At 32.3% G+C, this 144,179-nt stretch overlaps 1 protein-coding gene across 1 annotated transcript; it reads left to right on the top strand.

Moving 5' to 3' along the window:
* The first annotated feature begins 69,264 nt into the window (after positions 1-69,264).
* LOC149898665 (uncharacterized) lies at positions 69,265-142,385 on the top strand. The gene is made up of 8 exons (XM_090114972.1): positions 69,265-69,457; positions 117,582-117,906; positions 119,927-120,399; positions 122,051-122,152; positions 125,941-126,049; positions 128,302-128,448; positions 134,239-134,373; positions 142,227-142,385. The coding sequence occupies exons 2-8, from the start codon at positions 117,693-117,695 to the stop codon at positions 142,352-142,354; spliced, it is 1,308 nt and encodes a 435-aa protein (XP_089971098.1). The 5' UTR covers positions 69,265-69,457; positions 117,582-117,692; the 3' UTR covers positions 142,355-142,385.
* Positions 142,386-144,179: the final 1,794 nt, after the last annotated feature.

Here is a 144,179-nt window from a genome sequence, read left to right as displayed (position 1 = left end):
TAATAATAAATAATCAAAATGTTACATTATTTGGGTTAAAACAAAACTTTCAGGTTAATAGTGTATTCATGTGCAGATTGTGGCAGTAACAATATAATAATTCAAAGAAATAAACATTACATTTAACAACAAAGAACAATAATTCCCATTCTGTAAAAGTTTGTTCTTTAAAATTTCTCTGCAAGTGTTTCTAACGGGGATAAAACGTGAATTCTTCTGCAGAAGTTTTGAGACAAAACAAAATAATTTTAAAAGGATTGCTGCGAGTTATGGGGTATAGCGGTAAAAAGTTTAGAGCAAAATGGTTCGATCAATTTGGATATAAAGTTATTTTTAGAAGATACAAATAAAAGTTGTAAAACTGGAAGAGATATAATATTATGCATGTTTTTACGAGCATGCTTTTGTGTTTATTTATACTACTTTTATTATTTACTAGCTTTCCGCCGGCGTCTACACCCGCGGTTTCAAAGAAAAACTCGCATAGTTCCCATTCCCGTGGAATTTCCGGGATAAAACCTATCCTATATTACTTGTGGATAATGTAGCTTTCGAATGGTGAAAGAATTTTTAAAATCGGTCCAGTAGTTTATGAGCCTATTCATTACAATCAAACAAACAAACAAAGTTTTCCTCTTTATAATATCTAGTAGATTACTTTACTAAAAAAATTACGAATGATTGTTGCTCTATCATGAAAAATGGTATAACTTAATCCTGGTTAGGAACGGGCAAGGTTCAAATTTGAAATTGTTGTAAATTTCTTAACATTTTACTGGATTGAAAAATATTTTCAAATCAAATTTGAGGTTTTTCACGGCCAATCGTAAATATAAATGTGCTTTTTTGTGTAAACTAATTGAATCTCTATATCTATAGATATTATGGTTCCCTTTATTTGATATAGGTATTGTTATGTAGCCGTAGTATTCTAAAGTCCAGTTAACAACCTTTTTAACACTGATGAAAAGATTATTATAATTAACAATAATTTATAACCAGATCTGTAATAGTTAAGAAACTTGTGTAAATCTTCAAACGCATTGAATACAATTCTTGTACCACAGCACGATGAGACAGCTTAAATTTCATACGACGAGGCCTTTAGAGCAACTCTAAAACGCAGCTAGAATATATTTTATTTGTGTCTAGACTTGATCTAGCTTAATCTAAAGTTCCCAGCGTTAAATATGAGCTGGCATCTTAAAACGTTGGCGTTTTGTATAGTCTGTTGTAATTAGTTAGGTTTCAAAGCTAATTTTGTTTGACTTAAAAGGTCACAAAAGATTTGCAATGAAAGCCTCGTGGCGCGGGGAAATTCGTCCGTAGTAGTGGGATCACATACGGTCTTGATATTTGACTTGCCGATAAGATGACGGACGCGGGTTCGAATTTCGCCTCATGATAGATTTTTCTTACTGTTTATATACTTATCTACACATATTTATTTACCTGATACAATTTTCTTTACGAACAAGTCGATGATCAGCCTTATGTGACCCTATAGAGAGAAGACGTTTATATTTTCATCGTTTTATACTACGCTCATGCGTTAACCACTTTACCATAGGTAAATAGATATCTACGTAAATTAAAGCGACGACGCTTCATAAATCCTTACTTCTAAAGAATAAATGCTTTATTTGAATATGCAATAAGAAATAACTCCATTCAATAAACAATAAACCCTTAAATCATTTGTTATGTAAATGATCAATCAATGTCCTCAGAGATTTGATAATGCTCGAATGAATTCTTTTAAGTATAATAAACCGAAAAACACTTTGAATGTTTTCCTCGTCTTATTTTTGCAACTTATTTATGCTTATTTTTACAATTACAAAGGTCTTTGTTTTGAAAACATTTGAAACATTCTTCTAATTAATTTCTGAGGGTTTATGCGAATTGTTTATATTGTAATGGCCTTGGTTTTTAGATTCAAATGTACATCTTGGATCTAATTAAGAAGGCCATAAACATCTTGTAACGTTATTCTTCATCATGACTACATAGTCAAACAAAGTCGCTTTCTCTGTCCCTAAGTCCCTGTATGCTTAAATTTTTAAAACTACATAACGGATTTTGATACGGTTTTTTAATAGATAGAGTGATTCAAGAGGAAGGTGTTAGTGTATAATTTATTATGTTTTCGACAAAGCGGGCGAAGCCGCGGGCGGAAAGCTAGTATTTTATAAATTGTAGGTAGGTATATGTTTAACAGTTACAAATACAATTATCTATTTAAAAAATGCGTAAATAATCGATGTTTTACGTTATTCGTTTTTTTATTATTTTATACATTAAAAATCGATTGTATAATCAAGGTCAAAAGCTGGTTGGAAAAAAAATATACCATTACATTTTTCATACGCCTTCCCCAATTTTCGACTCGAATTAAATTCTAATTGAGGTTAAATACATCAAAATTCATACGAGCAACCCAATATAAAGTATGAGCAAGTTTCGTACAGTAAATCGTAAACTTTTACCGAAAATTTGCCTGAAGGCGGTCCCGGAGGAAATAACAAAATTTTGATATGGGCCAGCCGTTCGGAACTCGGTTAGAGGATATTATAATTTCAATTTTAAATATTATTTACTTGAATTGAACTGGTTAACTCATTTGGTAAATTTAGGGCCGATTTTTCAATGCTTGGATAAAACTTATTCGTCGAATAATGTATAAAACTACCATTTTAAAAACGTATTCTTATTGCCCGTATTTGACAGTTTACGTGACATTTTAATATTATCGTGTAATACTTTATTGGACGGATAAGTTTTATCCAAGCATTGAAAAATCGGCCCTAAGTAAACAAAAATTTGTGTGAAGTTATTTGAAAATTTTTAATTTATGTAGGTACTAATTGCCGCGAAAAAATATCAGATAACATAACATTTATAATAGATAACAATACATATTATAATACAGTTGGTTGACAAAGCTCTTTAATCTGCATGAACAGTTAAAGTTATCTAAACTCACACACACACTCAAACATATTTTATTACTAGGTTTCTGCCCGCGGCTTCGCCCGCGCAGTCAAAGAAAAACCCGCAGAGTTCCTGTTCCCGTGGGATTTCCGGGATTGCATCATTTTCCCGGGATAAAAAGTAGCCTATGTCCTTTCTCGGGTATCAAAATATCTCCATACCAAATTTCATGAAAATTGGTTCAGTAGTTTAGGCGTGATTGAGTAACAGACAGACAGACAGAGTTACTTTCGCATTTATAATATTAGTATGGATTTGGCCCATTAGACTAAAATATCATCCTTTAGTCATTATGAGCTCTTTAATCAAATACTGGTCGTCGTCTTTAAATAATAATAAGTTAGTAATCTCAATTATTTCATTTTAAAAAATAATTTTTCGAATCGATGAAAGCTTTAAAAACATACTAGGTATTTGTTTGTGTTAGTATTTATAATTGCAATCTATACTAATATTATAAAGAGGAAAGTAGGTAAGTTTGTATCTATGTATGGTTTTCACGCATAAACTAATGGACCGATTTTGATGAAATTTGGCACAGATAATATTTAGACCCTGAGAAAGAACATAGGCTACCTTTTATTGCGAAATAAAACGCCACGGGCGACGCCGGGGCGGACCGCTAGTAGTTTATACATCAAAAGATTTAAGTCTGATATTATACACTCTAGCTTATTTTTTCAATAATATTTTAACACAAAACTTTTAGCAACATCGAGGCGTAAAGAAAAGTCACACAATGTATCGTAGGTTCAATTAATCAACGTCGTATTCACATGTGATACGAATACAAAACGATTTTTTGTTATAATTCATTGAAAAAACGTTTTTGTGTACGATACTGAATATATGTTTGAGATGTGCGTTAATGTATAAATAATTGGTATCAAATTTTACCTACTTTAAAACTGATAAGACATTTTAAGACAAATTGATGTTTTTACATGAATGTTTTTAACCTTTTTATAATAATTGTGTAATTAATGGATTGTGTTACCTGATAAAATAGTGTTAACATATAAAAATGGAATCATTTGTAATTTTCTGAGATTTATTCTTATAACAATGATCAATTTGAGGTCATTTACTCATATTATACAGCTGAATTGGGTTAATAAATGAAAAAAAACTTAAAACAACACCTAAAAAGCTCTATCAAGATTGAAAATCATTTGTTTAATAACATTCTACAATAACAAATGATAAAGTAAATTGAATTGTGTCTACTTCGTTTATAAAAGTAAACGAGCAATAAAAAGTAAGTAAGCAGCATTAAAATGCATAAAGCGTAAAGCAACAAAGACAATCTTTGATCTACCTTTATCAATAAGAATTCAATAGTTCGCAAGTACACACAAGGAATAGTTTGCCAGTCTCTTGTGGCGGTTGTTCAGGAGTTCCTCTAAAACTTTGGAGTTCGTAAGTTGTTATTGTATGTTGTTTCTTTGACAATCGCACGTGTGTAATTAAATATTTTAAACATGTCCTCTATCAGGTGGAAATGCAAGATTAGAGCATAGTTTTGTTTACAAAATCATTATAAACAGAGAATGTTTGTTAAATTTAAATTTTAGAAGATACAATTTGGCGCTAGGTCATGTGGTTTTCATTTTAAAATACAGGTGAAACTCACAAATAATCTAAAGATACAAGAGATAAGTTCTATAATATATTAATGTTTACAGACGAGTAATGTAGAGTTTTATGATGCAGTAGAGTCAAAATAATAATTGATTTGAAATAAATAAACTGTTGTATATAAGGCCGCCTTTCCATCTGCAAGAAACTTTCGCAAGAAATGTCCGACAGTCTGTCTGACAGCAGCTTGCAAGTCTACTTGCAGGTGGAAACGCGGAATTAGACTTGCAAGCTGCTTTCGGAGAGACTGTCAGACATTTCTTGCGGAAGTTTTCTTGCAGATGGAAATGCGGCCTTAGTAATGTAATAATAAATTATTATACACGTACAAGAAGGTTGCATTACATTACATAATACTTAAACGCAAATTATAATATCAATAGGTACTTATTTCTTAATGAGTCAATTGATTGCGATGTATAAATATTATCTATCACACAAAGTTATAATGTTATAAAAAATAACTAATTAAAAGCACAGTAAAATACATGGAGTGTCATGATACTCCAAAAGTTCTTAAAGTTATTAACTCGAACAATAGCAATCTCGTTGCCAAATTCTCAATACTCAACAGATGATAAATAGCAGAAAAGTTCCTAGAAAGAGTGGCGTCAGGAAGTTGCAAGCGGTTTATCTCCAAGTTGCAGAGCGGTTGCGGGACTTCCGAAGCACGATATGTGGACATCTGTGCACATTAATATACCTACGTCGTGGAACAAAAAGGTGTGGAGTCGCTTGGTTTTTTTTTGTTTGAATTTTTTTTGGAAACTGAAGTAAATGAAGTCTGCTTGATTATTAAGATGTTATGACATCGTTTATTTCGGGACAGTAAATTGTGGTCTTCTAGAAAGTAACAATAGTAGGTAGCATTAAAAAAAAAACAACTTAATAATTTTAAACTCTGTAATATCCTATATTGCCAGACAAGATTGTTATTGGTTTAAATTTCTCAATTATGCATATTTTACATAATAATAATGTTTATTTTAATTATGTCTTTAAAACTGTTGCAAAAATGAAGCGATATAGAATTCATAACTGACTTATAACCTCAATGTTGCGGTAAATTTACATGCCGTAATTCTACGAAGCATGAGGACATCTGTGAGCATTAATACACGTCAAATGTAAAACAGAAAAACTATGAAGCTGTGTTGCTGAAATTTTTATTCATTTTGCTGACGATTTTTGTATATGAAAGCTTTTGAATAAAATATGTTAGTTTTTAGTTAAATACATAGTTTAAAAATTTTATGAGGTTGATGAATAGTTTTTAGATAATATGTTTTAATCAACTCTAATTTTAATAGAACGTATAAGTTTATTTTATTAATTGTGTAAAATAGGGAACTTTTAATAATGTCTTTTTATGATGTAAGTACTGAATATTATATTCGTTTTCATTATAAAACATGATATTACAACCACTCCACAAAGAAGTAACTTTTCACAAACCTTCCACAATTTTAACTACACCTGCAATCCTATCCTTTATTTTAATTGTCTATAATTTGAAAGCAGGTCACGCTACCGTAACAACCGCAAAAAATAACAAACAACACCACTCCACGGCTTTATCTGAGACGAGATTGCATTCGTTTTTACCGCGTTTTATTACAACTACGTATATTCCGCTGGTTTAAAATCTTTTGATGTCTAAGCACTGCTAACAGAAGTTTAATTTTAACTGTCATGTCGGAGTAATTTGTAGTTTAATATCTAGTGTGGCTTTTATTTTGCGGACGTTAGTCGCTGGCGGATGCAAGTTGTTATTTAGTGTAATTAATTGACACGTTTTAAGTGTACAGGGAATACATAAATCTTGAAATATTATACGCGAGTTTGCAATGAAAATGTTTGTTTTATTTTATTATTTTAGTTCTATAGCATTCAAATGCTTCATAAATATACTTACTTACTTACTTACTTACTCCTATGGCGCTGAAACCCCGAAGTGGGTCTTGGCCTCCGAGACGAGAACTCTCCACCTTCCCCGGTCCTGAGCGGTCTCTTGCCAATTGTCATTGGCTTGGAGCTTACTCAGCCAGCTTCATAAATATATATTTTTTAATATAAAAATATTGATCAATCGAATCCCACCTCTTGTTAGATTTTTTTTAATGTTTGTTTAATGCATTTAGGTGAAATTGGTATGCAGATAGATTATGGCGTGCTCTTCAATTATTTCAGGAGCGACATCGTATGGATGTGTTTATTACAGCACTCTACAACGGCTGAACAAAACTCGATGAAATTATTTATCTAAGTAATTAAGTATCAAAGTAAAATAAAAATAAATAAATGATACAAGGTTTGGTTTACAAAAGCATTTTCGTGTACTAAATACGTGAGTAATAAATGAGTCATATTTTTTTTATTATAATACGTATCAAAATAAATATTTATAAAAATACGTAGCACTAAAAACATTCCTATCTTTCATGTCATATAAAATTTAACATTTTAACATGAATTCTATAAATGACTCACCAAATAGCTTCACCATTCCTAAAATACATGTCATTAAGAGGTTATTTATGATCCGAATAATTAAAGAAGATATAGATTTATTTAAAGTGTTCCAAAAACATTAGCGGTTGAGATACTTTAGTTAATAAAACATGCTTTTACACGCTCTTTGATCTAAACGATGAATTTACGCAGTTTTAAATTGGTTTAAATATGTATCGTTTAGTTGCATCATGTTTTTTATAAGTATTACGGGTGAACGACTGCTTTTAAACTTTAAAAGCAAATCCATACTAATATTATAATTTATGCGAAAGTAACTCTGTCTGTCTGTCTGTTACTCAATCACGCCTGAACTACTGAACCAATTTGCATGAAATTTGGTATAGATATATTTTGATACCCGAGAAAGGACATAGGATAGGTTTTATCCCGGAAATCCTACGGGAACGGGTTTTTCTCTGAAAACGCGGGCGAAGCCGCGGGCGGAAAGCTAGTGTTTAATAATTCAATTATAAGTAAGGCATGAGACAGATACAATATCAAGGTTGAATAGAAAACTCAAACATATAATATTTATTCAATTAGACTTCTAGAAGCACTTTTGAATCGGCATAACATAGTTTTACCATTTACCACCGGTTTCGAAAGAAGTTTCTACAGAGAAGAGCCGGCAATATACACTATAATACCACATACTATTAAATAGTAACATGTTACGTTACACCTATCATTCATTTCATGCTTCATTAGCATACACCAAAATAAGTAGGTATGTTCAGTAGTTTACGAAAGGGCAAACAACGCAATAACTAGGTATGTTAACTTTTACCTTCATAATATCAGTAATCAACGCTTAAAATATTATAAGCGTTGTTTTTACATAATTATGTAAAAACCTGTTTGTCTATTCGTTAAGCTTTCATTAACCACAGGATTGAATTCTCACCAAAACTTTATATAGTAACTAGCTTCCGCCCACGACTTTGTACGTGCATCCCCGTTTTTCCCCGTTCCCGCAAGAATTTCGAGAAATCCTTTCTTAGCGGATGCCTACGTCCTAACATCTACCTGCATGCCAAATTTCAGCCCGATACGTCCAGTGGTTTGGGCTGTGCGTTGATAGATCACTATATCAGTCACCTTTGAGTTTTATATACATATACAGGGTGTCCCAAAAAGTAGTGATGAACGGAAGCTGGGAGGTAGAGGACCAAGAGGGCTATCCGAATCACCCCCATGTGTGTTATGCGATTTTTCGTATTTTCGGAGTTATTACATTTTTTTCAATTGTTCATCTATCGCCGAGTACGATGAGATTTTTATTTATGGTGACGTGAATTATTGCGCTAGATGCTTGATTTTTTTTGTGTGCTAAGCTGAAAGATAGGCCAATTCAGTATGGTAACATTTACTATCGTTAGATGTTCGAATGGAATAAAAAAAAGAATTAAATGCCAAGAAAGATAAAATTACCCAGTATGTTCATAACTTCAAGGGCCCATAAAAAAATAAAATCACATGAAAAAGGTTTTCCATTTGGCTTTTAAAAACTTGCTCTATCAATCAGGTAGCTACCCTAAAAATTTCATTTTATTATTCTGAAGGCTTCAATCGAAAAATTGAAATCTAAATGTGGTAAGTGCAAAATTTTTATTAACATGATGATCATTAAAACCAATAAATAGGTGTTTAATTACCAGAACTTTTTTAAAATAGCCCCGCTGTTGCTCAATGCAAGTGCGACATCACCGTAAAAAGTTGTCTTTTAAATGTCTGAATGCTTTTTTATCATTTTTAATGGTTTCTTCTGCTACTATGAATTTCCAGGTTATTTCGTCCAAATTGTGGCATTCTCTCAAGTAGCCGAGGTCTTTTTAGTATCCCCATTGAAACAAATCAATGGGGTTTAGGTCGAGGGACCGTGGAGGCCAGGCTTTAAAGCAGGCGTCACCGGCGCATGCGCAGGCTGCAACGACCAATCCATCTTTCAGGGTATTTTTGCCCTTTAGCCTGGCCTCCACGGTCTCCGGACATAAACCCTATTGAATTTTTCCCGTGGGGATACTACAAAGACGAGAGACTGCCACAATTTGGACGAAATAACCCGGAAATTCATAGTAGCAGAAGAAACCATTAAAAATGATAAAAGAGCATTCAGACATTAAAAAGACAACTTTTTACGGTGATGTCGCACTTGCATTGAGCAACAGCGGGGCTATTTTAAAAAAGTTCTGGTAATTAAACACCTATTTATTGGTTTTAATGATCATCATGTTAATAAAAATTTTGCACTTACCACATTTAGATTTCAATTTTTCGATTGAAGCCTTCAGAATAATAAAATGAAATTTTTAGGGTAGCTACCTGATCGATAGAGCAAGTTTTTAAAAGCCAAATGGAAAACTTTTTTCATGTGATTTTATTTTTTTATGGGCCCTTGAAGTTATGAACATACTGGGTAATTTTATCTTTCTTGGCATTTAATTCTTTTTTTTTATTCCATTCGAACATCTAATGATAGTAAATGTTACCATACTGAATTGGCCTATCTTTCAGCTTAGCACACAAAAAAAATCAAGCATCTAGCGCAATAATTCACGTCACCATAAATAAAAATCTCATCGTACTCGGCGATAGATGAAAAATTGAAAAAAAATGTAATAACTCCGAAAATACGAAAAATCGCATAACACACATGGGGGTGATTCGGATAGCCCTCTAAGTCCTCTACCTCCCAGCTTCAGTATATCACTACTTTTTGGGACACCCTGTATATGTATATAAAAATAAAAACACGCTCAAACTTCTGAAATTATTGTATTGTCATCATTATCAAAATTGTGGTCAATCATAGTCAAAACAATTGCCACTACGCTTTATACAATCACATAATATTATATCACATACAAACGTAAGATACAGTAGGATTGTCTCGTAATTTTTTCTCCGACTAGAGATTATACGAAGGGGATTTATCCGCGCGTAATACAGGGTAGATCTAATATTATAAGTAAATGTATTCAAAAAGTCGGAAATGAGACGCCATAACGAGTGTAATAAATCAGCGCGGACTCCTGTTTCGATTAATTATGATTAATTACACCGTGACAGGCTTCCTTGTTACTTTAAACCGCCATTTTAGCTGATTTTAGTTCATATTTTGGGATAATGTTGCCAAGTGTAAGTTTGCGGAGATTGTTTTGGTGAGAATGTGTGTTATTTTTTAGAAGTTCTTAAAAATAGGACTCAATGAGGGCTTTGACAATTTCAATATATAATGTTAATCAGCTAATCTATATGTTTATTGTGCCGTGTATTAGAGTTTAAATCGATGTTTGATTTTACACGAGTATTATGCATTTAGAAATTTCAGTTACCACCTACTTTTATGATGTTTTCATAGAGCTATGAGCAGAATTAGGCACTTCAATCTTCATTTTCAAATAGTTATTCAAAAACCATTACGTATAAACATTTAACAATAATAATATATATTACGACTATTACGATTTCTGTTTAATAATAAAATTAAAAAATGCTGTTTCATTTCTATTGTTCTTCTTATAAAAATTAAAAGAAACATCTTTACAACCGACTTTCACTTTTTACTATTAAAATTATTTAACTTCTAGTACTCTATCATCATTATCCTAAAGAATACGAATAGAAATGTTATTTATCAAGAATGTATATCTACTGACGTTAATTTGTGAGTCTGAATGCTTTCCCTTGTTGTTTTAATATAATTTATCATAATTAGAGTAAAAACCTGTTGACAACTCTGTACAATGATTTATTGTATGAAGAACTAATTTATGTACATAGTGTAGGTATAATATAAATATATATAAATATATCTTTAGAATATTATAAATGCGAAAGTAACTCTGTCTGTCTGTCTGTTACTCAATCACGCCTTAACTACTGAACCAATTTGCATGAAATTTGGTATAGAGATATTTTGATACCCGAGAAAGGACATAGGATAGGTTTTATCCCGGAAATCCTACGGGAACAGGTTTTTCTTTGAAAACGCGGGCGAAGCCGCGGGTGGAAAGCTAGTATATAAATATATCTTTAGATATATATAAATATATCTTTGTCTTATGTCTATAAAGACATAAGACAAAGCTAAGCTATAGTATTTTGTTGTTTGATTTTACGCGAGTGGGTATTACCTATACATTAACGGCCTTACTAATAAAAAGTTAAACAATGGATAAATTTCTACCATTTTCTACCATAGCTGTGTCCTGCTCTTGCTCACATTAAACGTCAATCATAAAAACAAGACAGGCAATAACTAAAAATCCATTGCAAAGCGAATGGGTAACATTCTATTAGTAAGACCGTAAGAAATTAAAGATTCAATATCATATTATTCCCACGTTTCGCACACTTTGCAGCGAGCGTGATCTAGGGAATGCAATCCCGATCCCGCGGGATCCCGATCTCGCGAGATCTCGTGTAATTTTTCGGGATCAATCCCGACGCATAATATGACGAGATCCCGTTCGAGATTGACGGGATTGGGCGGCAGTGGTCAGCGACGCAATTTTGTATTTATTAATAATTTCGCACTCTCGCTATAAGATTATCTCTTACGTAACAACATTTAATTCCTAGAGTCATGTTGTGATGCAAGTGGGACACAAAAATTTACGATTTTTAAAATTTACGATATCTAAGATTAGTAAAAAATGAAAATAACTGTTTTCTTTTGATTATTTTTAGATAAATGCATAAGTTTGAAAAATGTGTGACGTCACATTAGGGGGGACGGGGTACTAAAAATGTGACAACCTGTGACAAGGAGGGGTTTAAAAGTTCTAAAATTCGCGTGACGTAATTTATGGATGGCCTCCTATCACAAACAAGCAGTTATTAGCTTTTTCAGTCATCTGAATTGAACTTTTTTTTTAATTAGACGGGATCCCGAAAATTCCGGGATCCCGCGGGATTGATATTTCTAATCCCGCGGGATCCCGAATCTGCAATCTCGAGTCGGGATTGCATTCCCTAGCGTGATCACGGGGAAAAATCTAAAAATATGTTAAAAATCTTTAGTTTCTAACAGTGTGATAAAAATGTGGAAATAAACCTTTTTTTTCTTTTTTCTTTAGGTTACGTAGATTTTAAATTTATGTATCAAACTTATTAGGCAACAGACAATTATTCATTCATTCATTATGAGAGAAAAGGTAATGTGGTGGTTAATTTAAAAATTTTATTATATTCGTTGATCACTTACTTTCAGAGGTTTTAACTACTGAACCAATCTACTAGATTCGCAAAATTAACCATAATTAAGTCACACGGGAATGTCCCAGGTTGTTGACCCTTATCATTTAATTATCGCTAATGCATAATTCATTGAATAATTGATTAATAGATGCTGTTAAAATCTACACAATAATTGTACTAATAAACTGTCTACTACCTAGCTCCTATAGATACCTAAATACGTAAAATCTCTTTGCTTAAATTGATACTAAAAAAGTAATTTTGAAGCATTCATATGAATTAGTAGCTGTAGCGGGGCACATCACGTTTTTACCCACATTGCTCCGCTCCTGTTAGTACCTTAGCGTGATGATATATAGCCTATAGCCTTCCTCGATAAATGGGCTATCTAACACCGAAATAATTGTTCAAATCTGAACAGCAGTTCCTGAGACTAGCGCGTTCAAACAAACAAACTCTTCAGCTCCATAATACTAGTATAGAAGACTAGCTGCTTCGCGGGGTTTCACCCCCGTGGCTCCTCTCCTGTTGGTCGTAGCGTGATGATATATTATAGCCTATAGCCTTTCTCGATAAATGGGCTATCTAACACTGAAAGAATTTTTCAAATCGGACCAGTAGTTCCCGAGATTAGCGCGTTCAAACAAACAAACAAACTCTTCAGCTTCATAATATCAGTATAGATAGAAAACTCTATCCAAACAAGAATGTGTAAGTATTTTAGTACTGTTAATACATACACCTATGTTTATGTTTCCATTTGCTATAAGCACTTAAAATATACGAAAGAAGTATTTTGAATCCCGCATGAATATCGTTTTTACTATTTCAACGTAGCTTTTAAGATTATTACCACTTTTTATATGTATTCAGAAAATAAAGTTACTTATTTCAATTTTCGTAAAATATCAAACCACTTCAACTTATTTCTCATATATTTTTATACATGATATAATGAATAGGTTGTCTACATGTTTGTGTAAACTAATAATTACGTCCAAAAACTACTTACTTTTCAACTTACAAAGAACACCTACCATAAAGGTGAACGAATCAGGTTAAGCTTCCGAGGTAGAGATAGTTCGTAACGACAAGTTCATCCTCTGTATATTTTATTAATTCAATCATATTACCAATCATTGAAAATAACTATTTGTCTGCCTATCTAAGTCCATAGTCTAGCAAAACTCATAGACAAATGGACAAATTTTCATGGCACTCTCAATAGTCGATAGTTCAAAATATATGACTAATAAACAAGAATCAAGTATGACATCATAACACAAAAAAATAATAACGGTTTAAGAAATTCTAATTCAACCTGGACGAAGTCGCTGACATCCAGTACTTTCATAATATTATAGCACAAATCCAAATACAAGGAAATCCCCAGGACATAGTGGAATACTAAAAATAACAGCTGTAGAACACGAACTCAATTTACAAGATGTGACTCTGGATGCAAACTTCTCAATCTTATGAGATCAATTTTTCAATTCCCGGTAACCGAATAAACACGGTAGGAGCTGACGTATTTTATTTTTATTTATATAAGCTATATTATAATATTTCGTAGCGCTTTTTTCATAATTAATTGGCTTTTATTCTATTCTTTAAAATTTTATATTTATAAAGCAATAGAGGTCCGCCCCGGTTTCGCCCGTGGTACATATTATTTCGCAATAAAAGGTAGCCTATGTCCTTTCTCGGGTATCAAAATATCTCCATACCAAATTTCATGCAAATTGGTTCAGTAGTTTAGGCGTGATTGAGTAACAGACAGACAGACAGAGTTACTTTCGCATTTATAATATTAGTATGGATTTGAATGCCATAAAAACGAAAAATATAAAATTCAACAAATTAGCATATTATCATTGTTCATTCAGGTAAATATATTTTGTTATTGTTTTAAGAAAAAAAAAGGTTAAAAATGTCACCATATAATTATAATATATGAGATTTATTATAAACTGTGTATGTTGAAAGTAAACTTACAAAATGCAAAAAAGCAGATTATTTTAGGACTTAAATGTATGTAAAAAAGACTTTATAAAACTAAAAATATCTAAAACACACATTGACATGATTTGAGCAACTATGGAGTTTCTTGCCGGTTCCTCTCCATAGATACTGCTTTCCAAATCGATGGTAAATGTTAAAAATATGTAATGACGATTCGAAAGTGCTTCTAAAAGAAGTCTAATTGAATAAATAAATGTTTGAGTTTAAAAAGCTTTAACTCCTAACATTAGTTACATAGTCTTTTTTAAAATCTGAATTCTGAGAACGAATAAAGGTGAATTTGTAATAAAATTATTCAGAATTAGGCAGGATGAGCGACATAAAATTTGATTTACGTTCGTAACCAACGTAAAATACGTTAGAAGGAAATAATTTGTCGGCTGAAAGACAAAATGGGCCCTTTACTGTTCTGTAACGATTTATTTACATGCGGACGTTAATGTTATCTTTTTATTAATATTATTTTAAAGTTGAACCTTGCTAATTAATTTAATTACTATGAAGGATGGTTGAAGTAACACTGTGTTAAAAATGTCGTTGATCTCATCACTTCACTAATTACTATCTCCAGATATATGTATTTCAGGAAAAATTCAGGAACACCTGATTTCATAAAATATATTTATTAGCCCAGTCAAAGATAGACAAAGTTGCGTGGTTAAGCTGGTTTTGAAATAAAAGCCTACATAAAGTTTTATTTTTGTAAAAACAACTACAGAGTTTCTTTTCCCTGTTGAAACTATTTTCCAAACAGATAAGCAATCGATTTGAATGCAACAATTCAAAAGCTCTATTCAAAGAAGTGTAGTTAAATAAATGTTTGAATTCGAATTAACTCATAACTCGTGTATGCAGACTTTGTGTATCGGAAACTTTGGGATATAATAAAGCGAATAAATCGTTTTTATACAGTTACAATGACATGAATTTTGAAAATACTTACCTACATTTTACTTGGTTAATTCAAACTCAAACATTCGAATAGAAGCACTTTCGAATCGTCAATACATATTTTTAACAATTACCACCGATTCGGAAAGCAGTACCTATCTATGGAGAAGAACCGGCAAGAAACTCCATAGTTGCTCTTTTAAAATCATGTCAATATTACAATTTTATTTTACACTAGCGGTCCGCCCCGTCTTCGCCCGTGGTACATGTTTACGTTTTCTCTACATAAGAACCATCCTCGTACTTCAAGGAATATAATAAAAAAAGAATTATCGAAATCGGTTCAGCCGTTCTCGAGTTATGCGCTTACCAACACATTTTGCGATTCATTTTTATATATAAGAAGATAATATGTTACTTATGTATAACTACATAATATATCATAATATGCCAAAGAATTAATAAATAAATTATTTTAATTAACTCATATCTTTCTCCATAGTATCTTAAATTCCATACATTCATTAGTTGACATAAAACCCATTAAAATGGTATACTTGGTAGGCGGTTCCACACAGAGCGAGCAGCCTCGCAAAGCAATTTCTATGCGAAGCAGATTGGTCTATGAGGACGAGGCAGGGCCGAGGAAAATTACTTCAAACGCGCTTTCCTCGGCCAAGCGACGTCTACACTGACCGAGCTGCTTCGCGCTGCAATTGATTCGCGAGGCGGCTCGCTCTGTGTAGACCCGCCTTAATTCAAATAACAAATTTATGAGCAATTATCCAATAATTACAACAATTTACCAGGAAATTGTTATAACCCGACCATTTTACGACGCCATTTTGTGAACATCTGAATAAATACAAAATGACTGTAATTTGTAACCGAAGTAGGTATATTATTAAGAATGATTTATTATTTCGATGTCATTAGTTCTGGTTTCATAAGTCAATAAGACGAATGGGTTTCGATATAGGTATGTATCACGCAACGTTACATGTCGTACGTTTTAAATGCTGGAACATTTTTTGAGGGTAGTTTGAGAAATGAAAGTAAAAGGGTATGCTCAATACTCGTGCTATCATGTTCTATTATAGAAACGATAATAGAAAAGATAATAATAAACAATTTTACTATTCTTAAACAGAGATAATATCTTATGATTATTTATAGAGACAAACTTAATAGCGCGATTTATTAGTGATAAAAATTTACGTTTTCTCTCCATATGAACTATCCTCGTACTTCAAGAAATACTTAAAAGAATAACGAAATCGGTTCCTGTGATGATTTCTGTAAAGGCTGTTTTTCTACATTTTCTACATATTATACGACCAGACACCGCACTATATATTCCTATAGTATATCTACTAAAACTATTAAAAAAAATACGTGTGGCACTCGAGAACTGCCGCGGTAAAGCTATTGCATGCTATGCCTTCAAGCCACACCTCCGCGCCCGTCGGAGTGGGGAGCGTGAGGTTTTTCGTTACGCAATTTCTGGATTCGGTCCCCGCGCTCAAGGCCCGCGATAGAAGCTATGCAATAGCTTAAAATTATCTTCACAGCTAATTTGGTATCGAGAACTCACAGGAACATGGAATACTCGGAATTAGACCACACATCACGCACGCGTTGCAGTTCTTAGAATTATTGCCAATACTTTTTGGAATGTAAAATAGCATAATTTGTGTGTACTTTACAACTCGCTTATGTGTCTTATACATTTTCATAGAACAGTAATAAATATTTGTAACTAGCTGTTCCGCGCGGTTTCACCCGCATTGCTCCGCTCCTGTTGGTCTAAGCGTGATGATACATAGCCTATAGCCTTCCTCGATAAATGGACTATCTGACACCGAAAGAATTTTTCAAATTTAAAATTATTTTAATTTGTAAACAATATCTTTTTACACAATATACATTTGGATACACTTATAATAAAATGACTCTACAAAACACTTTCAACCTCATTAACTATATGAATCTTAACTTACTTATGTATAGTATACTAGTGGTCCGCCCCGGCTTCGCCCGTGGTACATATTTCGCAATAAAAGGTAGCCTATGTCCTTTCTCGTTTATCAAAATATCTCCATACCAAATTTCATGCAAATTGGTTCAGTAGTTTAGGCGTGATTGAGTAACAGACAGACAGACAGAGTTACTTTCGCATTTATAATATTAGTATGGATTATTATCTGTGCTATTATCAATCTTATTCAAACATCCTTTTGGGAATCGAGTGAACACTTAAATCGTGTATCGCAAAATCTGATGCGAGAATGCACGTGTATCGAGTATTTGAAAAACTGGAGGGTAGATAGGAACGGTATAATATTCCCATCGGCAGGAGATTGTATCGTGTCGCTGGATTCATAATTTATAAGGATATACCTATGAGTATTGCGACGTACAACAAGGATGTTGGATGCTAGAAGGGACACTGGAATAGATATAAGAATTAATAAAATGTAGCGTTGCTTATGACTAGACATCGGATTATATGCACTAACAAAATGCCAAAATATGCATGCAAATATGCACTTAAAAAGGCCGAAATATGCACTAAAAACGACTGATATGCCTAAAATATGCACAATACAAAATCAAAAATACCTTTATTATTTTATATACATATTTAAATCTAAGATGTACAAAAACAGTGAAATTTTCTTGAAATTAAGTATAGTTTTTGTGCCAATATACAATTAAGCATTTTTACCTAATTTTCGAGCGCAAATTTGTGACGTTTGTCACCCGCGAGCCCAGTGTTGCCACCTTAGACCTTTCCGGGCTAAATCTAGCCCTTTTTTGGAATTCAACCCGTGTTTTAAGTTTTTAGCCCCGAAAGGGTAATCTAGCCCTATTTTGAATGGCTCAAAATTTACTTAAAATGGAGCCCATTTTGTAATTTTTCGCCATTTTACCATGCCAAAATAGGGTTTGTTTACTCGCTGAGCGTTCTGACTGGCTAATAAAGGTTAGTCGACCAATCAAAACTCCCGTTACTTAACGAAATATGCACGATTGGGGAAAAAGGCTAAAATATGCACTAACGGCGTAATTAGAGAGTTTTATGCATTTGCATATGCAAATATGCAAATGCATATAATCCGATGTCTACTTATGACTGTACGTAGAGCATGCGGTTTAGTTCTCCATGACCTGAAAAATATGATGAAATTAAACATTATGTTATATTTGCATAAGTTATACACCTACATAAATTAGTACTTCATTATCCTACTAATATTATAAATGCGAAAGTTTGTGAGGATGGATGGATGGATAGACGTTTGTTATTCTTATCCGCAAATAGTGAACCGATTACAATGAAGTTTGGTATGTAGGTAGCTGAAGACCCAAAATAAGACAAAGGCTATTTGTATCCCGGAATTCCCACAGGAACGGGAACTATGTGGGTTGTTACCTTACTTTTAATTTATCTAATACACAAATTATTGTAATATTGTTAACCTTCTAGTACAATTTAATTCCGTGGTTATCTTACTCTCATAGAATCAACACGGCTCCAAATATCTTCGCTATAAGCAAATGTGTACAACATATCGAGTAGTTATAGCACTTTGGCGTATGATTTTTGCGATTGGAAAGTATTATATAGGTAGGTACTATCCTCTTGACTCTGTAAGAATTCTAGTCGAGTAAGGAGGATATTATCTTCTGTTCCTACCAATCCTTCTAAATCACTACTGCATAAATCTTTGTGTCTGTTCGTGGTAATTTCAAAAAATACTGCACGATTGTTCATTCTGTTTTCTCCAATGGATAGCATGGTTCTCGAGGTTGCTTTTAATTTTTTATATTTTAGACAACCCTGGCGAATCCGCGGAATGCTACCTGTTAAGTAACAAAAAAATTGAGTATGACCTATATGAAATGATGTATAAAATGACCGACGATTTGGATGATATTATTATATAATAATTTATATTTTACTATTATAATTTAAGTAATGTCTCATAGCTGGAGCCCACGATATCACACGCAATGTACCCGGGTAAAACGAATTCGGACTCTAATCTAAATTCTATACGGATTTTTTTTACAAATTCGATCAATTACTGTTCTATGTGAAAAAATAACATAAATTGTTTAAAATAACTATCATTTTATGAAAGACCGTGACCCTGGATAGTACAATATAGATTTAATTACATAATAATATTCTTGAATAATTTGTTAAAAGTTCGGAACTACATTACACATAGGATGCTTTATCCGGGCTAATGGGTTTGGATCAACGGTTATAAGCACTTGCGAAAGTTTATAAATCTAAACTTATGTTTTTGGTGTTTAAAATATTTAGAAATTAAAGACTTTCATCAAATACTTTTTGGGAGACTGTCTCCCCGTGATCACGCTCGCAACGTCGCAACAAAAAAAAGTGTTCGAAACGACGGATTAAATAAAAAATAAATCACGTTTAAAATCCCTTAAAAGGCTTTAATTTCTAAATAGCGTAAAATCATACACAAGAAAATAGTAAAATATTATTAAAGGCGCTTCTATGAATTTATACTTCAAAGTACATACATTGGTTTGAAAAAAACGAACAGAATTTTGTTTGCTAAATATTATTAATACATATACCTACATAGCTTAAAAATACCCTTTAAAGTAGGTACTGGTACTACATTTTTTCTTTTTTTATAAGCTTTAATCGTTTCTATTTGGAATAGGTACACATTTATAAAGTTAACTGCTCTGAAATTTTTGAAAATAAACTTGCAAATCGCTCTTAAAAAATAAATTCTGACGTTATAAATATTAAAAAATATATACCGGCCGAATTGATAACCTCCTCCTTCTTTTTGAAGTCGGTTAAAAATAAAAGAAATTCTTTCCTAAAGTTCTTTAAAGGTCAGAATTCAACCAAGCAATGACAAAAATAATTATTTATCTAATAAAAGATACCATGATTTAATATGTTTTCTATATTTTCTGGTATTCTTATAAATAAATGATAGACAAAGCACGGTTCTCGGAAAGAGATTTTCACAAACTTTTTCTTACCAAAAATAACCTTTTTAAATATTCATGCTTTTGAGTCAATATCCAATGAGTGAAATGTTTATTTTAAATGTGCGAGTCTTAGAAATAACCGTTTATTTGATTTGTATTTCTTAGAAGAATATTGTAAGTAAAGAAGCAATTTTGTTTTTGGCGGTTTATTTCTTGTTTTATAAATAAAGTGACAAATTTTTGTATGATGTAGAGAGTTTGTATTGTAATGATTTTGTGTTGAAAATTATTAATAATATTTAATAGTCTTTGCTATATACATCCTTATTTTGAAAGATTTCTTAAATGTGATTTCTGGCTCTTAAAATAGAAAAAGGTATTTGCAGTATTAAACAAACAGATAGTAAATTTATAACTTATGGTTTTTATGATTAAATTGAGTCAAATTAAATGCATCGTGTGTCTAATGTTTTTCCTTTTCGTTTTATCATGATTTAACACCTTATTTTAAAAATACTAGCATTTGTAATCCTTCTCTATATAAAAGAGTTCAAAGTTTTTGCCTTATAATAATTATCATGATTACATAATCCAAATTAAGCCCAATACATTGATAGCGTTATACATCCACTTAGAGAATCCCAAAAATACTAGCTTTCTCTCTTTTGAGGATGATTAAATTTCTCGATCTCATGGCATTAAAGCAACCTAAGCCAGCATTGACAAAGCATCGTTCCACAAAGACGTGAACAGAAAGGGGTAACAAATTGAATTGTAGTACGCGATAAGGGTGCTTTTCCACCAAAGCTGTGCGAGGAAAATGTGTCGCGCGAGGATGTCTAGCTGTGCTGTGAAAATGTGTGGGGGTTTCCACCAAAGCTGTGCGGGGAAAATGTGTGATGCGTTGCGTAGTTGTGAAATGTCTTCTATTGCTCAAAATTATAGAACTAACGAACATTCCTCGCACGCATCCCTCGCTTGTTTTGTATGTGCAAAAACCTAGCACCGCTGAGCCGTATCCACTAGAGCTGTGCCGAGCGAGGCGAGTTAAATGAATCAATTCTATTGGTTCTTTAAAACACATACTCGCTACGCATACTCGCACATATCTGGTAGAAAAGCACCCTAAGGCGGGTCACATAGAGCGAGCAGCCTCGCAAAGCAAACGCTGGCGAAGAAATGTGTGACGTCATTTTTCAAGGCTAAACTACGTCCACACTGACCGAACTGCTCAATGGCTTCGCGAGGCTGCTCGCTCTGTGTGTACCTGCCTATATATTATGTTCCGTATATATACACTATCGGTTTGCTTTTGCAGTTCATTTGCACAATTTTAATAATATGTTATATGGTGTTATGCTCCGTCCACACGTTATTTTTTCAATTACAAAAGTTTCTGAAACGTAATGGTGTAGTCAGTATCGAAATTTTAATTAAATGTAATTTGAACAAATTTGAGGGAGCGTGTAGATGAAGAAGGAACTATAATTTCTCTGAATATCACATTGGTTTTGTAATAATTGTATGGAGTAATTGATCCTATACAATAAAAATGTAAAGAGAGGTAATAAATTATAACGATTTAAAACTTTTTCTTAATTATGCATTCACTAAGGAAGGAAAAAGCTCGTTTTTAGTAGGATAGTTGCAGAATTTCAAACAACCAACTCCGTTTCGACGCCCCCCGCGAATAATCCGGTAATCGTAAAAGTGTAAATGTTCAGGAAAAATAAAAAACCATTTTTCCTTAATAACTCCATTAAACAACAAGTATCAGAGACTTTTAATATCGCATATGGAAGCTAATTTTTTCAGCTATCTGGTTATTTCAACAAAATTTAAGTAGTCCCAAGGGCTTCGTTATAATTTAGCTGGATTCATTTTACTATACTAGTGTAGGTCAAGCTCTGGTCAGTAATGTCACTTACGATATTGTTCGTGTAAATTTATATTTTCGACGGCAACCGTAAAATCTTGTTGCGCTAATATTCGTGTTATTTGTTTTGTATACTGAACATTTGTAATAATCTATTATTTGGTTATTCGATTGTTTAACAGTAACGTACATTTTATTGTTATAACTATTACTGTTTATTCGAATAGTTTACTTAAGTATTATTTGATGATTATTATAGTATGTTTTATGAAATACAGGACATTTTAGTAAATGAAACAACTTTGGATTGTTTCACAAAACACGATAGTTATTCTTATCATAGAAAATAGACACTGCACTGAAAACACGACTATTAACTACACATGATTACACAATCATGAAAATTATACTATGGTCCTATTACAGTTCCTCATCAGAACCTCACAGAAGTCGAATCCGCCGTGACCAGTCAGTACTTGTGTGGTGTGGTGTGTGATGTCTTTTTCGCGACTACCTTGTATACAGCAGCAGCGCTTGGGAAAAAGGGCTTCGTGACTCCGGCCGTTCCTCCTACATCGTATCTCCTATCCCATTCGCTGATCGTATCCTGTCTCAAAATAAGCTTGACGAATGAAACAGGACACAGATCGTAATCCGGTTTCCGGAAAGGGCGGCTCCGACTCGACGGCCGCAATCTTGCTGCCGTTCCTATAGACCCTGAAGACGTGGCTGTTACCACGTCGGCATAGGCATCTATCAAGCCAAACCCAGCTCTACCTGCTCTGCCGTATGTGGGTCCGTATTGCGGGTGCCATTCGTTTCATCTCCCTGTCCCTCAACACCGCCGGGTGCAACACACCCCTCTTGATCTCATAAAGCCTCGAAGCTTCGAGTATCCTGAGGTCAAGAGGGAGAATCCCCAGAGACAGTCCGATATGCTCTGCAGATCTTCTGGGCAAAACCCCGTTGAACGGTGTTAAGCCTCTTTTGGACCCCCATCTTTTCCGCTTTGGGTGCCCACGCTGCTGATGCATACAATATAGTCGGTTATATAACTGCGATATATATAGTCTTAACTACTTGGGGGTTAAGCCCCCAACTTACTTTAGCTGCTCTTGGTAATAGCTTATAACGGGCGATTGCCTTTTTGCAAACGCTCCCGACATGGGCGTTGAATGTCAGGCCGCCATCAATATAATAAGGCCCAGTATCTTAATATTTTCGAAATATTGGATGTCCACACTCCCCATTACAAGTCGTGGCCTGTCAAATTTTAATTTTCGTGTTGAGAGCAGGGCACATGTCTTGTGTGGCGCGAATTTTAGTTTATTTCTGACACCCCATTCGTCAATTTTCCTCTATGTGCAGTTTGCCTTCGTCTCTACTTCTAAAGCAGTATCTCCATCAAACACTAGCACAATGTCGTCGGCAAAAGCCTGACAAAACACATCCATCTCCTCTAACATCCACAGCAGATGATCCAGCAAGAGGTCCCACAGGAGCGGCCCACCTATGGAACCCTGCACGCACCCCTTGTTGATCTCTCTACTCACTTCCACACCCGCATACCTAACTTTCACACCTCTTCCACTCAGGTATCTGCTGATCACCCGCCTAACGTTCCCCGGACACCCAACTTCGGCCAACCGCACCTTTATGGCTGGCCACCAGGCGCTGTGGAAGGCTCCCTCTATGTCTAGAGATACCACAACAGAAATCTTCTTCTCCTCCCTCTTATTTCTGATGTGGCTCACTAGTCTATAGAGGGCGTCGTCGGTGCTCCTCTGTGGCATGAAGCCATACTGATGGGGGCTTATTTTGGCCAGCAGGTAGAACCTGAGTCGGACGACCAGCATCTAATGAAGATGAAGATGAAGGTTTCGATGTGGTCTATTCTGATGCCTGCCTCGTTTATCTATCAAACTTTCATCTCTTTTAATTTTTTCTAAGGCTGTGTAAATCATTTGCTCAGTAATAGAAAGAGTATTTAAAAAAATACCTTGCATACTTGCACTCCATAATGAAAGTAGCGGGAAATCGATTTCTTAATAAAACCCCGAATAAGCCTGTACTAGCACTTAATTAAATAATGTAGAAAACTTTTTACCTGAATAATATCGTAACAACGTTTACTGTCAAATCATATTGATATTATTTTTCGTAAAGATCTAAAACCATATTATTCGTTTCAAATACATTTTAATGTTATTTTATGGAATAAACGCGTAGTTTTTTATATCTTCGTAAATAAAGATAGAAAAATTCTGAAAAAAATTTACATGGTGTATTTTAACTTCTAGATGCCGAAAAACGCATAACATGAAGAACCCCGTAATAGGTCATTACCGGATTATTCGCGGGGGACGTCGGTTTTATTTTCTTAAATTTAACTGATTAGGGATACCTACATAATAATAATAAACAAGGCAATTTATAAAAAAGAACCCATATCCCACGGCACAAGCCTTCGGCGAAGACATAATATGCTGTAAATTTATGAATTATGTAAAATAATATAGGCCTGTCTTCGACAAGGGGTAAATTGGTGGTCAATAATATTTTTCTTATTTTAAATATCAATATTGCTAGACGCCCGATAAAGTATAATCGAATATTTTCCTTCAGTTGGAAATGGCTGAAATTTTACACTACAAAACATAAAGAGATCTTCAACACTAATACGTGTCCAACTGTCCAGTATCAATGATTTACTTTTCAATATTACTAATAATACTATTCTAACATAATAATTAAGACACGTGGACCTGTGTTGTTCTGTTAATAAATGAATTTGAATTTATTTGTCCATTGCATTTTTTACACCTCATTCACCAACACGCAATATACATTCCAAATATCCTCTTCTTATCTTCTTATATATAAAAATGAATCGCAAAATGTGTTGGTAAGCGCATAACTCGAGAACGGCTGAACCGATTTCGATAATTCTTTTTTTATTATATTCCTTGAAGTACGAGGATGGTTTATATGTAGAGAAAACGTAAACATGTACCACGGGCGAAGTCGGGGCGGACCGCCTCTCACCAAACTGAACATCAGTCATAATATCTTCATTTCGACGATGCATCTTAATCCCGCACAAGGGATGTCACAGCAAATGGCCTTGTTATCCGTGCCGTGTATGCAATTTGAAATGTAAATGCTGTGTAGGAATCAGCGTTGATAAGATGCTTATCTTGTAAGCTTACTTCTGTACTGAACAATGAAATGTTACAAGGACTGTATATTGTTTATTTGATGGTGCTCTTACACGTTCATCGTTTTTTGCCTCGTGACTCGACTTTATACTCGACGAAACATTTTTTTATTTGAGAGTCGACGCGAACCACTGTTCATACATTCATTATCCCTTTGATTACGTTTGAAAAATTGGTCTTAACAACATCGTCATTCGCCCCTCTGTTCGCACGAAAGTGTAAATGCACCATGAGATTGTTATAGCTTTGAATAATCTGAAAAAAAAAACATATATATTGTTTATAAGATGTTTAAATTGTCTGTATGATATATTTAGTAATTTTCTTAAAATGTGTGGCTGCCTAATGAAACATCATGTAGATTGTAGCAAGAGTTGAATAATTTCGATGTCTATTAAAAGATGGACAAAACTTTCAAAAATAACATAATTATTTGTTGACATTTAAGTAAATTCTGTGCATTATTTATTCCTCTATTCAATATCCTTGCCTATATTTTTGTTTTAAACTATCTACAAAATACAAATTACTCAGAAGATTAAAAATGTATGTAATATCGATATTTAAGTCAATAATATATTAATACGGCACTCTTTGGTAATTCATAACAAATTATTTATAGCATAATATTATATTTATAATATGAGAACAATTTCATAAATTTATTACGATAAATTTATACCATATTCCCCAACTTTCAAGGCAATCTGTTACAATTTGATAACATTTCTGGCGTAATGGTAAACATATCTCATGATTGAGTTTATAGAAAATTCAATTTAATTTTGTTTAAATTAGTATTCAAAACACTTTTACTAAAAATAAATAATTATACAATCAAATATAAAAGGCAATAAATAAGCAATTAAATATCGATATTATTAATATATTTTATTCTAAATACTTCCGTCAAGAGAACTAAATAATACCTAAGCACAAGTAAACTGAAGTCTGTTGTTACTAGAAAATATAGAGTTCAAAATCAAAATAATAACATTGCATTAGATACCATTCAACAAATTACCAACCTATGTTAATTGCATGTAACAAATGCAGTGACATTTTGCTGAATGCTCCTCTCCCCTTACTATAGCGTCCCCATACTATTGTGAAAAAATTATTGATTACTAGTTAATCCGACCAAATGCGCACGTGCATAGAAACTAATCGTATATTATGTAGACTCATATGTTAACAATGTAGTATAGGATAATGGCTTTTATAGCATTGTATTATATTATCTCTGGTATTAGCTTTGTATTGAAGAATTAAGTGACATTTAATATGATTAATTGATGAGAAAAGGTACTTTTGTGTACAATACTTTAGCTCGTAATTCTATAATAACTTGTACTCATAAAAATAAAAGAATTAGAAGATGTTTTATGATCTTTCTAGTGTATGCGGCTTGTCAACTTTAGATGAAACTTGGAACAGAAATTACAGTTTAGTAAAAGTCATAAACTTTTATTCGACTATTCAAATAAATCGGGAGATACACAATACAAACCAAAAATCAAAACTCTAATATCTAGGTCCAACACCACACAAGAATAAATATATAACATATTGGTTTTATATTCAAACGTCTATTTTTATCAGCCGTTTATAGTCATAGTCCCATTCTAATTTCCATATCTATGTTCATATGTAAATTTTATTAGCTATGAATTTTATTGTACTGAAAAGCACTTCCCGCTCGACCTATTGACCTTCCAATCGGAAGGTCCCCCGTACCATGATGTCTTAAAGCAGTATTATTTTCAGAGCGGAAAAGGGACAGCGCTATACAGGTCATCTAGCGCCATCACTTTCACACTCTGGAATAAAAACTGCTTTAAAATATCATGGTAAACGCTCGGATCTCGAAATATTATAAATTCGGAAGGTAATCGAAGGGTTGATGGGATTTTGCGTTGCATGTGTTAGAGTGGGATGGAAGATGGGGTTTCTGATGTGTAATATGTGTGGAGACAATTGGTATCCGGAGTAAGATTATATCATAATAAGGAAAAGATATATTTAGAAAATATGCATAGACAGTGTTTTTGTACCTATATTTTTAAATAATATGTATATTTTTTCATTATTTACTATGAACGGTCTGATTTCTCTGTATAATATAAGTGTATTTGAACTAATATTATGTTGACTAATATAATAATTAAATAAACTATTGGTAAACAATTTCGACAACACTAACCGACCTATCAACCTTTCCAACTGATTTCATTTTAAATTGATTTGGGCTTGTGTTAACTTATTTATTTGTCTGCCAAAATCCTTCTTTATTTTTAATATATTTACCAAACATCAAATACAACCTATCAAAATATAAATATACCTACCTACAAAATATTTAAGTCCCTTAAACATTTAAAGCAAGCATAACATTTCATTATTTCCACGCGCTTAACAGTAAACCCTCAAGAACTCCCTAGAGTCAACAAATTTTCTCATTAACGGTTTTTGGTTGGACTAAATAACAAAGTTACGCCATATGACAAACCACGGCCCCTCTGTATTGTCCCCTTGTGCTTCTGTATGAGTTTAGTGACTTTTTGCTTCACATAATGGGCCTACACAATGGGCAACGTTGGCCCAACAAATGATCGTCGATGTTTACCATTACGCCCATTGAGAAGAGCACCCATACTAGGTATAATATGATAGCGCATTTACACATTCGTGCTTGCCATTCGCCAAGTGACAAAACATTCATATACAATAATCCTGTATATGAATCTTTGTTCACATATTCGTAAGAACAGTAAGTTAGTGTTCTTTGATTCGAGTGCATAAGCAGTTTTTAATAAGTGCAATGATTACATATTTTTCGTTCGTTGCTCGCTCGCCTTTCGCATGAGTGTATAAATGCACCATGAAATTTTGTACGAATTGGACGAATTATCGTACTTATTTATATTCAAATTTATATAAGCTCTTACAATATTTTCTCGATATAGCTTTTAAAGTAAAACTAACGAATTTCATACAAGTTAAATTTGTTATAGTTTTTTTTTTCGTGCATAGTCAATAGTCATAACTCATTTATATCAGTTATATTTCTTAACAAAAACGAATACACAAATATCTATGTGATTCTAAAAGTGTTTTGCAGAGCCATTTTTGTAATAAAAATCAACTGCCGTGCTTTGGAGTCATAAAACTAGATACTGGCTCAATTTTCATTATTCTTTATTTTGCTTGCCTCAACAGTTCTGGAATAGAAAATTGTAGAAAAATACAATCGAATTTGTATCATTTGGTAGGCATTTGTAGTAATGCTCAATTCATAATAATATTATGTTGTTAAGCGTAAAACTAGAGAACGGCTCGACGAATTCGGCAATTTTTTTTAACGTTTTTGTTCAGGCACACGGAAGGTTCTTATCTGCATTTATTAGTCTATCCTTCAAACAAAATATAAATTATATTTAAAGACAAACCTTAGTCATATTCTAGTGTTTAATTATTATTGAATATAAAATAGGTACAACACGAGCTAAACACAGCGAATGCGAGCGAATGTAATGAATAAGATACGTTGTAATCTTTGTTATTTGTAATCGTTATTTCGGCAAAAGGTCGCTTTCCTTAAGCTATAAACCACCAACCTACACGATTTCCCACGCAACATAAGAGTTATCGCATAGCCATACTAATATTATAAATGCGAAAGTAACTCTGTCTGTCTGTCTGTTACTCAATCACGCCTAAACTATTAACTATTATTTGCATTAAATTTGGTATGGAGATATTATACCCGAGAAAGGACATAGGCTACCTTTTATTTCGAAATATGTACCACGGGCGAAGCCGGGGCGGACCTCTAGTCGTCTATAAAGGACTTGGTTTTAGGTTAATTTTACTCAAACATAATATTATTATCCAACTGTTTTTTAATACAATAAAAGTATTAAAAAACAATACTATGTTTGAGTAAAATTAACTCTTTTATAATATAGATAAATTTCTCTATATTATTGTATAATAATTACACCATAGAAAACTGTTCAGAAGAGCCGACAAGAATATATAATATGTAGTTGCTCTATTTCTTTCAATTCTACAATATTTTCATATTGTAGAATGTAGGTAATACATTTTATTACATCATGCCACGACACTCTATCTTTCATAATATTATGTTTATACATTCATTTTAAAGTGAAACTTTTATTACATCGTCTCAAACTTTTTGGTCTGTGTAGCGCATGTCACGTGTATCGCGGCTGCCGAGTAGGTATACCTACTCGGCAGCCGACCGTCACGCGACATGCGCTACACAAAGCAGTGTTCGGAACTGTTCGAACAGTTTCACTTTTACCGTGGTTTCATAAAACCACACAACATTTTTTTTATTTAATTTAATAAGTGTATAAACCAATTTGATAAAATGAGAGCTTTTAAATAATTATTAATATAGACATACAAGATAATATATCCACAATTTTTGATTCAAGTCCTTTTTTGCTAAAAAATAAAATAAAAATAATAAACATTACACAAGACGCAATATAAATCCTCAATTTTTGATTCAAAACCTCTATTGCTAAAATACATTCTCGGCAAATGTAAATCCGAACAAAAAACAAATATTTTATTAATGTATTCCACAGATTAAGCCGAATATTATGCCATATGCAGCAAGCAATAAAATCTTCTTATTAATTATTCTTAGTGATGTCAGGGGTTGGCACACCCTTGAGAGGGTGAGGGCTTATTTTAATTTTAAATTAGTACTACGAAAGTGAACGGCTAATCTAAAAAGTAAAGACGTAGGTTGGATATTAAATATATTTTGTGAAATTATTTTAGGTATAGGTAATTTTTATAAGTTAAAGATTTTTCCTTAAGTGTTTTAAAATTCTGTAATATTATTTATTGCAAAATCCCGTAGATATCATAAATAATGTTATGATATGACCTTTTATTGTATTATATTAGTCATAAGAAATAACTACAAACACAATAAAAACCTGGCAATTTTAAAAAAAATTACAACCAAACATAAAGAACAGTTTGTTGTTGTGTGTTTTCATTGTATCTAATTATAGTATAGCTAATTTATGTTTGGTATATTATGTACAATAAAGAATAAATAAATAAAAAAATTTGTGCGTGTACTAGTGTACACACGTAAGAAGTGAAACTTTTTTATGACCTTATTTTTCAAAACATAATTGACTATATGCAACTTTATAGAAATACGTCGAATCACGCGTGGTAGGGATAAGAAAAAGATGGCGCGTAACGGAAAAATGTCACGCGTAACGAAAAAATGTTACACTAAATTTTTTTCCAACCCCGATAAAGAAGTTTCACTTTAATAAATAAACTAGCGGTCCGCCCCGGCTTCGCCCGTGGTACATATTTCGCAATAAAAGGTTGCCTATGTTCTTTCTCAGCCCTCAGGGTCTAAAGATTATCTGTGCCAAATTTCATCAAAATCGGTCCAGTAGTTTATGCGTGAAAACCATACATACATACATACATACAAACTTTTCCTCTTTATAATATTAGTATAGATAAAGACCAATATAAATTATAATTGATACCATACCAACCCCCATATTATGCCAATTTCTAAAACAACGATACAGGAATTATCATTTCCCATTACAATCAAATCTAAATGTAAATGCAAGTAACAAATGCATTTTGCGTTTAAATTAATCACACGGGTTCAAATACATAAATCCCGAACGATTTATTATATCCAGCCTTTACATAAATAAATATTAATAGCGTATTGCAATAAACGTGAAAATTTAGTTGAAAATTTGTTAATCTATGTAGGTAAAAATTTTTGTTCCATTTGTTGCCAAAACTTTCACTAAGTACTTATTCGTTTATATGAAAAAAGGTTGAATCAATAAAAATTACTAAATAATATTTGTGAATGTCCGTAACAACAAAAAATACATCAACGGTTTTATAAGTATATGGTGTGGATAAGTTAAAATAGCTCAGTAGAAACAATTGTCGTAGAAATGTGACCAGCCAGAAATTCAGTTGTCACTTTTTCGCTCTCGATAATTGAATGATGCGATTTACTTTGACGTGTGTTTGTGTGCCGTTTTTGAAGAACGAATTTTGTGGTGGTATGAACACCTTTTTAAGATATAATTTAAAATATTTAATTTTAAACATTTCCTGCATCTAAATATAAATATCGGTATCTTTTAAAATGGTAATTTAATTTTAGAAAACATTAAAACCAACGATGAAGTTAATACACAAGCTAAAACAGAACAAACGAGAGAACAATATGTTAAAGCAAATATGGCAGATTGTCACAAAAGTTTCATACTAGTTTCGAACCTACAACTCAGTAATTCAACACGTTCACATGATATGCTTTTATCTTCAAGAGATTCGTTAAATGAGGAAACACTAGCTCCCGAGAGATAGCTTGTAGCTAATAATACGGGTAATGAGCGAAAACACATCTTCTTAAAGTACAGGTTTAGTTCCAAAATGTACCTTAAGTGGATGGAGTTGAGTTGATTTTGGAATGAGAATTTCGTAAGTTATGGTAATAGTGCTTTGTTTGGTCTTTTTATACAATGAATCCGCTTTTTAGATTTTGAAACTAAAACAGGATGAAACGTAGAAGGAACTATTTTGATACTAGACAAATAAAAAAATGCTTGTTACCTTCAATATTCCTTTTCATTATGACACTATTTTCAAAAAGGACTTAATAACGAACATATTTCTAAAACAGTAGGTATCTAGAACACATAGCTACTACCCATTTTGATTACAAAGACTATTATAGATTTCAACTTTTAGAATTTCCTAAAACACACACTTTTTCATTTTGGTTATTTAATTAACCCAACTGGTGCAAAAAGTGACAAAAACGTCTCTCAAAAGGAATATTAATATTTCCGATTTTCCAAAATTTTCACGCTCTGCTGCTTTTTCTACTGTGATGTGACCTTTTTCTCTAATTCCTATAATATTCAATTCAAAATAGTTCCTGAGATTAGCTCGTTCAAACCTTTCAACTTTTAAATTAGTACTTATAGACAACTAAAAAGACTTATGCAAATAAAATATAACGATAAGTTGAACGGACAATACCATGACAATACTCTTAAATTATGTTGTTGAATCATTAATTCACCCATTTTCGCAGACAACGTCTTATGAATCAATAACTTGAGTTATGACAATGTTATGTAAAATATTCAAATTGTGGCCCCGACGTTAACGTTTTCATCAACTACATACATAATATATAACTTGTGACTGATTTATGAATTTTAGCTTTCAATATTGCAATAGTTATTTGAGAATTTATTACAATCAATCATAATAAACATTGATGAATCTTTTAATTGTAAATAATTATAATAAGCTTGCATTACTAGCTGTTATTTTTTAAATTCTTTGAATACGAAAATGAAATGAACTATGTATTATAATTGTGTGAAGAAATTGTATTCGTTATTTACTTTATCAAAAACTAAAATTAAACAATGTAGGCAACCTACCTAAACCTTACCCACTCCTTAACTATACCTCTCAATTTAATAACGTATCTTAAATTTTGTTTAATCTAAAACAAATTAAAATGAACAGAATTGCATATTTTATATAAACTTATGTTATGTACATTCCAAAAAGAACTGAAAATTTATGTCATCTAGAACGCAAGTCGATACAGTCAGAATATTTTAATACTGATATTACTTAAATCCTACAAAATAGTTTTATTTCAATTTGCATAGCTCAGTACAGCTTTGCTTCAGTCACTACTGAATTCTTGGCTAATATCCAACCTCTAAAGACATATTTTAAAACTTCAAGATTGATTCTACTAAAACATTCCACGATTATCAATTTTGTTTCTTATCACAAGGCAGTAACGTTCAAATTCGCTTATATGTTAATAAATCCGTAAATACCCTCTTTCATATGACAATGTTATGATAGATGACATAGGTCATTGAACCGGAGGGTTGTTAAGGAATTTGGAATACGCATTTATTAAGTCTATAAATTAATCTGGATAACGGAATTTCAAAACATTCAAGCCGCCTCTAATAATAAGCTTACTTCGTCGACATGGTATTTAATTTATAAATAAAAATATAGAATATATTTCCCGGACATTTCTAAACTTTACAAATCTTGTAGTATATAAACCAATTTAGTCAAACATAAAAATCAATTAGTTTAAAAAAACTTGAATCGTAATTCTTATTACATTGCTTGTAACTATTATAATGGGTCATAATAATTACTAACTATTATAGGAAATAAATAGTAATAAGTTTTATTGTATATAATTGAAGAATTAGAATTAGGATTTATAACATAAAATATGATTTAACCGATTTATTTAATTTTATCTATGTCTGCTTCATTCCACATACATCCTTCTGAACATAATAAAACCGCTTTTATAACATTTTAAGCGTAACATAAATGATCCATCTGGCCCAGTATTTTCTTAAAGGCAAATAGTGTAAAATCTTTAGCGAATGTACTGGGAAAATACGAAAAACTAACGGGTCATGACCCGGTTAGGAATACGCTAGTTTGCCGACAATAGTACCTTTGGTCAAAGCATTTATTAAAACTGCAGTTTCAAGCGTAACTATCTTTCTTGGAAAAAATTGTCTGTGATCTTGTTAGCAGATTGTTAAACCTTTGGAAATGTTCTTTATTACTTATATTTAATTTAATTTTAATTTACTATTTATTACATTATAACATAAATGAGAGATAATCTATACTTTAATATTATAAAAGTTTGTTTGTTTGAACGCGCTAATCTCGGGAACTACTGGTCCATTTTGAAAAATTCTTTCGTTGTTAGATAGCCTATTTATCGATGATATATGGGCTATATTATATCGTCACGCTAAGACCAACAGGAGTGGAGTATTGCGGGTAAAACGGCAAGGCACAGCGAGTATAATTTACTTTGAGAAAGTGGTTTTAAATGCTTAAATGATACAGTAATGAATCTTCTATTGAATAAAAATAGAAATAAAGTCCGACGATTTAAAATGTGTTTGAAGAAAATGTATGTTAGTTTAAATGGAAGCTAAATGGTTTCGATAACTATCGCACTTTATTAACGTCAGTTTAATAAATCGCTGTACCTATTGGCTGCATTTTAATGTTCAAGTATATTTTAAAAGTAAATGAAACACAAATAGATATCTAAATATAGATATTTGTTTATATCTAATATCTAATATGTATCTTAATTCTTATTCTTAATACTATTATAAAGGCGAAAGTTTGTAAGGATGTATGGATGTATGGATGTATGGATGTATGGATGTATGGATGTTTGTTACTCTTTCACGTAAAAACTACTGAACCGATTACAATGAAATTTAGCACACATATAGAGGGTAACTTGGATTAACACATAGGATAGGTTTTATCCCGGAAATCCCACGGGAACGGGAACTATGCGGGTTTTCCTTTGAAAACGCGGGCGGAGCCGCGGGCGGAAATCTAGTATATTATAAAGGCGAAAGTTTGTAAGGATGTATGGATGTATGGATGTTTGTTACTCTTTCACGTAAAAACTACTGAACCGATTACAATGAAATTTAGCACACATATAGAGGGTAACTTGTATTAACACATAGGATAGTTTTTATCCCGGAAATCCCACGGGAACGGGAACTATGCGGGTTTTCCTTTGCAAACGCGGGCGAAGCCGCGGGCGAAAATCTAGTTTATTTATATTTTGTTGGTGATCTATCCATGAGTAAACCGTATTTAGTCATCAAGAAGCTTTCATTTAAGGAGTGTTATGGAAAGTTATTTTAGAAGAAACTATAGAACTAAATATTGAATTCTTTACTTGAAGAATTTAAGCGGTGGCTTCCTGATTAGATAATGGAGACGACGGCTTTTGTCTACACTAATATTATAAAGAGGAAAACTTTGTTTGTTTGTTTGTTTGATTGTAATGAATAGGCTCATAAACTACTGGACCGATTTTAAAAATTCTTTCACCATTCGAAAGCTACATTATCCACGAGTAACATAGGCTAGGTTTTATCCCGGAAATCCCACGGGAACGGGAACTATGCGGGTTTTTCTTTGAAAACGCGGGCGAAGCCGCAGGCGGAAAGCTAGTTAATAATAAAAATATATACCTAAAACAGTTCGTACACAATCGACAATTGAGATGCGATTAAAAAACTCTACTTTATTATTTACTACGATAGAATACTTACATACTCACAAACAAAAGCAAAGCTTATAACACTATTACTACTTCGTAAATTCAAAATATCTCTATCCCTCACTAGGGTTTAGCCCATCAAAATTCTTTCAAATCTCGATTAGCAAGCCTCTGTCAATATGTATTTCACTGCTTGTTTAGGTCGACTAATTGCTTGAGTATAATGAAACGTTCAATGCCTTCATTGCGCTAGTGAAAATCTTGAGAGAAAACTGTTTATAACTAGAGAAATTTCATAATGACTTAGACAACGTCTTGAGGCTTAGCCTTATTAGCAGCATTAAAATTATGAAAGTACACAATTTGTCACATTTTGTGACTGTTTTCGCTAGGGTTTGTTTTGGAGATTAATGTTATAGGGATTATTTTTTAGGGTTTATAATATTAGATGCTTGTTAGTTATTTTTTTTAATTCTGTTGTCAATTTATTTCATTAGAAAAATTACATTTAGAACAACATTATGTCTGTTTTTATATTAGTAGATAAATAAAACAATTGAAAGGCGTTTAATATTCCAAACTAAAATTAATAGAACAACAGCTGCTGACAATGAGTTATTATTTTAATGGTAAAATCTAATAAAAATTTAAGCCTTAGGTTAAATCAATTTACAGGTCAATTTAACGTAATTTCGTGTTAAGAATGTACAGTAATTACGTGTTGTGAATAGTACAAAATAATTAAATTTATCGATTGTTTCTTGTCGCGCCATGTGTGAAGTTAGGAGGGTGGTTTTTGATTTTACTATATTTTGCATGGTTTTTATTACTTACGATAAATATTCTATTTTTTTAATTTATTTACAAAATTAAATAATAACAGAAAAACCTACTACCCACTACCAACTATTATGAATTATAAAGTTGCTATGTGCGTGAATAAATATCAATCGAAGCGACATGCATTAACATGACGTTTAAATTTTTTAATTAAAAAGGCTGAATGGGATGAAACTAAATGTTAATTATAGGTTTGGATCTATAATTTAATTATTCATAGAGCATTTGCCAAAAAAATAACATCTTATACCTACATCTAGTATTTTATGACTTTGACTGTGAAGTTATTTTTTACTAGCTGTTGCCCGCGACTTCGTCCGCGATTACGTCGTTTTTCGTCATTCGTCGTTTAAAAAAAATACGTGACACTTTATTTTTGAATGTTCTTAATTGTCTCTTATAAAAATTAACTACATTAAAATTGAATACTCTGATAAGAAAATCTTAAAATCGGAGGACATCGAAAATCTGAGGAAAACATGAGTGAATTAACAGTTTGAGCGCATCATTATATAATATGTACCTAAGTATTAAATTACGTTAGTTTACATAGTAATTTTACTAAAAACACGATGACTTTCTATCGCGCTCGGTACAACAAACTAAGCATGTTTGTGGTACGTGGCCCGCGTCACTCGACCCCCCGTGAGTTCCCCTCCGTTACTAGGCGAAAATACATTCGTCGCCCTACCGTAGGAAAAATTGTAATACATATTTTAAATTCGAGAAAATATATTGATTTCTTGTATTCGACTATTCGTTGTAGTCGAATACAAAATATATTTGAAGAAACTTAGGTTGGCCTTCAGGCAAAAGGGATCCTATCAAATGATAAACTTGACCTTGTATCTTAAAAGTAAGCATGAAAGGATCCTCTGATAATTGTTTACCACCAAAGGATCATTTAAAACGCACTACTATAAGAGCGAATATTGTCTAAGAACTGTTTAGATTGCACATGTTCCTCTAAAAGTAGTGATTTCAAAGGTTCTGGTGTATCTTCAAACGAAAGCCGACTCCTTACTCCTCTTTAAAGCATTACAAAAAGAACATACTACGTTAATGAGTACGTCTTGAATGAGTTTATGATTGCATCAATGTAAATTAGATCATAAGAATTAATATTATGTTAAATAAATAAATAAAAAATAAAAAAAAAAATAATAATATCGCCTATACAGAAGATGATCTGTAATCAATTGTGAGGTTATAAGCAAATCCACTTTTATATTTGTCGGACCACACCACCGAATTCGTAGATTGATCTTCTATGTTTACCTCTAAGTCATTAAGACTCGAAATCTGTCTACAGTAAGACGGGCCTCTCGCTATTCGTCCGTTTCAAGAGACCAAATAGTTTCAATTCTTAATCTTTCATTAAACAAACTTATTAATCGTACTTGTCTCAAATAATGGTAAAGGTGCGTATAAATTAAGCGCGGCAGCCGCGCGAGCCAATGTTCGACCAGAGTTGACGTTCATTTGCTGCGCGAGCCAATATGTAGATATATTTTAAGTTGAAAATAGTTGCCGCGCGCGGCAGGCGATCCATCACGAACATATCTTCTGTAGGTCGCCAAAAGTGTAGTCATTTTCTTTTTCAAGTCCGGAATAAGTATATCCATTTTCTTACTGATTTCTACCCACGCATCATACCTCAGCGATTTATTGTGGCATTGGGAGGATTTGCTGTTCCACAAAAATTCATTAGCGCCATACAATTGTTTTAGTAAACGGCACTTTTCGTTGTCCATTTTTACATATACGCCGCGCGAGCCAAATCACCAAAACTACAAACCGTCCACACGGCGCGCGAGCGAACGACTGAAGCTCCTTTGATGCGGTCTCAAAAACCGACAGCGAGCGGATCGCCCCGCGGCACGTTCGAGCGCGGCAATGTTCGCGTCGCCGCGCGCGGCGATCCCGTCTACATAGTGCGCGGCCGCAACGCGCGCCAATGTTCGATGGTTTGCCGCGCTTAATTTATACGCGGCTTAATATTCGCGTCCCTACTCTAGTCATTGCTTATGCTCATGTTCATCTTCAAGAGATCGAATAATATTATGGTGCACCCTATCATTTGTCAAACGGTCTTCATATTGAGTAAAAGTTTCAGATTATCGATATAAAATATGCCATTTGCGGTCAGCTGTGAGACGTTATACCCTCTCAGTGAAGGTTTCGGTCTCACAGGATAGTACATGCCGTTCGCGGTCAGCTGTGAGCCGCAATTCTCGTTGTGAAGCGGTTTCAGGTTCTCGGCATAACACATGTTGTTTTCGGTCAATAGTAAGCCTCTTACCTCTAACGATCCTTGAGAACTCTTATTTCTCATTTTCTTAGCTTTGCTCGAATTTCGATATAAAGATTTTTTAGGTGGCACTGATGCGAGTGAATAAAAATTAAGTTGAAACGGACTGAGAGTGTTATAATCATCAATCATCATCATCATCAATACATATAATAAAATTGTGGAAAAGCGATGTCTGTACAATGAAAATATGTAGAAAAAAATTAGCAGGTGTTATTATTAAATCGATCTTGAACCCAAAACTGTAGTTAAAAATTTTTTTGTCTGTTTGTATGTATGTTTGTGCACGCTAATCTCAGAAACGGCTTATCCGATTTAGATGCGGTTTTCACTAATGTATTGTGGTAATCTTCATTTAACATTTAGTGTTTAATTCATGTCAATCGGTTCATAAATAAAAAAGTTATGACAATTTATAAGTAATCACGGCGAACATTTGCTAAGGCATTCTAATTTATCTGTTATACGCTACAGTTATTCCTTTACATGTCCATATCAAAATTCCCCAAGGGTTTGGGGGTAAGCTGAGGTAGTAGGGGGGGGGGGGCGGGGTCAAATTAACATTATGGTTACTTCTAATAGGTAAATTTTCCACATAAAATGTCCTTTAAATTATGTCGTATTATATTTTTAACCCCCGACGCAAAAACGACGGGTGTTATGTGTTTGACTGCTATGTATTTCTGTGTGTGTGTGTGTGTGTGTGTCTGTCTATGGCACCGTAGCTGGCTAACAGGTAAACCGAATTAGATGCGGCTTTTTTTTTGTTAGGCAGCATATTTTCCGACGCTGGTTCTTAGATAAATTGTATCAAAATCGGTTCATCCACTTATTATACCTACATAGGGGTAAAAGTGGGAATGAAAAAAATGATATAATAATTTATTTTTAAAGATCGTCGGGAAGTTTATGAAATTATTTATTCCTTTTTCTATACACTTTTCTTCGATTAAACGGTTTAGTTACGTGCTCCCTCTCTCTCTCTTCAGCCTTTAGTTACGTGCGTGAGACAGGAAACATCTAATTTGGATTTGTTGCTGGATTTGATAAAAATTGAGTATCGATTAAGCTGATCAGTGGCTACACCATACATTATTAAAAACATCCATTTAAGAAAGGAAGGAAATAGAATTTGCTCCTCTCCCCCCCTGGTTCCTAAAAAATAATATGACATAATTTAAAATAAATTTTACGTAGAATTAGTTAGGCATTTCTTTTTTGATTTTCGATATTATATACTAATCATAATTTTTAATTACAATATTATGTAGTAACTATTTGGTATAGGTTAGGCATTTCATTTCTTGATTTTCTTTAATAAGTTGGTACGTAAGTTTTTTAGCTCAGTTTAGTAAGAAACTTTAATAACAATTCTTTTAATTATTTATGGTAGTACGTATTTACTCAATAATTGTATGTTAAGTAGTAATTCAGCATGGGCGTAGCCACGGTGGGGCTGGGTGGGGCGCTTACCCTGGCTTTGATCTGGTAGGTACCAATTGTGAAGTGTAGGAAGAGTGGGCGTGGGCGTTGGCGTGGGCCTGGGAGTGGGCGTGGGAGTGGAAGCATGAAAATAAAAACAATTATTCTTGACCCACCCTGAGCCCATGGTCATAGGTCCCATAGTCACTATTCCACGCGGACGAAGTCGCGGGCACAGCTAGTAGACAAATATAATCAGAAAGCTTTGAACTCCTAAGCTCAACCATAAAAGATAGACATTTATGATGTCAGGAGATATTTTTAGGGTTCCGTAGCCAAAATGGCAAAAACGGAACCCTTATAGTTTCGTCATGTCCGTCTGTCCGTCTGTCCGTCTGTCCGTCTGTCACAGCCGATTTACTCGGAAACTATAAGTACTACAGTGATGAAATTTGATGGGAATATGTGTTGTATGAACCGCTACAAAAATATGACACTAAATAGTAAAAAAAAGAATTGGGGGTGGGGCCCCCCATACATGTAACTGAGGGATGAAATTTTTTTTTTCGATGTACATACCCGTGTGGGGTATCAATGGAAAGGTCTTTTAAAATGATATAAAGTCTTCTAAAAAACATTTTTCTTAAAGTGAACGGTTTTTGAGATATCAGCTCTCAAAGTCGTAAAAAGTATGTCCCCCCCCCTCTATTTTTATAACTACGGGGTATAAAATTCTAAAAAAAATAGAGGTGATGCATGCTAATTAACTCTTTCAACGATTTTTGGTTTGATCAAAGTATCTCTTATAGTTTTTGAGATAGGTTGATTTAACTGTAATTTATTATATTTGCTGCTACGGAACCCTTTGTGCGCGAGCCCGACTCGCACTTGGCCGGTTTTATTTATATAATATGGAGAACATTTCTTTCATACTTGATTTCTGTGTAGCTTTAACCCGTAGGGTGCACACGCGACGAAAGCTTAAAAATGGAGTTACTGCTCTGCTCACGAATATGAAAAATAATTGTACCAAGTTTCGTTTAAATCCGTCGAGTAGTTTTTGTTTCTATAACGGTTATACAGACAGACAGATGGAAAAATTTTTGGCGTCAGTGTCGATCCCTAATCACCTCGTGATAGTTATTTAGGAAATATATGTCCGCGGCCCCATCATTAAAGCGGCTCGACGGAACACAGTGGGGTTTTAACGGTAAGAATCCGACATAACCCACGGCTCCTTCCCCGGGGGCCGTGGGTATCTTTGGAAGATTTCCCCACTATAAAAAAAAAAAAAAAAAGGTTACTCTCGTTTCCGTAAGTTGAGGCGGCTACATATTCGGTCCTCATAACTTCACTTTTTGTGAACGAAACGACAGCGCGGTTTAATTCGATGCCAACACCATCAAAAAAAAAAGGAAATATTTTTAATTGTGAAAAAATATTATGATTTACACTATTAATACTATTTTAACATTAACACAAAATATAAGACTGTGAGTGTGTAAAAATAAATCCAGCTAGTTTCACATCAAACTTATGTTTTTAATTAGGTATACGACATGAAAATATTATATTAATTACCAAGCAATAATCATACAGGTAAATACTGAACAAAAGTATTAACAGTCAAAGTATATTTTTACTTACAACATGTAAATGATGAAGGAATAATAATTATCAACGAACTAACCTTTTTGTATTATTGTTTATAAATATAAATTCATAAACAATAAATTTATAAAGAATAGAAAAAATTCGACCACTAAAGAATGCTGGTTCGAGTCCCGCCTCGTTATCGAATTTTTAAAACACGAAGATTTTTAAAAATGTAACCAATGAACACAATCAATATTAGATTAACTGTAATGGTGTCTAGTTTGACTTAAAATAATAAACATCTACCCTCACTTTTAAAAATGTAGTATATTCACAGTTCACACGAATTATAAGCGCACCTTATAGGGAAGGGAAGATATGGGTTACAGAGTTAAATAAATAAATAACATAATTATATTTAAATTATTAATTTTTAACATTGTGTCCAGTAGTGTTAACATGTAAATTGATTTGATTTTTACGAAATCTCATAGATGGCGCTGTTTCAAATTTGTATACTAAAATAAATTCATTAAACTGATTCTCTGCCCAAATTACGTAAATGACATAGTTTTTATTGTGTAAAGCTAGATAATAGCATGGCTTACCCGAAACCAACATTTAAACATGAGTCTTTAGATTGTACGCTGTCGTAATACACGGAATACGTAAGAAAAAAAAAGGTTCACAGCTCCTCCCCCGGAGGTGATAGCATGATAATATGTTTAAAAAAGCCTCACTCGACCTGTTAGTAATATTCATGCAAAATTTGAAGTCAATCTATGCAGTACTTTTCGAGATTAGCCTGGACAAACATACAGACAAACAGACAAACAGACAAACAGACAAACAGACAAACAGACAAAAATTCTAAAAACTATGTTTTTGGCTTCTATATCGATTATAGATCATGGATTATGTATTCTTTTAAAAAAATATTCAATGTACAGTTTTGACTTTCCTACGATTTTATTATATGTATAGATTAATGTGTTCGACAATGATAAAATTCTGTAAATTGTAGTTGTACTCTGTATTTAACATCAGTAAAAATGTACATTCACAAAAGACTAATCAAAATAACTAAATCATTCCCTACGACACGTCGCGTCGTCTCCAATTTATCGTGTCGTGTAATCTAAATGGGACGCTCAGAAAATGTTTACCATAAGGGGAGACTAAATTAGTGGTATTGTTCTCAGCGAGGTAATCGTTTTGCAAACATATGTCACAATACACTGTTATTATTATAAGTGTAAAGTGTGTAATTTTACAGTGTATCCATTGTGTATAAATTGCATACAAGACATAATGGGTTTTTGGTCCTTCAAGCTTTTTATAGGAGGGAGTTGTCCTACTAATATTATAGAGAATAAGTTGCGTATGATAATATTATATTATGCATATATTTTGTATGTTATGCTTTCACGAAAAAACTACTGAACAGATTTGGATAAAACTTTGCAGTAATATAGGTTATTCATTAGAATAAGACATGAGCCAAAAAAATACTTAATTTTATTATTTAGTATCCTATAATATATAATTTACAGTAACAGGTATTGAGCTAGAAATTTCGTTGCTGTAAACATTATGTAACGTTTTTTTTTTTTAATATATGAAAGAAGGCAAACGAGCATGTGGATCGCCTGATGGTAAGCAATTCCACAGCCCATAGGCATCTACAGATACGTCCGAAGATGTGTTGCCGACTTTTTAATGTAGGTATAATTTATTATAGTCTAATTATAACATTATCTATGAGATCTATTTAATTCTTTCCGTCTGGAACATCTGCTGTGAAACGTGGAAATTAAAGAAATCTTCAAGGAATGGAACTAAAAATCATCTGTCGGGAAAACTTCCTCTGTAATGAGTTTTATGAAAAGACTAGCTTTCCGCCCGCGGCTTCGCCCGCGTTTTCAAAGAAAAACCCGTTCCCGTAGGATTTCCGGGATAAAACCTATCCTATGTCCTTTCTCGAGTGTCAAAATATCTCTTTACCAAATTTCATGCAAGTTGGTTCAGTAGTTAAGGCGTGATTGAGTAACAGACAGACAGACAGAGTTACTTTCGCATTTATAATATTAGTATGGATAATACGGAGATTTGTTGGACATTTAATTGTTTTAGCTTTTACTAAAGGATTAGATTATAGTGTAGGACCAAGTAAAGACAAGGCAGTTTTACTGACTACAAATATTTATTTATTTACAAATTCAAACATTTGTTTTATTCAACTAAAGTTAATGTAGAAGCGCTTTTGAATCGATAAAATACGAAATCTAATCGTTAAAATCGAATAGCGAAAAAAAATATATCGACTACATCTTATATATTATAAAATTCTCGTGTCACAATGTTAGTCTGCATACTCCTCCGAAACAGGTGGACCGATTCTCATGAAATTTTCTGTGCATATCGGGTAAGTCTGAGAATCGGCCAACATCTATTTTTCATATGTACCACGGGCGAAGCCGGGGCGGGCCGCTAGTAATTTATAATATCATCATCTTTCCAGTTACAATATTTACAGATACGGGAATCCTTCATTGGCCGTCTTTTCTTGACACTGCAGTAGTAATAAATTGATAATGTTAACCTTGCGCTCAAAGAAGTAAAATAAAATGACTTGGTCTAGTAAAATGCAGAAAGTTAATCGCCTAATTGTCCGTACAGAAAATCGACCAATGCAACAGCTGATGTTACAAATTACAATGCATCTGCCCATCCCACAAGGCGGCATGACTTCATTTACTATATATAAAAATGAATCGCAAAATGTGTTGGTAAGCGCATAACTCGAGAACGGCTGAACCGATTTCGATAATTCTTTTTTTATTATATTCCTTGAAGTACGAGGATGGTTCTTATGTAGAGAAAACGTAAACATGTACCACGGGCGAAGCCGGGGCGGACCGCTAGTCTTCTTATATATAAAAATGAATCGCAAAATGTGTTGGTAAGCGCATAACTCGAGAACGGCTGAACCGATTTCGATAATTCTTTTTTTATTATATTCCTTGAAGTACGAGGATGGTTCTTATGTAGAGAAAACGTAAACATGTACCACGGGCGAAGCCGGGGCGGACCGCTAGTCTTTTATAATATAAAACTGAATCCCAAAATGTGTTGGTAAGCGCATAACTTGATAACGGCTGAACCGATTTCGTTAATTCTTTTTTTATTGTATTCCTTGATGTACGATGATGGTTCTTATGTAGAGAAAACGTAAATATGTACCACGGGCGAAGCCGGGGCGGACTGCTAGTCTTCTTTTATATATAAAAATGAATCGCAAAATGTGTTGGTAAGCGCATAACTCGAGAACGGCTGAACCGATTTCGATAATTCTTTTTTTATTATATTCCTTGAAGTATGAGGATGGTTCTTATGTGGAGAAAATGTAAACATGTACCACGGGCGAAGCCGGGGCGGACCGCTAGTATTATATAAAAATGAATCGCAAAATATGTTGGTAAGCGCATAACTCGAGAACGGCTGAACCGATTTCGATAATTCTTTTTTTATTATATTCCTTGAAGTACGAGGAGGTTCTTATGTAGAGAAAACGTAAATATTATGTACCACGGGCGAAGCCGGGGCGGGCCGCTAGTTTACTATACAATGACAATCTTACGTATTCATTTATAAAGATACTAGCTCTACCCATGATTCTACCAGCATTGCTCCTATTTGTCTTATCGTGTTAATGTAGAGATTATAGTATTCCTCGATAAATGAGCTTTTAAACATTAAAATAATTTTTCAATCGGTCCAGTAGTTCTTGAGATTACTGCGTTCAAACAAACAATCTCTTCAGCTTTATAATATAAGTATAGATAAGATATTAATCTTATTAAAATAGCATAAAGGAACCCATTTATAATATCAAATCCTAATATCTTTCGCGACAACGCAATTGAAGCAAAAGGAATCTCGTCCTTTTTTGAAGTTAAAAACAAATGTACCGTGACTGTGCGAGTTTTTGTCTCCCGAAATGTCTCATATCCGAGAATATGAATGATAGATGACCGTGGAGTGCTGACTTGTATGGACAGCAAATAAAGTCAAATATTTATTAGAAAAATTATGTTAGTATTTCTTATAGGTATTAAAATTATGTAATATTGTTATTTATAAATAACGTAGCGATTAAATAACTTAATACAAATGTAAGAGAGTCATATTAAATACCTATGTTTATTACAGCAGCATATTATGTTACAGTTTAATCGGAAAATATAAAATTCATACAGATTGAGTACTTGATTTATAACAACTAACAGGGTATTAAAATTAAATTGGCTTAAATCTTAAAGTAAAGGTGTCATATTGTACATTTTACAAACCAAAATTTCACGTTCATTAAGAAATAAATAAAAAAATGTTTCTTACAATGTTAATTTTAATAGGTAGGAGATGTTTTTTTGCTAACGCTACTTTGCGTATCTAGAAATAAAAGATAAGTACACGTTTTGTTTATTGCCCTCCTGTATGAAATATTAAATGAGAGCCTATTTATATAAATGAAACAAGGATAATAATTAATAAGGATGTACTTACTTCGCTTTTGCCAAATAAAATCCCTTAATATTTTATCGGTTTCGTAATTGAAAGGAAAAATAATCAGAAATAATTGTTAGCAGATTAAATACATATTTGCGAAATGTATTAACAAAAATTTATATTAATCAAGTTCATATTTTTATAGTCTAGTTCCGAAATTAATAATAATTGGCATTATTAAAGCCAAATTACTAATTGGTTAATAAAATAAAAATAAGTTAAATATCCCATCCCAGTCTCAAACCGACTCGGAACCAACGAGGCAGCAGTAATACAATAATATTACTTTATTCCTAAGAAAAACACGTTTCAGCCGAGACAAGGCACGTTAAGTATTATGCTTGTAAACTAAAAACTTATACAAAGAGGCTTAATTGGCTTGTTCTACGTTTAATTACATGATTAAAACATTGTTTTTTCAACGTTATTTGCCCGCTCTCAGAGAGCAGATTAAGAATTTATTTGCTTGAAGACGTTGTGTTGTTACATTCATTTGAGATGCAAATCCATTTTTCTGTTGGAAGTTTAGTCACTTTAGTTTTATGTCGTTGAATATTATGAAGGTATAATTAGTTTTACGATGTTATTATTGAGGTAAATAACTGATTATAAACTATAAACTAACTAGCTGTGTCGCGCGGTTTCATTCGGATGAAACCGCAAAAGTATTTTTATGGATCATATTATTTGCCTATAATGATGAAGCTTAATAGTGCCTGTAACTGTTTAGTTTAATCTAAATCCGTCGAGTACTTTTGAGACAAATCGATACACACTTCCTTTCTCTTTACAGTATTCGTATACCGATTTGTAAGAAAACATAATATTATTTTACGTGTAAAGGTTTATAATTTCAAGTGGAAGGAAAGATAAATTATATTTCAAGCGTAGAGTGAACAGGTACCTTCTAGGGATGCGCGTTCCATCATCTCAGCTTAACATCAGGCGAGATTGTGGTCAAGCGCTTCCCTATTACCAATAAAAAAAAAAAAAATTTCACCTACTTTGTGTAACGCTATCACAGTAATTAATATCTTCATTTTAATACAACAGGAGTATTCATTCGATTGGCGCGAAAATGAGAAAGAACAATGACGTTTCATATGAGGATGACAGATTCAAAATTAAAATGTAATGTCACGTTTTTGTTTTTAAATGCAACCGTATTATTTTATGGCCACACTATTTTATATGACGATGACAGATTCGAAATTCAAATGTAATGTCATGTTTTTGTTTTTAAATGTAGCCTTATTTATGGCCAGTTTACGTAGTTGCATGGTAGTTTGTAGAAGAAGTTCTAAGTTTATAATATTTGTTGTTAGAAAGACGAAATCTTCTGAAAGTCTGTGAATTAATAAGACCCAAAACTTACGCCTAGTAAGTCTACGTTATTGAAAATATGTTCAAATATATGTAAATATGCGAATAGAAAGAAATATTATTCAAATTCCATGGAATTATCTAAACTTTATCACCATAAATCTATATAATTTGTGAGTATAATAAGAATTTGCCGTCGCAATATGTTCTATCGTAGAGGGGTGAATATCCAATATTGTTGAGCTCTCATTTTTGGGGATTTATATGGGAATAGAGGTCAGCATATGCTGGCGTAGATAAATAGTAATACACGCTTTTCTCCCATGTGTCAACTTTTCTTATTTCACGATGGAAGGATATAGCCTTTATGTTTTCGATAAGAGCGATATGTGCATAGGCTAGAACTTTGGTGAACATGTGGTTAAGTTAATTTATTTTCAGGTTTAAAAAAGCGATAGAACATGTTATGTCATTTTGGACGATCAATAATTATGTGTTAATTTTTTTTAACATTTTTAGCACCTGATTTATTTTGATAAATTACACATAAACCATAGAAATTTAAATAAGAACTCTGTCGTGCGTACACTAGAAACAAATAGTATTTTATTTTACTTGAAACAATTAGATTACTACATAGTAAGGAACAATTAGATTACATAGTAAGGATACATTAATGTTAGTAAATTATTTAAATTTGTAAAATGTTAGAAAAATGCTTAAAATTATCAAATAACGGGGCACCGGGGTCTCTAATTTTAATAGGTCTTCTTACATTTTTTATTATATTTTATCATAAATACAAATAGATATTTATATTACTTGCGTATATTTTTACGAAATATGTACATGAATTCTCATGAGTTCAAACAAAATTACTATATATTTGTAAATCCATTCAAATAAGGAGTCTAAAGCTTGTTGGCAGAAGCCTGGATATGTCGAAGTTAGACGTTTTAAAAGGATTGCTACTCTCTGCCAAAATGCATCTTTATTATTGTCGAAATTAAAATTATGTGAAAGCTTGGTAAAGATTTGATAATTCCACATAAAGTACGTTTTATATTAGCTTAAAAATAATAGTTCTTAATTATTTTAAAGAAATATTTTTCGATTGACTTAATTGATTTTACACAAACCTTTTTGAATCAAATTCTTTCAATAAAAATCTGCTCTTAAAGAATTAAACAGTGGATGAGAATTTTGTGCTACCCTATAGTTCAAATAAAGATTAAAAACATGAACAACCAATATTATAGATTCCACCTTTTATAAAGGTAAAAGTAACTGAGAGCATAAACAATCTTTATGAAAAAACCGATAAGTTACCATGACGTGTGCATATTCTGCAAAGCGACACGTTCACAATCTCGTAAAATATTACGATTAGAACACAATAAATCAAGTACAGTAAAATTCAATATCCCATGGTCTACAGCTTGTTAGACATTCGACATAGGGGTCTGTGATTTCAATTCTACCAGTAATGGTCGATGAAACGATTTGTTGTGGGTACACCCGACCACAATACAAACGTAAATAAATAACCCATCACACAAATATATCTCCTATTGCCTGCACATAAAGGTTCGTTTCACTTACAGCAGTTACAGTTCAGTCATTTATTAGCGAGTGCATTCGATCTTTGCAACGATATTTCACGGTAAATACCCTTAGTGGTAACGCATTCTACAACCCCAAGTATCGGCAACATATTTAATTTGAACCTTATGTGCACGCGATACGGTTGTTATTTATATTCGCGTCATTTGAGACGGGCTTCTGCAGATTCGTTTCGGATTATACGAGATTGGTGTAAACGAGCGACGAACGTGATTGCAATACAGACACAATGGTATTGGATAACAAAGAATGTACTCTTTTTAGCTCATTTCCTTGAAGATATTTATTGTAATCAGCGGTGTTTTGTCTAGAATACTGTATTGTTTAGTTTAAGTAATGATGGATGTGCTTGTGTCATACATTTTGTAGATAATGGTTAGCAGGAGAGTAATTACTGAACTTAATTCACTTACAGAATTATTAAGATACATTTTCGAAAATTGGAGCATTATTAAATAATGGAAAATAGTACGTTCCTCTCTATTTAATGCTATATTAACTTCTCCTGGACTATATAATATGAGAAACGTTTGGTGAATTAATGAGGAATTATGAAGGATTTCATCCTTCATAATTCCTCATTACTTCAATTTACTTTGTTTGTTTTATAGGTATCAATCTTCTGAAATAATAGATACAGTTATAGCATTAGTATCTTAAAAAACATATTCATTATCATGAACTGTATCTGAAAGCATATTCGAAAAATCATGCGCTGCGACTAAAAATAGCAAAGTCGCACGTCTGTCCCACTCAATGACGACTTCCTGATAAATAGTGATGTGCAATAATTACGATTTATGGCTCTTTGTGAATGAGTGCTAGTGACGGGTAATACAATACTGAGATAATCTTAATGTACCATCTAGATATTGGCTTTGATATAATATTTTATACTTGGGTTACACTCTCGTGTATTAGAATGTATTTCATGTTTTTTTTGTTTTTTTTTTAGATACTTTTTATAAGCTATTTTCTAAAATATCAACTATAGTGAATTTATGTTCTAATTTTCCCAATTCTTCAGTTGATTGTAATTGAAACTGAATATCTTATCAAATAAACAAAGTCTGAGTCAATTATTTTGACACTATTAGTACCTACCTATAATTGAAGTTGATTGAAGTTGAAATAAGCTTTTTCTTTTACAAAAAAGGTACATATCTAAATAATTTCACTGCTCCCAAAAGGATTAAGGATTAACTATTTGAAGTAAAACGCGTCGTGGCAATATATTCACGTCATGCCGTAAGGCGACGATTTTGGTATCTTCGAATCTTGCCAAAGAAGTTTCACTTCTGACACATGTGCTTCGCACACACGCTCTATAATTTAAATACACGAGTAGGTATTACATGTCAAGTTGAATCCCTTCTAGATAATATTACCATTATTAAAACAAATATATTCAAGTTAAAATATTGTTTACAATGTCGGCGTAAACAAAAAGAACCTTTTTGGTAAATAAAGTATACAAATGCAGACACCTTTGTTCAAGTTAAAACTGCTGAAATATTTTGGCAATATTGTTTTATATTTACGAAGCCTTTTAGTAAATTAAAGAGTTGTGCGATTTGTTTTCGACGAAACAAAATGGTGGAACCTCTAGGGATGGATGTTTCGAAGAACAAATTGCGTCTTGGTATTGGTTAAAGTCGTTATAATTCAGAGTAAAACTGTTGTACCTAGGTATTGTATTTAAAGTGGTAGTGGATAATGTGCCTACAGCCTAGTATAGTATTATATTATCTATACTAATATTATAAAGCTGAAGAGTTTGTTTGAACGCACTAATCTCAGGAACTACTGGTCCGATTTGAAAAATTCTTTCGGCATCAGATAGCCCATTCATCGAAGAAAGCTATTTAATATCATCACGCTAAGACCAACAGGAGCGGAGCTACGTAGGTGAAACCGCGGAGCGCAGTTAGGCTGTGATATAGTTATGAGTATTGAGTTACTAATACGCAATCATTATCATAGGGGAAGCTTGCGCATATAAATATGTACAAACACTTAATGCGCAAACTTCTCCCACTACGCCACTTTTTGCCCAAGAAGTTTCCCAGGCGCTATAACTCATATTGACTTAGCGGCTATGATATATAAAAAAGCTAGATACGTTATGGTGGCCATATACGCTACGAAAAATTGTTACGATCAGACTGTACATTTCGAACGGTGCAGTTTATCGTAGCTGGCATACAAGCTATACACGCTACGAGAAATCGTTGCGATCAGACGGTACAAAGCGGCGCCGAGGCACACGTGTCACGTGTTTTTATAAGTAGAGCGAATGTTGTTTATCTTTTTTACAACAGCATCTTTGTCAGCTCTAGGGTCTACTGTTTTCAATTTTTCAACCAGCTTAGTATATGCTGAACGTTTTAAGTCACGATTGTGGTACTCTTTGCCTTTAATATTCCAGAGACAAGGTTCACTGCAATATAACTCAATAAATTCTTCAAGCCATTCTCGATTAGTTTGAGACGCCATGTCGCGTGCGCACGTCTACCCGAATGTCGATCGACGAAAAAACTGAACACGAAAACGGAACGAGCGCATACACGTTTCGATCAGTCGGCACAGTTCGTCCGATTCCGATAAATCAATTGAAATTTTTGTATTGTTCCGTTCGACTGTACAGTCTCAAAAAATCGTGCGAAACTGAACAGTTTTATAACATACATGTAGCGATTTATCGGTACCGTTCGAACTGTACAGTCTGATCGTAACGATTTCTCGTAGCGTATATGGCCACCATTACCCGCTCTCTATTTTGGCAAGAAAAAACTCAGCTAAGTGCCCGAGTTTCACTTAGTCACGCACCATTCAGCGTCGTGGCTGGACGTTCTTTTTTATATTTTAATCGGCAGTTGTTATTACGAAGTACATGAGTGAGACATGTATTATTTCTCGTGCGTGTGAGAGTGAAAGAGAGAACAACTGTATTGGTGATAATGCGTTAGTAAGTAGGTATGTATTATTTACGCTGTTTTTTAGTGCAATGATGTTGGCGTATGCCGCCTCTACTAGTATAATAGAGTCATTGCTTAGCGGGCGTTTATCCGAAAAAAAAATATAAGCAAGTAAAGTTGTACTCGATATGGATGTCTTTCTTATGGCAAATAATCATTATCTATCTATATATATATATATTATCTATCTATATATCATTATCTATATCTATGTGTAGTCTTATACTTATTTATTTAATGATTTTTGTGTTCTGCACCATCAACCTCATCATAAAACGTAATTCTCATGATCCTCGACTAAAGGTTGCCTGGAAGAGATCGCTGCTTTAGCGATAAGGCCGCCTTTTTGCACGTGCTTGTTTTGGTGCAAATAAAGTATTTTTATTCATTCATAATCTATTTAAAAGATTTTATTTATTTTTTTTTTAGAATTTATTTTTGTTTGCTATTCCAATTATTATAAAATATCCATAACATTTCTGTTTAAGCAATCCTTAGGTATAAACTGTAATTAGAAATTCGAATCAAAAGCCAAACAGGCATGAAACTAGTCTAATACTCATCAACACAGATAGCAAAAAAAGAAATAAAAAAAACAAATTTGCAAACGATATACGTCCACAAAGTTTGAAAAAGTACTAAAAGTTCAAATCGGCGGTGTGAACCCATAATTCATTGTATGGAAACCAGTGCCCTATACTGATCGAAGTCTATATATCAAGTGGACAATACCCTGTCTAGGGCTGACAGCTAACGATTTGAAGTTTAAATTTCTTGGCTTACAAATAAAGCTGAGATTTGAATTTAAAGTTTATGATTTTATGCCTATGCGTGTTATTTTCTGCGTATCGGACATAATGATATTTAAATTTATTACTGTATAAATCAAGTGTTGTATTTATTAATTAACATAAAATTTTATTCACCTTCCTTCTATTTTTAATTGTCTTTAAATACTGAATTAATGAATAATGTAACAACTTATTGGACAACGTAAAGTCTTTTCATTTCATTTTTTAATTACACATAATTTTTCTTTACTGTGGTATTGATGACCTAATTTTTGATTTTATATTAAAACAAACACTATTGAAACAACAAACAAACCGTCGATTTAATATTTTATTTATACAAGACTTCTACTATTAACCAGGAACTAAATGTATACCAAAATAAGAGGTTTTTAGCAACAGTAGAGTTAACCTTTAGTAGATGTGTGATAGTCACGTCATCTGTATTTAAATTATGCATTCGAAACCATTACATCCCTAACATAAATGGAATTATTTAACTGAATGAAACAGGGATATAAGAATAGTACTGTATTATTATAGGAATACTGTTAGAATAAATGTATCCAGTTTTATCACTATTTCTAAATAGGAAAAGCTGACTCAATTATTTATCAAGGTATAAACTAATATTAGGATTAGAAACATTAATTAAAATTTACACCATGTTTCTTTCTTTAACTAGGGCAGTTTTGTAATTTAAAGGATTTCTTTAAATTCAACAGAAGATCGAAAGGGGCGATAATTTTATATTAAATTCCGTTTATTTTGAGGCTAAATCGATAAATATTATCAAACTTAACGAAAAAAAGAACAACTAAATATGTGCCAAAATATTCAACGCAAAATCTGATACAAAATATAGAATAAAATCTCGAAGGGATTACATATTACGGAGAACCCTGTTAAAATATGTGAATTTTTTAATAACATATTCCTCTTCCATTAAGGAATTCCTAAAATTGATAAATTTTAATTAAACTCCGAATCGGACATCCCTGCACCTTCACATTTTACGTGAAGGGACAGAGCATTGTTCCCTCCGTCCATTGTAAGTCCTGAAATTAAGATGTTCGGGAAATAATAGAATTTCCGACTGCTAACGTCAGAACGTGATCAATGTATTTTTATAGCAATTTATCATATCCGAATCTGTCTCTTACAGGTTTAGAATAGCTGCCAATATCGCGTGAACATTTATCAAAATGTTATCATATTGGGCAGGGTGTAATACCTTTGTAATTTTTCGCTTTTTGTAGGTGCGAGTGTCCCGAAATTAAAATGGAGTAATATGGAAATGAGAATTTGCGAAAGCCGAAGCCCTCGTTATTTTTGCAGTCAATCTGCGACTTTTCAATTATTAAAATAAATTATGGATAGTTCTGACATTTTAACACATTTCATTAATTAATGTTCTACCTATTTAATCTTTATATGAGAATACTTTTTGTTGTTAATGTTGATATCAAGATAGTGTCCTTTGGCGACTTAAATCTGACACTGTTAGAGAATAGTAGAGATACATTATTTTAAGAACTTTGCGCCAAAAATTTATAAAAATGCTAACACCTAAAACATAACAGCCATATAGGTAAACTTCACGAGTTCGATAATTCTGTACCAAAACTGCAATGCATTAAAAGTGTAACAAAGGTCCATAAACAATTAAACATGCATTCGTCCTCACAAAAATTTACGTTCATAATATTACTTTGTATAATATTACTATCGGTGTAGTCTCTCACTGATTTACCACTAAACAATAATGTACAATTTACATTCTTCTAAATAATACTCAAATAAACGTTCACTATTAGACAAATACAGTTTTCTAAAACTCTCAAATAATGCTATATATTTTGCTCAAATAATACCGTAATACAGGTCCATCTTAATAATATTAGAAACACTATCTTAATGCCAATTTGTCAATCTTCCACAATCTTATAAGTGCGGTTGACGGGTCTACCACTGGTCTTACCGGGGCTTATTCAATGCTTTCGATGAAGTCTTACTGTTATAATATCTGACAGATAGCTGAGTATGCTTTTAATTGCTTGTATATTAATTAAAATTTATTAGAAGCCAACAAAAAGGTTATTTGAATAGAATCGATGTAACTCTAGAGAGAGATATTATTTATAATTTTTGGGACCTGTGTCTCAGATAATTTAAGGTAAGATACCTATTATATTATGTGCCATCGTTGATAAAGTTTTTGAATAGAATGTTATAATGTTCCAAAAAGACGATTTAGATTTTTTTCTTTTCTATTTTTTTAGAAACATCATTACTAAAACAATATAACGCAAAAACAAATAAGCTTTAAAACACACAATAATTAGGGGTTAAAATACTTATGCAATATAAACCATTAACGACTTTTATTTTCCCAGTTGAAATGTCGTTAATTTACGAGATAGCTGCATTTTATATCACCGACTCCCAAATAAAGTTTGTGGGCTATGAAATCTCGGAACGTTTATTTTTATTACAATATGGCGGCCGTAAAACTCAGTAATTCAGTAAAATTCAGTAAAGTATTCATTTAATGTGATCTTTGCTTTATTCTTTGAGAATTGTTAATTAAATAAATAATTTTGACGTATCTATACTAATATTATATAGCTGAAGAGTTTGTTTACGTGTGTGCTAAGCACACGTGTCAGAAGTGAAACTTCTTTGGCAAGATTCATAGATACCAAAACCTTCGCCTTACTGCATGACGTGCGGTATTGCCAAGACGTAACCTTGAAATGTTACTTTCAAGGCGCCTAAAGAAGTTTCACTTCAAAAACTACTTCATTGTTAAACAGGTCCATATAGCAAGGAAGGCTATCATCAGCTATACTATGTATAAGGTAAGACCAATAGGAGCGGAGCAATGCGAATAAAACCGCGCGGTACAGCCAGTTGTAAAACAAAAGTTTCACTGAATATTCTTTATAAATAGAATTCTTGAACTAGATGAATGAATGGGGTATTTGAATTTTTTCATTTGAAATATATACTCATTTAAAATCTAAGCAAGAATTATGCTATTATTTCTTACTTTCTATTAGGTATTGATAGATAGATAATAATTATCCTATTTTGTATTACGACATTTCATTTTTTGTTTCTCAAATGCAATTTAACAGAAATACAAAAATCATGTTATTATTCATTTATAGAAACAATTTATGTTTCGTTTCAACGAAAATTGTTGAAATTTTATTTTTAATTGGCGACATCTTAACCTATTTCGCAATAAATTAGATTTGCTTGCTCTTTTAGATTTTGCGGCTCTTCAACGAATTACGTTTGACGTTTATTTTATCCTTTATTTTTACTGTTTGTAGTTTTGGATTATTTACACAAATTTTGTACATTTAAAATATTTTATTTCTTCATCTATTGATAATGCTTTAAATGCTTCAGATGTTATTTAAAATAACTGATACATCTAGTATTAAAAAAAAATGTAGATTCACTTTTAAAACTTCTTTAGGCGTGTTGAGAGTAAAATTATAAGTCACGTCATCGTAATACCGTCATGACATGACTCGTGACCTTATTCCATGACATGACGTGTGGACATTACATCCATGAATAAGGTCACGATTTTGGTATCTTCTTGCTAAAGAAGTTTCGGCTATGACACGTGTGCTCGGCACACACGCTCTATTCGATGTTTTCAAAATATATCGACCATACAAAAGTGAAATATTATTTTACTCTTTATATTTGTCACTATGAAATAATGATGAAGTTAATTTTATATATAATGGAAGTATCAATAAATGGCATCTGGGTTATAAAACAGGATCGATGATTTTATGTGTCATAAAAATATCCCATCGCAGTCGTAAAAAACCGCTAATAAAAAGCCGCAAAGTAGTTCAAAGATTTCCCTGTCGTGTCATAGTACTAACCATATTATGAATATACTTACCTACATACATATTATAATATTATATTATGTTGGTTTATTGCGAGCAAATACATACAGGGCGCCTTGTTACAGGTGTAATAGTTTTAAAGGAGTGAAAATATAGCTCATTTGGAGTAAAAGGAGTAAACATTACCTAGCCGACACTTATTAATATCAATGAATTTATTTCTTTTATCGTTTTCTCTAAGAATTTGGTAAATTTTCAAAATAAGTTTAAATATCAAATATTTTTTATACTAATGAGATTCGGCTAGGTAATGTTTTTTTACTCCAAATGAGCTTATACTTCAATCCTTTTAAAACTATTGCACCTATAAAAATTAATGGAAAAAAAATCACCCTGTTTATTATGTAGGTACTTATAGTTATTGGAATGTGCGTATCAATCATTTGAAATGTGTTTTATTTCCGTATTGTGACTGTTTTTCGTGTACTATACCTAGAGATATTTATGTTATTAAATTTCGAAGGAATATCACCTGCTAAATAATGTTATTTTTATTGTTGATTCAGAAGTGAGAAGGAATAAATAATTGTTTTATGAAATTGAATTATTACTTATATTCCTAATTTCCTAAGTTTCAGAGAAATATTTTTTGAAGTGAAACTTCTTTATCGGGGGTGGGCAAAAATTTTGTGTAACATTTTTGCGTTACGTTACGCCGCGCGCGTGACATTTTTGCGTTACGCCGTATCCCTACCACGCGTGATTCGACGTATACTTTCTCCAGCGGAGTAGGGATAGCGTATCGTTTTAACGTTCGTCCAATCACTTTACTTGACCGTTTTTCTATTGCACTCGTATTTATTTCCAACGCTCTATACTCTATAGTGACGTGGTAATATTATATTAAGTGATCAGCAAAATCTAAGTGTTTATTTTAATTCTAATTATAGTGAATTTCTAAAAAAAGTAAGTAATTACATCTCTTTTTCTAATACTTAGTTACACATTATGGTATTTATTTCTAATACTTGAATGTTGATTGTGGTACATATTTATTTTTCTAATTCTAAAATATTTAAAGTTATTCTCAGTTTTTGATTGAATTTTTTAAAACACCAACACGTGGGCGTGATCATGTTATTTATTTTTCAAGTTATTTAAGCTTAACCTCTGTCTTAATATGTATATATTATGTACTATGTGCGTCATTAATTTCTGACTGTTTCAAGATTTGGTGCAAAATAAAACAGTGTGTAAATAAAATTAAACAATTGAGTTAAAGTATAATTTCATAGATAACACGTTGAGAAGTTCCCTGTATAAATATATATACATATCTTGTATAAATACATACATAATATGCCTATAGAATTTTACTCAATTGTTTTATTTTATTGATTTTTTACAAATTTTATTTACACACTATTTTATTTTGCACCAAATTTCGAAACAGTCAGAAATTAATGACGCACATATTATATATACGTTTTAATATAGAATATTTTATTTTATGCTTTTTTGAAGTGAAACTTCTTTCGGGTTGGACAAAAATTTAGTGTAACATTTTTGCGTTACGCCGTACGCGTGACATTTTTGCGTTACGCCATACTCGTGACATTTTTAAGGTCATAAAGAAGTTTCACTTCTTACGTGTGTACTCTAGTACACGCATACATTTTTTTTTTTTATATAAGAGGAGCAGACGCGTCACCTGATGTTAAGTGCACTGCGTCGCCCATAGGCACCAGCAATGCCGGGGACATTGTCAGTGCGTTGCCGGCCTTTAAGGTACGGAACGGCATTTCAAAACTATACCTTACCTTTATAAACAGCGCAAAAATTTACTTGCATATAATATGTTATAAGTTCATAATATAAATAATGTTCTTTATCTATACTTCTATACTATATACTAATATAATATTATAAAGAGGAAAAGTTTGTATGTATGTATGTATGGTTTTCACGCATAAACTACTGGACCGATTTTGATGAAATTTGATACAGATAATCTTTAGACCCTGAGAAAGAACATAGGCTACCTTTTATTGCGAAATATGTACCACGGGCGAAGCCGGGGCGGACCGCTAGTGAAGATATAAGTTTCCTTTGACTCATACGAAAGTAGAAAGTAGGAGCGCAAAAATCACAAATAGCAAAGACGCGTACCTACTATGCCGTACATATTGGAATAAATTTGAGAAAGTTATGGGAATATCTCCCATAAGGGAATCAGAATAATCGGATCTCACAATTTTTCCACGCTTTCTATTTTTACGAAACAATTTGTAACGAAAATTCTGACATTTTTAGATTTACCCTTTTTCAAGTTGGAACGAAAATGTAAAATGGAATTTTGGTGTTGATATTCGGAACGCAAATGTTTATTCAGCGACACCTATTTCAAAAGGTCTTTGATTTGATAAATATGAATTATGCACTTGTACATAATATTTTCTACACTGTGAGATAAAAGATGTAAGTAGGTACATAATATGTTCATCGTTTTGAAGAGAAACTTCTTTAGGTCACTAAACGTCAGTTGAGAGTAAAATTTCAAGGTCCCGACAACACCAAACACGCAATACCGTCACGTCATGGAGTAAGGCGAAGATTTTGGTATTTTTGAATTTTCCCAAAGAAGTTGCACTTCTGACACGGGAGCTCGGCAGTCGGCACACAAGCTCTTATTTTAATATATCAGTTATTCATTTAAAAAGTCTCTTGTCTCCATTTTTTGCATCGAGAAGTCTAGTTATGCATTTATTTAATTAAAAAACACAAATGTATCAATCAATCGACTAATTGGTTTTCTTAATTACTGCGAACTACTAGCTTTTTAATGTATCTTTTAAACTGAAGCAGTTCTTTTTTACAAGTACATAGTACATAATATACTAAACATGGAATCAAAGATACAAATTAGTTTTAAAAATTGTGCCAATCACTTTTATCAAGCTTTTATCTTTAACAATGCCACTGTAATTCTATTTTTAATTTATTAGGTACTATCTCAGCTTCACCTGTATCTTTGTATGTAACCAACTGGTTTTGGACTCGACTTTGACCCGCTATAAACAGACAGTTTAATTCAAACTATGTACACTTATTTCTAGGATAAAACAATAATTTCATTTTTAAATTAAATTATTTTTAACAATATTAATTATAATAATTATAACGACCTCGTTCGCTATGAATTTAAGCGAAAAATTATGAAATTAATTTTCAAATCTTTTATCGTGTTCAATGATCACTTGCTATGTATTCATGTGGAAGAACTATTGAATTGAGCAAAAATGGTTTGCCAGTAAACGTATCAGATTTTTAACCGATTGCGTCGGATATAATGGGGAAATGTTTTTGCCACGTGTTTATAGAATTAAATCGACAAATGCCTTGTTTTGTTGTTACGGTGATAATATATGTTTTTTTTAGCTTTTTAGCTTGAAGTTAATAATAAACTATCCATATTGTATTTTCATACAAACAGTTTGATTGAGCATAATTTATTCGAATTTTAGAGCACTGAAGTAAAACTTTTGCAACTATGCAAAAGTTTTACTTCAGTGCTCTATTACTAAATAGAGCAACCGTAAATAAAATTAAATCCTAAACTTATTCATAGCATATCCAACACAAGTTATTCACCTACTATACAACACAGGTGGATTGAAGCTGACATTACTAAAAACTCCAAAATGTTGAGTTTAGCGAAACGGCCAGATAAAGGTACCCTTGTCAAAGTCTGCCTCTTACGACTTATAAAATGTTTTGTAAGGAGTGCGGTTATCTGAGCAAGGGTATTTTATTACTTACACAGTCTACTAAGCTTTCTATTTTTAAATAGATAGAGATAGATAGATATTTCTTTATTGCACACACAAGATTTACATACAACACAGATAGAAAGACAAACAAAGACAAATATGTACTTAGTATGTATCAACAAATGGCGGCGCTAGAAGTATGTACAAATCGCTCGGTAGCTTCCAGACTACCAGCAAGAAAAAATTAATGCGTTGGTAAAAATAAACTAACAATAAATTTTTAGGTACATAAGTAATATATTTTTACAATATTTCACCCGCCGCTCTATGTATGCTTATCTCTTCACAATGGGCAGCGTTGGCCCAACAAATGATCGTCAATGTTTACCATTACTGCGATTATGAATAAACATTAGGCCTACTACACTATCGTGATTGTCTCTTCTCGCCCAACGCTGCCCTTTGTGAAGAGGGCCCATAAGAAATGCGGTTATCTGATCAAGGGTATTTTATTATGCTACTTATACGCAGCTTACAAAGCTTACTAGCCTTACTATTTCCACATAGTATAAAACAAAGTCGATTTCCGTTGTCTGTCTCTATATATAGGTACTTAGATCTTTAAAACTACGCAACGGATTTTGACGTATTTTTTAAACAATAGAGTTTATTTCAATGAAGTTTTAAGAACCTAATTTGTTATTATGAAAAAAAAACATAAAAGTATACGTAAATTATTCACCATTTTGGATGCCTCTGATAAATATTGTTTGAACTACGGCTATTTGGTAATAAAAAGACCACAAAAATCAATAATAGGATGTTTAATAAAAACTCTATAGCCATGCTATTGAAATCTTATTACATGCAATAACAGGACAATCAAACAATACCCCATTACGTAGTAAAAACATTACCAAATAGCTTCATTAGTTATAAAAATAAACCGCACAATTCGACGGAGCGTAAAAAATAAAAATTTTCAAGATAATTCCATTTCCTTATATCCCCCTACTGGTCCTTAAGAGTCGTCTCAAATAAATACGGGGGCTGACAAAATCCCGCGCTTTTTGCGGTCAAATAAAAATAGATGTTATGGGCGTTGAAATAATCCAGTTTTTCGTAAACAGCCGTTATTTATGAGTGTTTAAAGTTTCTTTAGTAAATTATTGAAGTTGGTTTTGGTTAGGTTGGACTGTTATATTTCGATAACTTTTCAACTTCTATAAAGGCTTTGTCAGATAGGACGCGTATTTTAGCGCTGCGTAGTAGCGCTACAGCGTCCTGTTTTAACGTCGCGCGAGGCTTCGTCAAACAGAACGCTTTAGCGCGCGTTAGGACACAGCAATTGATATTATTAAAGCTGCATGTTGTTAACATAATTATCACTTACGAACAAAACAAGGTACAGTGATATTATCTCCGGAGTCGGAAGAATTTTTACTTACCAGATTCAATAATTTCTTCTCCGATTTGTGCCCACAATTTTGCCTTCATTGATATATCTTTATAGTTTATATGATCTATCCTTCGTATTATATAAGCATGGATATTTTCTAACCAATTCTATAAAATTTTCGGTCATTACGCAGTATTTTATTATTATTTTACGCCTATTAACTCCGACGCTAAAATAAAATTTGTAAAAAAATACAACACCCGACGTTAAAGCGTCCTAACGCCGAGACAGAGCGTTGCGTACTGCTAGCGCCGGCGCTCTGTTTGACAGTATTCTACGATGGTAGTAGAACACATCTTAGCGTCATATCGCGGCGTCAACTTAACGCTCTGACGCGCGCTAAGTACGCGTCCTGTCTGACAAAGCCTTAAGTATCGATGAGTCATTCATTTTACACGTGAGTACATATTTTGTGAGAAATTTTTAAAGAATAGAAAAAATTCGATCACGAGGTGGGATCATATCCCGATCCGCGTCTTTGTGTTAATTATAATATAATCTATTAGGAATACAATTTTTGATAGCTAAATTAGCACATTCGTAACTATAATACTATTATAGCATGTGTTTATTCATTCGAAAATAAATATTTTCTGAACATAAATGTAGGTAAGTGTAAAGCTATAATTCTGACAAAAGATGAGCAACGCACCGTAAATTATTTGGTAAATATAGATAAAACATTTACAACAGCTACATTTACAATTTGAACAATAATGAAATTATCGAAATAATGTTTCTTGTATTCTTCAAATAAAATATAAGACAAATATTATTTTGTTAGTATTGTATACTTAAGAATATAATATATTACAAGAATCAATAACATAACGAGTTGAAGACGACCTTTATAAAACTTTCCACTCAAAGAGTTACCTACATAATAAACTAGCTTTCCGCCCTTGTTTTCACCAGCATTTTCGAAGAAAAACCTGCATAGTTCCCGTTTCCGTGGGATTTCCGGGATAAAACCTATCCTATGTGTTAATCCAAGTAATCCTCTATATGTGTGCTAAATTTCATTGTAATCGGTTCAGTAGTATTTGCGTGAAAGAGTAACAAACATACATACATACACATACATCCATCGTCACAAACTTTTGCATATTTTATAAAATCTATTACCTAATATAGTAGGATTCCACTCATAGAGTTACACCTACATAATATAGAAATTGTCTATGACAAATACCCGAAACACGATGACACACTATAAGATTATCAAGGTAAGTAAAAATATAAATAGACGACGCTAATTCGATTCGTTTTTACGCAGACAGTCACCATAGCGATAAATAACCGTAATCTTCACGCAAATATCTCCAGGGGAGAGACAGTAGTGGAGGATTACCCGGCTGGATTTAGATGGTAGATATAGTATGATTACATTCTAAATACAGCCATAAATGAGGGGATATTTAATTTGTCGGCTTAATAGTCGTGATTATCTGTGTTTGTTTCTGTAATGAGTGGTTTAGTCATTTATAAGTGTTTCAAGAGATAAGAAATATTTTAGAACCGCCTGAGACATTGTGATTTTTGTCTCTCTAACACATAATTAATGAAAATTGTACCTAATGTTGAGCATCTGAGATATTTTTTAGGTTATATGCTATTACCTATAAATATATTAAACAGAATCTATTACCAATACTTTTCTATTTCTATCCGATAGTAAAAAAAATCTCTTTTTAATCCTACAAAAAAGCTGTCTGGATATTTATATATCTTTAATACGTTATAACATGACCTCGTCTATTATTCTTCAGTTTAGGGTCATAAAGGTTACTAGACCCACGTGAAACTCGGGTCGTAAAATTCGTGTGTATGCTTAGTAAAGTTTTTGCTCTTAAATCTTTATACAAACGTCGATAAGAGTAAATATTTGAGTGCGAGTTAAAAATATGGGCTAGGAACTGTTAGTTAGTGCGTAGCGTTGTGTGGTTGTGTAGTATGATAAATTTGTTATGGTGCTAAGTATAACGTATTTAATAATTTTATTGTATTGTTAATCAAAATAATATCTACTGGGTATATGTTGAAGAACAGATTACTCTTTATTAATAGGTATAATTCATATTTGTTTCACATAATACATTAAAAGGTTTTAGGGCCGATTTTTTAATGCTTGGATAAAACTTATCCGTCCAATAAAGTATTACACGATAATATTAAAATGTCACGTAAACTGTCAAATACGGGCAATTAGAATACGTTTTTAAAATGGTAGTTTTATACATTATTCGACGAATAAGTTTTATCCAAGCATTGAAAAATCGGTAATGTATTCGTTATTAAATGAGTAAAAGTAATTTCATGAAATTCTTACTTAATTTTATAAATGCAACTATTACTTTGGTTTGTTTTTCTCTTTTTCAGGCTTAATCCACTGTACCGCTTTGGATGAAATGTTTGGCAAAGATAGTTTGAGACCTGAGAAACGGGAACTATGCAGATTTCGAACACATCGACGAAGCCGCGAGCAAAAGCTAGTTTATTGTAAACACTAAAAATCGTAAAGTTAACACCTTTTCTATAGAAACCATTAAAACTATTGATAAAACGTTAAGTAATAGTATTAACAAAAAGCTTTTATACAACGCTTTCACTGATTATCAGAAATCAAACTTTCAAAGGGAACATACATGCAATAGGTCAAATGTTCAATAGAATGTCATACTAGGTATTCAATAATTTATCAGTTCCACAATTTGGTCCATAAAATACACGAAAATTGGATAAAATTATTATGAAGTGTAAAGAAAAAAAAAATCACAAACATTTAAAAAAACAAAAATCGTCGCATTACTCCCTGACGTGACGGTATTGCTATGAGGCGACCTTGAAATTTTACTCCCAACGCGCCTTAAGAAGTTTAACTTCAAAAATTTGAACGAAAAAAAATTCCAAACAGTCCCAAATTTATTTTTAACGATTCAGAAGTTATAAAATTCAAGGCTAATTATCAGATATACTGAAATGGTGATATTTCAAAGCAATTAGTGCCTAATTTGTCACCGATGTCGATAATGATAAACAGTAGCAGATAGTAATCTTCATGACTAATACGAAACTAATCACTCATGGCGTTGAATAATCAGTGCTTACTAGATTGTTATGACCGCCTCCTTGGTACAGTGGTTGACGCATGAGCGTAACACCGAGTGGTCCTGGGTTCGATTCCCGGTTGAGACGAAGAAAAAAAATGTCCCGGTCTGGCAGGACACATAAGGCTGACCACCTACTTCTCCCTAAAGAAAATCGATCAGTGTAACAGATGTATAATGCATCTGCCCCTTACCCCACTAGGGGAAATGGGACTTCACTTTTTCACTAGATTGTTATGTGTATAGAATCATGTTACTATTTCGTAAAACCTATTGCTTAATTCTTAGGAATATAATTAATAATTCCACCGAGTTTTGAAATGATCGATTTTTTTGAAAAACCGATGCTGTGTGTATTTTATTTTATAAATTACTAGCGGTCCGCCCCGGCTTCACCCGTGGTATATAATATGTATTTCGCAATAAAAGGTAGCCTTTGTTCATTCTCAGGGTCTAAAGATTGTCTGTGCCAAATTTCATCAAAATCGGTCCAGTAGTTTATGCGTGAAAACCATACCATACATAATTACAAACGTTTCCTCTTTATAATATTAGTATATAGATTGAGAATTAATTCTAATCATTCATCAATCATTCTATCATTTTAAACGGGGAGGTATTATACCCTGTCGAGTCTACTGTTTTTCTTGGTTTGACACTAGATGAGAAGCTACAATGGGGGACCCATGTTGCCACCACCGCTGCTAAGCTCAGCTCAGCTGCATATGCAGTTCGAAGAATAAGGCATCTCACCGATGAAGATACGGCCAGATTGCTTTATTTTAGTTACTTTCATAGCATTATGTCCTATGGAATTCTACTATGGGGCAGGGCTGCAGATATAGAAACTATATTTATATTACAGAAAAGAGCCATACGCTCTATATATAATTTACGTGCTCGGGACTCACTAAGAGATCTCTTTAAGAATATTGGTATCCTCACTGTACCATCACAGTATATATTTAATAATGTTTTACATGTACACAAAAACGCGGACTTACACACAAAAGTAGGAGATAGACACTGTTATGGCACAAGGAATAGAAATAAAATTGAAATGCCATTTTATAGGTTAGCTAAAGTTAAAAATTCATTTATGGGCCAAGGTATACGTTTTTACAATAGAATTCCTCATAGTATTAAAGAGTTTAGTAGTGTTAAATTTAAAACTTATTTAAAAAATGTATTAGTTCAGAGAGCCTACTACAGCATTAAGGAATATATGGAAGATGAAAATCCATGGAGGGTTGTCGCGTAAGAATAACAGGACAGTTCTTTGGCATATTATGATAATATATAATATTATGTAGTTAGATGTAAGTAACATGTAATGTAAAATTATATTGTATATGGACATGACTTTAAAAGAGCAACTATGGAGTTTCTTGCCGGTTCTTCTCCATAGATACTGCTTTCCGAATCGGTGGTAAATTTAAAGAATGTAATGACGATTCAAAAGTGCTTCTGGAAGAAGTCTAATTGAATAAATAAATTTTTGAGTTTTTGAGTTTTAATGTTTTGCATCGGAAAGGCAGAGACTCTTTATTTTGATATAAGGAACCTTGTTCAATAAATTATTTTATTAATTATTATTTTTATTTATCCTTAATATAAACAACTTATTCTCAGAAGAATAGTCAATCGTTCAATACCCAAACGCAAAATCACTACGTCACAAAGATTCAAACAACGATCAAGTTTTAAACAGCACTAATCAAATCAAATCAAATAATTTATTTGTTAGAACTAGAGTTCATGGCCCTGTAAAATGTAATAAATTATCAACAATTACGACAATAAAAGGGACAGGACTTATTTTTCAGGAGACCACTTCATCTACATCCACTTGAGAGTCTAATATAATTAATGTTTAAGGAAATTTTCCTGTTCCACTTTAAATTGAGTTTACGTTAATTACTGCGTTTTGTTGTTGTCTTGGTGAGAGGTTACATTTTTTTGAGTTAAATTTTGGAAGTATTTTATTAGGCTATATTAATATAATCTTATAATGTCATTTAAAGTAAAGAGGTTTTATCAATTATTATCAATTCACATCTAACTAGATAAATTAAAAATTGCTAAAATAGACGGTTAGCCCAATATTCCAAAAATTGAAACACTTAAAAGTATGCAAGAAAACTTCACTGCAAACTTCTTTGACTATAAGTACTTTTTATTTTTATCTTTACTACTATACTTTGATTTTTATACACCAAAAGCTAGAAACATATTACCTAGTAAATAGTACTTAGAATTGTAGGTATTGCATTATATTCAATGACTTATTTACGTGTAGATACTAGACTTAGATTACATAAATAATGTTAAATATATTAATTTATAAAGCACTAGCTTCCGCCCGCGGCTTCGCCCGCGTGGTGTTTTGATAAAAGGTAGCCTATGTTCTTTCTCAGGATCTAAAAATTGTGTGTGTTTCATCAAAATCGGTTTGAGGTTTAAGCAGGAAAGCGTAACAGACAGACAGACAGTGTTACTTTCGCATTTATAATATTATATTATAGATTTGAATATCATAAAACCAAAAATACCAAATTCAATGTTAAAAATATTTTTGGCAATATGTACGCCTCCATATTGAATTACCTGTTACCTCATATTATCAGAAACGAAACCATATTAATTATTACCTTAAAGGTACCTTTCGAACTCGGAAGCTTATAAGAAATGTATTTGAACATATTATTTACATTTTTACATGAAATCAGAGTACATTGAATAGCGAACATAGCAAGTGCCCTTCATAAATTCCCTTTGATGTGGCCATATTGAATATACTAAGGTTGACATGTTCTCTTATTACAAAGGCTTTTGGGACTTCTAGTAATATATAATGTTATAAAGCACTAGCTTCCGCCCGCGGCTTCGCCCGCGTGGTGTTTTGATAAAAGGTAGAAAAAAAAAAGGTATTTTTACATGGCTAATGTAAAAATGTATTGTGTAACCACTGTTTCAAGTTTTAAAGAGATTTTTTTTAATTGGTATCGTTTTTTACGGTACTTGTATCGTCTATTTTGAAAAGGTATTAAAGTGTGAAGATTTAGGTTTAACTGACGTATGAAAAGTGGCATCATTTAAGATTAAGGTTAGTACCTACCAGAATACGTTTAATTATATTATACTAACTTTGCCCCGCGGTTTTACCCGCGTTGCTTCGATGACGCTTGCGTGATGACGCTGAATATTATAGCGATTATATACAAACTGTACAAAAATGTACTTATATAAAAATATGTTAAATTTGAACTAGTACGCAAACTATGTCGATAATCTAAACTTTCGATTGATATATTATACCTTAACCAAATCGGGTCATCTATTTGGGGGCTACGATTTCACAGGGCACAGACAGACACAAATACACACGTTACCTAACTAACACCCATTAGAATCAGGGGTAAAACTAAAAATAGTTCTTTTTATAATCTTCTGTTTGCTATTTAAAGGTTTAGGTATACTAATCATAACTAACATGTTACGAAGTTTCAGTGATGTAGATAAACAAAGATAATATTAATAAAAAGAGCGTAATCATTCTTATGTTTAAAGGACAAAGGTATTCCTTGAGGTAAAGAAAGATAAGAAACTCGTTATAATTATTATTAACTAAAGAAATATTTTATTTTATGTAAGATACCTTACCAATTACAATATTATATGGCCGCTCTACGAATTTCAGCATCTAATACTATTCTTTAAATAAAAGTTACTCATGAAAGTTTTAAAACGACGGTAAATATGTTATTTTTAATCATGTGAACTTATAAAGTCCATTTTAAACATATTCTGATGACGTCATCACAGCTAACCCCAAATTCCATATCCAATGTATCACGTGACTACAATATGTAGCAGTCAAGATTTTGCACGACACAATACCATACGAATCGTTTAGAAATAGGTTGAGCACCAAGAAAACTTATGTCCATAGCTTTCCTATCGCTGAGGGCTTAGCTATAAAATAGATTCCAGTTTCCACCCTTGCGTTATCTTCTTTCTCGCTCGCACGTTTGAATGAGCATTTTGCCAGTGCGTTTTGATTCCTCGCGTTGGTAGTACGTACCGCTGTTCGGATACTCGTCACGAATTTTGAATTCGCGCGCGATGTGAGAAATACAGATAAATATTTTTTTATAGTCTGTGCTGTGTTGTGGGTGAAATGAGATTGGAATATCTTAGTGTAGTACTGTGATTAGTGGCTGTCTGTGGCTGTTTATGCAAGCGTTGAGTGTTGCGATTGAGGTAATTATTTTTTTAATGTCACATTTACTTTATGTTGAATATTTGATATGTGCATTGTATTGATGACAATTTTAGCACGGATGAATACAGACTTTATTATTTAAATAGTTACCAAATTCACGCTATTTAAGTACCAATATCACGCTAATGCTGTGATATTTAAATAGGAAATTGAATTTAAACAGCACATCAAAATTGGCAAAAATAATGCAGTGAATTATTTCAAAATCGAGTAAAATTAGTAATAGAAATAATTCTGATCAACGCACGCATTATTGAATTTTCTTTAGTCGAACAAGGTACCTATAACATATATTATTATGAAGTAGTACCGAAAGTAAAACTGGAGAAGATTTTCATAGAATAATATTGAGTAACTTTATTTTGTTAACGAGAAGGGAAGCAAGGTTTTATTCTAATAACTTAGGTACAGTTGAGTGAATTGTTGGGTTATGTATTAGGTAGGTAGGTATGCACTAACGTAAAAAAATATTTATTAGGTATTTCATACAAAAATGTTTCATTTTTTATGAAAAAAAGTTTACAGTTTTATTAAAAAAGGAAAGATTTGATCGTGTGTTTGTTTGTTTGAAATTAATATTTTTTTTTATGTTATATATTTTTTAGGTTATGTATATATGTTGAAATTAATAGGTTGCGAATTATGTTTTAAATAGGTAGTATAATTTAGAACTAATAAGAAAACACCAGCAGAAAATATGTACGTGTAACTACCTACGTTATTATTTTTGTATTGTTTAGACATAATATTTAATTAAAAAGTTCCTAAATAATTATAACAAGTTAATAATATAGAGAAGTTAAGTTGGCTGAAAAATTGCAATGACCCTATGTTTAAGAGCCATCTCTACCAGACAAAGTGATATGCTATATTTTATTTTGTTTTTATCCCGCATCAATATCGTTTAGAGCCGGGACGAGCGGATAGTATTCTTATAAAAAGAAACCCTATTTATTCGGTTTTAGCTGTCAATGACCCTATGGTTAAGAGCCATCTCTACCAGACAAAGTGATACCTAATATGCTATATTTTATTTGGTTTTTATCCCGGATCAATCGTGGTAGAGCCGGGACGAGCGGCTAGTATTATGAAAAGAAACCCTATTTATTCGGTTTTAGCTGTCATGACGAACGTTGTTCTGTCAAAAACAAATGCAGGTTTTTAGATTGAACCTTCAATAAATATTGAAGAAACAATTCCTTGAATTGGACTACAGTTCTTGTATTACCTTATACTTATTCATAAATGTTTGTTTATATCAATATATAACCATGGAAAATCTTATCCTGTTTTTGATAGTTTCAAATTACGATTTAAGAACAAAAACTATAAAATTAACCACATAGGTACCTACCTACTTACGCATAGGACCATTTAAAAGCGTAGCCTAGTGGATACGAGTTCATATTTCAATAATATTATACCTAGGTACATTGTTGGAGTGTTAAGAAATGTGATGTTCTGTAGCATTGTTGCAGGAAAACTCCATTATCCCTGTTTCCGTGTAATTTTCGAGAATACTTAGAAAAACCGAGTTTTTACTATATTTTTCAGTCTTTGTTTGGTAGGTACTAAAATATTTGTGTATTTCAGGATGAACAATCACGAATTCTGAAATTAAACATGTAGGTATAACATAAAATTAGCTGGTATATCATGTTCCAAATAGCTATTAAATATTTTCGCTAATTAATAGGATGCTGAAACAAATTATTTGTAACTAAAACCTAATCCGCCTCCTTGGTATAGTGGTTGACGCGTGAGCGTAGCACCGAGGGGTCCTGGGTTCGATTCCCGGTGGAGGGAGACGAAAAAAAAAATGTCTCGGTCTGGCAGGACACAGAAGGCTGATCACCTACCTACTTGTCCCTAAAGAAAATCGATCAGTGAAACAGATGTATAATGCATCTGCCCCTTCACTTTTTTAAAACCTAATATTTTGTAACAAATCCTTACCTAGGTACATAAGGTTACAAAAATAATTTACGTTACGTTGTAACGTGGGTAATCATTATTTTAACAAAAAACCAAATGTCAGAAAATTAAATTGTTTGCAGAAGTAGACAAAAATTTTATAGAATAAATATTATAATCATCAATCGGTTCAACAAGTCGAAAGTTAAGAAGTAATAAAGCCAAAAAAAACAAGATTTCCTTCAATCCATACTAATATTATAAAACTGAAGAGTTTGTTTGAACACGCTAATCTCAGGAACTACCGGTTCGATTTGAAAAATTCTTTCGGTGTTAGAGAACCCATTTATCGAGGAAGGCTATAATCTTCTTATATATAAAAATGAATCGCAAAATGTGTTGGTAACCGCATAACTCGAGAACGGCTGAACCGATTTCGATAATTCTTTTTTTATTATATTCCTTGAAGTACGAGGATGGTTTTTATGTAGAGAAAAGATGTGTTTTTTGTACCACGGGCGAAGCCGGGGCGGACCGCTAGTAGGCTATATAATTATCATCATGTTATGACCAACAGGAGCGAGCCACGCTTGTGAAACCGCGGAGCGCAGCTAGTGTAATATATTAGTTAAGTTATTTTATACAGTAAAATAAATAAGTTATTCAAGTTGGAAGAAACAGCATATATCTACGTAAGTAGCGTTTTCACTTCAAACTTAGATATAGGTATTTTCTGCTTGAAGATTTACTAATTGTACTCGTATCTTTATTTTATAATTGCCATATGGTTTCCTAGTTTAATTGGGTTAATGTATTTATTTTAATTAGTCTTCTAGACTGGAATCTTGGGTATTGAGGGCATTACGTGGAAGTAATTGCATTTAGAAATATTTCTACAGATAAAAGGTAAAAGTAGGTGTAGCAGATATCTATACTTAATATTATAAATCTGAAGAGTTTGTTCCTTGTTTGAACGCGCCAATCTCAGGAACTACTGATCCGATTTGAAAAATTATTTTGGTGTTAGAATGCCTATTTATCGAGAAAGGCTTATAAGTTATAGGTGTGTATATCCACGCTAAGACCAACAGGAGCGGAGCACTGCGGGTAAAACCGCGGGGCACAGCTAGTACATAATAAAAATAGATAGAAAGGTTCTGTTTTTATACAGTTGAAAATAGATTTCCAATAGTCGTAGGTTGTTATCCAAATTCCCGTCTAAAAGACTGACAAAATTGTAAGTAAGTATTGAAAATGGAAAATACGGTCACTTTGTTTGCAGCGTTTATTATGTAGGGTAGATATTATCTATACTTATAATAAAACTAGCCGCTCCGCGCGGTTTCACCCCCGTGGCTCCTCTCCTGTTGGTCGTAGCCTGATGATATATATAGCCTTCCTCGATAAATGAGCTATCTAACACCGAAAGAATTTTTCAAATCGGACCAGTAGTTCTCGAGATTAGCGCGTTCAAACAAACAAACAAACAAACAAACTCTTCAGCTTTATAATATTAGTATAGATTTATACTATAGGTACATAATACTTATATTTAGGTAATGGGTACTTATGTAAATTATTTAACGCTAACTTTTCAATCAGTAGAACGTTCAGTAAGATATACTTGTAACCTTTTAAACTTCTAATAACTAGGTATAAGCCTTAATAACGGCTAAACAATTTAACTTAGGTAGGTGTTTTCTTCTGTTAATTTTGTGCAAGTACTATAAATTTTGCAACATAATATTAAATCCCAATCATTATTATTTATCCCTAATCATTTTTGAAACTTAAATTAATAAATAATACCCCAAGTTTTGGCTCTAATTTAAAACAAAACACTAATAAAGTTGCTATAGCATTAACCTTACGGGATAGTAACAGCTTATAAATAAATAATATGCCAAAAGAACCCAGTTTCTAGGTTATTCGGGTTCAGTAATAATAGATTAGAAGTGAGGGTTTTCATTTAAATTTAAAATTACTTCAGTTTTGTCCACGTGTGTGTCAGATTAGGGAATGTATTTCGCAATTACCTTTGACCGGTATTTTTAGTTGAAATTGTACCTTTAGGTATATTAACTTTTACCTAATTTTTCACAGACTATTTAATGCTATAAGTCATAACATTTTCTTAAAAAAAATATTTCACTCATTTTCTTTACATCTTTACTAAATTATAAAGCAGAAGAGTGTGTGTTTGTTTTTTTTTGACCCGTTTGTAATATTATTTCAATGTTGGATAGCCCATTATTAATTTATCGAGGAAGGCAGTAGTGATTTATATCATGCTTAAACCAATATTATCAGAGCAATACGGGTAAAAGTGTAAAACCTTGGAGCAGAAATAGTTTATTAATCTATAATAAAAAATGTGTGCGTGTACCAGTGTACACACGTAAGAAGTGAAACTTCTTTATGACCTTATTTTTCAAAAAAAATAATTTATTATATGCAACTTTACAGAAATACGTCGAATCAAGGTAGGGATAAGAAAAAGATGGCGCGTAACGGAAAAATGTCACGCGTAACGAAAAAATGTTACACTAAATTTTTTTCCAACCCCGATAAAGAAGTTTCACTTCAATGTTTTTAGTAATACAAGTTCAAGTTATTTAAACAATAACAGAACGTCCTATTTAAAACAACATAGTTGGCAAGCTGGCAGAAATCACTGCATAGTGATAAGGCCGCCCTTTGTGCTTTTGTTTATTGTAAACTGTTATTTTATGTACCTGGTTTATTGCACAATAAAGTGTTAAATTAATAGTTTAAATAGTACATAATGAAAATTGTCCAGTATTCCGATTGTCAATTTTAAAACAACCATTTCCTACAATTTTCATACACAAAGCACAAACGTATCTTGATTAAAACGGAATTCATTAATGTTTTTAAAATAGAGCATCACATATAAACCTGTATAATGAAAATGTAGTGCAATGTGTAGGAAGTATTTTATCACTCGAGTGCTATTTGAAATGGTTGCATATTTTCATGGTTGCTTAAATAGGTGTTATGTTTGTGTGTGTATTTTGTATAGATGTAAACAATATCCTTAATTATATTTTGAATTTTGTTGAAAAGACATAGAGATTAATTTAATGCTAGTTTTGTCTTTTAACAATATTAAAATAGTTTAACAGAGTATATTTCATTTAATAAATATGTAGGTAGTTAAAAAGCTGTTGTAATAATTTTATCTTATTTCCGGATATAAGGTATTTTTTTCGACGAATTTAGTACACACACAATAAGCCTGTATAAGTTATAACCTATCTATATAAGTTATTACATATAACTAATATTATAAATGCGAACATTTGTGAGGATGTGTTTGTGTGTGTGTGTTTGTTACTCTTTTACGCAAATTCTACTGAACCGATTACAATGAAATTTAGCACACATATAGAGGGTAACTCGGATTAACACATAGGATAGGTTATATCCCGGAAATCCCACGGGAACGGGAACTATGCGGGTTTTCCTTTGAAAACGCGGGCGAAGCCGCGGGCGGAAATCTAGTATAAAATATATGTAGAGTAGAGCTATAGACATTTGTTAAAATTCTTCATAATTTATGTTCCAGTGTTATTGGAGATATACTAAAATTCCCTTGAGGTATCTATTGAAAATCAGCGAGTTTTCGCCGAGGGCCTGACCTACATAATATATCAGAATCCGACAGATATCTTTATATTGCGAATTTGTGTCGTAATAAATAAATTTACATATGTCATATACCGTTTTTTTATAATTCAATATTATAAATCTATTCTCTCTTTCATAATACAGATAAGATTCATAATAAATCATGTGTTATTCTGATGTATAATGAAACCTGTATTCCTGTAAAGTTTCCTCCAATTCCGAACAGTAATATTTACGTGAAAGGGTATCAATCATACATACATCCATACTCGCAAACTTCCGCGTTTATAATATCTATGACGATCTATTGATTGTCGTTACGTAAAAATGGTTTACATTATTTTTTAATTAATAAAAGAAAACATTAAAAAGCGCAGTCAAACTATTATCACATTACAGCTAAAGTGAATAAAAACTACATTTTGTCGACCATTTTATTATCCACTGCGGCACTTAGATAAAATAATTCATTTGCAAGTAAATGTCACCCTTTGAAGATTGTGTATATATACCTACGTAATGTACTATATAGAGGTCATATTTTACCTCTAAAATGTATATTACCTATTTTATAAACTAGTTTACCGCCCACGGCTTCGCGTTGTGTAAAACTTAATAAATTATAAACTGAAACTTTTCTCGAGAATCACGCTATTCATTGGTGAAATTAAAATGAAATTCCGTTTAGTAGTTTTCAATTTATAAGTACCTACCTATGTGCACAAAGAAGCTACAGGAAGCGGCTTCATTTTATACTGTGTTAATATAGGTTATGTAAGTACATCATTCAATTTAAACTCAATAGTTCTTTTAGTTGTAATAAATATAAAACATAACTTCCATACATATCTACTATCCAACATGGCCGAAAAGACCTAAATTTACTCGAACGTTCGAAATCGTAGAACGTATAAATTCAATTTCACATATAGATCCAAATATGTTCCATCGCCGACTTGTAATCTCGTTGTGTCGCGTAAAGTAATTGAAAATGTCTGGAAACATTAACATGATTATGTTTTTTATCCTTGAAACCAATATATGTGAAAGGCAGATGTAATAAAAGTTATCTACAGGGTGGAATCGCTAACTGTACTCAGTTGGGGGTTATTCCGTAACTATGAGTGATATCAAACACCATTATTTTTTACTATCTGGGTAATACTCATATTATAAATGACAGTATGTGAGGATCAAGTGAGGATGGATAGATGAATGTTTGATATTCTTTCACGCAAACACTACTGTAGCGATTACAATGAAATTTGGTATGTTATCTAGGTACATACTGAAGACCCAGAATAATACATAGCTTCTTTTTATCCCGGAAATCCCCCGAGAACGGGAACTAAGCGAATTTTTGATTGTCCTTGTTTAGTTTGAAAACTGCGAAAAATGCGTGCAGATCTAGTTAGTTTGAAAAATTTTAGACTTATAAAGAGCATTTTATTACTGTTAAATACGTTACAATACAAAAATTCCAAACCTAATTCTACTGAAATATTAATCAATACAACAATATATTTCCAACAAAAAGTAGTAGGTATCATGTTTCCATGTTCAATTCAAAAGAAGAAATCAAATCAAAAACTGTAACATTGAAACGGTGCCGTATTGGAAATTTGAATCAACGTTATTGATTAAAGAGAAACCTCAAAACTTGTTGTGGCTGGTACACACTGCAGTTTATTTAGCTCTGAAGTTATGATTTGAAGGCATATCGTATGATTGTGAAAATAATTAGTGGTTCTTTTTGTACCTATATTGTCTTGAGTTGAAGTGTTACTATATGTCTGACATTTGGTTTGGTAGCAGCCACTATAAAATATAAAACAAAGTCGCTTTTCACCGCCTGTGTGTCTTATTACAGGCTACGTGTATGCATGCTTATTACCTTTTAAAGTACGCAACAGATTATGATGCGTGCGTTTTTTTTTTATAAATAATTATTTTTTATTAAGGTTTTAGTACCTATACAATTTATAGGTTTTAAACAAAGCAGGCGAAACCGCGGGCGTATACATAGTTTTAATATATAGGTACCTACTATAACGTCTAATATATTAAGTAATAATAACTTGTGCTGTCATTTTCCTTGGCCGAGTCACGTCCACACTGACCGAGCTGCTTCGCGCAGCAAATGCTTCGCGCAGCGCAGCAAATGCTTCGCGAGGCTGCTCGTTCTGTGGAAACCCGCCTAATGATGATAATAAACTCACGAACTGTTCAATTATATTTGATAAGGTATTGTAACTTGATTATAAAGAAATAAAACATAATATCATTATAAATATTCAAAACAAATCTTATATCGAAATAAAAACTTCGTTTCTCATGTTTCCTTGCCAAACATTTCTACTCACGACCTATTTACTCTGAACTTATATTTGTTATTGGCTTCTTTAAATTTGCCTTGACAACTAGATATTTTCTCCAACTTATTTAAACATATCGAATGCTCTTTTGTTTACTGAATCAGTTTGTCCATATTGAAGGCAATTTTATAAACAATAAATTGGCGAAAATAGTGTTTATATTTAAGTGCAATATGGTTAAAGATTGAGTGATGTTTTTTAATAAAATAAAAAAAATATATATGACGGTAGTTTAGTTGTTTTATCTAAAAGTACCCGCATTTATTTTTATTTATTTATTTATTTCTTTATTTAGCATCACAAATTCGGATATCAGAGATCCATTTGTTAGTAAAAAATAAACCTAAGTATTAATGTTAGTAAAATTACATTACATTCATCTTATTGTTGTTTAGTGTTAGCAGTAGCAACTATTGAGTATGAATGAATGAATGAATGAATGAATGAATGAATGAATGAATGAATGAATGAATGAATGAAAAATTCTTTATTGCACACACATACAGGATTACAACAGAAGAGCGATAAAAGTTAAAACATGTACAGAGGGCGGTCTTATCGCTGTAAGCGATTTCTGCCAGACAACCCGCAAAACCATAAGGATAACATAATTTATTAGTGAGTGAGTATTCTGTAGTTATTCATTAATTTCTATTGTAAAAGTGAACATTTAGGTAAATTAATTAATATTAAGTATATTTATTTATATAATAATTAATTAGACCTTAATATGTGCTACCGCCGAAGTTAAAGTTTATTTCAAAATTGCTTTTGATTATTGGTCCCTGTTTAGTTACGAGTTAGAATCTTTAGGTAAGTATTTTTGTGAAAATATAGTTGATAAACATAAAATAAATGAGGAACGACAAAATTATAGTCTCGTAAAAGAACTAGGTAATTCACGCAATAATATAGATGAATAATCACAGACGAAGGTACATTTTATCTATAGATATTTTCCTTCTCAGTTAGAGCAGTCATGCGGATAATATGCAGATAAACTGAAAATGAGGTTTCTTTGCTTTTGCCCAGTCTTGAAAGGTATTTGATTTGGTTATAGGTACTATTCAAATAGTAAATAGGAGAGCTTTTATACAAGTAAATTAATATAATTGATTGAACGTTGTGAATTTTATTTTTAGTTTTAATAGGACATAGTTTATTGTTTGTTGATTATAAAAATAAGTCTAGATTAAGAAATTGGCAATCCATACTTAATATTATTAATGCGAAAGTAACTCTGTCTGTCTGTCTGTTACTCAATCACGCCTAAACTACTGAACCATTTTTCATGAAATTTGGTATGGAGATATTTTGATACCCGAGAAAGGACATAGGCTTTTTATCCCGGGAAAATGAAACAATCCCGGAAATCCCTGCGCGGGAACGGGAACAATTCGGGTTTTTCTTTGACTGCGCGGGCGAAGCCGCGGGCGGAAACCTAGTATTTTATAAGACACTAGCTGCGGGTGCACCCATTTGACTCCGCTTCTGTTGGTGTTAGCGTGATGATATATGTAATATGTATAGCCTACTAATAGCCTTCCTCGATAAATGGGCTATCCAACACCAAAATAATTTTTAAAATCGGACCAGTAGTTCTTGAGTTCTTCTTTCTTAAACAAACAAACAAACTCTTCATCTTTATAATATTAGTATAGAAGTATAGATTACGGCAGGCGTTGTTCTGATATTTTGTCCCTTTTTCGCGCTTAGGTACTCTTGATTTGCCGAATTGGCGAGCCGTTCTCGAGTTTTAACTTAAAATTTATACCTATTAGTAACTTTTAACAACATATTTAGCCATTTATTTAAAACTAGCTGTGCCCTGCGGTTTTACTCGCAGTGGTCCGCTCCTGTTGGTCTTAGCGTGATGATATAAGCCTTTAATCTTCCTTTATAAATGGGCTATCTAACCCCGTAGGATTTTTACAAATCGGACCAGTAGTTCCTGAGATTAGCGCGTTCAAACAAACAAACTCTTCAGATTTATAATATTAGTATCTATAGATATATCTAAGGCAGATAAAACGAAAAATTTAATTATTAACTAGGAAAAATTAGAAAGCTATAGATATCGGAAATTAAGTATATGTATAATAATAGTTCTAATATAATTTATTATTGCGGTAAACCGTGAACTGTATTATTCTAACTAGGGCATGCACCCGGGTTTACCCGGTTCCGAAAAACCCGGGTAAACCCGGGTTTTTTGATGATCTTGAGAACCGGGTTTGAATTGTATGAAACCCGGTTCTCCCGGTTCCGACCAAAATATTAAAATATAAAGTATTATTTATATTTTGCTGCATTATTTTAACAAATTTATTCTATCTGGTAACGTTAGACTCACGTGCATCGCGAATTTTCGTGCCACGCCTCAAGCGTGGCTCTGATTGTTTGTCTAATCTTAGATGCTATAAGTTTCCTACGGGTGTATTACCAAAAAAAAAATTAGGCTTCGAAAATGACAAAAATTAGGCTACTGAAATATTTTTATTAGATTTGTCGTGAATTTGAAAAGCTGTTGATTTTACTGTTTCATATAATGATCCAGTCATGTTTTTGTTTTTGGTATCAAGCTGAAATATATATCGAATACTCAAGTCTTGACTTGAGCATAGGGTGATTGGGTATGCTGATGACCTCGCATTGTTAGGTGAAACCCGCGAATAAGGTTGGACTAAAAATCAATGCCAACAAAACGGAATATCTCCATATGAAGCGGTATAGAGATACACGAGCTCAACACCAAGACCTACAGGCTGGAGATACGACGTACAAAGGAGTTGCTAGTTTTAGATATCTGGGTTGCACTATAACTGACTCACATTCCAGGGAGGAATAAATTAATATCCGTATCCAAAATACCCTGAAATGTGGTGCAGCCTTGCATAAGGTGCTCGCGTCCAGGCTTCTGAGCAAAAACACCAAATTGCGTATATGTACAAAACGGTCATAAGACCATACTTACTTCCAATACTTATGTATGGGTGTGAAGCCTGGACCCTGACCCAGAATGAAGAACGCAAGCTTTTAGTCACCGAAAGAAGGCTCCTTCGCAAGATCTTTGGTTTGTTGGATGACGAGAGGATGGAAACTGGAGAGTCCGAACAAATGCCGAACTAGAAAAACTAATGGCCGAGCCAAATATACTTGGAGAAATAAAAGCACAACGGCTCCGTTGGCTCGGTCATGTAGAACGAATTGGTGAGGAACGAGGACTGAAAAGGGGAATACTTGGGGTGACCCCTGGGCCGACCGCCGGTTGGACGAGCTAAGTATAGCTGGCGCGATCGAGTAGAGGTGGACCTGCGCGTGCTACGAGCCAATAATAATTGGCAAGAGACCGCTCAGGACCGGGGAAGAACACAGAGCCTTTAAATTTGGTAAAAGTAACGTCTTATAACACAGATAAAGGAAAAATTGCTAGAAACATAAAATTTAAAGTTAAAACATTATAAAAAATAGGATTGTTCGGAGCCCTCGGAGCGCGAGTCCGACTCGCACTTGGCCGGTTTTTTGCTTTACAGTTTGCAGTTAATGAATAAAGTTTAAGTTTATATGTAATATTATGATAACAAGTTACTTTTATAAGACTGATAAATAAAGAGAAGTATTGAAATTTTGTTTCTTTATTAATTTAATAAAATAAGACACAAGACGCGTAAAATAAAAGGCCCATCAGGTACTTTTACAGTTACTTTTGTTTAATTTCGTATTTTTTTCCGAGGTTTTATGAAAGAACCGGGTAACCCGGTTCTACCCGGTTCTGAGCTCGATTTGGAACCGGGTTTCAAAAACTTGGAACCGGACTCGGTTCTGCATGCCCTAATTCTAACCTGTATTCAGTTTGCATCCGTGCAGTATAGATAAAACGCTTCCTCTAACGATATATTATTTCAACCATATTTAGTTTCTAAACCGTTCAAACGACACGCTGTTATTTTGTACCTACTGAATGCATAATTATTTAATGACACGTTCTATAAACAATGAATTGTAAATCTATTTTGTTTATTTTTTAAATTCTAATCTGTACCTACAATATTGTAAACACAAAGTAAGTATTCGTTTTCATTCGTAACGCTTTCAGGACAAAGCAAAATCACCAATTTGGGTGAAATTTGTATTAAAAATTGTTGGAGATTCTCGACCCAATGTACCATTTTTCTTTCAAAATCAAATGTAAATACCTAGTTGGAAAAAATAGAAGGGTTTGTAATTATATGTTTTTTCTGAGGATGAAACCCGTGGGCAGATTGTATTACTATTATACAACGAAATTGTAAATCGTCATAAAAATATTTCAATTCGATAATTTATAATCTTATAACAAGCCTTTACCTGCAAGATGCAAGAGTTGGAATCTAGAATTCGGCTTAAACACAGTTCGCCCTTTAGTTGTAAAACTTTTGTAATCATTGTTAAAAGCGCTTGTTTCTTCCGTTGTAAGTTGTAACATCAAATAAATTGACACAAAAGAGACACTGAATAATTAATATAAGTCAATGTTGAAACTAGGTGCTTTATGACTTGGGATCTTAAAAGTAAAATATACTTTTATATTTTGTGAAACGTACATGAGTAATACATTATTTATATGTGGATAATAAATAAATAACGACGATATAATGTTTAGAAATAAGAATTTTTGAACAGAAATTTAACAAGTCTCTTTATAAGAAACCTTAACTGATTTTGCTGCACAAATTATTTCCTGTAAACAAATAATAGTGTCCTCTTGATCGAATCAAAAGAAAGATTGGTCGTCTAATATCATTATTCGATATTAGACGATCATTCGTTTGGATAACATTTACAAAACATAATAATAACTTGAAAGGACAGAATAACTACATACATAATGTACTTCCAATCAATTTTATGATAATGTTATTTGTACATAAAACAATTTTATTGCCTTTCAGTCTGAGTAAATATTATACCTAAGTGTTTCAATCGATTTATTGAACCTAAATAACGAATAATTTACTCAGGTCGCAATTACTTGATATAAATAGAAGGTTAAATTGTTTTATCCAACTTTCTAATGAATATAAGGCCGTAAAGTTTTAAACAAATACCCTTTTATTTAGATACTTAGAGTTTTCAGAGAGAAATAGCAAAATAATGCATTATCTAACTGTACTTTCTTATGTATATAATCATTACATACATACTACAATACTCTCTTTTATTTATTAGAAGACAAAAACGTCTGTATTTGAAACAAAATCTTTTAGTGTATCTATACATTGTACATCAAAATAATTTAGAAGAAACAGATGCCGAGAAGAGCAGTTAATATTAAAGAAAAATAGCCAAAATAATATTTTTTTCTGTTTGACTGTTAAGGTCTATAATAATTACATATTCGTATCAGTAATTACTGACCCGCCCATGCGGCTTCATTGAGGAATAAATTAAATGATATACCTACATATTATTATGTAATATGTTACGATAAAGAACCCTCTATAATAACAATTTCTATTTGAAGGAAATTATATTCTTGTACCAGCTGTTTTTCCTTGCTTAAATATTCCGTTTGATTTTTTCTCTATTGTTGAACATTTTTCTGAAAAAATAAAATTTAATTTGGCGTAGACCGTCTTGAGCAGGTATTGCATAGCTTCTATCGCGGGCCTTGAGCGCGGGGACCGAATCGAGAAATTCCGTAACGAAAAAACCTCACTCCGTCGGGCTCGGAGGTGTGGCTTGAAGGCACGCTATGCAATAGCTTTACCGCGGCAGTCCCCGAGTGCCACACGTCTTTTTTTTCATAACTCATTTATTATGAATATCAACTTCACTTTATATAACTTTATATAACTAGGACCATTGTATAATTGCTTAATAATTTTAACTGCAGCCTTAATTATGTGTTATCACGATATACAATAATATATTATAAAGTGCAAGAATTATGACCTACATGCCATTTCAACCTATTAATATAAATTATTATACATTAAAACCTAATTGAATCGGAGAATAATGCTTTGCTATATCGCTGGGGTATAAAATATAGTTTACGACCTATTTCTAAACTAATATGTACCTAATTTACGAGAATTTTGTATCAAAATAACTCAAATAGATCTCTGTCCGCGGCTTCACCCGCGTTTTCAAAGAAAAACCCGCATAGTTCCCGTTCCTGTGCGATTTCCGGGATAAAAAGTAGCCTATGTACATTCTACATACCAAATTTCATTGTAATCGGTTCAGAAGTTCTTACGTGAAGGAATAACAAACATCCATCCATTGTTCCTCACGAACTTTCGAATTTATAATATTAGTAGTATTATTAACTAGATTTCAATTTCACATAATAATATTATGTTTACTACATTTATCCCATTCATGAAATAGTAGGTAATATAATCCGAATCATTTCAATACCTTTATTAATTGAATTTCATCGTTAATAGTTTACTAATTTAAGCAGATATAAAATTGTAGTTATAATAAATTGATAGCTCGTTTATTTTGGAATGTGTAGGTTTTTACACATTCCAAAATAAACGAGCTTAAAACTTTTTAATTTTATTTTGCGTTTTCACGAAACATTTATTGTACATATTATTTAAATTCTACATAGTACATAGAGTGTGGATAAGGATTGTATTTACATAGTTTCAATAGGCAACTTTTATCAACCAATTAATGTGAAAAGTTATTTTATAATATAATATCGTAACCATCATTATTGTATAGATGAAATGGAAAATCGAAAAAGGCCTGATTTTACCAATTCCAAAGATGACATGGAAACACGAAACAGGCCTGATTTCTCCAAGTTTTTCTCCATTGAAAGGTTTTTGAAAGGTCATAAGAAGGTCAAACCCTTTCACCACAATATTATCTTAATAGACGTACAATAGCAAAGGAAACATATGAATTCGCAGCTTCAACCAACATTCATGTGAGCTTTGATTATTCAATCAAAAACAAGCGGAAAAAATCGCTGACCCGCGACAAAATAGCGTAATGCAGGGAAAAATCGGTATGTCTGTTTTTCGCTGAGCGAGGTTTTTTGAACAATTATTCATTGGTCTTTTTATTTGAATAGATTTACATTGCAGCGGGGTTTGGAAGATAAAATCCAATTCGATTTATTGGACCTTTAATAATTGTTAATTGACTTTGTTAGATTTATTGATTAGGCATTTAGTTTTAGATTTTTATCATTTTTTAAATAATGGTTATCAATTCGATACGTTAATATTTTATGTATGTAGTAGGTAGATATATTCACCTCGTATGATCTATTACAGGTTATTTCCAAAGGCTACCAAAATCATACACATTACACCTTTAAATGTGAAAAATGTGTTTAAGTATTACTTTCATCTATTTATGTAATTGTATCCAACCTTTTTTGTATTGTCCGACATTTACTTCAACGAAGGGAACAACAAAATTAGGTCACTCGGTTAAAATGGACTAACCAAAAACTTACATAAAGTTGGAATACAGGTTTTTTTTTATTTCATCTATATCATTTACATCATATATTTCTAAATTCATTTCAGTGTATTCATTTAAATTTGGCACAAGTTTATATGAGAACTAGCTGCTCCGCGCGGTTTCACCCCCCGTGGCTCCACTCATGTTGGTCGTAGCGCGATGGTATATAGCGTGATGGTATATAGCCTATAGCCTTCCTCGACAAATGAGCTATCTAACACCGAGAGAATTTTTCAAATCGGACCAGTAGTTCCCGAGATTAGTGCGTTCAAACAAACAAACAAACAAACTCTTCAGCTTTATAATACTATTAGTATAGATTAGGTGCATACTCACTAAAAGTTTTTCGTACTAAATGCATAACTCAATAAAATATACCTATTACGTTAAATCGAAAAACATTTCTATAATACATTTTATGGTAGTTTCATACAAAAAAGAATTTTATTAGGTATGCTGGACGTAGCTTGAAGGTTAAAATAAATAAAGCGTAGAGTACATTGATACGTTTAAAACTTAAATAATGCAAATTATAAGCTTGCTAATTTTAAAATCAGTCTGCAGACTAATTCATAATACATACATGACGTCATCATATAGCTATAATACGTTCGTGTATTATTAAAATGCTTTCCTGTTACGAAGTTAGGTATGTAAAACTGTTTGTGGGAACCTTCTAACTTGCTGTTTGTTTGTAATTTCGTTGTTTGTTCTCAACTGTTTGAAATACGATCAGTTTATTTAGGCTCTAAATTACGTATTGTTTGGTTTATTCTGTTCATTTCTTGTGTCCTTTTGTTAGGAATTAGTAGTAACCTAGTAGTTTGTGAGCTAACTATAATATGTTAAGGCCTTAATTTAGGTTAGGCCCTTAACAAATGAAATTAAAAAAAAAATGGAACGTTAGTAAATCTTCTTATACAGGGTGTCCCAAAAAGTAGTGATGAACGAAAGCTGGAAGGTAGAGGACCAAGAGGGCTATCCGAATCACCCCCATGTGTGTTATGCGATTTTTCGTATTTTCGGAGTTATTACATTTTTTTCAATTTTTCATCTATCGCCGAGTACGATGAGATTTTTATTTATGGTGACGTGAATTATTGCGCTAGATGCTTGATTTTTTTTGTGTACTAAGCTGAAAGATAGGCTAATTCAGTATGGTAACATTTACTATCGTTAGATCTTCGAATGGAATAAAAAAAAAGAATTAAATGCCAAGAAAGATAAAATTACCCAGTATGTTCATAACTTCAAGGGCCCATAAAAAATAAAATCACATAAAAAAGGTTTTCCATTTGGCTTTTAAAAACTTGCTCTATCGATCAGGTAGCTACCCTAAAAATTTCATTTTATTATTCTGAAGGCTTCAATCGAAAAATTGAAATCTAAATGTGGTAAGTGGAAAATTTTTATTAACATGATGATCATTAAAACCAATAAATAGGTGTTAAATTACCAGAATTTTTTTAAAATAGCCCCGCTGTTGCTCAATGCAAGTGCGACATCACCGTAAAAAGTTGTCTTTTTAATGTCTGAATGCTCTTTTATCATTTTTAATGGTTTCTTCTGCAACTATGAATTTCGGGTTATTTCGTCCAAATTGTGGCATTCTCTCAAGTGGCCAAGGTCTTTTTAGTATCCCCATTAAAACAAATCAATGGGGTTTAGGTCGAGGGACCGTGGAGGCCAGGCTTTAAAGCAGGCATCACCGGCGCATGCGCAGGCTGCAACGACCAATCCATCTTTCAGAGTATTTTTGCCCTTTAGCCTGGCCTCCACGATCTCCGGACATAAACCCTACTGAATTTTTTCCGTGGGAATACTACAAAGACGAGAGACTGCCACAATTTGGACGAAATAACCCGGAAATTCATAGTTGCAGAAGAAACCATTTAAAATGATAAAAGAGCATTCAGACATTAAAAAAACAACTTTTTACGGTGATGTCGCACTTGCATTGAGCAACAGCGGGGCTATTTTAAAAAAATTCTGGTAATTTAACACCTATTTATTGGTTTTAATGATCATCATGTTAATAAAAATTTTCCACTTACCACATTTAGATTTCAATTTTTCGATTGAAGCCTTCAGAATAATAAAATGAAATTTTTAGGGTAGCTACCTGATCGATAGAGCAAGTTTTTAAAAGCCAAATGGAAAACCTTTTTTATGTGATTTTATTTTTTTATGGGCCCTTGAAGTTATGAACATACTGGGTAATTTTATCTTTCTTGGCATTTAATTCTTTTTTTTATTCTATTCGAAGATTTAACGATAGTAAATGTTACCATACTGAATTGGCCTATCTTTCAGCTTAGCACACAAAAAAAAATCAAGCATCTAGCGCAATAATTCACGTCACCATAAATAAAAATCTCATCGTACTCGGCGATAGATGAAAAATTGAAAAAAATGTAATAACTCCGAAAATACGAAAAATCGCATAACACACATGGGGGTGATTCGGATAGCACTCTAAGTCCTCTACCTCCCAGCTTCAGTATATCACTACTTTTTGGGACACCCTGTATATAAAAATGAATCGCAAAATGTGTTGGTAAGCGCATAACTCGAGAACGGCTGAACCGATTTCGATAATTCTTTTTTTATTATATTCCTTGAAGTACGAGGATGGTTCTTATGTAGAGAAAACATAAACATGTACCACGGGCGAAGCCGGGGCGGACCGCTAGTGCATTATAAATTCAACTGTATAAGTTAGTCAAGCATAAAATATATTAAATATTAAATTATATTATTTAAAATATGAAATTGCACTATCTTCGGAGGCTTTTGTCCCTGTATCACTATAGTGAAAAATATTATTTTGGAAGTAGTTGTAGTCTCATTTACGAATTTTTAAGCAACTGAATTTAAACTGAGAGCCCTTCCAGCGTCGGAATGTTAACCCAGATTTTCTTTGCGTATAAGGTTTTTAATTGGTTTTCAGTGTGGCATTCCTTTGAAGTCGTATCCTCCTTTAAACACTGGATAAATTCGTATGTATGTTAGGAGTAGGTATTGTATTTTTTTAAGGATGTAAGAAAAACTACATCACCTTTATATATGTACTAGCTGTGCTCCGCGGTTTCACCCGCATTGCTCCGCTCCTGTTGGTCTTAGCGTGATGATACCGAACCAGTAGTTCCTGAGATTAGCGCGTTCAAACAAACAAACTCTTCAGCTTTATAATATTATAAGTATAGATAGTATAGATATATTGTAATTTTCTAAACAACGTCGCTCTTTTTTAACGTTAGTTAAGCCAACTAATTATAAACCACTGCTGCAATGCATTGGTAAACTCATTACTGCTAACTAGATGTACTAATTTGAATTAACCAAATTACAATTTGTGAATTACAAAATAATTATTATAATTAAGTAACCATTACTAGTATAAAACGAAGATAATTCCAACTGTGTCTCTATGTGTGCTTAGAACTTTAAAAATATGCAACGGATTTTGATTTTGATGCAGTGTGATTAAAATATTAATTACTAGCTTTCCGCCCGCGGCTTCGTCTTAAACCTAATAAAGTATATGCAAAAACCTTTCTTTTGAATATATTTATCTATTAAATAAACCGCATCGAAATCCGTTGCGTAGTTTTAAAGATTTAAGCATACATAGGGACATAGGGACAGAGAAAGCGACTTTGTTTTATGCTATGTAGTGATCATGACACTATGATTTCACACTTTTCACCACTAAACAACAAGTTTTCTAATTCGCAGCATTCTTCCCGTCAAAAACAGAAAAAGCCTTGCAAAACGTGAAGTTTATTAAAATAGTAATTGTGTTATATAACTACAACGCTTTTACAAGACACTAAACACGAATCCCACACTTTCACTACTAAACAACAAAATTTTTCAATTTCGCAAACTACCCGCCAAAAATGAAAAAAATATATATCGTAAAAAGCCCTACAACGTGATCACGGGTCACGTTTGTGAACGTGACAGCAATAATAAGCCTCAAAAGTCGTAAATTGGAAAATTTTCAAACTTCAATAACATTGCCGTAACATGTGTAAAAATTGAGATTCCATTTTTTCAACGTTATTGTATTGAGCAATAGTTTTATATGGGGTTGTATATCATTATTGAAGTATGTAGGAGTACATACTTCCTTTGTATTGTTGTTAGATTTTTATAAAATAATAATTATTGTTGTTATTTTAAATTAAAAATGTATCTCTATTCTCCATGTAGTTCCTTTGTGTATTGCTATTAGATTTCTTTATCGGTTTAATTGACGTTATCTTAAAATGTGGTCAACAGTTAAATATGGTTTCTTCATTTAAGTATTTATAGTTGAAATATTTGATATATTTTCATACAAATACTTCTGGGTGTATCTATTAGCTGAAGTTACTAATGTAGAAATATAATGATGACATTTTGTCAGTCTGTCTGTTTATTCTGAAATACTACACAATATAAAAGACTGGTTCGTTTTCTTTAGCTAATTAACTAGTAAACAAAAAATATGTCCAATTATAAAATTGGTTTTTATTCAAGTCCCTAAGACCTCTGAGAGAAATTCCTATTTCAAAAGATGTCTGTGATTTATTTCATAAAAAAATTTGCTGGAAATTTCTTGCCAGTAAGAAATATACGTATGCCAAAAGTAATCAAAATTTTTGTGCCTATAAGCTCGTTTTTCTTGTTGACTTCCCAGTATCGGTATCAGTTATTAAAACCAGAGGCGGCTCGTGACAAAATTTTATGGGTGTTCACTTGAAATAAAACACTGAAAATACATGGTGTAAGTCAGTACAATTTATTAAAAAAAAAAATTACTTATAAAGGAAATGCATACGTCTTTCTTTTTGGTGTGCAAAAATATCTAAGTATAACTTTTTTGTGAAAGTTAAAGCAATTTGAAATGCACCACAAAATACGACACAATCCATTATCCTTCGTAAAATATGTCTGTTTTCATCGACACGGTCATTGAACTCGCGTATTGACTTTCGGTACGCGGAATCTAGTGCTTTACGAATGTCTTGTCGTCCGATAGACGCCAATTGCAGTTCATTCAACAAATGGTACCGAGATTGTGAATGTTTTCATGTTTTTTCATCTTGATTGAAAGATGAGCTAAGTCGTCAACGCCCGTTTCAGTCCAAGCACTCTCACCTCCGCCGGCCGCGCCCGCTTTAAATAAAAGACACGGAAAACAAAATAGTTTGTTGCTTTCATCACAACCACACAACCACGGTGTTTTCACATATTGTTCAGATTTAAACACACGCGTATATGTTTTCGTTTTTGTCGTACATTTTTGCGTAAGATCATGTAGCGGTCCCTTAGCTTTACATTCAAGCCGAATTTGTAACGTTTTATCACACTTTTTAATGAACGCCACATTATAATTATTGTTCATTTTAACACTCACAAGTAATACTGATAACTACATGCTATTTCAACACGTATTTTATAATTTTAATTAGAAAATTGCATGAATCGCGCGCGTGCATTGAAGTTGACTCGAGTGTTTGTTTATATTAAAGAAGTGGAAACTGGCAACGTCGCGCCGCGCGCGCAATCACTGTCCTGCCGGGCGGTAAAAACGAACCGGCAACGTTTGCAGGTGCGGCGCACCGAATTTTGCTACTTTTCCATAGAAAATCTTTTGTTTCACGCGCAGGGCTCTGGCAAAACCCTCTCTTTCACTCCTATTGGATTTCGTATTAGGAAATGTACTAAATCTTTTTTCATTGGAGCGCAATCGTGAGCGCACTTCTTCGCGCGTTACATAATACAGTAGGTATTATACAGGTGTATGGGATGATGGAATGATGGATATATTCATTGGTATTAACAGTAGTTTTAAAGATTACGATTGATTTTAAATTAAGGAGTATGATTTTATTATAATTATTTATGGGAGTTCACTGCACCAGCGCTCCTTAGGGCGAGCCGCCTCTGATTAAAACGAATATTTATCTTAGTTCAATTTATTTTATTTATCTATGTAAGTCATAATAATAATATAACAATAACATTTTATACTACATATATAATCAACTTTACTAAAATTACTGCTTTAGTAAACTTGATTTGTCGTTATTTTCTTAATTTCTCTGTATTTGTACTCTACTTATTTGTTTACAAGTTAATTAAAGTTAATATTTAATAATTTTTTCAATTTTTCCCTTTGAGCCTAACCTTTTATAACTAGGAATATGAGAAATGATATTGATGATGAGGACGAGGTGTTATTGTAACACCTCGTCCTCATAGGTAAGTCAAAATTCGAAACATAAGATCACTCAAACTTAACCCTTCTTTTTGCGCAGTCGCTAAAAGCTAAAACTATCGTACAGTAACTGACTGAACAACATAAAAAGTTCCGTTTTCACAGTCGAAAGATACTTCGAGTCGTTTCTCTTCTGAAACAAAGCGAATTAAAAATGAATGAGCACCGTGCAGTTAAAATAGACGTTCGACGTTTTAAAGATTACACCAGAATAACTAGGGTCCTTGCTTTTAGTTCAATAGTATTTAAAAACTATAATGAATGACTTTTTGTAATGTTTGTAATGATCACTTTAATAAAGTATTTAATTATTTTTAACAAAGAATTTGAAATAAATTGCAAAAATTCGAATAAATTTGAAAATATTTTTTTACATCAATTTATTTATTAGTTTCAAACTAATGCGTGAACAAACATTTCTGTAGATTTTTATATATTTCAATTATTGTAGATGTGCTTCGAAGCCATCACAGATTGCTCAAATTATAAATGAGGTGCATGATATAAGGATATAAAATGCACATACACGTACACACACACACACATTCCCGCTAATTCATCACAGACAGTTTAACTCGAAATAATTAATAAAATTTCTATTAGTACAGACAGAGGCGGCTCGCCCTAAGGAGCGCTGGTGCAGTGAACTCCCATAAATAATTATAATAAAATCATACTCCTTAATTTAAAATCAATCGTAATCTTTAAAACTACTGTTAATACCAATGAATATATCCATCATTCCATCATCCCATACACCTGTATAATACCTACTGTATTATGTAACGCGCGAAGAAGTGCGCTCACGATTGCGCTCCAATGAAAAAAGATTTAGTACATTTCCTAATACGAAATCCAATAGGAGTGAAAGAGAGGGTTTTGCCAGAGCCCTGCGCGTGAAACAAAAGATTTTCTATGGAAAAGTAGCAAAATTCGGTGCGCCGCACCTGCAAACGTTGCCGGTTCGTTTTTACCGCCCGGCAGGACAGTGATTGCGCGCGCGGCGCGACGTTGCCAGTTTCCACTTCTTTAATATAAACAAACACTCGAGTCAACTTCAATGCACGCGCGCGATTCATGCAATTTTCTAATTAAAATTATAAAATACGTGTTGAAATAGCATGTAGTTATCAGTATTACTTGTGAGTGTTAAAATGAACAATAATTATAATGTGGCGTTCATTAAAAAGTGTGATAAAACGTTACAAATTCGGCTTGAATGTAAAGCTAAGGGACCGCTACATGATCTTACGCAAAAATGTACGACAAAAACGAAAACATATACGCGTGTGTTTAAATCTGAACAATATGTGAAAACACCGTGGTTGTGTGGTTGTGATGAAAGCAACAAACTATTTTGTTTTCCGTGTCTTTTATTTAAAGCGGGCGCGGCCGGCGGAGGTGAGAGTGCTTGGACTGAAACGGGCGTTGACGACTTAGCTCATCTTTCAATCAAGATGAAAAAACATGAAAACATTCACAATCTCGGTACCATTTGTTGAATGAACTGCAATTGGCGTCTATCGGACGACAAGACATTCGTAAAGCACTAGATTCCGCGTACCGAAAGTCAATACGCGAGTTCAATGACCGTGTCGATGAAAACAGACATATTTTACGAAGGATAATGGATTGTGTCGTATTTTGTGGTGCATTTCAAATTGCTTTAACTTTCACAAAAAAGTTATACTTAGATATTTTTGCACACCAAAAAGAAAGACGTATGCATTTCCTTTATAAGTAATTTTTTTTTTTAATAAATTGTACTGACTTACACCATGTATTTTCAGTGTTTTATTTCAAGTGAACACCCATAAAATTTTGTCACGAGCCGCCTCTGAGTACAGATATATACCGCACTTCAAGCATACATTTTAAGTTGAAAAATATAAACACAATAATTTATCTAGTGCGAACTATCTTTGTAAAACCGTGCCATTTACCGCTCTAACTGTCCGTTATACTTTCAAACCATGTTAAATATTTCTCGGATAGTAATTTATAACTTTACAAGCAAAAGCAATGGTCCACTCTTCGGGGAAATGGTGCAATTTTCTTTCTCTGCTTTTCTATTGTAGGTTTCTGAAACGATATTTTATTACGTTATAACGTTTGTAAGTTACTTTCTTTAGTGTCCGTACTGATATTATAAACCTTAAGAAATTATGCGAGGAACAGCTGGTTGGAATTAAAATATATTTTATGTGATAGTCCATTATTTTATCGTAGAAAAAAAGACGTGTAATATTACGTGTAATGTACCTAACATGGAAGACGCATCTTACATAGGTACTATGTTCAGTGGAACTTATAGTTTTTAATACGCTGTTTACCTAAAAATACTTAATAAAACAACGTAGAAATCCTTGTATTTGATTTTTTTTCTCTATGTTATATCTACATTCTCTGTAGAGACTGCTTTCCGAATTGGTGGGAAATGGTAGAACTATGTTATGACGATTCAAAAGTCCTTCTATAAGAAGTCCTATTGAATAAATAAATGTTGGAATTTGAGCGTACTTCTCTAGCTCCTATAACATCACTTGAATCAGAACATCAAACAAACATAATAATATTAGATAAAGCATTAATTAACTAATCTAATTACCCTGAAAATGAACCACTTCATAAATAATTACAAGTTGTTCCTACCAAAGTGTTGACAATAATAAAACGGGGTTAGCTATTAGAGCGATAAAAGCAAGTTCCAATCTTACTAAAACACATATCAGGGGTTTGTTTGGTAGACTGTGTTATGGGAATTAGTGGGTGGTACAAAATATATTAGAGATTATCTTTTATATTTATTAGGTACTAGGGTCATTTTCAAAATATTTGTACGTCACGAAATTGTCAGTAAACTGTTTCGTTAGGAAATGTCAGGAAGTTGTAAAAGTAAGGGTGTATTCAGAATAAGGTAATACTATTACATATAAAAAAGTAAGAAGTCACTAGTTAAAAAAAAATATATTTTTAGTTACAAAATAATCAACAAACAATCAATTTTTATAATTCTCTGTTTGCTTTTCCTTTTCTTTTCTTCTATCATCTATTCATTCTTTTTCACTGTCATTAAGATCTGATATTTTTCTTTGTCTTTGTTTCACTTTCTCGAGGTGTTTTTTCCTTTTCTTTTCATATTTTTCAGGGTTTTGCTTTTTTAGTTTTTCAATGTATTTTTTTGCCGTTCGGCACCGGTTAGCGGCATTCTGAAACTAAAAAAAGCTGTTGGATATATGTATTTTGAATAAAAATAAAAACAAAAGTAAGCATCACTCGTGTGGGTGGAAAAGCGATCAACACTAAATGCAATAAGGCAAGCGTTATCCCATCAGAAACCACTTGTAAAATTGGAGGCCAAGACTCACTGATCCGCTTTCACTATAAAAAAGTTATCAGATCCCAGGAAAAGTCAAGTCCCTAAGCCCGACTTTACTAACCCTACATCATGGTTTAAAAAAGTATGGCCTGTAGTTACAAAAAAATAATCTTGAGAGATTTATTGTTTTTCTCCTTTATTATTATTCGTTACATTAATTTAACACACATTTTAATATCTTATTTTCATACTTTACACATGAGACCACAGCTTTACCGTCTACAATTTACTGACGTCAGTAAATGTCAAGAAATTGTTCGTCAGTAACATGTAAAAAATAACCTAAGAAATACTTTTACACAAAACATAATCACATTTACCCTTAGATTGAAAGTGTAATCTATTACTCTAGTCATAATTTAAGTATATTACAATTGCGGTAGGTGAATTCTTCAAAATGTACTTACTTTTGTTGAGAATACGTCGTTAGGAAATTGTAACTAAATTTTTTGCACAGCACACTACTGGACTTCTTCCATGTCTGGACGACGAACAAAATGGCGGCGCGTTAATGTGACCTTACTTTTCGTGACATGACCATTGTTGCCAATGATTAGAGTTAGATTCCTCTTCTTTGTGATACAAGAAGTTGGTTAAATATGTCAATAAATCAGTGTCACGAAATTGTAACGATTGATAGGGACATTTTTATAATATGTAATTCTTCGTTTATTTAAGGTAATTTAAATAGTTTAATCTATCAGATATAACACTTCAAACATTGCTTTTTAATTATGATACAAAAAAATAGGAAGTTTCATACAAAAATTCTGATAAAAATATTGGTTTTCATTGTCGTCCACATAGGGGACAATAAAAAAATGTATGGAGCTTTATTTGTTACTTTATTTTCACATTAAATTTATGTAAGAATTTGAATCGCAATTCATTGCTTTTTATCAGAAATGATATGCAGTATGCTTAAGTTTAGTCTGTAAAACGTTAACAATGATTTATTTCAGTCGTAACCATATTTTTTTCGAAGGTTTTTTAGGGGGACAAACATTTTGTAGTAATGTACAATTATTTTGAAAACGACTCACTAGCTTCCGCCCGCGACTCCGTCCGCGCGGATGTGGGTCTTCGCGTGGATGGTTTATTTCTCCATTTTGAGTAACTCTGACAATAACATCTTATATCTATTGGACCCAAATACGGCTAGGCCTATAATAATACCCAACGTGTGTTCGCGGTTCTACAGAACAACGTATATGGATAAAACTGAAAAATTAAGATTATTTTTTTTCTACGTATTTTTCCAGGATAAAAAGTATCCTATTTTACGCCCAGGATAATAAGGTATAAGTATACCAAGTTTCATCGAAATCGAACCGTTAGTTTTCACGTGATGTCATCACATACAGACAGACAGACAGACAGACAGACAAACATTTTTTTAATCACATATTTGGGTTTGGTATCGATCCAGTAACACCCCCTGCTATTTATTTTTTCAATATTTTCAATGTACAGAATTGACCCTTCTACAGATTTATTATACATATGTAAGTATAGATATTGTTGTCACAATACTTCCTATAAATGTTCAATCCTCACATTTTGGTTTAATCAGCTCTAGGCTTTAGCTCTAGCTCTAAATAATACATTGTTATACAAATGCATCTATATGTAGGTACTTCATGTCTTGCAATTACGCTGTTACAATTTTTTAACTCGTGAACCAATAATAGACTTAATAAAGATAAAAGATAATCTGTCTTTAATTTATTTTGCACTAACCGTTGGTAATCAGTTTATAACGTAGATATTGAGTTCAAAAAAATTGTAACGGCATACCTCGTCCAAGACATGAAGTCCTTTATATGCGTTATTGCAATAATTTGTTACTTATCCTAACGCTGAATAAACCGAAGTCTTGATAATGAACATTTTCGAAGTTTATAAATATATTGAACACTTCAACATAATATAAACGATATGAAAATTAACTTTTTTGGAAAATTATTCAAAATAATATATTCAAATAAACACCTACCCACAAGCAGTACAAATATATAAGTACGATAGAAGTTATCTCAATTTCCAATACTCCAATTTCCTTTGACTTGTACCACAGCATAAATTTCACTATAGGTATCGCAGTCACAACGATTTTCCTTTGAAAACCAAACACCGTGTTAGGGCGCTTCGAAGTAAGTGATTAGTAAGAGTATTAACATCAGACTTCTACAGAAAATGTGAATTTGACATATGGATATCTACTACAGAAACCTTGAGTTTTGTATCACTATCACTACATAGTATAAAACAAAGTCGCTTTCCCTGTCCCTATGTCCCTATGTCCCTTTGTACGCTTAAATCTTTGAAACTACGCAACGGATTTTGATGCGGTTTTTTTTAATAGATAGAGCGATTCAAGAGGAAGGTTTATGTGTATAATAACATCCATTAAATAGTTGAGAAGTACTGTTATTTTTGAGGTTTCTAATGTGATGTCGTAAAAAATTACATTTTTTCCGCTTATATTGCAAACGCAGGCTGAACCCTACGAGTTTTATCAAAATAATGTACTAAGTATTATACACATTGAAAAGGTCTACAGAAAAGTCCGCGATGGTATATGTCTATCTCTTATGGATAACCCACAATAACATTTTTTTGTCATTTACTTTTTACGACAAATAATAGCTAATTTTCGAAGCGATTTTCACCAATACAGCATTAATCCTTAACCAATTAAATACCTTGAATACATTGTTCATTTAATATAGATCTATATGGCCCTTTACACCGTATGATTTAAGTGAATATTTTCGAAGATATTACAGATTTAAAAATTGCAGGACGTAGCATTTGCGGCGGTACCGCGGCCGGCCGGGCCGCTATGTTTTTTTATATACAACGTTCACAGTTTTTCTGTAGTGTATTTAGTATCAGCATTGCACCCGTGCGAAGCCGGGGCGGGTCGCTAGTTTGATTTTATAGAAAGAAAGAATATTTGTTTAACTAGACAACCAAAAAATAGTACGTAGAACTCCTTCTTGCAGGAATGAGGGACATAATTTTTTTATAGATTTAAAAATGTAAGCTTTTTTAACGTATCTACCTATTGTAAGCGTGTAGTCTGCCCGTGGCTACGCTTGTTGTAAAGTTTTCGAAGTCACAGGATAAATAATAGAATGAGCGATTTTTGTATGAAATACATACAAAATCTTACAGCAAAGAATTGTTTTACAGCTGATAATAATGTTAAGTTTACAATAATAGTAAAAAAAAAAATTGGTTGTCTGTAAAGTCGGTTTACTGACGATAGTTGAACGTGACAACGTCCGATTGTGCTTCTTTGTCGCTCGTTCCGCGCACTCGCTTGCACTTCAAGCCTACATGGAACGCCTCAGAGCGAGATAACGCCGCATGAGTCATGTTTTTTCGTGCGTGCAGCCGGCTCTATCGAATTATAAGACGTTGTCACGTCAAAAATCATCTGCTTGGGGCACAGGGGCGTTGTTAATCATTTTCCATCAGGTATTATCATAATATTACGTCAAATGTCGATCATATTATGTTATATTATGTCGTTCCCTTCAACGTGTTTTACTTTACTGATTCGAGCAGTGATAATATGGGCAGTGAGCAAATATATTGAAAAACCAATTAATTTTTTATTCACACAAATTAAATTTCTATACATCTAATTACGTAACGACACTCATGCTGATGAACTAAGACGTCAAAACAATGTACCATTTCCAAATTGATGTACATAATATCAAGTTCGGATTCACAATACTATCCAGAATTGTGCATTGCATCGAAATTTGCAATGTTACAACAATACATCTGCTATTGACAGGCTAATCTGTGGTTCAATCAAATTCGAGAGGCTGTCCTCTTCACTCGCATGCAATTAAACCGTGCATCCCTCTCTAGCGTATAATACTATTGCTTTGTAATGTTATCTCTGATTTCAGTATAGGGATTCTTGTTAAAAATAGTGATAAGATGTGAGTGAGCAAATTAGATATTACTCAGTAAAATGCTCGTTGCTATAAAGATATAAGTTGAAATTCGATGTTGTTGCCTGTTGGTAATCACGTTCACAAAATATGTAGAGATATTCTTATTTTACCTGGTTTGATATACTTTAATACCGTTTACCTTCATACATCACCGTTGAAAGTGTGTCCTAATCAAAAGTAGGAAATAAACTGTAATACATATATTATTATGATTTTTTTAGAAATTGTACCGAGTACCAATCTAATCTTCTATACTTAATATAATAAAGCTGAAGAGTTTGTTTGTTTGTACGCGCTAATCTCGGGAACTACTGGTCCAATTTGAAAAATTCTTTCGGTGTTAGATAGCCCATTTATCGAGGAGGGCTATAGGCTATATATCATATCGCTAAGACCAACAGGAGCAGAGCCACGCGGTTGAAACCGCAGCTAGTAATATCATTATTTTTCAGCTACTGACAGACAACAGTTGCCTCTTGAAAAACTTCTAATGTAGTCCTAATTTTCTGCGTCAAAACTTATGTACCTATAACTAGAGGTCCGCCCCGGCTTCGCCCGTGGTACATATTTCGCAATAAAAGGTAGCCTATGTCCTTTCTCGGGTATCAAAATATCTCCATACCAAATTTCATGCAAATTGGTTCAGTAGTTTAGGCGTGATTGAGTAACAGACAGACAGACAGAGTTACTTTCGCATTTATAATATTAGTATGGATTTTTTATTTTTATTTTTTTTTTATTTTATTTTATTAGTTTCCAAACAGCTTATACAACAATATAACAAACAAATTATTCAAGTACAATTAATAACGTTCTATGTATAAGCCTATTCTATGGATACACAAATGTTTAGAGTGTGAAAGATGTAAAAACAATTAAAAATACTGTTACCACAACAATAAAAAAAAAAATACAATAAAAGATATACTTATAGGCTAACAAGATTCGACATAAATCCGTATGCTTCAGGTGCTACGCAGAGCAGTAAGTACCAGGCGACGAAAACTGGCTAGACTATTTGAAAAAATGTCAATAGTGTTATCTTTATTAACTATTTCGTTATATAGTCGGCATAACCTATATACTGGGTTATTATAAGAAATATATAAGCGAGTGGCGGGTATATAGAAGGGTTTAGCGTTCCGAGTGACACGAGCGTTACAATATAAAGAGAATTTACAAAGCATATCGGTGTGACTTAGGTTATTGATAATTTTATACATATAAGTTAAATCAATGAATTTACGTCGCATTTCAAGTGAATCCAAATTGAAATATTTAAGTCGAATGTCATAGGTGGGCAAGGATCTTCTAAGGTGTTCACGATTGCATAGAGAACGTAAAAATCGTTTTTGTACCGATTCGAGCTTGTCGATATGTGTTTTGTAGAATGGAGACCACACTGAGGAGCAATATTCAAGGGTGCTACGGACCAGAGATTTATAAAGAATTAGGGCACTATTTTTATTTTTAAAAGATCTGGACATTCGTAATATAAAGCCTAAATTTTGATTGGCTTTTTTGACAGTAGATTCGACATGATCGATAAATGATAAACTTTTATCGAATGTCACCCCTAGATCTCGTATGAATTCTTTACGACCTAAGATAATATTTGAAATTTGATACGAAAAGTTAATACTGTTTACTTTATTAGTAAATGTGACAACATGACACTTAGAGGTATTTAATTTCATTAAATTTCTCTTACACCAGGCATGAAGAGCAATTAAGTCTTCTTGAAGCAACTGACAGTCAGCAATATTATCGACTTTTCTATATAGTTTCAGATCATCCGCATAAAGTAGACATTTACTACCTATATTAAATCGTAAGGGTGCATCATTTATAAAAACCGCGAACAAAAGAGGGCCAAGATGGGAACCTTGGGGAACACCGGAAGGAACAGAATAGGGTTCAGATAGGTAGCCGTTGAGAGCAACTATTTGAGTGCGGTTTTTAATGTACGAGTTGATCCAACGCAATAAGTTCCCATGTATGCCACAAATCATCAGCTTTTTAATCAGGAGCTCATGGTTGACTTTATCGAACGCCTTCTGAAAGTCGGTGTAAATGACATCCACTTGTCCTTTGTTGTCCAAAGTTTCTAGGAGATAGTCAGCATATTCAGTTAAGTTAGTTGTTGTTGATTTACGCGCGACAAATCCATGTTGTTCAGAAATAAGTAAAGGTTTGACAAAATTATAAATTTGATTGTAAATAACACGTTCAAATATTTTAGCAAAGCAATTTAGTATGCAGATAGGTCTGTAATTACAACAGTCCGATCTATCGCCGGATTTGAATATTGGAATTACGTGAGCGATCTTCCAAAAGTCAGGAAAGATGCCTGTAGATAGAGATCTATTAAAAATTATATAAAGTGGTAAGGTGAGTTCGTTATAGCAAGATTTAACAAAATGAGATGGAATACCGTCCGGTCCAGGACCCTTGTTCGGATCCAATTGTTTAAGAAGTTTTTTAACATCATGCGCTTCAATTACTACTTTGTTAAGACAATTAGACCAATTGTTGTGGAAGGGATCCTCAACAATGGCATTATTTTCATATACAGAATGGAAATATTTAGCAAATGTTTGACAGATATCACTACCCTTAGTAGCAACAATGTTATTATATTTAACTAGTTGGGGAAAACTTGAACATTTATTTTTACTCTTTACGTAATTCCAGAATAATTTAATGTTACCTTTATGTAGACACGATTCAACATCTTTTAAATAATTGTTATAACACTCCTTCATCATCTTTTTAGACCTTTTACGCAAAAGAGAGAAAGTGTCATAATCACGTGGGTTTTTATACATTTTAAATTTACGATGAAATTTCTCTTTTTCCCGTAGGCATTTGATTAGAGAGTTACTAAACCAAATAGGTATTGATGAATTTCTTTGTTGCTTATAAGGTGTATTATTTTTAATGATGAGATTTAGAGTGTCATAAAACTGTGTTAGATTTTCATTTATATCCGCGGAGGAAAGGAGAACCTTCCAATCAATATTCCTAAGTTCATCTTTACATTTATTTATATCACATTTTCTAAAATTTAAGATTTTATTATTCTTACATGGTTCGAGGGACGGGACGTGAATGTCATTCACACACACTTCAAAAGGTGGATGATGAACGTCCATTTTACTAAGTGCGATTGAGGGTTCAAGTGATACCGGAATCAAACGGGCAAAAAATAAATCCAGAGTGCGATTATTGTCATTTTTGATAAAATTGTACTGGTTAAGGTTGCCGTAAGTCATCAAGTCTAAAATTAAGTTGACTTTAACGTCATTAAACAAAGGTCTAGGAGTAGCAGTTTTCGTCACGTTACAATTAATCCAATCTAAGTTAGGAGTATTGAAATCCCCCAGTAAAATAAAAGAATCATCGGATCCTGACAAAATCTCAGTAGTATTATTATAGAAAGCTTTCAGTTTATCAATGGAAAGATCCGGTGGTAAGTACACTAGACATATTTTTATAATTTTGCTAATGTGTTTATTTTTAAAGTTAATTAAGCTTAGCCAAATACATTCCACATTAGTTTCCCATTCGAAAACTCTATTAACTGTGTAATCTTTTTTTACTGCAATTAAAACACCTCCACCAGAAATTTTATGACTAGTGCACTTATCCCGATCTCTCCTGAAAATTCTATAGCGATTATCCAAGATTTCACTATCTTTAATTGAAGGATCGAGATTAGTTTCTGTTAAACAGATAATATCGTAATTGCAGTTTAATACATTTAAAAAGAAATCCTGAAGCTTACTTCTAATTCTGTTTACATTCTGGTAAAAAATTAGCATAATGCAGCGGTTAAAAAAAAATAATAATAATAAAAATTAAATGTAGATGCAGATAATTATGTAAAGACTATGGCAGATTTTTAATCTTATCTAGACTATTAATGATTACAGCTGGAGAATGTTCGTTTTTTCTCATATAGACCTTCCCAAACTTAACCCACACGAACTTGTAATCAAGTGTCTTTTAAATAATACACCAGTAGATTCTTTAGACAAAGTTCACACTTCAGCTTAGAAATAATTCAGATCTACTTGCATCGAGTTATCGAACGTTCGAATCTTTACTGCAAATCCATTAGAGTTAATTTACAATTCCTGGAATAGAGTGCTTTTAGTAAATAAAATACCACAAATTGCCACCATTTCACATACAATTTCATTGAGCGGTAATGCATTTTGATTGTAATTTAGGCCTTGATATTTGTTGAGTATAGTGTTAGAGTTATGTTTGATTCTGTGTATTGATTGCATTGTTCAAATAAATCGTTAGCTACTGTGATGTTTAACATCCATTGTAAAATGCGAAAGTCTGGCTGTCTAAAATATAGCACCGATTTCGATGAAAATTCAAATGGAAATAGTTGAAAATTGAAGTTCAAAATATATAGGTTAGTTTTATAAGCTTGTCGTTTTGTACGCAGCAAACTCGTGGGGCACAACTAGTCTTAATACTATTATAAAGGCGAAAGTTTGTATGGATGTATGGATGTTTGTTACTCTTTCACGTAAAAACTACTGAACCGATTACAATGAAATTTAGCACACATATAGAGGGTAACTTTTTTATCCCGGAAATCCCACGGGAACGGGAACTATGCGGGTTTTCCTCTGCAAACAGCGAATAGTGGGATAATTATATTGTTTTTATTAAGTCAGTTAATACCATACTTACTTTATAGGTAGTTCGTGAATACTGAATCCTATAATGGCTCAAGGATTATTTATAACTGCTTTTATATCCCACAGATTATTTATATCGGCTTCAATATTTTTACGGCTTACATGTCAGTGGCGGACTTACTTCGCTTTTGTTATTTCTACAGTAAAAGAAGAGCGTGTGTACTGAGCACACGTGTCAGAAGTTAGACTTTAGCAAGATTCAAAGATACTAAACTCGTCGCCTTACTCCATGACGTGATGTTTGCCATGACGCGACCTTGAAATTTGACTCTCAACGCGCCTAAAGAAGTTCAAAAGATTTAGGAATTTTGAAGGAATTCAAAAGTAAATAAGATGTAAGATAATGAAGAGTGATTGCTCATTGTTTCATTCATTTTTAATACTTTTTATACCCATTGGTGAAGCATCTCTTTGCAAAGTTTTTGTCGTGACTTAACTTTTCGCTCAATGAGCGATTTCTTTAAGCGTAACATATTGTGTACACAGATTATCTCGATAAATTTTATGACTATTTATAATTTTATTAATTACTTAAACATGAAAAACTATCTCCATACATTCTCCTATATACATATTCTTATCAATCTGTTACATAGAATGTACCAGTATTTACAGACATTTTAGCCTCAGTCAAATTCCTTCTAATATCGAAATGCCCTGTGGTTTGCGGAGGGCAATCATTTAGTATTTAGTGACCCACATACCCATTTACTTATTAACACTGAATCTGTAAGGGCCTTAACATATTTCAATGGGTATATTTGGGTCTAAGTAAGGAACAATTAGGGTTAAATTACTTATTGTGTTGTATATTCTTTATGAATAAACGAAATTGTTTTTAAATACATGCTTAATTTTGTCTTTATTATAAAAATGCAACGCCAAATGTGTTGTTTTTTAAACTAGTAAGTAAAAATTTGATAACGGCTCAGTCAATTCGGCTAATTTTTTAAACGTATTTGTTACGGAACAATTAGAAAGCTTCTTAAGAAGAGAAAACACGAAAAGGAGCAAATGCTGGTTAATAATAATAACATATTATAATTATTAATTGTGTTTTTAAATACATACATATTGCACGCCTCATAAGCGAAGCGTTGAGGTGGGTACTACTGTCACTTCGCGCAAAACATCTGATTTTTCAAACTTAAAATGTCTTTATGTATCATTACATTGCACTTGTAAGATAATACATACACACACATATTAAGAAAAAACACTATTTTTAACGTTCATGATATTTTTGATGTCATTTTTGTTATTTAAACTAGTTAAAAAACAGTTTAAAAAAGTTCTGTCTTGGACGTCCGTGTGTCTGTATGTGCGGATCCTTTTTCTTGTTAACACGATAGCGACCGAAATACTTTACTAATCGAGTCTTTTTTTTTCTCTTACGCTTGAGTATGCTCAGGAATAGAACCCTTTCATTTTTCAGGGTCTGATTCGATGTGGTTTAATTGTTATTAAATAAACAAAAATAATAATTAATAAATATTTATTAAAAAAAAATTATGAGGCGTGCACTTTTGGATTTTCCAAATTATTTTAATTTGCCTCTACCACCAAAATGATCAATCTGAATCTTAATATAAAAAATTGGTTGTGTGTAAAGTCGGTTTACTGACGATAGTTGAACGTGACAACGTCCGATTGTGCTTCTTTGTCGCTCGTTCCGCGCTCTCGCTTGCACTTCAAGCCTTACATGGAACGCCTCAGAGCGTGGTAACGCCGCATGAGTCATGTTTTTTCGTGCGTGCAGCCGGCTCTATCGAATTATAAGACGTTGTCACGTCAAAAAATCTTTATTTTTACTGTAGATATCTATTGCAAAAAGCCAACACTTTTCTTTTCACACATTGATACAAGTTGAATACTAGATACATTCATAGTTTTGTGCAAGAAAATCCATTTCAAATGTCACCAGTATAAAAAGACCCTTGAGTTATATAACAGGGCTTACGTAACAGACCATTCTGACACTACTTACCAAATCTTATGTAACGCGCCCTATTTTTTTAATAATGCCAAAAAGCGCTATTTTAAAGTTTTTGTTATACTATTGAATTCAATATAATTTACGTTTATTTGTTGCTGTTGTAAATAATAATTACTACCTACTTACTCCTATCATTTCTTTAATTTCTCTCTATACAAAACGTTGTCGTTCAGAAATCGCTAATTAGCGATAAGACTGCTTGTTGTAATATGGTTATTATAAGTTTCAATTTGTAATTTATATATAGAGCAATAATGCATGAATAAATAAACGAATATAATTTTATTAAACTACTAGCTATTCGCCCGCGTCTTCACCCGCGTTGTCAAAGGAAAACCCGCATAGTTCCCGTTCCCGTGGGATTTCCGGGATAAAACCTATCCTTTGTGTTAATCCAAGTTACCCTCTATATGTGTGCTAAATTTCATTTTAATCGGTTCAGTAGTTTATGCGTGAAAACCATACATACATACATACAAACCTTTCCTCTTTATAATATTAGTAGGTATAGATTAGTTTTGTAATAATAGAGAAGACGTTTTAAACCGCTTTAAATGGTCTGTTTTGTAAGAAAATTTCATTCAACAAAACTTTTGTTGAATGAAACTATCCTAAATAACACATAATATACTTTTACTTCCACATATTAATACTTAATTATATAAAAATATCTTTGTTAACATATTATTTCAATAGCTCACTTAACCTTTACCTAAAAAACAATACTAAATACAAAAAATCACAAGGAATACTTTATTATCGTGACGAATTTCACAATTGACCTTTTAAGTAGATTCACTCAGGCACCGTTAAAGTACCAACTCGTGCATAAGCCCTAAATGGAACCGCTATGAAAAGGTTTTTATTTTTTCAGAACAATAAAAAATAAAATATCAGTTTGGACTATGTATTGTTTGAAATGTTTTATAATTATGAATTGTTTTTTTAATGTCGAGCTGTAGTTCAAAATATGTAATGTCTGTTACAATTACCAACTATTAATTTTCTTTATCTTGGAATTTGATATTAACTGTTTTATGGCATTCAAATTTAATAAAAATGAAACCCGTCTTCCTTGGTCACGGCATCACGCGTGAACGGGTGGACCGATTTCGATAATTCTTTTTTTATTATATTATCTATTCCTTGAAGTACGAGGATGGTTCTTATGTCGAGAAAACGTAAATATGTACCTCGGACGAAGCCGGGGCGCGGACCGCTAGTATTTTATAAATTAGGTATAAATTTTTAAAGAATAGAGAAAAAATCGATCACGAGCCGGATCTTTTCTTTATCTTGACTTTGTATAATGTGTCACAACAAAATATTTACTATATTCAATCTATACGTCTGAATGTAATAAAGCTGAAGAGTTTGTTTGTTTGATCGCGTTAATCTCAGGAACTACTAGTCCGATTTGAAAAATTCATTCGGTGTTAGATAGCCCATTTATTGAGAATGGTTATAATATCACCACACTACGACCAACAGGAGCGTAGCAATGCGGGTAAAACCGCGGAGCACAGCTAGTTTAGAAAAAAAGTGCAATTGTATCATTGAATTGAATTCAAAGCATGTTCTAATTGAATTAACCATAAGTAGTATATGTACTTTGTAACCTTAGTAAGTACATTCTTCTACAGTGTAAGTCTATACTGCGACTTAAATCTCATTACGATTTGCGAAGCACATAGCAACAACTATTATGTTACTACCTACGCCCCACGGTTTCACCTGAAGCAATAGTTACTAGTTATTATTCTGTGCCTGAAGCTAAAATGATAGGCGAAAGCTGACATTCCTCATTTATATCCTGAGGGCTTTTAAAAAATGTGGGTTATGTTTCATCCAAATCGGTTCAATAGTTTAGTCGTTAGGGTTACAGACACGCATATTTTCCAATCCATAATAATGAATATTGGCGTAATAATCTATAATATAAAAATGAATCCCAAAATGTGTTGGTAAGCGCATAACTTGAGAACGGCTGAACCGATTTCGTTAATTCTTTTTTTATTATATTCCTTGAAGTACGAGGATGGTTCTTACGTAGAGAAAACGTAAATATGTACCACGGGCGAAGCCGGGGCGGACTGCTAGTGAATATATAAAAGGCGCAAAATACAATTGAAATTCTGTAGTTAATTTTGTTATTTCATTTATTTAATACAATTTTTAAACACTTTACTACTACGATAAATGATTAAATGATTAAAATTGTGAAAATGCGATATTGTTAGACGTTATTTGGCTGTGAAAACAATTAATTTCGGCACTTGTGTAAGTATTGATATGTATATGGATTTTGAATGGATTAAAGCTCGTATAATTAATTTATTAAGCCTCTATAATTCTATTATTGACCTATTACGGGAAGCATTTATTCACGTCCCTATAAATCAAAGGCTGTTAGCATTTTTTTAATGCATTTTATTTCTTCTTTATTGTTAAAGCGTTCTCTTTTGTTTAATTTCACATGATTTTCATATTCTTAACGAAAAGTGAACCTACTATAATCATTTTACATAAAGCTTAAAAGATTTGTTTGTTTGAACGTGCTTTTCACAGGAACTGCTTAAGGGAATTGGGAAAATCTTTCACTAGTAGACAGATTCATTATTCTTGAGTGACATGGACTATTGCACGCCTCATAAGCGAAGCGTTGAGGTGGGTACTACTGTCACTTCGCGCAAAACATCTGATTTTTCAAACTTAAAATGTCTTTATGTATCATACATTGCACTTGTAAGATAATACATACACACACATATTAAGAAAAAACACTATTTTTAACGTTCATGATATTTTTGATGTCATTTTTGTTATTTAAACTAGTTAAAAAACAGTTTAAAAAAGTTCTGTCTTGGACGTCCGTGTGTCTGTATGTGCGGATCCTTTTTCTTGTTAACACGATAGCGAACGAAATACTTTACTAATCGAGTCTTTTTTTTCTCTTACGCTTGAGTATGCTCAGGAATAGAACCCTTTCATTTTTCAGGGTCTGATTCGATGTGGTTTAATTGTTATTAAATAAACAAAAATAATAATTAATAAATATTTATTAAAAAAAAATTATGAGGCGTGCACTTTTGGATTTTCCAAATTATTTTTTGTTTTTACCCCGCTCCAAACTAAGCGAAACCGAAGGGATCATCTATATTTAAAAACCCTTGTTAATCCTTCTTGAAGTAGGTATAATAATAAAGACATTGTATATAGAAAATACATAATTAAACTATGTCAATATAATCAGAAACAATAATTAAATTTGAACCTTGTATTGTTACGTTATCTGCGTTTTCACATTAATTTATACTTAGAGCTGATTTTTCAATCCTCGGTTAAAACTTATTTGTCGAATAACGTATTAAACTACCATTTCAAAATGTATTCACAGTTTACGTGACATTTTAATATTATCGTGTAATACTTTATTGGACGGGTAAGTTTTATCCAAGCATTGAAAAATCGGCCCTCAGTAAACTAAATTTAATTTATTTTTTTTTTACTTTCGTTATTTTATATTATGTTTTAACTCAAATTGCTTCACTAGTTTTTTAATAAATAAATAACTTACTATTTTATGTATCGATTGAAGTAATAAAAGTACCAGGGCTACATGATCATATAGGCAGTTTGTGTGTAGTATGTTAGGTCACCCTTCTCTTTGATTGGCGTCACGTCAAACTTTATAAGGTCGTAAAAACTAGATCAATTTTAATTGGACATTTCGTACCGCACTCAGCCCTGCAGTATATCGACCGGTTATTTTAAACTCATGGTCTATTTATTGAGGGCAAAGTGCAGTGCTAATTTTTAACACGTTTTTATTAGCTGTGTCTTTGCTTGTAACTGACTTTAGATTCGATGGTGGTTTAAACGGACAGATTTCATTCAAAATTGTTCATCAAGGATCGGTGACAATAATTTCATGAGTTTGTCTTATTAAATCGTCTTTTTTTTATAAACTATAGATACCTACCTATTTATAATTAACTAGATTTCCGCCCGCGGCTTCGCCCGCGTTTTCAAAGAAAAACTCGCATAGTTCCCGTTCCCGTGGGATTTCTTAGATAAAACCTATCCTATGTGTTAATCCAAGTTACCCTCTATATGTGTGCTAAATTTCATTGTAATCGGTTCAGTAGTATTTGCGTGAAACAGTAACAAACACACACACATCCTCACAAACTTTCGGATTTATAATATTATAGTAGGATGATGAACGGTGTGTTTGTTAGTATCTGACTGTTACGAGTTACAGTTGATATAAAACTGTATATTTTTGTTGATGAAACGTGTTTATTTTTAAATATTGCTCGTAAAATGAATGTATTTCTGTTCCGTGTAAAAATTTTGATTAACTAAAATATTATATTCAGTACAGTAGAAAGCGTAGGCGTAAAATCTTCTAAACGAAAATATTAGGTACTAGCATTTTTATACGTAGGTGCGTGTTTTATTATATTAAATAAGCTGTATCTTCCGGTTTTACACGCATTCTACTATCAGTATAAGCGTGATGATATAGAGTATATAGCCTTCCTTGATATAAATGGGCTATCGAACACTGAAAAAATTTTTTCAAATCGGAGCAGTATTTCCTGAGATTAGCGCGTTCATACAAACAAACAAACGAAATCTTCAGCTTGCCCATTTATCGAGGAAGGCTATAGGCTATATATATATATCATCACACTTTGACCAACAGGAGCGGAGACATGCGGGGGAAACCGCGGGGCGCAGCTAGTACTGAATACATTTAAAGGTCTTACATACGTACTTAGAGTTTATTCCTTACCAACCTAAAAATACAAATCTTAGCTCTTAATAATAATAATTGTATTGTAACCCTTCAGTGTATTATAATCGGTATACAATCGACCGTACAATGCTTGCCTCTGTCAAGGTGCGTGACCCAATTTATGTGAAACGAGCCCTGCATTGAAATCTGCACGAGTTAACATAAACCTGTAGGCAGGCGTTTATCTGAATATGATAAGTGAAATGTTTTCGTTATAATATGTTTTAATATTATACGCACATGCTCCAATGGCAAGAAGAGTCAGGTAATTGCCCAATTCTTATATAAATGTGAGCTAAATGTATACGTAAAGAAGAAGGTTTACTAACGACTGTTATCAAAAAAATTAATGAATATTATTGGTCTATAACCCATCTATCCTTTTGATAAGTTATCAGTGTTCACGAAAACATCTTTCGAGGCCTTAATACGTCGCGTATTCTGCTAGAGATCTTCTATTTTTCGATGGAAGAATCACGCTTTCCTTAATACCTGGTACATTTCCTAAACTATTTGACACATTTAAACAAGAACAAGGTTGCACAACTATTAATAAAAAACACCTGGAAACAGTAATAAGAGCGCCACAGTCGTACTTGACAGTAATGATGCTATTCCGAGTCAGTCATTTAGAGGTCAACAGATCCCACAGTTTTTGTTCGTATGTCGAGTTTCTACGGACTATTCAGTTCTTATTTTGAAATCATATACGCTCCCTCCTCGCTTTCTTAGTCTATTCATGGTATAGCTTTAATTAAGACGTATAAAGAAGTGAAAACCGTGTACGCGACAGATTTAAAATAATAATCATTATACTAAACTAGATTTTCAATTTTTAAAATAAAAGAAAAACCTGAATCTGTACCAAATACAATTAAGGTATAAAAAAATATCAATTAAATATATTTTTAAGCTATTGCATAGCTTCTATCGCGGGCCTTGAGCGCGGCGACAGAATGTAAAAATTCCGTAACGAAAAAACCTAACACCCACTTCAACCGGCACAGCTATGCGATGCTATGCAATAGCTTTACCGCGGCAGTCCTCGAGTGCCACACGTATTTTTCTATGTTTCTGTCTTATTGTGTTTATAGGTATACTTTATAGATGTCGTAAACACAGATTTCAATAAGTATAATAAAAGGTGGCAAAACATAACAGCTAGAAATGGGTCATATCTCTAAAAAATAAGTTCCAACTACGTTATGGTACAGGTATTTGAATAAGACATGAGACCGACAATAGGATGTTTTTGCCTAAAGCTTATTCAATGGAATTACATCCATATACCGTTTGGAAGTTTTCCAATGTTTATTTAATTAATGTTGAATAATATTTTGATACTCGTATGCCTAAGATGGTATTATTTCGTGGGTTTTATTCATATGATAATAGGCTTTAATTATAAAAAGCCGCGCACACGAGCTTTCTCTGGATAAAGACCGTTTTACTGGTATATTATTGTTTATGTCTTTGGAATAAGCAGCTTTCCATAAGTATAATAATTGTCAAAATCAGTTCAGTAATCCAAGAGCTATTTCTATCAAATGAAAAAGTGTATGCATAAATCATCGCACTAACGATTTCACTAGAAGTTGCATTGGTATTACACAAAAGCTATTTAATAATTGAATTAATATGATTACAATAAATTCATAACTTTATTAATAAACACTTTCTTCCCAATTCCATCGAATTATTTACCTACCCAGGCAAACATTTTTATTCTTTCGTTCGGCGTAGCACACGTGTGCACGTGTGCTACGCCGCTGTGCTATCTACGTAGCTGTGCAGCTACGTAGATATTAATCATCCTAAAAGAGTGAGCTATCAATGCAAAAAGCACTGTTAAAATCAAACAGATAGTTCTGGAGATAAGCGTGTACAAACTAACGAAATGATTTATTGTTTTCTAGTAGAATCGATACGAAAAATATTTCTGAATTTTTTTTTATTTCATTCAAATTTAGACAATACATATTATTTACTACTTCAAATTACATGAATATATGGTAAAGTATTATTTTAGTTAGGTTCCATGATAAACTTACTTGTCTTTTTTTAATTAAATATACGAATGGCATATATTTTGTTATTATTTTAAATATTTATTTATTTAGTGATTATCTCTATCATTAGCTACGCTACGTACATAACGTACTTATACTTAAGGTAGAGCTATGCACTAATGCAAAACCAGGCAGCCTTATCGCTCAAAGCAATCTCTTTCAGGTAAGGCGAGCGTAATGAAGTAGTTTATGCGGAAGAGATCGTTATCAAGGTTTAATCTTACATCAATAAATTGAGAATAATGTAGTTTTTAGCTTAGCTATTTCGATATAATATAAGCCCAGCTTGTTACTCTTATATAAAAATAATTTTTATGCCAATTCTCATATAAAATTTAACTATATATACAAAATTTGAGTTGATTCTATTTTTTACAAAATTCTCATCAATTAATACAAACAACATAATATTATACTATTTCAATAAAATATAACCTGTAAAGCTACCTTTTTCTATTTGTTTCTTATTAAAAATACGCAAAACAGATACTTAAACTCAAATAACAATTAATATTCCTAATAGAAAAGGTAAAACTCGAAGGACGGTTTCCTGTCTAATCATAAAATATAACACCCAAAAGTAAATATTTCAAAAACAACACCTGTTTTAATTTCATTAACGGATTACCACTTCAAATGAAAAAAATTATAAAAAATAATAAAAATATTCAAAATATATCAATTTGTTCCATAAGCCGCTTTATGAGTCGTAAAAACGAATACTTAAGTACTGCGGCGGTTCTTGCGTGTGTATAAATATTAAAACTATTTGCTTCGTTGCGAAATTTGTGAAAATATTTTATAACTTTATTTTGTGAGGCGCCGAAAGTGTTGCAATGTATTACGTCTAAATCTAAATGAGACGTTGGCCTAAATCTACAGACTTGTTTACATTTAACCAACTTTAAATTTAATTTATATTATGTTGAAATTAATAATATTTAATTATAAATATAACTTATAAAGCTGAAGAGTTTGTTTGCTTGAACGCGCTAACCTCAAGAAACACGATACCGATTTGGAAAATTATTTCACTATTAGATAGATAGTCCATTATCGAGGAAGGCTATAGGTATATCATCACGGTAAGACCAATAGAAGCGGAGCAATGCGGGTAAAACCGCGGGGCACAGCTAGTAGTTATTCAAATTACGTCTACGTGCAAATTGTGAATAGGTAACTATTTTTTTTTGGTATTTTAATAAAAATATTCCCACTAACAGTTAATTAAGAATCTATTGTGACTATCAAAATACTATCCATCAACAGAACGGTTAACGTTTTTATACAGATTTAACTAAATGTATTTACCTATTTTATACATGTACTTATTCAATCCATACTAATATTATAAATGCGAAAGTAACTCTGTCTGTCTGTCTGTTACTCAATCACGCCTAAACTACTGAACCAATTTTCATGAAATTTGGTATGGGATATTTTGATACCCGAGAAAGGACATAGGCTACTTTTTATCCCGGGAAAATGACGCAATCCCGGAAATCCCACGGGAACAATGCGGGTTTTTCTTTGACTGCGCGGGCGAAGCCGCGGGCGGAATCCTAGTAGGTAATATTCATGTATAAAAATGTTCACTTTTACAAGCGGTGTAAAAGGCAATACGATATAACCATATTATTTAACATTTGAAATTGTATGTTTCGTAGATATGTATAATCGTACATACAGGCATTATAGAAAGGAATAAAATATTTATTCTTAAATTTGTGGTATCTATGGTATTACTGAAGAAAGGGAATGGATGTACACATTTGTTTTATTTATTTCTGTTGCTGAACTAAGCGCGGTTAGTTTTAAAACTGCTATATCTTACTTCATAGTTGAATTGTAGTTGCAAGTATAAAATGCTAACAATCAATAATTTCATGAAATATTAGCTTTCCGGCTTTGCAGTGTCATAGAAAAACTCGCATAGTTCCCATACCCGTAAGATTGCCAGAATAAAATCTATTTTATGACCTTGTTCATATCTCAAACTACATCTGTACCAAATTTCATCCAAATCGGTTTAGATTTTCTTGAGTGAAGACAGAGAGAGCTACTTTCCCATTTATAATTATTTTTCTTTAATATTAAGCAGGGATTTTTATCTGAATACGAAATCCCGCTGAATCTGGATTATCCTAATTGTTATAAAAAGAAGCCTTTTCAATTTATCCATTCAAATTAAACATTAATTTCATTCGTATCATAACTCTTCGATTAGGCAACAATAAAATGAATGAAAACGCACGATTGACCTCCATTGTTTCTACGTTCAATAAAACTCAGGTAGTCTATGCCTCATAGATTCCGTAACATTAAAATTCATTAAAAGTAATGAACCGTTCGATTCAGAGACAATTTAAAAATAAATTTCCTTTCTTGCAAGCTTGGATTCGCTAATTGCTTTGTCGGTCGGCTTCTCTGCCAGCTTCTCTGGACTACGGGTGGCAACCGCCCAGTGATTATGTGTTTTCGTTTTTTAGAAGCCTATAAATCTAGGTCTTATATAGATAGATTTATATGGGTAAAACTTGAGGCTTCTATACTAAATTGGGTAAAGAAAAATTACAATGTATAGCTAAATAACACGGAATAAATTAAACATGGCCTGAAATGGTATAGAGGGTCTTGTAAAACAATTCAAATTATCCTAACTACTTGCTTACTTAGTAGTTAGTAGTGAAGTCCCATGTCCCCTAGTGGGGTAAGGGGCAGATGCATTATACATCTGTTTCACTGATCGATTTTCTTTAGGGACAAGTAGGTGATCAGCCTTCTGTGTCCTACCAGACCAAGACATTTTTTTTTCTTCGTCTCCACCGGGAATCGAACCCAGGACCCCTCGGTTTTACGCTCACGCGTCGACTACTGTACCGAAGAGGCGTGTACTTGCTTACTTACCTTTAGCTAAATTTTTTTATGCAGAAGGTAAAACTTAAAACAAATTAATAATACCGTTAAGTAATTAAGAGGTCACAGTGATAAGTATATCTGGATATCACATTTCACATACGCATGTGAAATGTGATATCCAGATATATCTATGTTGTATAATATTTGCATGTGAATTAGAACTATACAATAAAAAATAACATAAAAACATAATATATAAATCCTTAGCACTCAAGGAGTTTAATACTTTTCGACAATCTAATAAAAAAAGCTGTTATGGTTGCCGGTTTATAAGCTGCGTAGCATTTTCGTAGCGAATTTCCCTTTTATTTTAAGTACGCGTTGGTTTCTCAACCAATCTTTTTTTTTCAAGATTTTTCTAATTATTGTAGCATAAGCCAAAGTCGTTTAATGGACTTTCCAACACGAAATCAATTCAATGTGAACCAATAATATCTGCGATTAAATAGTAAATAATAAATCAATACTTCAGCTTTATTATCTTCTCTATATCTTCTTCATATGTATAAAATTATCGTGTCACAATGTTAGTTACCATACTCCTTCGATACGGCTGTACTGATTCTCATGAAAATTTGTGAGCACATCGGGTAGATCTGAGAATCAGCCAACATCTATTTTTCATACCCGTAAGGTATAAGAGTAAGGCAGAACAACGTTTGCCGTTACATCTAGTATATACATTAAATTCTCGTGTCACAATGTTAGTTACCATAATCCTCCAAAACGGCTAGTCCAGCAGATTCTAGATAGATTCTAATGAAATTTTGTATGCCTATTGGGTAGATCTGAGAATGGGCTAACATCTATTTTTCATACCGCTAAGACCTAAGTGAAAAGCGTAAGTCAGAACAACGTTTGTCGGGACAGCTAAAATATTATATTTTAGTCAGTTTACTACCTTCACTAAAGCCTTGTCTACACCACAAAGTACCGATATACCACAGATAATATATCGTTATTTAAACCGTTACCTAACTGTTATAACGATAATTGTCGATAATCGGTGCACATGAGCTGTTCTCAATTGTTATTATATCGTTGTTAGGCTTTAAGTGAGCGATATTATGTTTCGTAATACGTTATTGATTTAGAATAATTATTAGAGGTTCAGTTATTATTAATTATCGTAATTTAATCATCATCGTATTCAGATTACTTCTAGTAATTAGAAAAGAACGTCTTCTGTCTCTAAAACAGTTCAAGTTATAAACAAATGTTAAGTGGAAAAGTTGTATAGAATTTAATTCTCTTCAATATCACTACATAGTATAAAACAAAGTCGCTTTTCCTGTCCCTATGTCCCTTTGTACGCTTAAATCTTTGAAACTACGCAACGGATTTTGATGCGGTTTTTTTTAATAGATAGAGTGATTCAAGAGGAAGGTTTTAGTCTATAATTTATTAGGTTTTAGACAAAGCGGGCGAAGCCGCGGGCGGTAAGCTAGTTGATAATAAATACGAATAGCGTAAAGCCCATAGAAAATAAGATAATCGATTTTTCGTGGCCTTATACCCCTGATTTTCATTTGCAAAAAGTTTTAAGTTACTAGAATACAAGTTTTAACGTGGTAAGAAGATACCCAGTAGGGTATATCGATTTTCCGAGACTTGCACCTAATTTGTCCTAAAATGACTGCATTATATATATTTTTATAAACTCTGTTTCAGCTATATAGGATTGTTTAATGTTTATCCTCAAAAAAGAAATTTCATATTATATATTTGTAAATTACGTACCTAACGTAACCTGAGATTTATATATAATAGGTATAATAAGTAATAACCATCATCATCATCATCATCATCATCAGCCCATATACGTTCCCACTGCTGGGACACGGGCCTCCTATGAGGGTACTGGCCATAATCCACCACCACCACGCTGGCCAAGTGCGGATTGGCGGATATAATAACCATAGCCATAGCCAGATAATAATAACCATAGCCAACCCTAATTACACAAAGTCAACATTCAATACAATAAACACAGTACCAAATACATAACCACAATAGCTGGTAAATTGCTTCAGAACACTATCATTTACTTGTCAATAGTTTGATAAGGCCAAGTTGAATTTATTATGGTCTTTGAATAGAGGTTGAATTGTGAAACAATATTTGGTATGTTTGTTTAGGGTTAGAAGGGAGTTACAGCGGGTTTAAAAGCGAATTATACCTATATAATCATACGAGCAATTTTAATGTACTAACGTTCAGCCCGCGGCTTCGCTCGCGTGGTGAAAGGAAATTTCCCTTGGGAATGATATGTTTCACTCCGCTTAAAAGTACACTTATCATTATCTGCTTTTCTTACTATCTCCAGACACAAATCATACGATAAAGTCGCTCCGTTTCGACGTGAAAGAATGGCATACAAACCTTCATACTTCATACGTATAGTACATATGGGGATGGTGAGTTAAGTTGACTCATCATATTATGCTGTGTACCTATATATTTTTAATTTCCCTCTTTAATATAACTGATAATTATAACAATATGGTATCTGTATCACAAAACTAAAATAAATCTCATTTGTTACAGAATGCAGAAGCACCGAAAATCAAGATAACACCCAGCCAATTCAAAAAACAATAATGACTATAAACTTAAGTGCGTTATGTGAACAGCAAACGTGTCGTTAGTGCCAAAACAATGTTTTGCTGTAAAGAACTAAAGCTACTCTATGCCACTGTCGTTCTGTTGCTAGAAGCGGAAATGTTAGTGAACACAGGTGCTATGGAGTCGAAGTCTTCCATTTACGTGACGCAGAATCCGAACGATTTGACCTCGTTGGAACTGTGCGCTGCTAGAAATCAGCAGAGATTGGGCAGTGTGTTTGGTAATTTTACAAGACATCATAAAAAGGGTAAGTTTTTTTCTCCTTATATTTTTTTTATACCTAGGATTAAAACTGTTTATATGAGTAAAATTACTAAACGTTTTATAAAACCAGTTGGAAAGCCATCTTTTAGCATATATATAGCTATAGTGTATCCTTTGTATACAATTATAGGTGAACATTTGCGAAAAAATATATTTTGTAAAGTTTTCTTCGTAGCAAGATGGTATGAAAAAAGGAATGAACTAAAAGTATTGATCAAACACAATATGAATAATTATAACTTCAACAAAACAATTATAATTGGTCGATTTAAAACCAATTTGAGGCAATTAATGAATAATTGCCGAAATGGAAAAAATAAAGTATTATTTTTGACTGTGTTTTGGAAACAAGAAAACAATTGTATTCTGAAAGTATAAAAAAAGTTTATTCATGGCCTATTTTGTTTTAATAATTTTAATAAGCAACGTTCTAAGAACATGTTTTCCTTTTTATGCCATATTTTTGTCTACCTGTTCATTAATTCTTATCACTGTCTTGTCCCTCTCTATGTATGCTTAAATCTTTAAAACTGCGCAACGAATTGAGCGGTTTTTTTTGAGTGATTCTCGAGTAAGATTTTAGTATATAGTTGGATAAAGCAGGCAAAGCCGCGAGCTGAGAGCTAGTATACTACCTACACAAAAATTTAACTTACAATAACCGCATGGCCTGAAAACACCTAATTTTTATGACCCAAATAAATCACACATCTAATAACTCCTAAGCTATCGTAATTATAGTTTCCAAGTAAACCTTGGGAATAAACACTTCAATGTTCAACCCTCATTAATAAAAAAGTATTATATTTCGTTAATAATGAACCTGTAGTAATTAATGAATAAAACTGAATACCACTCAATCAACTCAAGGAATCGTGAAGCGTATAATTAAAATACAAATTTAATACACTTAATGATAAAACATTCATTTAATTGCAGTTGATATGGACGGGGCATGTTAATTGAAAAATCGAAGTTTTAGTTTATAATTAACAATAAGGATAGGGGTCAACAAAAGGGAAGGGAGCAAAAGTCTTTTATCAGATACATTACTAAGAAAACATACAAATGGACACTATTTTGATGGTATTGCAATTAAAATTTAACACATAATAATATATATAATAATATATGAGTAGATGCAATCTTAATTGCAGTGGACACTAATTTTATCCATTGGAATTAGTCACAAATATACGATCGTACAGAAAATAAAATGTATTAATAATTTTAACGACAAAAATATTGTTTGGAATACTATCTAACATAAGACTTCTAAATGATTCGGTCATTTAATTTGCTTATGCAAAAATATATGCATAAAAAAAGTTTAATTTTGTCGTTTAATTTTGCAACATGACAATAAACTATAATGTGTAGTAACATCCAAATTTGAGATAAAAAAAATTACACTAAAAATTAAAATACAGAATAAAAAATGCAGTATTATTATTATATTAATGAGTAATATTAAATGAAAATATGAGCGACCAGCGAAATAATTCAGTGTATTTTTATTAATATTAAATTACAATGTGACCCAATTACTTTGCTGGTACCTTAACGATCATAACCGCCTCCTCGGTACAGTGGTTGACGCATGAGCGTAGAACCGAGGGGTCCTGGGTTCGATTCCCGGGGGAGACGAAAAAAAAAATGTCTCGGTCTGGCAGGACACAGAAGGCTGATCACCTACTTGTCCCTAAAGAAAAATCGATCAGTGAAACAGATGTATGAATAATGCATCTGCCCCCTACCCCACTACGGGGACACGGGACTTCACTTTTAACGATCATAATATATTAGACACATTCTGGTCGATCATTGTACTTACTGCCATAATCTCTTTATACTATGGTACTACTTTAACAGATTGGCGTGTTTAATAATAATAAAGGAAAGAAAGCAAGTCACTATAAGTAATTGATCGATGGCTCCCAATCCTCTCTTTTATAGCGCTCATCATATTAAATAGAAAATCTTTAATAAACTTGTTATTACAGGTCATAGAAGAAGGACAACATCAACGAGTACAACCACAGAACCAGCAATGTATTCAACAACAGACGATCATACCAATTCCTACACAATAAGTGCATATACCACTACACATCCAAAACTACCCAAACCTCTTCGACTATCCGCCACTCTATTAGATAATGATTATACAGATAACTTAGATAACATAGATAATATAATTGAAGAAAATAAAGAAATTAAACGTGATAAACATCACAAACACGACAGATTATCAGATAAAGAAGTAGCGTTAGAAATGGATGAAACAGCAATGTCGAAATCATTGAATAAAGTAAAGAAAATGTATAGAGACTCGACTGCATCAGCAGTGAATAAATTAAGTGGTAAAAGTAGTAAAAATGGTATATTTTTGACTGAAAATTGTACAACAGTTATAGCTCAGATAGGAACCACAGCTATATTGCATTGTGAAGTTAGCGATATTACTGAAAACACGGTAAGTAGTTGAAACTTTGTGCATATTTTAAGTGTTTTTATTTATAGTTTTACATTGATGATTAAATACTTATCTGCCTGTTTTGCTTTATGATCTAATTTTTTCTACTCTCCATATATTTATTAAAAGGTTATGTGCTATCAAATTGAAGAATAAATTACGTGATTCATAATTGGTCACCGTACACACTTAAATAAATTATTTTGGTTTAGATCTATTCATATAAATTATGTTTATAGTTTTAAAAAAGACATTGCCCTGTTGTTTGTATTGAGAGACTCTTCTATAAATTTAAAATAACATCTTAACAAAGTCAACAACAAATATTATAACATTTATTTCAAACGTAAACATTTTGTACATCTTTTTCTGAGCACACATTAAATTGGATAAGCTTCAAGAGAAAACCTTTAAAGTCTCCCAAAAGGTCATATCTGTCTTGTAACAGAAATATATGGCCCATTCTTTATTTGCTTTTAAGCGAATTTCTTATTTCGTGTACTTAAGAATAAGAGTGAGTTTTATTTACTATCTGTAGATGTAGATGTTTAATAGAATTTTCAATGTTACCGGGTATACACGATTATTATATGATTTTCTTGTTAATACATTCATACAGGGTAAAATAACATTGATCTTCTTGAACAAACAATTTGGTAAAGTCCAGTTATGTACGGAAAATTGAACATAAATATTTGTTCTGAAATTCGAACGATTTACGATGAAATTTAAGTTCCTGTTTGTATGGCAAAATAATAATGATGAAGATTTTGTTTGTATCCTCAAAACGATTGTGATGGCTGGGGAGTTACCATGATATTGTCTTAAAGCAGTATTACTTCCAGAGTGAGAAAGTGATGGCGCTAAACTTATATAGCTCTGTCACTTTTCCACTATGAAATTAATACTGCTTTAAGACGTTATGATAACCTGCCTGATATTATAAAGAGTAGGTGTCTTACAGCAGTATTATTTCCAGTGATGGCACTAGACGACTTTATAGCTCAGTCATTTTATCACACTTGTATTAATACTACTTAAAAGCGCGTCACACACGGTGAAGATACTATAATATTTTATCTTAAGATACGGTAATATTTTATATTATAGTATCTTAAGGTATCCGGTATCAGCGTTCTGACCCGAAATTTTGTGGGTCATTTGTAACAGGATGACGTTTCTACAGGGGTCTTAGTACGTCGCGGAAGAATTCTAACAAATACCCGCGGCCCCCATCATTAAAGCGGCTCGACGGAACACAGTGGGGTTTTAGTCGGTAAGAATCCGACATAACCCACGGCTCCTTCCCCGGGGGCCGTGGGTATCTTTGGAAGATTTCCCCACTATAAAAAAAAGGGGTCTTAGTACGCAATGACAAAAAGAAAAATGATGGTCAGAACGCTGATACCGGATACCTTAAGATACTATAATGTAAAATATAACCGTATCTCAAGATAAAATATTATAGTATCTTCACCGTGTGCGACGCGCTTAAACTCTGCTGTTATAAAGAGTAGGAATAGTAAAGTTACTGTTATTTGTGAAAATACCGTACATAATCCTTATCAAAAGTTGCAATCGTCTAGTATAATATATATCAAAGGATTTAACCTCTATCCTAAAACACAGTTAATCGAAAACATTCTTTCAGGTAACGTGGATCAGGAGGAAAGACTACTCATTATTGTCTGTCGGCTTAGTGACGTATAGTGCGGATAGCAGATTCTTCTCAGCTCATGGGAGACATGTTAAGGTATTTTGAACTTTCATCCATCTTGATAGAATGCATTATTGCGATTACATTGGAGTTTCGATTTGTTTTAAGGCATCTTCAGAAGATTCGATTTCAATTTATTAAATAATTTAAAAAATAAGTTCTTATGAGGTTATTGCTTGTTTACCGTCACTTTAACAGCTGTATTTCCTCTAAGTGGCTTAGCGGTTTTTGATTAAACAAATTTTAATGGTGAATTCAAATTATTTCGGTCGATGGTAAGAAATTCTTAATACATAAACAACATTTTGATAAAATCCATACTATATAATATAATAAATGCGAAAGTAACTCTGTCTGCCTGTCTGTTACTCAATCACGACTTAATTATACTGAACCAATTTGCATGAAATTTGGTATAGAGATATTTTGATACCCGAGAAAGGACATAGGCTACTTTTTACCCCGGGACATAGGATAGGTTTTATCACTTATAATACCACAAGAGCTTCAAAATTATCGGGTATTTTCCGATAGGTTCGTTGCAAACAAATGAATGAGTCAGTTTTTCAGGAAAAACTATGCGGGTTTTTCTTTGACTGCACGGGTGAAGCCGCGGGCGGAAAGCTAGTATAAATTAATAAAATGACAGATCCTAGAATATAAAATCTGCTAAAAGATATTTATTCGAGATAAATTACATCTATAAAATACAAAGAAATACGGTATAGGTACATTTAACATATAAAATACATTATTGTACAAGTAAGAGCGACTTTTAGGTAAATATTATAGTAATGTTTTTAGTTGTTTGTTATTCTTTGAGAAGACGATAATTGTGGATATATTATTTTTACGATAACAGTGATGTTTCGTTTCATGAAAAATAATAATGATGTACATTGCTTTTTTTTCTTTTGATGTTATTGAATTATAATGTTTTATACGTTGTTATCGAACTCTAAGAAAAATGTAGGTCTCTTAGAAGATAGACTAAAAACTATATTCTAATTCTTGGACTCGTAAATTAAGGATATTGTAAGCTATAACACCTTTATCTATATACCATGTTAAATGCAAATAAAGGATATATTTATTTATAAGTAGATAATTATTGTTCTTGCAGTCTATATAGTGAGTCTATAGTCATAGTTATTAGTAATTTGTTTACTCACGTATTTTCTATTAATTTATTGCTTAATTTATTTGGGTTACAGATCGCTTAATCGATAGCGAAATCTAAAGCCACTTCGCAAGGTAAAAGGTCGATAACCTATTGTCCGCTAAAACTAATACAAACAGACTTGAATCAATAGATTGTAACTATTTTTTGGATCGTTTATTTGATCAATATTATTTCGTTTCTTTTCTATCATATATAACGCTTAAATAAATATTAATGCTTTATGCTAATGAATGTAAGTTTTATCTTTTCTTATATCATAAAGAGGAAAGATGGTATTTTCGTAAATAACGACTAAACTCAACAAACACTCTACCGATTTTTAACAATTCTTCTACGTTTGAAAATCTACATCTCAACTAACTTATGCAATTTTTATCTCAGTTCTATTCGTTTAGTAGTTTATATTTAACTCCAAGCATTGAAAGGAAGGCAATTATAAAAACAATAAACGTTAAATTCGTTCAATCCACTGTAATTACTTTGTGAAGTTCAATATAAGTTTTTGTTTTACTTGTCGACAGCATCTCGGGATTAAATGGTACAGATAATGTAATTTTATGTAATTGAGAATGCTTTTTCTTTATAAATAGTAAATATTATGAATAAAGTTTTATTTGTTTTTAAAAAGTGGTAGTAGGCACAAAATTATACTTTGACCAAAACTACTACATATCTATCAATTAAAAAAAAATTGTTTCTATATTAAAAAAACCTACATTGTTACCCAGCCTAGGTAGGCAATTTTTTTTTTTCTTTAAATCTCAATCAACATTTAAACTAATAATTGAAATAGCATATGCTTTTGCTCTTGCTTTGTACGCGTGATAAACCGCTGGGCAGTATCAGTATTCATACAGTATTTATGAACACCCAGACGCTAGAATAACAATGTTCATCAGACAATATTTTTCCAGTGGGAACCTAAACACTTCAACTATAATTTCCCAGACAAAGCACCGTTAGTTATTTGTTAAAATTTTAGTGTAAACATCAGTAACTACAACATGATATATCCTACCTACACTTATTACTAAAAAGGATTGGATTGATCGTCTCTAATGATTTACTCTTATGACCAATTTAACACGCGATTAGAAAGGTTCTCTATCGAGGAATATAAGCTGTACAAAACATTTACTTAAAGCAATGAATACACAATTAATTTTAATAAATAGACCTTCATCCACAGAAATTATTGTGTAAGTTATGTTTATTTTTCATCTTTTCTAATGGTAACTTCTATATTGAAGTTCAACAATCGTCTACGTGGGAACATAAATAATCTATATATAATAATACCAAGACTCACATCAGAAATGTTCTTCTTAAAATTCATGATTAATCTCTCTACAGCATGGTATAAAATCAATCGTTGAGCAAGCGTAAAAAAGTTGATAACCTATCGTCCGCTAAAGTGATTACTGAAACAGGCTTGAATCAATAAGTTGTTTCTATTTTTCGAGACGGTTATTAACTTCACAATATTTCGATTATTACCTAATTATTTGATAGAAGAGTCTAGTGTAAGTTTGATTTATTGAAATTCATGACTTTTTTTCTTCCTGAATTTATTTTATATTCTAATGCTCGTCACTATAAATTGAGATGCTATACCTACGTCTTAATGAAATAGAAATAGAAATAGAAAGCGTTTTATTTGCCACCATGTAACTCTTAGTAATTAATACACAAAACAGAAAAAAAAAGATAGTAATGGAGGCAAAAAGGACTCCCCGTCAGCAAAGCAGCAACCATTATTTAAAATGTATTGCTGCACTGATTTTCAGAGGAGACCACGTGACTGTACAGATGCAATTATTCAGTATTAAATGATACATATAATTATGAAAGTGTGTTTATGTAGCATAGGTAGAGAAAAAATATAATGTGCACCTTAATTTTATTTTGCGAACAGTGGGAGAGTGTTAGATATTATATAAATACACAATAAAATACCTTAAAATGATCAATGGCTCAAATATGTGGCGACGGGCCGAACTCCTATCGGTAATTGCTTCTGATGCTGGAGCAACAAAAATCTCAGACGTTTTTTAAAACATGGCACTGAAGAAAGATTTCGTAAAGGGGGAGGTAAATTATTCCAGCACTTTGAAGCAGCATAACGGAAACTACCACGAAATGACGAAGAGAAATGTTGCGATAACTTAATGCTTCCGGAATTAGCGAATCTAGTATTATAATCATTTTTGGCCCAGTCAAGTTTATGATGCAAGTACGCAGGTTTACCGTTCTTAACAACACCAAACAAAAGTACGCTAAAATGTAGTTCTCTCCTGAAAGTCATAAATAGCGAGTTGGATTTGTTAAGAAATGGAGAGATATGCGCTCTTCGAGGGATACAATAGCAAAAACGCGCACAAGCATTATGGACTCTCCTAATTACGCGTTCGGTTCTTGCCAATAATCTTGTCCCATATAGTGCATCTGCATAATTAAATTTTGATAAGATCAAAGTTTCACAAAGCCTCACACGTAAATCTTCACTTAGAAAATCACGCACTTGATACAGAATTTTAAGCCTGTAAAATAATGGTAATTCCTCGCTATCCTCGCACATTATTGGTAGATAAGCACCCTAAATTAATGTACCTACCTGTTAACATAACATTTCTGTAACCAGGACTGGGCGTTACACATACGCTTCGCGACATCAGCTGACGCGGGTTACTACGAGTGCCAGGTACCAACACATCCGCCGACGAGCATTTTCTTCAAACTCGTTTTAGTTGGTAAGTCAGCGTTTTTATTGAATTTGTGGTTTGTCTGTAACATGACAATATGTGAGTGCTTAAAGTGATATAATGAAAAATACATTTTATAGATGGAATAATGCTTTGTATTGTTTGGAAAATAAATGATGAATTTTGCGTTGATTTTCTGGTTAATAAATTCGGTTTAAAAAAAGTGAATAGTGAATATGTTTTATAAGTAGGTAGTAATAATATTGATATGTTGTTTAAATTATTAATTACACATTATTTTTAAATTAACTTCTTAAAAGTTATGTTTGAAAACCATTCTTTATAAGAAGCTAAATATGATTAAGTATATTATATGCTAAAATATACTATGTTGTTTCTGCAGTATTATATTTTGTAGTCTGTAGATATTATATTATTTCTAGTATATAATATTTTGGAGTAAGTTATTGTATGAAATTCGTCAAGTTGCGTGTCACTATTACAATATATGAGTTACATTTGAATAAATAATGCCAAGTCCTCGTTTCCTTATGAAATAACATTCTTAAGAGCTTTTTATACTATCCGATATATTATGTTAATAATAATGACTAAAGCGCGTCACACACGGTGAAGATACTATAATATTTTATCTTAAGATACGGTTATATTTTATATTGTAGTATCTTAAGGTATCCGGTATCAGCGATCTGACCATCATTTTTCTTTTTGTCATTGCGTACTAAGACCCCTGTAGAACCGCCATCCTGTTACAACTGACCCGAAATTTTGTGGGTCATTTGTAACAGGATATGTTACTCCGTTGCCGCTACATAATATTATGGTGAATAGCATAGCGTGTTCTGATGTCTAATTAGATTGTATTTAATTTATAAATAATTAAGTGCTATCAGACTTAAAAACCTACTGTAGAGAACAGGGCTTTTACTAAAGCTTAGAATCGCATATAAATCTATAGTAATTGAAGTCAAAGACTCTAATTAGTAAGTTTTAATAGTTTATCGAACAAAACTAAATCTTACGTAGTCGGACATGTGTAAATAGATCACGTCAGGTATCCGATATCGTATCGTAGGTTTTAAACAGACTTTCGCATAATATAATTTGCCCCTATTTCGTATACACTATATTCCCCTTATATCAAAAGTTTCTATTTGATATTCAGTAATACGAAACATAAAAGAGAATTTTCATGGTTAATTACGTAAAAATAATACAAAAGTGTATCTATAAGTGCCTATTTTAATGAAAATTTTCCGTCGTAAAACTTTTGTTGTTCCAAGCTAAAAATATTCTTGTATACTTTCTAAAGACTAATTTAAAATGGATGCCGTCGCTTGGAAAGTTTTCAGTTACGTAATATTTATATAAACGAAAATATTATTGAATTAAAATAAAAATAAAAATGAATCGCAAAATTTGTTGGTAAGCGCATAACTCGAGAACGCCTGAACCGACTTCGTTAATTCTTTTTTTATAATAACCCTTGAGTTACGAGGGTGGTTCTTATTGAGATAAAACGTAAACAGGTACCACGGCCGAAGCCGGGGCGGTCCGCTAGTTAAGAATATAAAGTGTATTGCTCTCATAAATACATGTAAATATTGTATGATCGTCTTAAATTAAACAAAGATTTGAGACAATCTGTCTGGGCTCAGTTTTGTTCTGTAGAATGTTTAATTATAAATAAACAGAGAGATTTCTAGACTAGGCGATTATAGAGGTTTATTTATGAATATATAAATTGACTATTATAATAGATTAAAATAAATATCTAAGATTTTTTGGGGCTCTATTACATAATTATCAATTGATCAAGCTCAATTAATATTATGTTATAAAAACATAAATTATTAGTATAATAATTATGAGATTATTATTTCAAGAACGATGATTCTAAGAATTAATTCATGAGCATTTTCCTGTCCGTTGATACTTATTTAATAAATTATGTTTTCGTTCAATTAGCAAAATATAAATTGATTTAGGATACCATATTATATTTTAATAGATTCATTAAATTGTATTTCTTTTTTTCCTATGCTAACCTATATAACAAGGTAACATAATTATGTTAGGTACTTTACAACAAAAAAATAAAACTTACCGGGGCGAATGCAACATAGCAATAAATATTCAATTTTCTATTGAACTATAACTATAACTAAACCAACATACTCTTCTTATAACTATTAACAAGTGAAACCAATCAAACAATATACATTAAATCATAGCAAAACATATTTCAATTTTCAACTAACTTATAACTTTTTCAACAGCGGCCTACGCAGAAATAGTCGGCGAATCCGAGAAAATAATCCACGAGGGTTCCATGTTGAAGCTGGTGTGTGTCGTCAAGAGGTCCACGGAGCCACCATCCTATGTGTTCTGGTATTTTGAGAACAGGATGATCAACTATGACTTGAGTAAGTATTTGTATGTAACATAAAAAGGTATAGTTAAAAAAATCATGTAATTATTGTACTGGAAGCCATCCTTGATAAGGACATTATGGTGATGGTAGTCAGGTGATGTGGACCGGCACAGCGATGCGATGCTATGCAATAGCTTTACCGTGGCAGTCCTCGAGTGCCACACGTATTTTTTGAAGTGAAAACTTCTTTAGCGGCGTTGAGCACTTTTTCTGTAATGGGTATAAAATCTTAAACTCGCGTCAGGACACGTGACCTGATCGAAAAAGCGTTAAAGACGGATGGAGAGTAGACAGCTATCCCCTCTCTACTACGCGCGTTTTCACTTCTGCCGGCACTCCCGGAGTGCAACCCGTCTTTTTTTATTAGATAGAGTGATTCAATTATAATTGCATGAACCAGCTGTCGAGTCGTTAGTACATAATGTAACTGCTTGTGCAAAAGTTAATTAGCAATTATAATCGTTTACCATCAGGCGAACGATTTCTCGATAAAAATAAGGAAGCTAAAAATTTTTATTAATATGTTATTTCAGCACAAAATATACGCATAATAACAGATTCTGGGAATTAATTTATGAGCCTTTTATTAATAGGCAGTTGATACTCATTTAATAAATTATGTTGATTATGAGCAAACATAAGGATAAAATTATAGGAAAAATTATTATTTTAATGATCCCAAATTATTATAATTCATGTGAAATTAAACTAATCGTATTTGCAGGTTAAGTTATAATTATTTATATAGTGTAATCATGGACGTATAAAAAAAGACGGACGCCGTATTACGAACAAACAACGTGAAGCCACCATAGTAAGCTAGCGATCGTGTAAAGACAATAAACACGCACACACTCTCACCATAGTAAGCTAGTCGGCCGCCATTACGTCGTGAACTACCGACTGATTAACTGCGTCACTGTTTCACAAAAAATATTTAAAATGCCGTCTTGCGTGGTTAAATGGTGTCGCAACAGTACAATTTGAAATAACAAAACACAAGGGATTACATTCCACAGGGAAGCAAGTTATTTCTTTTATGTTTTAATTACAAAATTATTACGACAAAATTTATAGAAAAAAATACAGCCGCCATTGTCATCAGGACAGCTGTTGCCATGGCAACATGGCACACACACATGGATGTTTCGCCGCCATTACTAGGCTTCACTCAATGTTTAGGCGATATACCGTCCGTCTTTTTTTATACGTCCATGAGTGTAATATATAATCGGCAAATTTGGTTTCATCGCTATGTATGATTTTTTGACAAATCGTTCCTAAAAAGTAATTTGACTGGATTAATAATTGCGATTTTCTTCGGATATAGTTAAAATATTTCACGTTTCATACTACGTTCAATAATCGCCATATTTATTTCTGGTTAACTATATAAAAACAATACATTTTTTATATAAAAAACGATGTTTGCAATATACAGATATCCCACCATGACCCACTTCTATAGTTCTATACACAAAACATAGAAAACTTTAGTCCGAAAACTAACAATGAACGAGATTCCAGGAAGTTTGTTTATGTAAAACTTAAGTCAAAGTTACGTATTGTGTATCTAGTGTTACGCTCTTGTTCACGTTACAGTGGAATATTTCGTTTATTTTCTATAAAAGTCGAACCTTCGAGAATTCGAAGAAGTTACAACTATTGTAACGATGTACTTACATCAAAGGAACTTAGAGCTAGAGCAAGAGCATTATTTCGTGATCTTTTAGTGTAAACGAAAACTCGTATTCAGCGTTGTTCAGTATTAGAACCACAGTATTACAATAGGAAATAATATTATAATACTGTGATTAGAACATTGTATAGAACCTTTTTGAACGCACTAAGAATAACGAAAGAATACTCTACGCCTGTTTAAACTAAAATAATTATATGTAGGTAGGTATAGAATTTTTTCGAACCCACTAAGAACAACGAAATAATGTTCTATGCCTGTTTACCCTAAAAGAATTTGACGTAGTGGGGTTAGAATGAGCATTCGCTTGTTTGTAAATGCACAGTAACAAGAATTTTTCGTTTATTATCTGTAAAAGTCTGGAACCTTCGAGAATTCGAACTACTAGTGAAGGAAGTGTAAGGATTGTATTATTATTATAAGGAAGGACTAGTATAAGACTGCAAACATTTGTTCTTAAAATTGTAGTTTGGAAGGATACATAAATGTTATTATGGAATATTTAAGTTCAAGATTGAATTTAAGAAAGATAAACGCTGGTAAATCCGTATAAAACTTAATTAAACTTTAGACATCAATTATTAAATAGAGACTTTAATGTAACCCACTGCAAATATCACACAAGGGTAGGCTAAAAACTTTTCAAATGACGTCACACAAGTTTTCACTATGACCGTGTATTTAAATTAGTTTACGCTCTACTTAAATAGACGTGTGACGGAAATGAAAAGCATACTTTTATGTGTAATTTTTAACTATAAAAATTTTAATTTTATTCTATTGACTCAAAAAAAATATTTGTATTATAAAGGAAGACAACCAACTTGTTTATACTTCTGTTCTTAAAGCACACAATATTTTTATTAAAGTTTCGTTTTTCGAATTTTTTTGTTTGCACAAAATAAATTGAATTTGTATAGGTTTGTTTATTAATTAGCCATTGTTGAAGCAACTAGAAATAATAATAAATGTTTCAACAAACACTATTCAAGATTTATTACCCAAACTATAACCATGGAAAATTAATATTACATCCACAATAACCTATTATAATAATTCATCCATAACCAATCTAACAAACAAGACAATACGAAGCGTGTACAAATAATTACGATCAAATTATTGTTTACGTATATACGGAACCCACAACACAATTAGAACCAGAGAATCATTGAGTTTCAAACAGTGACATTTTACCGCAATTTCACTCAAATCAATTGATTCGTGCACAACTAAGTGCCAATTAGCATTTATTAACAAACTAGATCCGCCCGCGGCTTCCCCCGCGTTTTCAAAGAAACACCGACATAGTTACCGTTCCTGTGGGATTTCCGGGATAAAAAGTAGCCTATGTCTTATTCTGGGTCTTGAGCTACCTACATACCAAATTTCATTGTAATCGGTTTTGTGGTATTTGCGTGAAAGTGGAACAAACATTCATACTCACAATTTTCGCATCACTACATAGTATAAAACAAAGTCGCTTTCTCTGTCCCTAGGTCCCTATGTCCCTATGTAAAACTACGCAATGGATTTTGATGCGGTTTTTTTTAATATAATATAGAGTGATTCAAGAGTGTGTTAGTGAGTGAGTGTTTTAGTATATAATTTATTATGTTTTAGACAAAGCGGGCGAAGCCGCGGGCGGAATGCTAGTTTATATTATTAAGATAGTGTTTGTTTGATCGGTGAGGTTTTTGGCGTAGTTTATATTGCTATTTCGTAGTTCATTATAGTTTTAAATTGTTTTCTCGTCCACGTAGTTGGTATGTGAAATTTATCCGTAGATAGGATGTGTAAATTAATTTCCTTAAGGGCCAATTTTTCAATGCTTGGATAAAACTTATTCGTCGAATAATGTATAAAACTACCATTTTAAAAACGTATTCTAACTGTCCGTATTTGACAGTTTACGTGACATTTTAATATTATCGTGTAATACTTTATTGGACGGATAATTTTTATCCAAGCATTGAAAAATCGGCCCTTAATAATTGTGAAATAAGTTCTCAAATACCAGACATAATATTGTTTGCTCTACACACTCTTCACTAAATAAGTGAATATAATATGTTTATTCCTTATTGTTTTTACTAACTGAAATAATTGAAATATGCAATCAAATGCTTGCTTTCAATATAAAATTATAATTAAACGTTCAAAACATGTTCGGTATGTTATCTAGAATTCTGAAATATTGAAATTGAGTTAATTAGTATAAATTTTTACACAAATTTAACATAAATAAATACACTTAAGAAAACGCAAAAATAACTGTCGAAAATCGATCCAATCTTTATAAATAAACCATACTATACCAACCATTACGGTAATAGTGTATAAATAACCAAGGCATTATTATGATAAATCAATTTCCCAAGTATTTGCGAAACTCACTCTCAAAGCAATCGACTAAAACGCTATAGCATGTTGTTGCTTGAGCAGCGCAACGGGGTGCTATACAAAAGGTCGCTATTTATGGAGACTAGGTTTAACTACAGGTTTCTCTCGCATTCTAAAATAATTAGGGTTAATAGGCAAAATATTAAATGAAACCATTTTAAGCTTCCTAATTTTTCTTGCTCGTTACACAATTTCATCATTTATTAGATAGAGGACGTGTTTATTTTTTTTATATTGAATATTGGTTGAATTATTTTCTTGCATAGAATACCACAAGATGATTGCGTTTTACAGTATTATCCATTTCCAATTTAATATTTATGCAAATTACAGGCTTTTTTTCTATATAATAAATGTATATAAAGTTCGATTAAATCATAATTACAATTTGTTCAGTTTAAGATAAATAAGGATTCATTTATATTTTATATAATAGTTACCTAAAGCTATTTTAGACTCATAAATGCAATCCATTAGCAGGAAACAATACAAACTATAGCATAAAGGCCTGCGCCTGATTTCTAAGGATTAGTTGACTTGTATAGTCTTATCAAAATAGATAGTGGATTTGTTGACCCACACAGAGAACTTATTTATTAGTGTTAATTAAGTTTAACGATTTTATCTTTACTATATTAGTATTATAAAGCTGAAGAATTTGTTTGTTTGAACGCGCTAATCTCAGGAGTGCTGTTCCGATTTGAAATTTTTTTTAGGTGTTAGATAGCCCATTTATCGAGGAAGGCTATATCATCATGCTAAGATTAACATGAGCAGAGCAATGCGGGCAAAAACGCGGAGCACAGGTAGTAAATAATAAAACAGTAACATTTATTCACTCCGATCCTATTGGTTGTAGAGTGATGTTTAAAGACTATTCGATAAATGGGCTACACAAAATATTTTGCTTTTCAAACAAAACTTACAAGAAACTAGGAAAAATTAACAATTGCAATATGAGATAAATTCTCATTCTTTCTTTTTGTTACGTGAGCATTTCGATTTAAAAATCATTATTATGGTATGTTACAATGTTAAAAATCATCATAATATTATCATGTTATTCTCAATTTTAAAGATTATAAAGCATAAAATACATTAATCAACTTAAAAGACTATAAATGTTAAACTCAACTCATCATCATCTAGATGGGGTTTCAGGCAATTTATTGAAATATACTTTATTCACCACAAACACAGTAAAAATATTTGAGCAATTAACTTTTTTAATTGGAATGCATATTGAAGTTTACTCTCATAAAATAAATTGCAATGAAGTAAAATGTTTTTAATCTACGATGGTATTAAAATAGAAATATGTTTGATACCATAATAATATTATCATATATTATGTTTTATGATTTTTTTTAACACGATATTGATAAAGACCCTTAAATTATCTTGCTTTGTTTACGTCATTGACAAAGACCGTACAAGAAAATCATCGCGCTTGTATAAAATATTCATTCAAAGTAGCACCTTATTTCGTGGCAGTACTGCTCAAAGTCTGTAGTGTATTCTAATACAAAAACTCTGCCTAATAAACGCATAGGCAGAGTTTTGCCTCCGACATATTTAAACGTGATTGTGCGTCTAGTTATTTACGTACAACAGTTGTCTTTGAGTTATCGTTTATTATATTTACAGTATTTTTATATTAACAGCACTTTTCTTAAACAGATGGCGTAAGCGTTCACAACGGGAGACACACAAGCGAGCTAGTGATCGGCAAAGCTGAGCCCCGTCACGCGGGTAATTACACTTGCGTGCCAGCGAACGCGCGGGCTGCCTCCGTCACCGTACATGTTGTTCAGAGTAAGTATCATCTCTCTTTAAAATTACATATAAATAGCATCAATTCATATTGTTTATTATGTTACTGACTGTCAATTATACTGTGTTATGTAATCTTTATAAGTGGTTACTGAAAATTCAGAGTTGCAGAAACTCCGCCTGTACTCATGCTGATGTGGGGACAATTTTTTATGATCGTAAACTATGTTTTTTATGAATTATTGTTCTCCATGGTTATTCATTCTAACTATACCGATTACCGGTATAGTTAGAATGAGTTTAGTGTTGGTGCTAAATAAAATAATATCTGATTTTTTTTTGTGTCACTCGCTTAAATGTGATTAAAACTCCCATTACTAGAAACCCATACCTACGACTAAATTATACTTCACTAGCAGTGCTCCGCGGTTTTACCCGCAGTGCTCCGCTACTATTAGTCTTAGCGTAATGATATATAGCCTATAGCCTTCCTCTATAAATGCGCTATCTAATAACGAAAGAATTTTTCAAATCGGATCTGTAGTTCCTGAGATAAGCGCGTTCAAACAAACAAACTCTTCAGCTTTATAATATTAAGTATAGATATCTACTTACGTTTTTATAAAACTGAAAACTGAAAATACAATAAGTACATAATATTAATTTAATATAATATATACCTGTCTAGCCACTTTGAATATTCCAACTCTAAAAGGATAGTTGTCTGAAACAGGCTGAGTGTTCCTGGCTTGAGTGGGATGAAAGGAACAAAAAAGGTCTTTCTTCCCAAGTAAACGTTGTTAACTTGACACCTGTCATGTAATAACTTATCTAACTTACTTTACTGTAACTGGCAAAATATAGTACATATAAATTGTAGAATACTGGAAAACAATAGTTAAATTTAAAAGCAAGTTTAAAGATAATTTTCGTATTAAACATGTAATACGAAGTTATTTGTTTAAAATTATATATTCGAGAACTATATATATTCATAATATGACAGAAAAAGACTTTGTAATATTTGAGTATCTGACGTAAATTAATTTATTGTGTATTTGTATTCATAAAATGCATAACTCTGTATTTATAAAAAACTTCTGATTCATAAAATTACTAATTATTTTAAAGCATTTTAAGGGACTAATAAAGTAACTAAATTCGCTAGAAAATTACATCACTAACAAAGTGCCAAATCTAAAACATAACATGGTTGATTGCTTTATATGTAGGCAAATAGGGTAAGCCTTTTAAAATCGTATCTCGTCCCAAATCCTTTGTGGGGCATGGGGACCCATACTAATGAGCTGGATTATAAACTTACATACATTTTACATTCATACAAATGAATGAATAGAATTATGAACCTGAATTATTCTTAGACCCACTTTATATACATAAAAAGTCCAGCTTTTGAAAACAAATTTAGTTACACGGAAGAATTATAGGGGTTAATTTAATTATAGGATTAAAATGGAGGCTCTTATTGTCGGAGGCCAAGACTCACTTTGGGTCCCTGCGCCACTCCAGTAAGTAAGTAAGGAAGAATTATAATTAACTCTGCGCTTTGTGGTTTCACCAACGTGGCTCCGCTCCTGTTGGTCTTCTTCTTCTTTGTCGATTTACTCTTGGCAGAGTGGTCGTGGTCACGTTGAGACGTCCAAATCGGTGGTAGACGCGGACACAGCTTTCCGCACGATCTCCCGCCATCTCTTCCTGTTACTAGACTGTCTGGTGCAGTCAGATACGCGAATTCCTACAGCAGATTTCACTTGGTCGATCCAGCGCATTGGTGACCTGTCGCGCGATCTGATTCCTGTTGGTCTTAGCGTGATTATATATAGCCTATAGCCTTCCTCGATAAATGGGCTATCTAACAGTGAAATAATTTTTAAAATCGGACCAGTAGTTCCTGAGATTAGCGCGTTCAAACAAACAAACTCTTCAGCTTTATAATATTAGTTTATAATCAATACCTACGTTAAATGCTGAGTTACAAACTAAATAATTTCCCGGCCTTTTTGACACACTTTTATTAGCTTCACCTGTATGTTTGTATGTAACCGACTCCTTTACGCTCGATTTTGACCTACTTTCAACGTACAGATTGAATTCAAACTTTGTAGACTTATCAAAGATCGGACAACACGACAGTTTCATGTGTATGAAATTATCGTGTTTACGTATTTTTTATTTTATATTAATTATTTCGTAGAAACCGCTCTCCAAACCATAACGATTTATTACGCTAATAAATCGCTTCTCCAAATAAGTCTAGTTGACAATAAATATTTGAGTTTATACAAAGATTCTTGTAGATTTTATGAACAGTAGATATGTCACATTTATTTGACCCATTTCTCGTCAAATAAGTAGGTATTGCGTGGGAGGTGCTAAAAGATTTTTTATGTATGTACAATAAAGAAAAATACCTCTTACGCTCTCGTGAAAATAATGCGATGTTTTTCCACTCCATTTAGATATGCGAAGGTTTTTATTTTATAGTATACCAAATGCTATTTGGTAAGGGAATTATTTATACTAATATTATAAAGCTGAAAAGTTTGTTTGAACGCGCTAATCTCAAGAACTACTGGTCCGATTTGAAAAATTCTTTCAGTGTTAGATAGCCCATTTATCGAGGAAGGCTATAGGCTATATATCATCATGCTTAGACGAACAGGAGCGGAGCAATGGGGGTGAAACCGCGGAGCACAGCTAGTTTATTATAAACCAGTATATGTAGAGCTGTGGTCTGTATGGCAATAGTTAAATGATTGAGGTCATGTAACTCCAAATCTTGTGGACAACCTACGAGCTATATAACAACAAAATATAGTGCTATCTATCGACATACAGGCGAGTATCTTATGTGACGATGCTTAGTGTACGGAAAAAACCACGTTACTTAGAGCTCTATTTTTTGATTTCACAGTTTTCTTATGTGTTGTGAATTATTGATTATACAATTTATAAAACACACGTTCAGAATACACAGTAAAGATTAGAATATTGAATACCTTTTTATTAAATGCTAGACAAACGAGTTAAAATACATCATAAGGCTATAATTATTTATTAATATACTAGAGGTCCGACCCGGCTTCGCCCGTGGTACATATTTCGCAATAAAAGGTAGCCTATGTCCTTTCTCGGGTATCAAAATATCTCCATACCAAATTTCATGCAAATTGGTTCAGTAGTTTAGGCGTGATTGAGTAACAGACAGACAGAGTTACTTTCGCATTTATAATATTAGTATGGATTTATTAATATATTTATGTTATAACATTTACATAGTTTGATTGTATCTAACAAATTATTTGCTTTTTATAATAATATATTAAGGGCTGATTTTTCAATCCTTGGTTAAAACTTATTCGTCGAATAATGTATAAAACTACCATTTTAAAAACGTATTCTAATTGCCCGTATTTGACAGTTTACGTGACATTTTAATATTATCGTGTAATTGGACGGATAAGTTTTATCCAAGCATTGAAAAATCGGCCCTTAATCATTACATTTTTGCGTAAATAAATGTTTTGATTATCTTCAACATAACAATATAATATGACTGTTTATTACAACATACTCATCATATTATTATAGTTATTAATTAAAGCAAGTATATCGTACACAGGTATATTAATAATTCCTAGAGTACGCAATATCGTTTCAAATAATAATTACACATGGTACATAGTAGTTTAATATTAAACTGTATGTTGGTACACGATTTATTTAGTTAGTAATTAATAAACTGTAAGATATGAAAAATTGTTAATTAATCGACCATCATTGAAGACTGTAAAAGATTCATAAACTTAAAAATGAATTAACAATATAATGAAAAATGCTCTATCAATGATAATATTTTTCTCTGCTGATGAAAAAAAACTGTTCTGTAGACTATGAATTTATCCGTTACAAACATACAAAAAACTTCTCTTTCTAATCAATTATTTGGTGTCAGATTAAACTACACCATGTCATCGGGAATCACGTGAATAGCCAACAGAGAATTATTTTGGAAATCGGTCCAGTTATTCCTTAGATTATCGCGTTCAAACAAGCAAACAAACTATTCACCTCTATTTGTGTGTTTGTAATTGAAAAAATAAAAGCTAGATACAGAAAGTTATAGATTTCAAATTTTTTAATTTTAGATTTCATTCCTTTTGAAGGGATAATTTTTGCATGTTGCTATTTTTCAATGCAATTTCTAAACTCCATATAAATATTCAAATTTCTAAAACCATTTATTTGTACAATAAAACAAATTTAATTTGAAGATTTAACATGTCAGCTGTTGACATCCGGACAGGTTTTCCCCATTCATAATAGGTATACCTATTGTGTGGGAATATTTTGATATAACGGGTGATTTTTTAAGAGGTATAGGATTTGATTTTCAAAAAAAACACAAAAAACTTGAAAATGTTGATGTAATCTATAATGACATTGATAAAACGATCAATATAATTTAATGTTTGAAGATGATTTCATGCAAATGATGGCCGCGGCTCCAGTTTAGATGGCCCATTCGCAAGGCCTAATTTCGGCACACTCTCTACAACATATCGGCCGGTATATCACGAATACTTAAATGCTTCAATATTGGCTACCAGTGCGTCAATCGTTGCTGGTTTATCCCTGTAGGCATAAGAAATAGTCCAAAGGCGTTTGATCACGCGATCTAGGCGGCCAATCGACGGGCCCAAAACGTGAGATAAACTGTTCGCCGAAGGCGGCTCTCAATTGGGCTATTATTTCGCGTGCCGTGTGGCATGTGGCACCGTCTTTTTGAAACCACGTGTGAGGCATGTCCAATTCTTCCATTTTAAGCAAAAAAAAATAAAATCGCCAATCGATGAAGTGCATCGCGCACTTCTTAACCGACTTCACACTCTCTTAACCGAGCATGCATTTTGATAGTAAAATTCAATAATTTGCAAGCGTTGTTCGTTCGTAAGTCGATTCATGGTTAAATTATAGACCAAACTGAACAAGTTTGATAAAAACACAAGACACGATTCACGCGTGATCTATCAAAAACAGTATTGCCAAAAAGAAACCAGCAAAAAAATCACCCTATATTTGCATGAAGCTTTTAATGGAGGCTTGCTTTGAATACACTTTATATGACAATACTTACGGATTTAGTATATTGATTTTTATTTACATTTGCAGAGTATTTCTATGTAATAATATATCTTTTAATGTTTAGGATACTTGTACATATTTATCAGTTCTTGCAGGAATGTTATTTAAACACTGATCCGACAAATGTAATTAAAGTGTGTCTATCTATACGAATGTTATAAAGCTGAAGAGATTGATTGTTTGTTTGAACGTGCTAATCTCGGGAACTGGTCCGATTTCAAAAATTCTTTCGATGTTAGATAGCCCATATTTTATCGAGGAAGACTATAGGCTATATTTCATCTCGCTAAGACCAACTGGAGCGGAGCACTGCGGGTAAAACCGCATACTTACTCTTAACAAAAACTTCATACTCAAACTCAAACATTTATTTATTCAATGAGACTTATTCTAGAAGCACTTTTGTATGGTCATAACAGTTTTAACATTTACCACCGATTTGGAAAACAATATCTATAGAGATTTCCATTCCCATTTTTCTCTTCTATGTTCTTTTATACATTCATTAAAAAATCAGACATGCAGTATAATTATTAATTTGATATTTGCCGATTTAAGAAACAAGAAAAGAGGTTAACGAACTCAAGAGGTTAGCCAAGAAAAAGATTTTCAGGGAGCTCATTTTACGAAGAAATAAAATGTTATTGTTATGAAGTTAAACCTCTTTAGATATAAAATTAATAACGTACATGTTCTGGTATTATTGCTCGCTTCTTTATTTTTATTTTATTATACCAACATAATATTTAATTATCGTCTTGCTTTACTTTTCTGTAATATGTTTTCTTAAAACTTAAAAATATAATTATTAAATCGTCGGGTTGGGTTTATTTCTAAATATTTTCTTGAATCATAAATTAGTTATCTTTATCATATTTCTGAGGATAAATATTCAAATCAAACTTTTAAAATTTTTCATTGTTTTCTCGGTTTAAAAACGAATTTTATATTAGAAAGCTTGCGGCAATGAAGCGTTGCCAAAAAAGTGACTGGGGAAACTGTTATTGAAATAAAAAATGATTTAAAAACTTATCAAATGTATTTACTTTTGTATTATAATTTGGAGTATTTAAATGTTACTTATTATTTATGATTAACTAGCTTTCCGCCCGCGGCTTCGCCCGCTCAGTCAAAGAAAAACCCGCATAGTTCCCGTTCCCATGGGATTTCTGGGATTTCGTCATTTTCCCGGGATAAGATGTAGCCTATGTCCTTTCTCGGGTATCAAAATATCTCCATACCAAGTTTCATGAAAATTGGTTCAGTAGTTTAGGCGTGATTGAGTAACAGACAGACAGAGTTACTTTCGCATTTATAATATTAGTATGGATTTTGCAACTGGCTGTGATTTCAAATGTGATTTTCTAAACTGAACTTACTATTTGTAAAATTTTAATATTTAATTAAGTTTGCTCTACATAATAAACAAGTACCTACTTACAATTATTACTTTATAGAGCTTTCAAGTGCTCAAAACTTCGTAGAATGTATTTAATTTTCTACATGAAATTATATCAAGTTTATAACTATAGAAAATATCATTTTCTAAGTAGTTACTGAGTATTCTTATAAAATAATCTTTACGATATTTTGACGAACTTAACTATAGGGATAATCCGTATAGTTAAGTACACATGTTACAAACGAAGGTAGATCTAAAAAGTTTTCTAAACCAAAAATAAATAAAATGTATAATATTACATTATAATGTAATGTTATAAATGTTGCGTATTTTTTTTATTCTCTACATATTACGAAGATATTTCTTATCAAATACTGAACTTTATGTGCTACGCAAGAAAACCTGAAGCTTATCTATACTTAATATTATAAAGTTTAAGTGTTTGTTTGTTTGAACGCGCTAATCTCAGGTCTTGACTGGTCCGATTTGAAAACTTCTTTCGGTGTTAGATAGCCCGTTTATCGTGGAAAGGTATAGGCTATCAGCACTCTAAGACCAACATAAGCGGAGCAATGCGGGCTTTAATTTTTAATATGAATATGAGTTGTTTACGTTGTCTATAAATAGATTTTTTTTTATGTTTGTCAAACTATATTTTTGTGTAGGTAGATATTATTAAAATTGAATTTTTGTGTCGGTTTTTATAATATAATTTGAATGCCGATGTTATTTTAATATGAATGTTTACATTGCTGATAAATATATATTATGTGTTTCGAACTTTATTTCTATATAGATATTATTGATATAACAAAAATGAATTTTTATGTATATTAATTTGATATTTTTAAATTGTAATTTTGTGTGCCGATTTTATTTTAATATGACTGACATTATTATTATTATTATTTTTAAATGTTTTATTGATAATTTCTTAAATGTTGTTTTGTGATAGTTATTTTTTTTTTGTTCTTAAATTATAACCGTTTTTTAAAAGCATGTGGTGTTAGCCTATAATTAATTGTTGCATTTGATATGTTTAATTGTATTTTCGTTGTATGTCTATAATTAGTGTTAACAATTGTTGGCTATCCTTTTTAAATAAATAAATAAATAAATAAATAAATGCGGGTAAAATCGCGAGACACAGCTAGTGGGAAATAATATTTATGATGAACACTCCGTCGAAAATATTATTTCCCACTTCATCCCAACCCGAAAAGCAATAACTATCTCAGAAACGTTATTACCGCACCGAAAATTCTGGAACATTTTAAAATGCACCTCGTTAACCATTTATATTTTACAAGATATAATTTTGTTGCAGGTGAAACCCCCGCGGCAATGCAGCATGGTAACAACGTCTCGACGAAGAACTATACGCAGTTGCATGAACTTTTAGTTGTAGTACTGTCTTTAAGTATACTATGTAAGCTGGCTAGGGATATTGGATAACGACCTGTGTACAATTGTTTAATTATTATGTAATGTTTGTTTATTTGTGTTTTTTGGTGGTTTAATAATATTGTGTTGGTGTATTCGTTACGATTTGTAGAATATCAAAGTGACCTATACTAAGTAAAGCAGGCAGTTCATCGTAATTATGTATGCGCAGAAATATTCAGTTTAAATTGCTTCTACGTAAAGTTCCGTTACCAAATTCATCTTTCAACTTTATTTTTTAGTACTACAAAAAGTGCAAAGTTGGATTATTTCAATAGATACTATATTTTACTGACACTACCAAAAAGTATAGTAAATTAGACCTCATACAGATCACTTTTCAAAGGTCTATGTAGAGATAAACTACGATAACATGGCGCGCCCCTCCAAATTACTGTTTCAATGTGTGTAGTGACATCCTTACGAAGGAGTTTGTATGTAGTTGTACGTATTCGTCTTTAGTACTTTACGTCCAGATTTGTTGGTCAACTAATCATAAGTTGCCGAGCGCCCAAGACAACGCACGTATCGCTTTCATAGAATACGTCAGTGCAACGCCATTACTAATAATAATGAGCGATTAGAGCGTGACTAGTCGAGCAACAAATCCGTGGATTTGTTTTTGTTTGACGGCCGTCTCATTACGCACACATGCGTTGTGAATCTTGGTGGTGCATTGTAAATACTTTCACAAATATGTACTTTCAAACGTTTTGAATTTTGGAGGGGCGCGCCATGCTATCGTAGTTTATCTCTACTTATTAATAAATCAAAAACATCATTATCTTTCAGACAAATAGTAAAGGAATAGTAAAGAAAGAAAGGAGGTTTAATGTATGAATAAATTGTTTTGAGTTCTTTTTTTTCGTGACTTTGTATTTCTTGTAAATATTTTTTTTAATAATTAGGTTTTGTCTACTTTTATATAAAAACGTTTTTTTTATATCATGATTTATTATTCTAATGGTGTTTGTAGTTTTAACATTTGAGTATACTGAGATTCAATATATATTTAATGTTTGTGTATGTAAATAATAGTATAATAATACTTATTGTACATAACATTTAACCAACTTTAAAAATAAGTAATTCTGTTCCCAATCTATTCAAATATTCCTTGTACAGTATTGGTAGCTATATAAAAATGTCACTCAGTCATTTTGTATATAATCACACGACAATAAAATATGTATTTAGCTTTCTATATAATCTGGTTCAAAATTAATGCTATCTTACGTGAGGCGTAATATACATAACGGCTATTGCAGTTTTGATGAGATTGTTGTAATAAATAATCACGAGTATGTGTAATTGAAAATGTTATAATTTGTATTTGTGTATTTTTTTAGCTTTTCCTAATTTTAATATAGTAAAAAAAAACTTGTTTACACTTGAAAAATCTTACTAAAGAAATATTATTTGACCGGTTGGCTTAGTTAGCACTGCCTTCCCTGACTTCGTGGGTTCGATTCCCACCCAGGACAAATATTTGTGTGATGAACATAGATGTTTGCTGCTTCTCTATATAAGTATTTATTTAAAATTATATTATGTATGTTTATGTGTATGGGATCAGATCGTGCCGTCTGTGAAAATTGTCCTAAAATATTTATTTTATTTAAGACCTCGTGTATACTACGCCTCACAAACAATCTTCTAACGTATACTGAAAGAGTACAATAATGTTAAATGTAAATAATATTATATTTAAGCCATGTATAAGAAATGTAAATTATCTGTCAAAATATTTAAGAATAAATAATTTTCAATTTAACGTGCCAAGTTCTCATTTGTTTTATTTAATCCCCTTTCACTTACTTATTTTAAATACGAATAT

This window comes from Colias eurytheme, chromosome 22, assembly GCF_061535395.1.
Source record: "Colias eurytheme isolate Ceu_HAF_F1 chromosome 22, ilColEury1 Martin Lab GWU primary, whole genome shotgun sequence".
Taxonomy (NCBI): Eukaryota; Metazoa; Arthropoda; class Insecta; order Lepidoptera; family Pieridae; genus Colias; species Colias eurytheme.
This window is presented reverse-complemented; position numbering and strand designations above follow the sequence as displayed.

Coding starts and splice junctions, on each gene's coding strand:
- LOC149898665 (XM_090114972.1), top strand. CDS start 117,693: ATGTTTTGCTGTAAAGAACTAAAGCTACTCTATGCCACTGTCGTTCTG. Junction 120,400..122,050: donor GCGATATTACTGAAAACACG/GTAAGTAGTTGA, acceptor ACATTCTTTCAG/GTAACGTGGATCAGGAGGAA. Junction 122,153..125,940: donor CTCATGGGAGACATGTTAAG/GTATTTTGAACT, acceptor TTCTGTAACCAG/GACTGGGCGTTACACATACG.